Raw genomic sequence first — 117,445 nt, 5'->3', positions numbered from 1 at the left:
GTCTTTTGTAATACAATCTATAGGCTGGATTAGGTGGAGCTCGGGATGCAACTAATGTACTTACTAGTTCCGATCTGGCTGCGTCTATAATTACAAATATAGGTACAGATCATCTAGCTGCACTTGGTGGCTCTTTGGAGAGTATTGCAGTGGCTAAATCGGGAATAATCAAAGAACAGCGTCCAGTTAGGTGGTTCTTCATAGATATATTGTGTACTTCAGAATCTCCTCATAAAATATATTAAATTCAAATTGTGAACTTCAATTCAAACGATTAAAAATTAGAGAAACTTTGGATGGGGAAAGATTATATACGCCTTCGTCAATACTTCAATACCATGTATTGACGTATATTTGTTTTTTTGCAACATATTATAAAGATAAGAACTAACATGTGCAGTTCTGATAAATTGATTAAAATATTTCAGCTGGTTCTAGGCGGTCCATTTCTTCCACATATTGAACGTATTATTCGTGACAAGGCATTATCTATGCGTTCACCTGTAATATCAGCATCTGATCCTGGAAATAGAAGTGTTCTCAAAGGTTTTTCAACAGCATGTGATATGCCCCGCCAATTATGTGATATTCTGCTCCTAATCGAGAGGGACCTGCAATTGGTATGTGAATTTAATGCCTTTTATAATTTGATTCCTTGAACTCCGATAAATTTATTATTGAATTTCATATTGCATAATTTAATACGAATCTTTCCATCTACAGTTCATTGAGTTGTTTGATGTACAATTACGTCTTCTTGGCTCTCACCAGCTTCAGAACGCTGCTACTGCTACCTGTGCAGCACTTTGCCTTCGTGGTCAAGGTGTGGGAAAATAGCACTGGTTATTATTCTCTTTCACCTTCCAATTTGAGCATTTCTATAAATTTTAAATAATTTTTCTCTTCGTAAAAAAATTAACGAATAATGTCAGGTTGGAAATTATCGGAGAGATCAATACGTGTTGGTTTAGAATGCGCATATTTGCTTGGTAGAAGCCAATTTTTAACATTCAAGGAAGCCGAGATGCTAGGGTTTCCCGGAGCAAATATACTGCTTGATGGAGGTTTGATTTGCAAATGTTTTAATTTATCTTTTATTTATTTTTTTGGGACTTCTACATAGATTAATTTCCCTTATTTAATGACAGATTTGTGCTAAATGTTTGATTTAATTATTATTTTCAGCTCACACCAAAGAATCTGCACAAGCTTTGTTAACCATGATTAAGATGGCATTTCCCGAGTCAAGATTGGTTCTTGTGGTGGCTATGGCCAATGATAAAGATCATTTAGGTTTTGCGAGAGTGCTACTTTCGGGTAACTCTCTGTTTTGGCCTGTGTATGCTTTTATTATTACTGTTACGACTCGTTTGGTTTGCCAAGATATGATTAACCAAAACAAGATTAACTATTTTATAAAAATCCATTTCTATAATTCTATAATCTGTATCTTTCTACAGCTGGATGCCTCGAAGCTGTATGTTTAACCGAAATTGATATTGCTGGAGAAAGATTCCGTACGACTTCATCATCCTCGTTAAAAGAATCTTGGATTCAAGCATGTGGAGAAAATGGTGCTGATTTTCTTGAATGCAAAACGGTCAAAGATGAATTGATTGAGCGTCGTTGTACTAAATCAATTTTATTCATGGAGGGTTCGTTAATGGCTTCGATTAAATTCGGAAATCACATCCTCACTGCAAAATCTGGATCCAAAAATGGGATAATTGTAGTTACTGGATCTTTGCATATTGTTTCGGCTGTTTTAGGTTCACTCGAAGGATAAGCGAATATTTGCTATTCGCTCTTTAACGAAATTTTTGTTTTTATATTTGTTGTAAAACCTTGACTGTAAATTTTTGGTTATTGGTTTGCGGAATAGGTTAAGGTAACAATTTGTTCGATTATCGTCATCACATTATAAGGTATCTTATTCTTTTCTTCATAAACGTCTCATCTTTGGCACTAAACTGTTAAGACGTCAATTTATGGTTCCAAACTAAATAATAACTGAATCGTGGCATGTTTGGTCCTTTGGTCTAGCATTGGATTCTAAAAGCTTGGCTAAAGTATCAGTACAGCATTTTGCTTGTAAGAATCATTACATAATCGTGTGTTTATTGTACAGGTGGGGACACTTTTGTACTTCTGCCTAGAGTCTACTGTTTTCCATTTTGTTATTTACGGGTTTCTGCATTTACCAGGTATGCTATCAATAATTTGCACTGTTCCTACATAATTTTTAAAGATAATTATTTTTCACTCTCTTATTTCCGATAATCTTTACAGCAATTCTTACTTCTCTCTGACTTAGAAGAATAATTTCTCAACCTTGCGATTGTAACATTCATGCGACGGAATGGCATGGAGTCACTTTCTAGATGTCAAACCAACGTACATTTTTGGGTAATGATTTGGTGTTTGGTGCCATTCAAAATTTTGATTTGGTAAGGTTTACCCGATCGATGCTTATCCGTTAAATGAATAGTCGAATAGTTTTTTATGCTACATGGTGCAATTGGAATATAGTACTGAAATTTTATTTTTTCTACCAATAAAACATGAACATATATGGTCACACATATTATAATTCCACAATAACTACAACTCATTATGGCTATACATACCCATTCAATAAACTAACTAACGGAAAATTCTCTATTTATGCAAGGGAAAATTCTTTTGTCGTCTTCAGATTTTTTTGAACAAATTAAATATTTCGAGAAATGAAGCCAATTGGTCATTTTTCTCATTTTGCAAGACACATATGAATCATATTTATTTCATTTCCCCTTAAAAAAGCTGATTTGGATGAAAGTATTTAGCCAAAGATTTCTTTCTTGGTTCTTGGTCTTTCTGTAATTTCCCCATAGATTCTTACCCTAATCATCTTTCTTTTACCGACTTTCGAATGGAAATGACTGTTTCAGTTTGCATGACATTAGTTACATTTAAGTTTGATGTAAAATACAGCATCCCTTCTTCTTTTACCATTATATATATGCTGTCGTATGTAACGTGTTTTTTTTAATATATGTTTGTCCATGTATATCGAAATTTTGTGGAGCAGTAAAAGGGGGGATGCATCAATACCTGCTGCAATGTAAGATGGCGACTTCACATCGAAACGGGCCATGTAAAATCTATTTAGCAATCAAGGAGGTGGGCCCCACCATCAAAGGCTTCTTCTGATCAGGCAGGCATGAAACTCACCGGACACCCACTCCAAAGCCTCGATTTTTGTTACCGGCCGTTTCAAACAAACAACGTAGTAAGTTTTCAAATGAGGTAAAGTCGTTAAAACACATGGTAAATTTTGTTGTCCTGCATGCAGTAATGGTGTTTCCGTCATACATTTTTGTGGGGCCCGCCGCCTTTACTGATGTTTTTTTTTTTTCGTCAGACTGTGTAAATGAGTTAAAGACTGGAGAGGGAAATCCACCTACCTTATTTACTTGAGTTTTCTGTTAGAATTTTTGTCCTACATAAGTATTATATCTATTTGCACAGTCCAGAAAATAATTAGAAATATATATTTGCCCTAAAATTTGGAAAAAAATAAATTATAGAGTAATCTGATTCTAGGTAATATATTTTTGCACACACACTACACATGTATACATGCTGTTTATATGTATTATGTGCACGCACAGACACAGTACACCATTTACTTGGTGTGGTATACAATACCACAGCCTGTATCTGTATGTATGTATGTAATATATACATATGTATATATGGTACAGTAGAGGAAAAAAGAAGTAAATGCAATTAAATATACAATGAAAGAAGTGATGATTTTTTTTCATTCAGAACGCACTCCCATGCAGTAGTAGTACAATTACTAGTATTAAGTAATGTCTGTCGACGAATGCTGATTCCACGACACACACACAATGGTGGTGTTTTGTGTAAAGAAGAGTAAATGTTGAAAAATTAATTGCAGAAAAATAAATAAATAAATAGGCACGGAGATACCGTGTCTGTGTGGCTGCGCATTGAAAGCCTTGTTCTTGAACCCTCCTTTCTTCACAGGCACAACTTGCTCCTCTTTCTATTTCGTAAGCCCCCTTCTCTGCTCTTCTTAATTTATTACCTTCGTCCCCACCCCCATTCTACATATGCATATACATACATGCATACATATATCGGATTTTACTTGTATATTGTCATTTTACTTGTTTACTCGCTCGGTTACCTATATCGGATTTGTTTGGATTAGGTGAGATTAGATTAATTATCTACTGACTAATTAATTATTTAGTTAGTTAGACGTTCGGGTCATTAGATTCGTTTTTGTTAAAGATCTGTTAAATTATGGTATTATGTGTGATTTGTTTATAAAATCTTTTATATAATAACATTAACACGTAGTTTGAAGGATAAAATAGTATTTTACTTGTTTAGTCACTCCTATTAAATTAATCTTGGGGGTCTACTAATTTAATAAAATAATAGTATTTGATATTGGACTTTGATTTTAGTAGCATGCTAGAAAAAGTGTGAATCTTGCCAACCGAACGTGTTATTAGCCCCCATTATTTAGTCAGTAGAACCTTATAGCGATAACCAACGAGCCCTACAATCTACTAGATCTTGAACTTTGCTCTACTTGATTTATTTTCGGTGATCGTTGATCATGCGGGATTTAATTTGTCTCTATTGATGAAATGCAAATTGATTAAATATATGTTCATTAAATGATATATAGCTTATATGAATAAATGAGTTCGTTAGGCTAGTTTAGTTGATACATTGATTAACGACCCAAATTCTATGCTTATTGCCAATAATTTCTAAGTTGAGTTCGTCGCTTGTGGTTTCTCGGTTGCAATTTACACCTCTCATGTGGTTTGTGGGCTATTGTGCGATATTTTAGTTTCTTTATCATATATATATATATATATATATATATATATATATATATATATATATATATATATGAACTTTAAAGTCTTTCTTGAATACCAAACACAGGACAAAACTGCAAACTAAATCCTAAATTTAGTAATTACTGCTATTTTTTTGTATTTATTTTTTAAATTCCAAGTTGCCTCACAACATTAATTATCAATTCAGAATTGGCATTCATCACACACTGCCAATTAAATATTGTGCACTTTGAATGTTGTAAAGTTGATAAGAATTTTAATAATACCAAGGAACAAAAGGTACTTGCAGTTATGCATTTAGGTCCTAAAAGGATAATTAAATAATAATTATATACAGAGACAGGGGAATGAATATAGGCAGGACCAAATTAAATATTTTGTTTGTGGGGGGGTATTAACAAAAAATAAGCACAAAATGATTAATTAGATATGTTCTTTGCAGTAGTATAGCAAGGAATTTTTAGTGGGTTTTCTTGAAAACTTGGTTCAGATATGAAACTTTGAGTATTTAGAGGTAGCTCTTGTAAATATTAATTGATGATTATGGTATATATTCGGTGTGGTGTGTACTTTATTAGATGTGCCATAGAATAAAATCATAAATTGTTTGCTAGATATTCAAAATCTAAAAGAGCAATTGGGCTGAGAAGCAATTAAAAAATTGGCAGGTACGAAATTAATATGAAGCTTCATCCCCTCACGCAGTGGGACCCATTTAATACAGAGAAATTAATATTCACTCAGTGTGCTTCTATTTATTTATTTATTTATTTATTTATATAGGTAGCTTCTGATTTTCAGATCATATCAAATACATGCTAACTATGTCGATCCAGACATTCCTAAATATATCAACATGCCATGTCTATTCAAATATTCAAATAGATCTACTCTCTCTCTCTCTCTCTCTCTCTGGACCATAACAAAATAAATAAATGATTTTAAAGATGATGTCTTTGTCTAATTTGTATAATTTTATGTTATTGTGATTGATTTGAATTTTGAACGAATTCAAATGGTCTTGTCATTTATTTCTAAATGTTGCCCATTTGCCCATTATTCATTATTCAAGATTTATTTTCAATGCCTCTTTTAACCATGTATGGTTGAATTAGTTATTAGATAAATTTGTAAGTAAGTTTATTTGAATTTATATACCTCACACTCTACCATCGATTGTTCTAAAATTAATTGGTGGTAGGGCAAATCTCAGTTTTATGGTGCATTTGGCACATACACACAAACTAATTAATTTAGCTCGGTTATTGTTCAATATACTCAGAAACCGTGATTACGTCAGTTTACAGTAAGGTCTCGTATGGTTACTTATGTCGGATAAGTTTAGATTTGATGATGAGATTGTATTACTTACCTACTAACTAATTAATTATTTAATTAGCATGATGTTCTATATGTTAGATTAGATCTTATATTGAATCTGATAAAGTATGTTATAATATGTAATTTGACTATAATACCACTTAGTTAACAATAATAAGATATAATTTGAAGAATAAATTTGTCCTTTTCATTTTTTAAAGTAACCTCTTACAAAGTTAATCACATGGGAGATGCGTGGGTATTATTAATTAATAAAATAGTACCAACTAATTGTCTGCTTCAACTTTAATAACGAGTTTGAATTAATACAAATTTTATCAACCGAACGTCTTACATCAACGCTACTATTTAATAGCGGTAGTCGAGATCACACAATCATATATGTATATAAAAATATAATATAAGCTATATAGCTATTCCCACACTCCCTTCCCATAAACCTAACTCTTTAATTTCTTCTCTCTCTCTCTCTCTCCCGCAAGGGTGGCCTAGCGGTTGGAGCAAGAGAGCTTGGGTCAATTGACCCAAGTTCGAATCCCCTTGCTAACGGTCGCTAGGTCGAGCTTGTCACACATGGTTAGCCTAGTGTGGTTTACATCTCTCGTATGGTTTGCAAGCTATTATGTAATCTCTCTCTCTCCTTAGGTAGTTGAAGTTAATAGTAACATTCCATGTAACGGCTACACAGTTGTTATGCTGCACTTACCCATTTTCACTCCGCTGTCACTCTCTCCTCACACACACACACACACACACACACACACACACACACACACACATATATATATATATATATATATATATATATATATATATATTATATCAACCCCACAACCCTAACGGCCAACCCTTAAAATACACACACACTCACAATTACACCATTATATATATTTCTTCCCAAAAGCAAAAAAAAAAACACACATTGATGGTGATTGTTTGGTCCCTTTCAAAAAAATCGTCTCAAGATTCGACTTTTTAATAATCCGTCGACTTTTCCGTTAAGCTGCTGCGAGCTTAATTTTTTTTATTTTTTTTGAAATGGAAGGCCGTGATCAGAGCGCCGATTTATCCGATTATTTCTTCGACGAGTCCGAGTTTTGTTCCAACAACAGCTTTTGCACTTCACCTGCTGCTTCTGATGATATTTTCAGTGTGCTTGAAGCTTGGGAAAGCGCTTCCGGTTACAATACTCCGGCGTCGAAAGCTGCTGGAAGCGGCGTCGAAAGCTGTTTTGAGTTCCGAAAATCGACTGCTTATAATAATAGTAGTAATAATTCATCTCCTTTTGGCCAAGAATCTGATGAATTAGCTGCAGATCAGGTAGAAGCTGGTTTGCCAAAGTGCAAGAGGCAGAAGCTGAATGCAGCTTCAGCTTCTGCTTCTGCTTCAGCTTCTGCTTTTGCTTCAGCTTTTGCTAGTGAAATGGAAGAAGGGCAGCAAAGAATGACTCATATTACTGTGGAGAGAAACAGAAGGAAGCAGATGAATGAGCATCTTTCTGTGCTTCGTTCTTTGATGCCTTGCTTTTATGTCAAAAGAGTAAGTTTTTTTTTTAATTAATTAATTATATTTATTTATTTTTTGATGAATATTTATTGGATAAAATATTATTATTTTTTATATATACCACGAGTGGTGACCGAGCTATTTGTGTTATTAGATCTATTTTGTAGCAGAAAGCTATTTATATATATGATGGAAATATTATCTGGATTAATGGTCATAGATGCATTTATTTCCTACTTGTTAAAGTATATATATATATATATATTTATTTCAATATCCCAAGATTTTGTCTATGAAATTGAAATAAATGAAAATAAATAAATTAATACAATTATGGGGATTAAATTGTTTTATCTTCTTACTTTTTATTTCCTTAATTATTAGTTGTTCAATTGGAGAACGAGAAAATAAAATAAAATAAAATAAATACCAGTATTTAGCTAATAAATATTTTATTTAGTCTTAATTAAGCTTTAATTCAATATGTATTAGTTAATAAATACATGTAGCACTTCAAATATATCACCTAAAAGGAAAAAAAATCAAAAAAAAAAATGCAGAAACTTTTTTTGAAAATTTTGAAAAAAAAAGTCTCATTATTAAATTTATTACTAATTGTATTTATGTAATTAATAAAGTTTAATTTGTTTAGGGTGACCAAGCATCAATAATTGGTGGAGTAGTGGATTACATAAACGAATTGCAGCAGCTCCTACAATCCCTCGAATCCAAGAAGCAAAGAAAAGTGTACAACGAAGTTCTAAGCCCGAGGCTCGTCTCAAGCCCGAGACCCTCTTCCACGCTCAGCCCGCGTAAGCCACCGGTGAGCCCGAGGCCCGGCCCGTCAATAAGCCCGCGCACCCCACAACCAAGCGGCGCGTACAAACCCTGGATGCAAAGCCAGCTGCATCCGCCACCGCCTTCTCCTTGCAACTCGTCCGCGTCGTCGTCCATCAACGACGCGGTGAACGAGCTAGTGGCCACCTCGAAATCGGGCCTGGCCGAAGTGGAGGTGAAATTTGCGGGGCCCAATTTGGCGCTCAAAACGGTGTCGAACCGCGTACCGGGCCAGGCGGTCAAGATTGTTGCTGCACTTGAGGAACTTGCCCTAGAGATCCTCCACGTCAGCATCGGCATGGTTGATGGCAAAATGGTCAATTCGTTCACAATTAAGGTACACTACTATACTTTTGCAATTAAATTTCATATATGTGGTGCAATCATATTATATATAATGGCTTAATTCCACTTTTCACCCTTGAAATATGTCATTTTGGCACTTTGCACCATCGAAACAAATTAATAGCACTTTGCACCCTCGAAACACAATAAATCATTCACAATGCACCCTGAATTGAATAATAAAGGCAATTTTATTTTTCATTGGTGTTTTTTTTTTCGGGGTGCAAAATAAAAAAAATAAATTGTTATTTTCTTGAACCCCCAACCTAATTTCGAGCGGACAAAGTGCGAAAAAATAAAAACTACACGGATTATTTAAAAAGCCTACATTTTCTTACAAAATAAAAAATAAAAAATAAGCTTTTATCACTAAATTATTCGATTGATGGAGCTTTTATGTAACTGTTTGAAAATATTAGGTGAAAATACTTGGAAGAAAATATGATTTTCAGATAACTTGATAACGAAATAGTTGAATGATTTTTTTTTCGTAAAATATTTGATTTTTGTTATAAAAAAAATTAATATATATATAAAATTTATTTTTATTTTTGAACTTTATAGTTTCAAAATGATTGATGAATAAAAAAAATATTTGAGATTTGGCATCCTAAAAAAAAAACCACTAAAAATATTAAATTACATTTTTTAGCTTTAAAAATTCATTTGGGGTGCATTATGCATGATTTATTGTATTTCGAGGGTGCAAAGTGCTATTAATTTGTTTCGAGGGTGCAAAGTGCCAAAATGGTATATTTCAAGGGTGCAAAGTGGAATTAAGCCTATATATAATTGAATAAAAATACTAAGATATATATGGACGCATGACAAGCTAAAAAAAGTTAAATGTCTTACTTCTTCCTAATATATTATGGCCTATACATAGAAGATGAAGTTACACCTTACAATATACATTTTATGCTGCACCGAGTGGAATACATCGGTTATATTTTATTGATATAAAGTTAACTGAACTCACACGAGCTCAAGTATATTTCTATGAGCTCGAGTTTGAGCTAAGTTCGCTCGAGCCTAAATTTTCAAGGCTCATACTCAAGCTCACCATCATCACTCACAAGAAAGTTTTGGTTTATTTAGTTATTTTAATTAAGTATTATTATTATTATAAAAATTAATAAATATTATTAGTTTGAAGTATTATTATTTATAGCAAAATTTATTTTTATAATATCTAAACAAGTTTAACTTTTAAATTTAAATTACTATCATTAATATATGGGCAAATTACGGATACTCATGGAGTAAGACTAAATAACTTACAATCCTATGTGGTATTGATAATTACAAATATACTCTAAAACTAACAATATGTTATAAACCCCAACGGAACGAATGAATTGTATATAATATTACCCTTTTGTTGAAGAAACAAGCTACCGATAAATTACGCGTATCCTCCCTAAGCTAAGACAAAATATTACAGTTACCACCCTATGGGTATATTTTATTTATATCCCTTGGGGTAAATTTGAAAATTCAGAATGAATATTCGATGAAATCTTCAAGATTTCGTTACTCGTGATTTCATAAAGGTTTAATTGTAAGACAAATAAAGAGTTCAGGAGGATATTTGTAATTAGCAATACCACAAAATTTCGTAAGTTATTTAGTTTTACCATAGGAGGTGCCCGTAATATATTTACTATTAACTATACGGCTCTGAGCCGGTTCATTAGCTCACGAGCTAGAACTCCTGTTTTTCGAGCTCGAGTTTGAAGTCATTTAGCAATGCACAATTCTTCTAAGTGATATATGTAGAATAAATAGATACAGGCTAACCACTAATCCCTAAAGTCATTTAAAACATGCAGACATTACACACTGTCACTGAAAACAAGGAAGGACATTAAATATTTTGTTTTATTTTGCATATGTAAAAAAAAATTAATGTTCCTCCAACGACTATACAGTATATATATTTATTACATGACTGTGCCCCTTTTTTTTTGGGTAGATTGGAATTGAATGCCAGCTTAGTGCAGAAGATTTGGCTCAGCAAATCCAGCAGACTTTCTCCTAATTAATTAATTAATTACTTAATTAATTAATTAGGTGCAACAAATAATAATGCTTGGAATTCTTCTTCTTGAGTACGATGAGGGTTTGCAATTGGAAATGCAAATAAAAAAAGCAAATGTATTTAATTAGTTATTGACATGTTTGCTGATTAATTTATAATGTATTTTTGTAGTATTAAGTAGTTATTCATAATTAATACTACTGATTTGTATTTTTGAATTTGTTGGTATTATATTATTGACTTTTTTGTATTGAGCTGATGACTTAATTAATTAGCAACTATATTCTTCTTCCTCCTCCTCCTCTTCTTCTTTTTTTTTTTTTTTTTTTTTTTTAATTTATGAATAAATTGATTTACTGACTTATATTAGGTTGGGTTATACTTTTTGATCCCCTAAAAGATTGGCAATTGTTTTAAGCCCAACGGCTATATATGTTGGCCTTTTTTCGGTTGGGCCGGATCTCCATGTATCTGATTTTATATATATATATATATATATATATATATATATATATATATATATATATATATGATCAAGTGAAGGAAGGCAAATGAAAACCAAAGAAGAAAGCAATATCCAAGACGTTGGTGGGTGGGTACAAATTTGGCAAGGCTGTTTGGTGAGTCGTATGGCGTCGTTGAATTGCATGGGCTAATGAATAGGTCTATAATCATGCATTTTCTCGAGTTTTCACTTTCGGGATAAAAACAGTAAACGTAGTGTTCAAAGTTGTAGGAAGTTTATGATTATTGAGAAAATCGATCACGTACACATGCAATGGCAATGGAGCCTAAGATATGCTAATATGTATTGTAAAATGATATTGGTAACCCATCGGGGGCGCCGGGGATCGAATTTGAGCGGAGCCACATTGAAAATGTGCTCGCGGTTACCGCGTTTGCAATGAAATATTTTTCTTCCAAATCCCATACATTCTCGAATTTTGAAAAACCTAGTCACACACACGATTTCTTTTAGTTGCCTTGGCACGAAAGAATTTCGTTTTTTTTTTGTATCCATTGGATCTTGCTTCGTTGACGCCAATACAGTTCATTGTCACCGTACAAGTTTAAAGTTCCTTCCAAAGTCTTTGGATTTACAATTTGATAGTTAATAATTAATGTAGCACTTAATAGGTAATTCGACCATCATAATAATAATAAAAATATAAAAGTTGAAAAGCTTTGAAGGAAATAACAAAATCCCTTTAGCTTCTCAGCAAAATCATTTATCGAATTCAGATTAGCATATGTTGAAATTAAAGTGTAGCAACTATCTGAATGTTTTGGGTAAAAAACAAAATTAAAACATACTAATTAATTGGCTTCGCCCGGGCTCGAACCGGAGACCTTCAGTGTGTTAGACTGACGTGATAACCAACTACACCACGAAACCGTTTGTTAAAAGTTATTATTATATTGTATTTAATTATTAAATATAATCTAAAAGGTGGTCAGCCGAAACCATTGACTTTAAAGCAAAGTAGGCCCCATACTTTATGAGATATACGTGTACCTCTAATGAAGCGCCACGTTTCACAAATAGCATCCATAAGAAATTAACGAAAATACCAATCTCTGCTTTGACATTAGCCACGTCACCATAAACCTTTTTTGTTACACTGACGTGGACTCTTTTATCTTCGTCAGTATTATGGCCCTCCTACTATTTGCAGCACAAAAGCTTGTGGACGCCGAAATTCAGAGTTCATATTATTTATATTTCCAATTTCCTTTTTTTATTTTATTTAATTACAATTTCCCGTTTGAAATCGGATCCTTTGTCATCACACAAATTGTCGCCGGAATATTCCATCGCCGTCGAAAGGCATCTTCGTGTCGACTCGTTTGGCTCTATATTTCTACTGTACTTACTCAGGTACTGAAGCACTGTTCTGCGCACTGATATTTTTGTTGATTTGAGTTGCGATTTTGAAATTATGTGGATTTTTGGTTCATTAATGAGTTTTTTTTTAACTAAAAAATCAGTGAAATGTGGTGTTTTATTTCGCCGATTCGTTACTAAATCCTGATTAAATTGCCTATTGGTATTTAATTTGTTCATAAGAAACTTTAATTTTTTTTCTGAAAATTTTGAATTAACATTCAATAATCGGCGCCATGATTGACAGCCTTTGCTGTATAATTTCATCTTGCAGCAGCTGCGTGTAGTAATTACTTATGATTACCTAATTAACTTCATTTAGGTGCAAAATTAGTTTGGGGTTTCACAGTGTAATAAACGGCGATTTAATATATTTGTACTCAATTTTTAATTGTCATGGAATTTTGATTATTTACTGGTTTCTGATTTTCCACATCGATTATTTTGGATCACACAGCTTTGGCATGGGAGTTGTAACTGTTTCCACCTCTGCTTCGAGAACTTCGTTGGGATTGAACGAGAGATATTTGACTCGCGTATCAATATTGAGAAGGCCGGTAGTATTTGCGTTCAAAAACGATAAGATCAAGAAAATAGTTCTAATTTCGCCGCGAGAATCCGCAGCTTTACCCTTGGAGGCAACTAAAGAAAATGAAAAGAGGTTAAGAAAGGTGAAAAAGCGCGCGGAACGAGTAAATGCTGTATCGACCGACGAAGCCCCTCCAAGTACAGTAGATTTGGATTACTACGAAGCTGCTGCGAAACTGGAATACATCTTCAAGCAGAGTCCCACGGTAGAAATCTCCGTCGATGAGGTCAAAGATGTAAGGGTAAAAAGAAGGCAGCCGCGAAAGAGGACTGGAGATGCTGACGAGGCAGAGAAAATTGCTGACAATGTGGTAAGAAGTCGGAGGAGTAAGGATAGAAGATTGAATCTTGAGAAGAGGATTGCTCTCAGGACAAAGAAAGAAGACGAATCGAATGCCATTTTCGAGAGAAGGAAAATCGGAAAGAACGACGAAGATGAGAAGATTGATAGGCTTGTTAGGGAATATTCAGCTTCTTCTGATCTGGTCAGCTTAGATTGGAAGAAAATGAAGATTCCGCCTGTTCTTCCTTCAGCCGAGCATGTGTGGCTGTTTAAGCTTATGCAACCTGTGAAGGTGAGAAAACATTATTTATTTATTTGAATATGAAAAGCTGATTGTATTCATTATTTGTTCTGCTCACTTTGTGTACTGTTGTTTAGGCAATCCTTGATGTGAAGGAGACCATAGAAATTAATTTAGGAAGAGAACCGACGGATGAGAAACTGGCGACGGCAATAAATATGGATACTGTTCAGCTGAGGAAGCAATTGGAAATTGGTAGAGCTGCCAGAAACAAGTTGATCAAGGTAATTATATTTATTTATTTATTTTTCGTTTTTTTTTCTTTTGTTGTTGATAGGTATATGCATGGTAAAAGAGAAACTATCTATTGTGTTCTTAAGCTATCTGCACTGGAAAAATCTAACTGAAGCGGTTATGTTTTAATTCGTTACAGCACAACCTGCGGCTCGTTTTATTTGTGATGAACAAATATTTTCAAGACTTCTCAAATGGCTCAAGATTCCAAGACCTTTGCCAAGCTGGTGCGAAGGGTCTTATAACTGCTATTGATCGCTTCGAGCCGAAACGGAAGTTGCGCCTCTCGACATATGGCCTCTTTTGGATCAGGCATTCCATTATTCGATCTATGACACTATCAAGCTTCACAAAAGTCTCATTTGGCCTTGAGTCGGTACGCTTCCCCATATGCTTTTTTTTCTTTTCTTACTACCTTCTTAATCTCACACCGATTAAGAAAACATTTATTAAAAAATGAAATATTTCTTGATTTAGGTGCGAGTAGAAATCCGGAAGGCCAAGCTAGAGTTGATGTTTGAGCTTAAGAGATTGCCAACTGATGAAGAAATTGTGGGCCGAGTTGGTATCTCCCAAGAAAGATACCACGAAGTGATGAGGGTATCAAAGCCTATAATTTCACTCCACGCACGCCATTCAGTAACTCAAGAAGAATTTATCAATGGTATTACCGATGTGGATGGTGTCGAAGGAGATAGAAGAAAGCAGCCTGCACTTCTCAGGCTTGCTCTAGACGATGTGGTAAATCCTAGCCTTAACCAATACATGATATATGATTTATATTGCTCGAGAAATGACTAAAATTGTTGTTAACATTTATACTTTTGACAGCTTGATTCTCTCAAGCCCAAGGAAAATTTGGTGATCAGGCAAAGATATGGACTTGATGGTAAAGGAGATAGAACACTCGGAGAAATTGCGGGAAATTTAAATATTTCAAGAGAAATGGTTAGGAAGTACGAAGTGAAGGCCCTCATGAAGCTTAAGCATCGAGCTCGAGTCGATTACCTTCGCCGCTACGTTTTCAAATGAACCACCATTGGTTTACTGTGGATACCACTACTGTACACTAAAAAAATGTTATATAGAGATCATTTGTATTATAGTTAAACACAGAAAAATAGTTAACAGTGTATAATCCTCCATTTTTTTCGGGCTTAACATCCCCAACCTGCCGTGTATATGCATTAAAAAAATTCGTCTATCCTTTTTCTATTCCTCTCTATATTTACACAGGTGATGAAGACACATGGTTTGTATTATTGTTGACATCAATCCAACTACACCCAACATCCTTCTTACCACCCAATTCTCTCAACATATCCCTCATCTCCATCTTCTGCCCCCACTTACCCGATATCGAATACATGTTCGACATAATAACATATGCAGATGATTGGTAATTGGGATCCAACTCGAACATTTTCCGAGACACCCTCTCCCCCACCTCCACGTCCATCCAAAACCAACTCGAGTGTAGCAACGAGGTCAACACAGCACTATCTGCTCCAATCGGCATCCCCTCGATAACCTCCTCCGCCTCACGCACGAGCCCCGATCGTCCGAGGAGGTCCACAATGCAAGTATAGTGCTCCAGCACTGGAGTTATGAGGTACCGCTCTGTCATCGAACGGAACAATCTCATCCCCTCGTCCACCAAACCTGCCCGTGCGCACGCGGACAGAACCGCCACGAAAGTCGCCCCGTTAGGTGCTACCCGCTGGTCCACCATAAGATCGAAGAGCGCCACCGCGGAGGATCCCAGTCCGTGGTGGGCGTGCCCGTTGATCAGAGACGTCCATGCCGCCACGTTGGGGGAAGATATTGAAGAAAAAGATGCTCTTGCGTCGGAGATGCTTCCACATTTGGAGTACATGTCAATGAGGGATGTGCCCACGTAGACGTCGGAAGAAAACGGGGTTTTCGCCACATGGCCGTGGAATATTTGCCCTTGTTGAAGACACCCCATGCAAGCACATGCATGGAAAAGAACAGAGAAGGTGGATCTAGTTTCGCTTATCAACGATCTTCGCATGGTTAGGTATAGTTCAAATGCATTTTTAAATAGATAGTTTTGCACATATCCCGAAATCATCGAGTTCCAACTAATTGGGCACAATTCTCCTTTCGCCTCTTTGAAAAGATCCAAAGCTTTGTCAATCTTACCACTTCTCCCATATACCGAGATCATGGTATTCAGACAACTCAAGATCCTGACAGGCATTTGCTCAAACAACTTTTCCGAATCCTCGAATCGACCACATGTTGCATACCCTTTAATCATGAGATTGTAAGAAACTTGATTCTTATCAATCATATTGCCGAAAATCGACTCAGCTTCTTCTATCTTACCCAACTTCAGAAGCCCGCGGATTAGCTCGTTCGAATCGTCCAACGATTGGCTCGAGACACTATGATAAACCTTCTCTGCGTCATCCATGGATTCAGAGCTGGAATACAGAGAAATCAAGGCGCCACTAATGGAACTTTTGTACTCGAATCCGGATTTGATTATAAGCCCGTGAATCAACTTTCCAATCGAGAAATCCCCCGATCTAGCACAACCCCTCACTGCACAATCCAGAGTGATCTCGTTCGGAACAGCCTCGCCACTCTCCCTCATCATATTGAACAGCTTTAACGCTATCTTGCACCCACGATCCTCACTTTTTACAAACCCGGAAATCAAATTTGTCCACTCCACCACACCCCGTGTTGGCATTTTGTCGAACACAATCAGAGCTTCTCTCATTAAATTACACTCGACGTAACCCATTAACATCAAACTCCACAGCAGCTCGTTCTCTTGGCTTAACTCATCAAACACCCTCCGCCCATCTCCGATTTGACGACAGTTAGCGTACACGTACAGCAATGCGCTTCCCACAAGCTTGAATCTTTGATGCCCTGATTTGAAGACCAGCCCGTGGACCTGTTGCCCGCTGATTAGAGAATGCGCACGAGCGCATACGCTTAGAGAGACGGAAAACGTAGTCTCGTTGAGCTTGACGTTGGAAAGATGCATGAGAGAAATCAAGCGTAGAGATTCGGGAAACATGTTCCATTTGGTGTACCCGGTAATCATGGTGTTCCACGAAACGACGGTTCGGTGTGGCATTTCGTCGAAAAGCTGGCGGGCGCGTTCGATTTCTCCAGCTTGGTAGCTGGATGTTATGGCTTTGTTTGCGGAGACAATGTCGGGGTAAATAGTGCTCTCTTTCCAGCGGTGGTGCTTCCATGTGCCGGAGAACGACGACGGCTCGATCGCCATTTTGATTGAGTTCTTGAGGTTAGCGAAATATTCAGGACGCAATTTTGACATGGAGCAAACCAGGAAAAGTGGGAGACCACAACTAATATTTATTCATAGTACAAAAATATAAATATAAGATATATATATATATATATATATATGTCTAGAAACATGTAACTACTTAAATACTTAAATTAAAAAAAAATTAGAAATGTAGAAAAAAAATTAATTCAAATAATTGGATGAAAAATTATTAGAAGTGATCTCGAAAATAAAATTACCATTACAAATCACTAAATAAAGTAACATTAAGTGTTTTTGAAACTCGGACCGGATCGACCGATTAAATCGCAAACCATTGCATTGTCTGGTCCGGTTTGAACGGTTGAACCGCAATGTCGGAACTTGAGTGAAAATCGCATTTTCCGCCCAGATGTGCGTTGTTTTTTAAATAAACAAATAAAATGTATAAAACATCGTTTTATTATTGCCCGGTTGAAGTTTTTTTTTTTTTTTGAAATTGGAAGATATTTAATTTAGATTATAAATTTTATTATATTTGAAATATATGTGTTTGTTGATATATTGATATATATATTGGGTGGGTAAAAGTAATGTAGATTTGATTTATGTTTAAATTGGAAAGGGGTAATGAATGAATGTGTGTAAAACAAAATATTTTTTATTTAGTATTTAAATTAAATATAAATAATTAAAAAGAAAACACTTGTTGAATCCCGATTGAAGTGGTCTAACCATGACTCAATAGCTTGACCGGTTCGATTTTTAAAATATTTGTTACATTGAAATCAAATGAGCCCAACAGCCAGCCTGGCCTAATACACAACATTGTCATTCCACATTGGTAAACACTAACATACGCCATAAGCGCAAGATCTACATCTAGTTGCTAACATCCGCTGGGCGCAAGGTTATATAATTTACGCCAAAGGCGAACCCCTCCATCCAACGATAACAATCACAAAAACCACCACTGCGCATTTTTTTCCATCCGATAGGCTGTTTCACGCTGCCTGAACCCTAATTTCTCGATTCTTCCATCAGGTAACTTCGGTTTCTCCTTGTATATTTATTGTGTGATTTCATTATTTTCAATTTTAATTAATTATGTTGGTTCTTAAATTAGGGTTCGTGCGCATACATACTGGTATTTGTTTGAGCCCAATTATTTGATATCTAAATTGACGGGTTGCTTCTGTTATTTATCAATTGAATTAACTCCAGTTCCTGGAATATCAAAATTTCAAGCTGATTACGGTTTATTGCGTGTGCCATTCATTTCGATTGCTGAGTGTTGTATTGCAATCTGTAATTGAATTGGGGATTTGATTCAAATTGGGTTTCCGATTTGTGTTTGGCAGAAGACTTGACATAAGAAAATACTTTGTGCGTTTTGATATATCTTTCATATGATTTTGTATGTTTTTCGAAGCAAATGTTATGCTTCATGGCTAGAATTTTGTAGTTTACTTATTATATTCATTTTATTAAGGATATTAAATATAGTTGTCTTTTGAAGCTCTGGTTGTAGCGCGGAATGTCGTCCGTTTCCAGCCAGCCTCAGTTCCGCTACACGCAACCTCCATCCAAGGTTCTACATTTGAGGAATTTGCCATGGGAATGTACTGAAGAGGAACTGATCGAACTGGGGAAGCCATTTGGAAGAGTTGTTAACACAAAGTGTAATGTTGGATCCAATCGAAACCAAGCTTTTATAGAATTCGTAAGTGTAAATTGTTGCTCGATTAATTGAAGCTGAGTGAATCTTTAATGATTCATAGTTACAATCTTTTTTTCTTATGCATCTCTTCACGTCTTAGGCCGAACTGAATCAAGCTATTGCCATGATATCGTATTATGCATCTTCGTCTGAGCCAGCTCAGGTACGAGGGAAAACCGTCTACCTACAATATTCCAACAGACAAGAGATAGTCAACAACAAGACTACTGCAGATGTTGCTGGAAATGTGCTTTTGGTAACAATTGAGGGGAATGATGCACGTCTTGTCAGTATTGATGTCCTTCACCTGGTAAGAAATCGAGCATCTTCATCCCTAACCTGAAGCAATCTAAATATTGGCAATAGAAGGATGTTTTTCTATGATATTTTTGTGCCTAGGTTGTAGCATGTCGTGCTTTATTAAGCTTTTATTTGACAAGAGTCTGAATGGATCAGCAGGCACATGTCAAGGAAATATCTTCAATGGCAGCTTATTGCATCGGGAGAAAGAACGCATGTGTGTTTGTCTTCTTTCTCCTTTGCTCAACACTGACTCTTTCTTCCCTTCCTCTTCATCATGATTCTAGCCTTAACTCTTTAAGAAGCCTAGGATAGGTTTCTTCCCCTTCTTTTTGGATTCTCTTGCATTTATCTTAAATTTCTATTATTTTCTTTCCTATTGTACTTAATAATGTTTCGACTTTAATAACATCTAATGTGAAAAGGAAATTTTCAATCTAGTTTTTAACCAATCATGCTTAGTACTTCGATACTATCTGAGATTGGGTTTGACTTCTGGAAAACGAAAGCCACAGAATATCATACTAAACTAGATCTTGGACTTTATTGGGAGCTCTTGGAAAACATTAGAAGTTACCTTTGTTCTGGACTAGTCATCCAGTTTAAATCTTGACACGGTTACGGTGTCTTTTCATTCTGTATTTGATTAATCACATGAAGTCCTCTCTACAATGTCGTCAAATTTTGAGCATAATGTCTAAGGGGCTGTTACATTATTTTTTCAAAATTTCTATCCATTTTTTGCGGACGTCTTTTATCTGACATATTTTGAAGGAAGCCAGTTTACTGGTTTTATTAATTTCTGTATAAGATAGAAAGATAATGTCGATTGTTTTGAGCTAGGATGATTATAATATTTTTTGTTTTTACTTGTTGTACAAAAATTGCCAAATCATGTAGTTGCTTAGAAATCATCCGCAGAATTGCAGCTACCTGAAGGCCCAAATTTACAGCATTTCTTTTATCAGGATTAAGTTCTTGTATAATGGAGCTTGCATTTATTTATAAATTAAATTTCATGTTAGGGTCTACCACTACCACTTATGAAAATTTTGAAGTCTGGGACTCATCTAATAGCAAAAAAGTACAAAAGGCAGCGTCATTTGCAATCTCTTTTTTCTTGTTTGTTGGTGCTTGCTATTTGACTTTTAAAAGGGCAGGCATAAGCTATTACTAATACATACTTTACCTGGTACATTACTTAAATCTTGTCTGATTTGCAGGTATTTTCTGCATTTGGGTTCGTTCATAAGATTACTACCTTTGAGAAGACTGCTGGTTTCCAGGTGTTTCTCTTGCATAAAGCTCATTTTCAATGATAATTTATTTCTCGACCGTAGGAGATTTTTCTCAAATCTCACAGTTTTCATGTTTTTTTCCTTCATCAGGCTCTAGTACAATTTTCTGATTCAGAGACTGCCTGTGCTGCCAAGGATGCCCTCGATGGAAGAAGCATTCCCAGGTGATCTGGATTTTTATATTTGGATTTGGATGTACCCCAACTGTTGTCAATACATTGGGACTGGACATCTTTCAGAAGCTTTATTAAGAATCTTCTAAAGGGGTACATGCATGTTCCTTAGCCCACTTCACCTCTAATGTTTATTCATTTCTAGTCACCTTTACCTTCAGTAACGACAATTCCTGTTAAGTTAGGCTCTTATAGGTAAAGGGGTGACCTAGAACACCTGTGAGCAGGTTTTGAGTGGAAAAACCAGATATGGACCATTCTATTGAATTATAAAATAAAATAGGCATGAGGATATCACAAACTCAATGACCGACACATCCAGTGTCTTGTTCGCAACACAATATGATGTGCTTAATAACTCGTAATAACCCATGTATTTCACCCTATATTATGTCCATGAAAAAGGACAATGTTGTAATTCACCAATTTAGAAATGTTTGGTAAATAACTTGGTTTTCCTAATCTTTCACTATGTGTGATAACCCATTCTTATTCAGTGTGTTGAATATGTATTTTCTTGAATGATGTTCTCTTTGTTGATCTGCTGCTTCTGTGTTGGATTTGTGCAGCTATTTGATTCCAGAGCTGGGACCATGTTCACTTAGGATCACATATTCTGCACATACGGACCTCAGTGTAAAATTTCAGAGTCATCGTAGTAGGTAAACTGAATCCATTTTTTGCCAATTGCATTATTAGAGATCAGAAATGGTAGACATCATAATATTGTATCTTATATCGGTAGCACCACGAACTCATATCTGTTGCGGATATTACTTATTTCTTATGGAAGTTTGTTTTGTGTTTTGACATTCTAATCGTTTTACGTTGTGTGAATAAAGGGACTACACCAATCCTATGCTACCCGTTGCTCCTTCAGCTATAGATGCAAGTGGCCAGGTAAATATTGCATGAGCTCTTTAATTAATATTGACATCATTTACTCCTGAATTAGTATAACTGGAAATTTGATTGGCCATGCTTGACAAACTCATATGTTATCTTAAGAGAGAAGCTTTTAACCTTTTGATGGCATGCATAGAGATGAAATCCTTCACTTGTGCAAAAATAGTATAAAATGCATAGTAGATACATAATTACATAACTTTCAGATGCTGTACGGCAACATTGACCTGCATTCTTACAGGTTAGTCTTGGAGCTGATGGGAAAAAACTGGAGCCGGAGAGCAATGTTCTACTTGCTTCCATCGAAAACATGCAATATTCTGTCACCTTGGACGTTTTAAATACGGTAGCTACCTTCAAACATGAGAAGCATTATACATCAGTTGTTGGTTCATTCCTTACTTTGATTTCATTTTGTGCTTATTAGGTCTTCTCATCATTTGGGCCTGTCCAAAAAATTGCCATGTTCGATAAAAACGGAGGTCTTCAAGCTTTGATTCAGTACGCTGGTATGATGAAATTGATCAATCGTATGCCACAGTTGTTCAAAATCACTGTTTACATTCAATGGGCTAAAAAGTACAGTAATTTAGTTGTTTTAGATTTAGATTAGGTACTGACAACTCAATTTGACTTGCAGATGTCCAGACAGCTGTTGTTGCAAAGGAAGCCTTGGAAGGACATTGCATATATGACGGTGGTTACTGCAAGCTTCATATCTCGTATTCTCGACACACTGATCTCAGCATAAAGGTGAGACTTGGAAAAAAATGCATAATTTATTTGTGCATTTTTGTATGATCATGAATTAAATATATAGTTTTTTTTTTTCAGGTCAATAACGACAGGAGCAGAGACTATACCATTCCCATCGCTCCTGTCCCTGTTGTGAATACTCAACCGTCGATACTGGGACAGCAGCCATATCAAGGGGGAGGTCCAGGTGGTCATGCATACAGTGGACCACAATATCCTGTGGGGCCCGATCCTCGTGCAATGCCACCTCATTCAGCTGGTTGGAATCCAGCAATACCTCAGACTATGTCTATGCAGATGCACAATTACCCTTACGCCCCTCCTCCTGGAGGTAATCCTGCAATGGGGCCCGGCCCGTTACGTTCTCACCCCCAGAATGGGCCCCCACACTCGTCTCCGATGCACCCATATCATCATCATCATCCTCATCCTCGTCAATAGCACAAGTTTGGTGCTGGTTTAAAGAATGATGGTTTTGAGTTGCGAAAAAAGCAAGATTCTCTAGTAGTGAAAGATGAAATGTGCTCCATTTTTAGACATGAATATGTTTATGGGTTTCATACATGGATGGGGTGTTATACATTTTCAGCTTTTCTATTGCTTACTTGATGTGGCTTTAATGTACATCTTACTTGACCTATAAAAAAATATAATTGATTTTTTTTTTTAAATTGGTAGAGGTGATATATAATATCCCTTGGGCATTTTACTATAGCTAAGGAAAATACATTTCTCAGTTGTGTTTGCTGACATTATTTTATAATTTGCTGTCCATAATTTTGGTAGTAGCTTTGGTAGTTATTAGTGGAATAATTGCAAGTACATATCAAATAATTAATTTATTAAAGAATGGGAAATTCATTATTATAGTTCATGTATTTAGGAAAATATTACATAGAAAACTCTATGTTTGAAATAGATTCAATTAATGAGCAGTAAACTTAAGTACTTTTTTTTTTTTGATGAGTACAGTAAACTTAAATACTTAATAACCACCTAATACAACTCTATGTTTGAAATAGATTTAGTTAAGGGATAATTTGACAAAACCCCTCATTACACAAGTGTTATTACAATGAACCCAATTTTATTTTAAATTTTTAAGATAAATCCAAAACAGTTTTTATTAATTAAAAAAATGTAATTATCACCATCATACCCCTAATTAAGAAATAACATATATTTTAATTTTGATTTTAAAAGATTTACAATATATTTTTCATTAAAGGGGTCCTAATAATTAGGGAATTACTTACCCATTTTAATGACCATATTACCTCCTCTATCCAATTCATTGATGCTCTCTCTCTCTCTCTCTCTCACGCACATATATTTGTAGCAAGTTTCTTAATTATTCATTAATTTCCCTATTATGCATTTATCAGGCAATAGAACAAACTCCAAGAAACTAGCAACTGCACTTGGAGTGAGCTTTAGCTTCGTCTCCGTTTTATTCGTAATTTTCGCATTTCTCTTCTGGAAAAAAAAACAAGAAGATAAAACAGTCCCGTTTGAATAGTACTGGTCAGTAATCTCACCTCAAATACACATATATATGTATATATTCGTATGGGGAGTTTGTAATTTTTTGAATTATCAAGAAGAGGACCTCGACTTCACGAGGCTCGGGAATCTCCAAAACTTCACATTTAAAGAGTTGCATCAGATGTTGATTCTCTCGGCCATTTTCCAATTCTCTCGACTTGCATCTTGTTTTCAATAATTATGTATAAATTTTTATAGTGGTTTTCAATATTTTTACATAAACCATTATAAAAAACCACTATAAAAATCTGTACAAAAATTATAGAAACCACTATAATTTTTGTACAAATTTTATATAACTGTATATACATAGTGGTTTTTATGTTGACAACTTGACATAGTTCTAATACATAGTAGTTTTCAAGTTTACATAGTTGTTATACATAGTGGTTTTCATATTATATAATTGTTATACATAGTAGTTTTCATGTTTATATAAATGTTTATACAGAGTGGTTTTCAAGTTTATATAGAGTGGTTTTTATTTGAAAAAACTGGAAAAAGAGAAAAAAAAAAAAAGAAAAAAAAAACCATTTTCGAGAAAATTCGAAATTAAGAAAAAAGAAAAACTATGAAAAAACGAAAATAAAAATAAAACCATTTTTTTTAAATTAAAATTAAAAACATGAAAAATATAAATAAGAAAAAATAATTTAAAATAAAAAACCGAAAATAAAAAAATTAAAATAATTACAAAATTTTCTTTTAAATCGAAATAAAGAAAACCATTAAACAAAATAAAAAAGAAAAGGAAAAAAAATTGAATTGGCGTGATGAAGGGAATAATTTTTGGAAAAGATTTGGGTGTAAATTATGGGTATAATTTTTTTTTTAAATTAAATAATTATACTAATTACTAATTAGTGGGGGCATATATGATTTTTTAGGGCCATTGAATTTATAAATATCATTTATAAATAAATGATTTATTAAGAATTAAAATCCCAACGAATGGTGTTTGGCATATAGCCCCTTTAATTAATGAGCCGTAAACGTAAATACTTAATAATCACCTAATACATGCATAAAATCATAAATGAGATAATACGAAAGCCCCTTATCGGCAGGCTAGATAAAATCATAAATGAGATAATACGAAAGCCCCTTATCGGCAGACTACACAGTATTTTACCGTAAGCCACCATCACCCACCATGATCCATGACGTGTCTTCACCGTTCTCCACACCATGATCCATGACGTGACCACCATCACCCACCATGATCCATGACGTGTCTTCACCGTTCTCCACACCATGATCCATGACGTGAACCAACATAAATGATATAATACGAAAGCCCCCTTATCGACAGGCTACATAGTATTTTACCGTAGCCACCATCACCCCACGAATCCCCATGAATTATAGACGACCATAAAATACTCTTCAATGTTCTCCACACCATGATCCATGACGTGAACCAAGTGACAACCCTTCTTTTTTCCGTGTGTTCCTTGTATATACCCTGTCAAATTTAAAGATATTATTAATAAAAAAGATACTAACAAGTTAGTAATAAAAGCATGCAATATTAATAAACAAATATTTATTCATAAATGAGATAATACGAAAGCCCCTTATCGGCAGACGACACAGTATTTTACCGTAAGCCATCATCACCCACCATGATCCATCACACCATGATCTATGACGTGAAACAACATAAATGAGATAATACGAAAGTCCCCTTATCGACAGGCTACACATCCACCACCACCGCACGAATCCCCATGAATTATAGACGACCATAAAATACTCTTCACCGTTCTCCGCACCATGATCCATGACGTGAACCAAGTGACAACCCTTCTTTTCTCCCGTGTGTTCCTTGTATATATCCCGTCAAATTTAAAGATATTATTAATAAGAAAGATACTAACAAGTTAGTAATAAGAGCATGCAATATTAATAAACAAACATTTATTCACTTACTTTTCGCTCGAAAAAGCTCAAACTTTGATAATTATAAAATAATAATACCTTAAAAGACTAAAAATAAACATTTAAAACACGTATGTTTGGAATTTTTTGGTTCCATTGTATCTTGCCAATGTATCGGTAGTTCATGTGTAATGACACCCCGTTTACCATAACGTACTTCATCGCAGTAACTACAGAACATCCATAATGATCCATGTCCACGTCATGTGCAGTACACAATGTAAACTTATCAGAAGAGTGTGTACTTGGTTTGAAGAAAGATACCTTCTCCGGATACTTCTTATAGAAGTTGTCGAGTAGATGCTGCGGGAAGCTAAGTACGCCTTTGGATTGAAGAAAGACACATTCTCCGGATAATTCTTATAGATGTTGTCGAGTAGATGCTGCGGGAAGCTTAGTACGCCTGCTTCTCAGGGAATTTTTTCATAAGCTCAAAGCTCACCAAAGCCGTCGTAGCATGACAAAAACAATCTGTTTTTGAAATAAATTAACGTTTTTAGGACCAATTATTAAATTAACAGATATTATTTTATATACGCATGCAGTAATTTTTTTTCATTACCATGGCTTCTCTGATCTCTGATACACAATTTCATACCGAAAGTCCATAGATCATAGTTGGGTGGCTGAAGACAACGAAAGACTCCTTCACTAACAAAGAAAATTCTCTTGCAGAAGTAGTCATGGTTCATGTCGTGTCTTCACCGTTCTCCACACCATGATCCATGACGTGGCCACCATCACCCACCATCACCATGATCCATGACGTGTCTTCACCGTTCTCAACACCATGATCCATGACGTGAACCAACATAAATGATATAATACGAAAGCCCCCTTATCGACATGCTACATAGTATTTTACCGTAGCCACCATCACCCCACGAATCCCCATGAATTATAGACGACCGTAAAATACTCTTCACTGTTCTCCACACCATGATCCATGACGTGAACCAAGTGACAACCCTTCTTTTTCCCGTGTGTTCCTTGTATATACCCTGTCAAATTTAAAGATATTATTAATAAGAAAGATACTAACAAGTTAGTAATAAAAGCATGCAATATTAATAAACAAATATTTATTCATAAATGAGATAATACGAAAGCCCCTTATCGGCAGACGACACATTATTTTACCGTAAGCCATCATCACCCACCATGATCCATCACACCATGATCTATGACGTGAAACAACATAAATGAGATAATACGAAAGTCCCCTTATCGACAGACTACACAGCCACCATCACCGCACGAATCCCCATGAATTATAGACGACCATAAAATACTCTTCACCGTTCTCCGCACCATGATCCATGACGTGAACCAAGTGACAACCCTTCTTTTCTCCCGTGTGTTCCTTGTATATATCCCGTCAAATTTAAAGATATTATTAATAAGAAAGATACTAACAAGTTAGTAATAAGAGCATGCAATATTAATAAACAAACATTTATTCACTTACTTTTCGCTCGAAAAAGCTCATACTTTGATAATTATAAAATAATAATACCTTAAAAGACTAAAAATAAACATTTAAAACACGTATGTCTGGAATTTTTTGGTTCCATTGTATCTTGCCAATGTATCGGTAGTTCATGTGTAATGACATCCCGTTTACCATGACGTACTTCATCGCAGTAACTACAGAACATCCATAATGATCCATGTCCACGTCATGTGCAGTACACAATGTAAACTTATCAGAAGAGTGTGTACTTGGTTTGAAGAAAGATACCTTCTCCGGATACTTCTTATAGAAGTTGTCGAGTAGATGCTGCGGGAAGCTAAGTACGCCTTTGGATTGAAGAAATACACCTTCTACGGATAATTCTTATAGATGTTGTCGAGTAGATGCTGCGGGAAGCTAAGTACGCCTGCTTCTCAGGGAATTTTTTCATAAGCTCAAAGCTCACCAAAGCCGTCGTAGCATGACAAAAACAATCTGTTTTTGAAATAAATTAACATTTTTAGGACCAATTATTAAATTAACAGATATTATTTTATATACGCATGCAGTAATTTTTTTTTCATTACCATGGCTTCTCTGATCTCTGTCTGATACACAATTTCATACCGAAAGTCCGTAGATCATAGTTGGGTGGCTGGAGACAACGAAAGACTCCTTCACTAACAAAGAAAATTCTCTTGCAGAAGTAGTCATGGTTCATGTCGTGTCTTCACCGTTCTCCACTGATCCATGACGTGGCCACCATCAGCCACCATGATCCATGACGTGTCTTCACCGTTCTCCACACCATGATCCATGACGTGAACCAACATAAATGATATAATACGAAAGCCCCCTTATCGACAGGCTACATAGTATTTTACCGTAGCCACCATCACCCCACGAATCCCCATGAATTATAGACTATAAAATACTCTTCACCGTTCTCCACACCATGACCCACGGCGAGAACCAAGTGGTAGCCACCATCACCCCATGAATCCCCATGAATTATAGACTATAAAATACTCTTCACCGTTCTCCACACCATGACCCACGGCGAGAACCAAGTGGTAGCCACCATCACCCCATGAATCCCCATGAATTATAGACTATAAAATACTCTTCATTGTTCTCCACACCATGACCCACGGCGAGAACCAAGTGGCAACCGTTCTTGTCTCCCGTGTATTCCTTAGTGGCAACCGTTCTTGTCTCCCGTGTATTCCTTAGTGGCAACCGTTCTTGTCTTCCGTGTGTTCCTTGCATATACTCTGTTAAATGTAAAAATATTATTAATAAGAAAGATACCAACAAGTTAGTAGTAAAAGCATGTGTTCGGTGGCCGTCCAAATAGCAATCATTATTACAAACCCATTATTCAACAAATAAATTACACAAATGATTAAACCTAGGGGGAAAGGGGTTAAGGTATTACACGTAGATCTTAATTAAATAATAGAAGGGGAAAAACAAAAATTGGGAGCAAACTCTAGATCCAAACGGATTGGATCTGTTGCAACAGTAGACGGCTCAGTCCTCGTCTGTCCACGTCCAAGACCCACGACCCGCCTCCAGCACTTCGGTATTCGCATACCACAGCAGCTCTGACAAAGTACCGGCGAAGTTTTCAGCCTCGAACAAGCCCCAAGTCTCGATAATCCCTCACAAGATCCAAGAACTCTCAACCTCAAAACGTTCACAAGAAATCAGTCCAGATCCGTAGATCTTCACTCACACAGATCCAAGATAACCCACACTCAGAATGATTTAGGAAGAAGAAGAATAGATCATCGTTTCTTGTTTTCTGCCTCTCATATATAGAATATATATATACGCTCAAAGAAACGGCTTCAAAAGAAAGAACCATAGAAGATATGATTCCAACCATGGAAGTCGGCGACGAGATCGGAGCAAAGCAAGGGAGAACGGCGCAACATCAAGGAGAGAGAAGAAAGAGAGTTAGGTTTAGGGTTTGAGGATCGTGAATGGGAGTTTAAGTAAGAGAGATCAAGGGTCGAGATCAAGGCAAAGTAATCAAATTGTTGTGATATAACCTAGTGGGATTAGGAGTGGGCTGCAAGTGTGCTGGACTCCATGAAGTGGGCTGCAAGAGAAGTTGTATTGGGCAGGCCATAAATGGCCCATTTGAGCCACAATTCCAACAATCTGCACCTGGGCCAAGTGGTTCATCGGAACAGATTCGAGGTCATCATTGGCGTTTAAATATACATGCACCCAAAAAACACAAAGTCAGCAAAGTACATACACATAGATTAGAATAATCACACAGATTAAAAGGAGCAGTCACGAAGACAGCTCAGAATTCAACACAATAACTAGGATTGAGAGATTTGGCTCAAACTTTTCAAGCAAGGGCGAAACTTCTCGAGTGGGAGACATTTAGTACATATATCTGTTGGATTAAATTGTGAGGGAATTTTCTCCAGCTTGATAATACCTTGTTCCACTATATTACGTATGAAATGATATTTAATCTCTATGTGTTTATTACGATCGTGAAAAATCGCGTTTTTACATAATAATTCCAGATTGGCTATCTGAGAAAACAGTGACATTTTTTTTAGGAAAACCAATTTCGCGAAGAATGTCTTTAAGCCATATAACTTTTTTTATAGCCTTGGTGGCAGCGATGTATTCAACTTTGGTTATAGATAGAGCTACAATATGTAGCAATTGCAATTTTCAACTAATACATGATCCACACAAAGTGAAAACATAAGAAGTGGAGGATTTCCTATTGTCTCTATCATTCGCAAAGTTGGAGTCTATATAGCCAATTAATTCAATCACGTTTCAGACTTAGAAAAATTGACGCCAATATGCAAAGAATGTTTCAAATAACGAAGAAGTCATTTCAAGGCTTCCCAATGCGGCATACCTGGGTTCGACATATAGCGACTCAAGAACTTAACGCATAAGCTAAATCAGGACGAGTGCTTACCATTAAGTACATCACATAACCTATTGCATTGGCATAAGGAACATTTTGCATGAAGTGGATTTCAGTTTCAGTCTTGGGTCCTTACTTAATTGAAAATTGGTAGCTAAAAGCACATTTATAGGTTTAGCATTTGACATGGCAAATTTTTCTAAGAACTTGCTCACATAAGAAATTTGATTCAAGAACAACAAGTTATTATCACGATTTCGATCAATGTCTGATATGCCTAATTGGCTCAACCCAATGGGCCTACAAATAATTTACCTACTGGGCCACGAGCCCAATATCGAAGACCACTATCACCGAGGCCCAATCACCTTCAAGCAAGGTTTGGGCCCGACAATCTCAACTAAGCTATAAATACACATTTGAACTCATTCCAGGTACGTCCTATGAACTGAGCAATACTATAATATGTATTCTCTGGACTATTTCTATGATCAGCACGTCTGACTTGAGCGTCGGAGAGGTTTCCGCCGGATCAACCCCCGGCTTAGTTCATGTGTGCTTATTTTGCAGGGACCTCAGGATCATCAAGTTGTCAAGCTATTGATCTGCTTTGCTCTCCCAGCTCGTTTTTACACTACATCAGGTGATCTTACTAATTAGCATCATCATTTTGGCGCCGTCTGTGGGAACGATGCAAACCAGATCACGTAGCCAACAAGATCCTCCTGAGGCGTCTCCTCGGAGAGAAAATGACACAGCTAACAACCTCCCGATCCGTGGAGGCTCTGGCTTGCCACTTCCTCCTCCTCGTGCTTGGGATCCACCACGAGACATTTCTCGGATGTCCCACTAGATCCTCAATAGGATTCACTTCTTCTCGCCTCTCGATCGGTTCAGACAACCGAGGAGGCCCTTCAACACTAGAAAGGGTTATCGACTCCCTGGGGGTATACAGTGCCCCCAAAACATTTTGCTCGCCAAGGGTTATCGACTCCCTGGGGGCTTACATCTGCCCCCAAAATATTTCGCTCGCCAAGGGTTATCGACTCCCTGGGGGTATACAGTGCCCCCAAAACATTTCGCTCGCCAAGGGTTATCGACTCCCTGGGGGCTTACATCTGCCCCCAAAATATTTCGCTCGCCAAGGGTTATCGACTCCCTAGGGGCTTACATCGCCCCTAAAATATTTCGTTCGCCAAGGGTTATCGACTCCCTGGGGGCTTACATCTGCCCCCAAAATATTTCGTTCGCCAAGGGTTATCGACTCCCTGGGGGTTCACAGTGCCCCCAAAACATTTCATTCGCCATGGGTCATCGACTCTCTGGGGGTCTACTTCCGCGCCCCCCCCCCCCCCCCCACTGGGTCCTCAACATGATCAATTTCTACTTACCTCTCGAACGGTTCAGATAACCGAAGAAGACCTTCAGCGTATGATCACGGAAGATTCAACTCGTGCTGCCACTGAATCAGTGGCACCATATATCGCCAAGGTTGGGCATCTCACCCCAGTGGTTCGTGATCGCCTCATCCTAAATGGGGGGCTATCCCATCCTAAAGTTGGGCATCTCATCTCAAGGGTGGTACATCCACTTACCTTTCAACCCCAAGGGGTTTCACATCCCATCAAGTGTTTCACGTCCCGACTTCAAAAACAGAAAAAATGGTCTGACGCGCACGCGCGAACCAATGGCACAACCGTGCGCATCCACCTCAGACCATAGGTCTCGAGCGCCTCATCCTACAGTGAGCAGTTATCCCCATGCTAAGGTTGGGCATCACCCTTACCTTTCAACCCCAAGTGGGTTCACATCACATCTCAAGAGACGAGTATAATCTCCCTACTCAAAAAATAGAACATCCCAAGCGGTGAACATAAACCACCAAAAAGGGTCACATCGCGCGCGCGAGACCCAATAACAAGAAGAAGAAAAAAGAGAGTAAAAGAAGAAGAATTAGAAGAAAGAAAGAAAGAAAAAAAGAAGAACATAAAAGAAGAAGATGAGAAAAAAAAGAAAATGAAGAAGAAGAAAAAAGAAAAAAAGAAGAAGAAGAAGAAGAAGAAGAAGAAGAAGAAGAAAAAAAAAAAAAAAGATGAAAAAACAGAAGAAGAAAAAAAAAGAAGTTGAGGAAAAAAGAAACAAGAAAAAGAAATAAGAAGAAAAAAGAAGAAGATGAAAAAACAGAAGAAGAAGAAAGAAGAAGTAGATGAAAAAACAGAAGAAGATGAAGATAAAAAAAAAAAATTCCAAGCCAAGCCGCGCCATCGCCCAAGCCGCGCGCGCGCCATCACCCAAGCCGCGCGCCACCTTCTCCTCGGGGCGCGAACGCGTAAAAAAAAAAAAAAAAAAAAAAAAAAAAAAAAAAAAAAGGGCGCGCGTGGAGAACATGCGGCTGACGCGCGCGCCAGCAGAAAAAAAAAAAAAAAAAGGGGAAGAGGAGCGCGCCTTCCCATGCACGCGCGCGCGCCTCCCTAGGCAACCTTGGAGCGCACGCTTCCATCTAATTGGGCACAACTTTTACTACTCTCCACCAAATTGAGCGTAGATTTCACATCGCTTCACCAAATCGCGCGAGAATTTCAACGTGCTCCACCAAATTGCGCGAGCTCTCCCGCGCGCCTCACCATAACGCGCACGCTCTCACACGGATAAATAAAAATTATTATTTCTCCACACCACGCCAGCAATTAACGGTACACCACAACACCGATCTACACTCGACACGATCCGGTACCTTTTTCGACTATGCTCCCACATCGAACCGAGAGTGGGGGGCTTGCGAAACAACCCGCAGCGAGACAACTCCCATGAGGAGCCAACTCGCTCGGTACTACAACACGCAGCGAGACAACTCCCACGAGGAGCCAACTCGCTCGGAAATACAACCCGTAGCGAGGCAACTCCCTCGAGGAGATAACTCGCTCGGTCATATAACCCGTTGCGAGACAACTCCCACGAGGAGCAAACTCGCTATGTCCTACATCCCGTAGTGAGACAACTCCCATGAGGAGCAAACTCGCTCGGTCCTACAACCAGCAGCGAGACAACTTCCACGAGGAGACCACTCGCTCCGTCCTACAACCCGCAGCGAGAAAACTCCCACGAGGAGCCAACTCGCTCGGTACTACGAACCCGCAGCGAGACAACTCCCACGAGGAGCCAACTCGCTCGGTACTACGAACCCTCAGCGAGATAACTCCCACGATGAGAGAAATCGCTCAGAGCGACATCAATCCGCACACTCGTCAGTCGCGCGTCATCCAATGCTTCTACAACTTCGCTGCGAGACAACTCCCATGAGGAGACAACTCGTCCGAAATTCACTATATAATCGCAAGCTCAAGTTAGCACGATTACAACCCTAGAAACACTTAGAGATATTAGGGGAATCTATATAGCCTGGCCAGCTTGATTACGCAAATTTATCTACTTGTTTTCGATGGGTCATTCATTAAAACGTGGCCACAGTCCAAACACACTTACGACCCACGAGGTCTAACAAGGGGCACGATCCCCATAAAAAATCTTGAGAGCCTGATCCCCTCCTTAACTACATCACGCACAAGGCTATATATAAACACATACAAGCAACACGTCACAACATTGACAATGTCGATAAATAACAACTCCCACGATGAGAATACTCGCTCTCTACTACTACATTATCGCGAGACAACTCCCACGAGGAGATAACTCGATCAACTCTATTACCCCGCGACGAGACAACTCCCACGATGAGATAACTTGATCCGAGCTACTACATCATCGCGGGACAACACCGACGACTCAAATAACTTACACTGCGACAACTTGGTTGTGCTACGCGCCAACGCGCCTTCACGCCCCCCCCCGACACACGCTCCAATGTGTTTTCGCGCACCAATAGGCCATACGCCAACGATCGACTTCTACAAATTTTACTCTCGACACGATCTGACACCCATTTCAACATGGCCCCCACATCGACTCGAGAGTGGGGTGCTTCATGATATGCCTAATTGGCCCAACCCAATGGGCCTACAAATTATTTACCCACTGGGCCACGAGCCCAATATCGAATACCACGTGTGAGAATATTTATAGTTGAGAGGTGGTTGTAATACCCAAACAGAATGGGAGTTCCCATAATTTGACCATACCTCAGGAGATGATTGTAATTTACCTTATATGCTGGTGGAGGTGGTGAATGGAACAGATGATTACTCCGCAGGCTCTATGGTGCATGTGAAGTTTACTGCCAAGTGTATGTATGAGAGCGATACGTATGTCGAAGAAGAAGATATATGGGATGATACTTCCAAAACTCTTCATACTCTCGTTTCCATCACACACAACTATGTAGAGTTTGTTGACCTTGTATAGGTAATTGATTTATTTTTTCCTCGTTTTGCTTTTCTATGTAGGTATTTGCTTATGTTTGAATTTATCTATATGTTGACGAGACTGACTCTGTACGTGGACTTGTGCCTGGACTCGGTTCGTTCTACTTGATTATCCTCTAATCTCAATGTCCTTTTTTTATGCGTAGGGACTTTTAACTTTATTTTCTGTGTTTTCTTTAACAAAGGAAATAATCCCTTGATTTGTTTGAAACTGGTTCACAGTTTCTTGAACTGTATCGTCCGTTATGTCCATGTCATTTCTAGCTACGATTAAACTTTGGTTATTAATATGAGATGAGTTTTTGGGATATGTTACTCCCCTAATGGCATATTCCACCCATCACTATTTCCTATTTTTTTCATCTAATTTAGGTGTTTTTAACCTCTCAACTTAAATCACTAAATCAACATTACACCTAAAATTATGACGATTTAGTTTTAGTCTCCCACTGTGCTCAACCCACATATCACCATATTACCAAATCCTATATTTTCACCAAATTTTTTGGTGAAGAAATTTGCAACTCCCACCCTACCACTATTTTACCAATTTTTTTCAAATTCCTAGCAGCTCCTGATCTGCTTCCCCTATCAATGATGGCTTGTTTCTTATCACTCCAGAATTGTTTACTAAAGGGTGTGAGAGTACTCAAATCCACTCTACCTCCATATCTTGTTCAGAAGCCTTTAATTTTAGTTTTTTTTTTTCTATATTGTCTTCTTTTTTCTGCTTAAGGCTCGCCATCCGAACGTGCTTCTCTTTTTCTCTGCATATCTAAGTACTCTTCATGCTGTTTTTGCATAAGATCTTGGCTCTTTCCAACACTGTTCATCATCTCTTGCCACATGGGATCTTTTTCCTTTGTGAGTCTTTTTTTTTTTGTTTTCACTCCTTTCATTCCCCTTAGTCTTTCATGTGAGTCGGTATGTCCAAGAAGAGATGATGAACTATCTCCAAGAGGAGATGAAGTACCGTATCCAATGGGAGATGATGTACTCGGTTGAATTGGTTCAGCCCTTTTCACGTGAAATTTTAATATTTTCCAAGCATGATCAAACTTAAATGGTTGATTTTTGGGTTCTTTGATGATATATAGTTCTTTGGTCTCCCCAAACTGTAAAGTTTAGTAATGAAAATGTTTATTGGGAATAAATTATAATGAACTATTTTTAAGTATTAATAAGACATATACTTACCATGCTTTCAGCATTGCCAACACTTTGGTTTCGAGCTGTAACTTGAATAAGTGTTGCCCGGAACAATGTGCACGAAGAAGCTATTTTGTCGAACCGAGAACTTAACGACCTCAAGTTTCTGTGCTCAAAATTATTTACATCAACAACTTCGTGGTTGTAGTAGTTCTGTATTTTACCCCACAAATCGTCTTTGCTCTGATATGTTCATATGCATTACAAAGAATCTCATCCTCAATTACCTTGAATCCAAGACCCCTTTTGACTCATTTTCTTTTTAGAAATACTAATATTATTTGTCTGATGGAAAATATGGTGAGAGTATAATTTTGAGTGGTGAAAAACATAATAATTGAATAGTATATATAATAAATAATATTATAAAACTTCACCGAAATGACTACACGATTTTGTGATAACACATTAATAGTTTATGTAGATTGAAATGACAATACACATTAATAGTTTATGCAAACTGAAATCCAATACACATTAAAAGTTAAGGCAGCACATTTTTTATTGAATGACAAAACATGAATGACAACACATTAAAAGCTATACAAATTCTACAGAGCCACAAGTTTCCTGCAACATATAGATGTTAGCAAGTGCTATGGACCCAACTAAATTAAATTGAATTCTTTTATTAGTTTCTACTTTTAAAACCATCTATATGATAATACGTTTATCAAGTTATCCGAATACTTTATGTGGTACATATAAATTTTGAAAATAAAGTTATTATTTTCTACTTTTGAAACAAATTGAATAAAGTAAAATCTATTAAAGAACATCACAATAAATTGTCTATTTTATTCTCTCTTTTTGTTAGTAAATCTCCATGAGAAAGAGCCAAAATAAATACGTCAAATTGCAAGAATACGAAGATGCAACAAACAAAAACAATAAATAAAAAGTAACATATGAAGAGACAAAGACATGGAGCCCATATCTGAGATAGGGCCTATATATTAGTTTGAGATAAAATCATTGAGAAGAGTATGCCTTGCAATGATTTACGTGATAACTTGCAACTAGTATTCTATAAGTTAATGATGGTGAAGGTATTACACATCAAGCCATTAGACATCAAACAATGAATCACAAAGCAGGACCATCTCACTATATTTCAAGCCAATCATCTTCATCATCTTCATCTACCAATGAATCTGATCCTGAAGATTCTTCAAACGAGTTTGATATTCAAACTCGAAACACTAATTATATATGGAATTATACCATTCAACAACAACAAATGATGCAACAATATTATTTATCGCAATCTCAGGATCATGTTACCTGGGGTGGGGCTATTCATGGCCATGCATATACGGATCGTGGAAGGGAAGCTAGCGCAGTTCTATTAAAAAATGACTACTTTGGTGAAAATCCCACATACGACACACAATTCCCCAGTCGATTCCGAATGAGTCGTGATTTATTTCAACGAATTAGGAGGGCTTTAAAAGAACACTCAACTTCATGGAGGAAATCGTACGACAGTACAGGACGAAAAAGTTTTACGTCTTATCAAAAAATGTGTGCATCTATCCAATTTCTTGGTTACGGTACTTCTGCTGATTCATTTGATCAATATTTTCGGATTGCTCAGTCAACTCTAATAAGATTTGTTAAAAAAATTTGCCGTCATATCGTCAAGGTATTTGGTGAAATTTATCTGAGAAATCCAAATGCGGAAGACAATGAAAAGTTGTTACAAGTTGCAGAGTCTCGTGGTTTTCCTGAGATGTTGGGGAGCCTAGATTGCATGCACTGGGAGTGGAAAAATTGCCCAACAGCTCATGCAGGGGCATACCGTGGGCGCAACAAAAAATGCACTATCATACTTGAAGCAGTAGCATCGCATGATACTTGGATATGGCATGCATTCTTCGGCCTCCCAGGTACAAATAGCGATGTTAATGTCCTACAAAAATCAACTCTATTTCAAGCATTAACCAATGGTACATCTATACCAGTTAATTATTCGATCAAAGGTAAGAATTATGATGTCGGTTATTATCTAGCTGACGGTATTTATCCTAAATGGTCAACTTTAGTACAATCCATTTGTGTACCCAAATGTGCCAAAGAAACTTATTTCGTACATAAACATGAATCATATCGCAAAGATGTAGAACGAGCATTTGGAGTTCTTCAAGCTCGGTTTGCAATTATTAGAGGATCAGCTCGATTCTGGAATAAAAAAGACTTACATGATGTCATGTTTGCATGCATTATTATGCACAATATGATAGTTGAGGAGGAAAGTAGTGGATATCTAAACGTCATTCTTGACTATGAAAGTTCACTCACTGTCCCTCTAGCTGAACTTTCAAGAGATATAAATAATACGAAATATGTTAGTTTTCTTGGTCGACATCGGAATTTGATAAATCAAGGAGAACATAATGAACTAAGAAGACGGCTGGTAGCACATTTGTGGGATAAACGTGACCAACTAGATGGTCTTGAAGATGATGACGACAATAATGGTGAATGAGACCATATGCTAATAAGGGGTACTCTTCCCTTGTTAGGCCAAACAAGGTTTTGATGAGGCCCCTTTGACCTTCAAAATTATCAATGCAATAATTTGTTTTGGCCAAAAAAATGTTGTAATGTTTTTTTTTTAAATCGTGTTGTAATATTTTTATGCATTTTTTTTTTAAATCGATTTTCATTTATGTTTCAATAGTTTTTAAAAATTTAATATAATTCTAAGATTATATAATCAATAAAATTATTACTTATAATCGGATCTATAATCAATATTTTTAAAATTAAAATAGATTAAAATTATGATTAACATTAAATTATAATTTTGTGATATATTTTATGAAATACCATGGGAGACCAAACCAAATGCTATTCTCTATAAATAGGAAAATTGTGAAATATTATTATTTTATTATTTCGTGTAAAATTTGCTGGAATTGGTGGGAGACCAAATGCATTATTTCTTCACCAAAAATAGTGAAATTATAGAATGGTGTGCTAAGGGTGGGAGATAAACCCATTTTTTCACCACAAAAAATAGGATTTGGTGAAAAAATGGTGATTATAGTGGAAGATGCTCTAAGGGCATCTTCCACCCATCTCCATATCCTATTTTTTTCACCTAATTTAGGTGTTTTTAACCTCCCAACTTAAATCACTAAATCGGCATTACACCTAAAATTATGATGATTTGGTTTTAGTCTCCCACTGTGGTCAAACCACATATCACCATATTACTAAATCCTATATTTTCACCAAATTTTTTGGTGAAGAAATTTGCAACTCCCACCCTATCACTACTTTACCAATTTTTTCACCAAATCCTATTTTTTATATCAAATATAGAAATTAAAATAGGATTTGGTGTAATTAACACCATTTTATAATTAGTATATAAAATTATTATATTAACTAATTTCATGTGGTTACCAATTTGAATTAGTGTTCAAAAGATAAATACATTATCATTATTATCATCATTATCATTATTATTATTATTATTGTTGTTGTTGTTGTTGTTGTTGTTGTTTATTATTATTATTATTATTATTATTATTATTATTATTATTATTATTATTATTATTATTAAATAAATATAAATACATTTGGCTCTAATAAGTTATATGTTTATACAATAAACATGTTTATTATCAAAAACCAACAAAAACATAACATTATAACGTAACATAATAAATTACAAGACAAAATATATATAAATGAAATACACAAACTACTTAGCAAGTTTTTTTTTCTTTTCTAGCCAAAATAAAATTTTATTGATTCAAAGGGGCCTCGTTAAAACCTTGTTTGGCCTAACAAGGAAAGAGTACCCCTTACTTTCTAAGATTAATAGTCTTGACTATCATAGTTCGAATTGGAGAAATGTCCATCGCCAGTAGGTTCGCCATAGTTGCATTCTCTGTTGTTGTTTGGAGATTCCGGGACGTAAACATCTTCATCACTTGGTCCACTCCCCTCTCCACTAAAATTCAAATTCCTAACAGCTCCTGACCTGCTTCCCCTATCAATGATGGCTTGTTTTTTATCACTCCAGAATTGTTTACTAAAGGGTGTGAGAGTACTCAAATCCACTCTCATAACCTCCATATCTTGTTCAGAAGCCTTTAATTTTAGTTTTTTTTTCCCTATTGTCTTCTTTTTTCTGCTTAAGGCTCGCCAATAAATCCGAACGTAATGAAGGAGAACATCGGAATTTGATAAATCAAGGAGAACATAATGAACTAAGAAGAAGGCTGGTAGCACATTTGTGGGATAAACGTGACCAACTAGATGGTGTTGAAGATGATGACGACAATAATGGTGAATGAGACCATATGCTAATAAGGGGTACTCTTTCCTTGTTAGGCCAAACAAGGTTTTGATGAGGCCCCTTTGACCTTCAAAATTATCAATGCAATAATTTGTTTTGGCCAAAAAAATGTTGTAATGTTTTTTTTTTTTTTTTAAATCGTGTTGTAATATTTTTATGCATTTAGTTATGAAATTATTGTTTATGTATGGTTTTATTATATGTATAATAATTTACGTCGATTTTCATTCATGTTTCAATAGTTTTTTAAATTTTAATATAATTCTAAGATTATATAATCAATAAAATTATTACTTATAATTGGATCTATAATCAATATTTTTAAAATTAAAATAGATTAAAATTATGATTAACATTAAATTATAATTTTGTGATATATTTTATGAAATACTATGGGAGACCAAACCAAATGCTATTCTCTATAAATAGGAAAATGGTGAAATATTATTATTTTATTGTTTAGTGTAAAATTTGTTGAAATTGGTGGGAGACCAAATGCACTATTTTTTCACAAAAAGTAGTGAAATTATAGAATGGTGTGCTACGGGTGGGAGATAAACCCATTTTTTCACCACCAAAAATAGGATTTGGTGAAAAAATGGTGATTAGGGTGGAAGATGCTCTAAGGGCATCTCCGATCGAACACCATAAAGCTATTTTTTCATCTAATTTAGGTGTTTTTAGCTTCCCACCCGAAATTCCTATATCACCATTACATCTAAAATTATAGAGATTTGGTTTTAGCATTCCACCGTGGTCAACCCCCATATCACCAAATGCTCAAATCCTATTTTTCCACCAGATTTTTTGGTAAAGGAATTTTCATCTCCCACCGGTCCACCATTTTCCTATTTTTTCCACCATATCCTATTTTTTCTACCAAATATAGAGGTAAAAAAAGATTTGTCGTAATTAACACCATTTTATTAAGTAACATATAAAATGACGATTTTAACTAATTGCACCCGATTACCAACTTATTAACATATTTATCGTAAATACATTGGTATTAATTATTAAATTAGTTTTTAAAATATAAAATACATTTGTTATTATTAACAAAACATTAATTCTAATAATATAAATATGTTTATATTTAATTAATTTTTATATTTTGTTGGTATCAATGTTTATTAGTTTATTTCTTTACTTAACTAATACGTTAATTGCTATTAATAAAATATAATAAGCAAGAATAGAATAATTAACGAAACACACTGTAATTGATAAAATACAGGATGATACATTTAAATTGAAACATAATTTTTAAAATTGATAACATAATTTTTAAATTATATAGTTAAAAAATTTATTACTTAACATTGGATCTATAATTAAAAGGGTAAATTACACCCACACCCCTAAGGTATGCTTAAATAACTTTAAGGTCCCTGTGGTATCGATAATTACACTCACCCCCTTGAAATGTAGTTATAACTCTAATGGGATAATGCATTGGATACGTTATTACGATAGGGTTCTAATGGACTACGGGGGAGCGTTCTGGTACTCCCCAAAAAGGACGATGTTTGGGCAGTTTACAGAAACTGGTCGGCAGATTGGAACGAACGCACAACCGATGATGTTATACACATGTACGACATGGTGGTGGTGCTTGAGGACTACAACGAGGAAAAGGGAGTCTCTGTTGCTCCTCTAATGAAGGTGGTTGGTTTTAGGACAGTGTTCCGTCCGAATTTAGAACATCGTCCTTTTTGGGGAGTACTAGAACGCTCCCCCGTAGTCCATTAGAACCCTATTGGAATAATGTATCCAATGCATTATCCCGTTAAATTTTTTAACTACCTTTCAGGAGGGTGAGTGTAATTATCGATACCACAGGGACCTTACAGTTATTTAAGCATACCTCAGGGGTGTGGATGTAATTTACCCAATCATGAATGAGATAATACGAGAAAATGCTTTATGGGAATGAATGTTACTGTGCGTTTGTAGAGAGAAAAATTTCATTTTTTTACTTTTTGTCTCGTTTTGCTTTCTTATATGTCGTTTAGCATGATTTAAGAGAACCAAAAGTTGATTTTACCAACACCTAAATAGAAAAAAAAAAGTTTATAAACTAAGCTTTTGCAAACACCACATAAAACTAACTGAAAGACTAACTGAAAGAGGAATTTATTTATTTATTAAGAAAAAGTAAATAAATTTGATATACCGATGAAATTCAAAAGAAATAAAGAAATCCAAAAGTAAATCATCTATTTCAACTTGCCCGATTCCCTATTAAATGGGTCGCAGCCCAACCCGTTCTCAAAATCCAGCCCATTACATATATTAATCCTTTTTTTTCTGGCTATAACAAAAATATATACAGCAAATTACGTAACATCCCCTGAACTTAGGCTAAATAATGAAAAACACTCCACCTATCGTAATTACCAAAAACCCTTGAGATTTGTTTGCGTTTACACCAACCCCATACAATGTGACTTTTTACGGTATTTTTCTTATTACAAGGAATAGACTTTACACAATTCCAGATATTTTCTTTTATTCCTCACCTATTTAACAAAATGTATAATAGACCTTACACATTTTCTGTTAAAAAACTCTAACAACATAATTATAGGGGGATTTTTGTTATTAGGAATATGTGGGGTATTTTTTGTTATTTAGCTTAAGTTCAGGGGCATTTCGTAATTTACGAAAATATATATATATATATATATATATATATAGAGAAACTTTTAAAAACCGGGGGAAAATCAATCGGCTAGGGTTTCGAGAGAGAGAAACTTTAAGAAAGCAAGGAAGGGGAAAATCAATGAACTAGGGTTTCAAGAGAGAGAGAGATGGATTGTTGCGAATCCAGTGTAGAGGGCGTAGCTATTGTACCATGTGGAGGAGGAGGAGGTTTAAGGGTCTGTTACGACGACGGAGATCCGACCCGCTGTGATCCAGTCATAATCAATCATATAAAAAAAAGTGCCGAATTAGCTACTGATGTCTTCAACAAAACACATGTATGTATCTTCTCTCTCTCTCTCTCTCTCTCTCTTTTCTTAAAAATCTTTTTCTTAAAAAAAATTGAAATTTGTTGTTGTTTATTATTATGTTCAGTCCACAAGTATTAATTAATGAATAAAATTATATATGTAGATCGACAAATACAGTTTTTTGGAGCTGGTGTATGCAACTACACACTTCTTAGGTCGTATAATGGATCTGATGTTTACCGCTACGCCTGTGCCTGTGGTGGAGGATGATAGGAAACCTGTAACTTTTCGTGCTCGGATTTATATCACAGCGAAATATGTTGAGTGTCTTGACATTGTCCCTCCAGCTCACCTCCTTGCCTTCTATAGGTATAATCATTCTTTCCTCTTTTTTTTTTTATTAATTAAATATTTGTTACTGAGAATCAAATCAATCTATCTCTACATGTCGACGAGCCTGGAAAAAATGCAGCTGATGAAACCGGAAAAGAGTTCGACGAAGAAACCGGAAAAGATTTGGATGGAGAAATTGCAAGAGTGCTCGGTGGTCTCGTACGACAGCAATCCCACCCGTTGTGATGATCAAACAACGAAAATTCGTGAAGAATGTGCTGGTTTAGCTGTTGAAGTCTACAACAAGACACATGTATGTATCTTCTCTTATGTTCCGTCTCGACTACTACTATTAATAATTAATGATTTAACAATTGCTTCTTCTTCTTGTATTATGTGTGTGTGTGTAGCCCGTCACATACATATTGGTGGAGGTGGTGAATGCAACTGAATATTTCTCTGCAGGCTCTATGTTGCATGTGAAGTTTACTGCCAAGTGTATGTATGAGAGTGATACGTATGTCGAAGAAGATGATACATGGGATGATACTCCAAGAACTCTTCATGCTCTCGTTTCCATCACACACAACTATGTAGAGTTTGTTGACCTTGTATAGGTATTCATTTTTTTTCTCGTTTTGCTTTTCTTATATGTCGGCATTTGCTTATGTTCGTATTTATCTATATGTTGACGAGACTGACTCTGTGCCTGGACTCAGTGCATTCTACTTGATTAGCCTTTAATCTCGATGTAGGCATAAATAGAAATTTCTTTTCCTTTCTTGCTCCAATATGTCCTTTTTTTTTATGCGTAGGGACTCGTAAATTTATTTTCTGGGTTTTCTTTAACAAAGGAAAGAATCCCTTCTTTTGTTTGAAACTGGTCCGTGATTTCTTGAACTGGATCGTTTCGTTATGTCCAAGTCATTTCTAACTACGCTTAAAGTAGGTCCCACGTAATTCAAGCCATATGTTTTTCTTATGAGTTAATGTCGGAGAACTTCATTACCGTTGAATGTTTTGACCGCTCTTGAGTGTGGCTAATAATGTACTCATTGACCAAACTCTCTAGAAGTGTAGTCCCGACCTTGAAGTCGATTCATTGATACAAACTGATGTCCTCAAAGAGAGTGTGCTATTTGAAAAGTTTCACTTTTTCGAATTGTGCCTACGTTTATTTATATCTCTCGAATTTGAACAAAATTTATATCTTTTTGCATGAAACATGGGAGAGGTCAATTAATTGCAATGCAGTGTCTTAATTATGTACTCCCTTCCAGTTTATGTTAAAGAAATTTTCACTCTTTAACTGCTTTCTCAGCTTCTTTATATTGTTTTACTGGCATTTAACATCTTTTCGGATTTTTCATTTGCAGGTGATTACGGCTTCCAGCTACAAAGATGTTGTTTTGATTTTGATGTAATCAGGTTGCATTTTGAGTCGTATGAAATTCGTTCAAATCCATTATTTTCTAGTTGTTGAATTTGGTTATTAATATGAGATGAGTTTTTGGGATATGTTACTCCCCTAAAAGTCGTTTGGATCGTTGATTTCAAGACAATGAAATGGAAAATTTAAAGGGAAATGAAATCGAAGAATTTTTCGAAATCACAAAATATTGATTTCGTAACGAAAATCTTGACTTAATGACCGTGTACGAAGATGTCTGACCGCAGTGTGTAGATCCTATTGAAGTAAGGTTATTGTCTATGTGACAGCATATATTAACATTCCTCCGGATATATTCTTCCTATGTGCGACGAAACTCTCTGGACAAAGTTGAAGTCAATTACGGCATTCATTGTTACCACTTGCAAACCCATTCTCCGATTGGTAGCACTTGATTCGTGTTTTTTTTCTCCATTATCATTCTATGCTTGTGATTAATTTGATTCGGGGTTTCTCAAGATTGCGTTAAATGGCGATATAAAATGATATGTCCGCCAGTCCGTTTTGCTACTGTAGCCACACCATGACCTTCGAAACTGTTCACTGATGCCACAGGCTGTAGAAAGATTGAAGTATAAAATCATACAAGAAAAAAATTAATACGAGGCCTTATTTTTAATAAATACATTAACTCAAATTTTATATTAAAAAATGATATAAGTAGCATAATTTATTTATTTATTTATTTGCACCTTGCCCCCCGAGAGAATAATCATTTAGCCCTAAAGATTGTACATAAAAGCACATTTATTAAGGTATGTGAATAAAGCATATCAATATTCACTGAAGTGCAGAAAATATGCACAAATGTATCCAGTATCTCTCTCCAAGCACAAATATCTCTCTCTCCATGCGCTTTTGCAGAGAAAAATAAAATAATGAACAAATCATTTACCTAAATGATAAAGCTCATCAATCTGAATATTTAGACAAAATGCCATTCAAGAAAATAAGAACAATTAATATATATATATATATATATATATATATATATATATATATATATATATATATATATATATATATATATAAAAAACCAATATTACCTACCCAAGCAGAGAAGGGTGGGAGGGGAAAATACCAAATACATGTGGATTCTAATTCAATTTCACATATATTGATAAACAAAACAGCCAAAGCATAAGTATATATATATCTGTCACAAAATGCAAAAACATAGGGCTGATAAATATCGACGTTCATCTGAACCTATAAAACTGCCATATTTCCTACAGCAGAATCAGAACCAACAGAACAAAAATGTACACACTCCTCCAAAATCTTTTTCTATCTAGGAGTAAAAACAACTGCTTTACCATCTTCTCACCTATACTCGAACTACAGTCAAAAACTAGAGGCTTAAACCTGACTGGAGAAAGTCGCCTCTATACATTCCGTCACATCTCCTGACCAAAAAAAAAGATAAATAAATAATTACAGCACAATAACATCAATTCTACCCAATTCACCCAAAATCCAATAATAGTCGTGCTTTTTTTCATTTTTTCCCTTGATCAAATATCTAGTTAAGTATTTCAAATATGATCCCGGTTCAGTAAATATTGGTTACCTTGCAAATTCTCATTTCCTCCACCTCCTTCATCGCGTAACTGCTCCTCAACATTCATCACAGCCCGTCTCGATTTTTCCTTTATTTGGGATCGTTGAATCTTCACTTTTTTCCGATTTCATCTGAAGAAGTTCCATTGGGGTAGCAGCTGGATCCAGCTCCAGGCATCCTTCCGGAACATTCCGAGCTTCTTGGCTGGTCAGCAAGTGGCTCGGTACCATATGAGAAAATCGAAACATTTCTTCCTTCGCTATCTTCTTCACTGCTTCTGTGTCCAAATTCGGACGGAACACTGTCCTAAAACCAACCACCTTCATTAGAGGAGCAACAGAGACTCCATTTTCCTCGCTGTAGTCCTCAAGCACCACTACCATGTCGTACATGTGTATAACATCATCGGCTGTGCGTTCGTTCCAATCTGCCGACCAGTTTCTGTAAACTGCCCAAACATCGTCCTTTTTGGGGAGTACCAGAACGCTCCCCCGTGGGCCTCTTGACCATCTAACCCTTTGAGAGAACGCGTTGATAGATTTACAGATTTCGTACTTCCCCACCCTAAACTCCCCACTTGTTTTGCAGAAACCAGAGCCTGCCCAGTCGATATTGCTGAATTCAGAGTTAGTTTTTGAGTTAAGCCAACTGATTCTTAATTTGAAGGGCTTTCTAGAGATGACCTTGTTGATCAGGGCATAAAAACGGGGCATGCCATCATCATCGTCATAGGCAGCCCAAACCTCATTATCTCCGAACGAAGTCTCACTTCTATCTTTGTCAAAATCATGAAAATCGGAATCTGGAACATTCATTGTTCCGGTTATTATCACCTCTTTAGTTGCACTGCAGGCAGAACCGCTAACCCGACTCTTTTCTTGCTTTGCTTTCTTTCCAGCAGATGGTTCACTGTTCCGGTTATTATCACGATTTTGGCTCTTGCTGCTGGTTCTACTTCTCTCTTTGCTGCTGCTTTCTTGAGTCTTGTCCTTCCCTTTATCTGCAGCCTTATCTGTGGTCTCTGGCCTCGGCTCACTTAACTTCTTTAGAATCTCTTTCTTAGCGTTGGCCATCAGCATATTCTGGGTTTCCACAGGTGTCAGCTCTCTCGTACAGTTCGGCTGAGGGCGAGTAATGCCGAAAAAATCATTACTCCTTGATCCAAATCCACTTGTAGCACCAAAGCCACCAAACCCTTGTGCAGTACTACGGTTCATGCCAGGAAATCCACTTTTAGCTCCAACGCCACCAAATCCCTGCGCAGCATTATGTTTCACGCCAAGAAAATCATTTATCTTTGGTCCAGATCCACTTGCAGTTCCAAAGCCACCAAACCCTTGTGCAGTATTACGATTCATGCCAGGAAAATCGTAAATCTTTGGCCCCGATCCACTTGTAGTAGTTCCAAAACCAGCAGATGAATGAGCCGTATTAGGGTTCATGCTAGGAAAATCATTACTCTTTGGTCCAGACGCACTTGCAGTTCCAGAGCCACCAGATGCCTGTGCCACATCTACTTTTGGTTTTTTAGGAGATGGCTCAAATGTTGAGGCCGGACGACTTCTTCTCTTCGTATCCCTCGTAACCTGACTTATCACAACAAAAGTGGGTCCTCTTGACGCCACAGAAGGAGCTGTGCTGTCATTACCCGCCTTCCCTGCCATCGGAACCTGCTGATAGTCGGCGTGGGTAAATGAATTTGGACCCCCTTGGCCCGGTCCTGATTTTTGATCAGCTGGGACGTTTTTCCCTGGATCTTGAGCATTTTGACTTGTGGAATTTTCAGACGTCTCCTTATTTGCCGGATAAGGGACAGGCTTGCATTTTTTGGAGAAAAGTGGCGGTGCCATCTCCAAAGCCTTAAAAGGCTTCTTACAGCTTGGACAACGGAGAATACCGTTGAGATACATGCGGAGGTACTCGTACTGCATGTTGCACAGATTACATCTGGTCCAAAATGTATTACTGCTTTTTTGGGAAACTGGAGTCGATGCTGGTTTAGAGGGCACCTTCACACGCTTCTTCTGTGCCTTCGGAACTGCGGTGCTTGCTCCAGGCTGTGCTGACGAGCCGCCTGTATATGCTGGTGGGACACCGGTGTGAGCTGGTGGACGACCACCAGTGCTAGCCGACGGATTGACACCTGGTTGTACTGGTGGACGATCGCTAGTGTGTGCCGATGGACATGGACTGACACCTGGTTGTGCTGGTGGGCGGACGCCAGTGTGTGCCGATGGACTAGCACCTGTGTGTACGGGTTGACGAGAACCAGTGCGTGCGGATGGAACACAACCAGTGTGCGCTGTAGGAGCACCATTAGTGCGTGCGGATGGAGCACCATTAGTGCGTGCGGATGGAGCACCGGTCGAAGGAGCACTGCCAGTGTGTCTTGGAATCCTGTGTTGGAATCCGATAATTCCTCTCCGTTGGTTGTAGGCCAGCCTTCTCTCTTCGTCCGATAGCAACTTCCACGCCTCGGAAATAAGTTTAAACGCACCATCTGCACCAATGGAGCTGTTCTTGTCTGGGTGCAGCAAAAGAGCCAATCTCCTGAACTGTTTCTTTATTGTATTTTCGTCGGCAGAGGGGCTCACAGCCAGTACTCCGTACCAATCAGTTTCTCCATTGATTTTATTTTCTGCTGATATATGCACATCGAGTGTCATCAGCATCTGGGAAATACCATCCAAGCCAGGGTACAGATTTTGTGCTTTTAAGGCAAACTTTTTTGCACTAAAAAAGTCCCTCTGCTCTAACTTGGCCTCGGCAATTGCTTTTGCCCTCATTGCTTCATCTCTATTGCACTCCATATTCAAAGCTTTACTGAATTATTGACACTCCTCTTGGTATGGCAATACAACACCAGAAGTGCACCCACTGACAGCTCACTACAAACGCGCAAATATTGCACTAATAGATAAGGATCTCCTCGGAACAGAGATCCTTTTAATACTATTGCACTGAGTACCTGATTTATGACAGAAAAGATAAACGAAGTTAGTTACATAGTGACATAAATACAATTCAACAGAGGAAAACAAAAGGGAAAGAAAAGAATTCGACGGAAACACAAGAAGTATTCATGGTGCAGACTTTAAGTGTATCAAACTGATACAGAATATATATATATATATATATATATATATATATATATATATATATATATATATATATATATATATATATATATAATCTTGAAAAAACTGATCACTTGAAGACAAATATAGAATGAAATTTTGAGTAAAATAACCCATGCAAAACAACATGAAACATGAGCAGAAATCAAGGATCATGAGTTCGACAAGCAAAATAAAAAGGCCCCCAAAATTCCATCAAATAACAAACTAGCATGTCAAGTTATCGCCATCATTAATAGGTAAGCCACTGAACACTATATTAAGCCACTGAACACTATATTAAGCCACTGGAACTATACAATTTTGAACTTCAATCCCACTTTTAAGCCACTGAACACTATATTATAATCTTAACTTCTGAAAAATTATGTCCATAACAATAAAACATCATTTAAAAGACATGTACCATGATGAAGAACCTGAGACAATGATTATGTACACAGTCCACCCCGACAATTAAACAGGTATAACCCACCACCAAACCCTCATTCTTGATTTGATTAGACTAAAACTCGAAATTTCAAGAAGAAATACTGAAATATAGAAACACATTTAGCCCAGTACTGAACTCCTCGAATCCACATTTGAACAACTCAATCTACAACAGATGGTTCAATTTGGTGATTAATGTTTAAAACCATATGAGCTTTTGTTTTGATAAAGCTTGGTGATTCAGATCATATTTGTGGTGTAAGAATGTAATTTTGGGAAATAAATTTGTAATTTTAGGAATGGGGCGTAATTCAAAAGTTTTCAGAAAAGGAAATAAGAGTATTCAATTTGAGACGGATCGAGAATTTCTCATTTACTTCCATCTTTTTACACTTTACAAAAAATTGGAGTATTAATTAATTGTGTGCCGATTAGGATCGACAGAAAATGTTAAAAAATGGAGCGAACACGTGCTAATAACGGTTGACTCAAACAGTTTAAATTTTTTACCCGCGAAATCAATAAAGTTTACAAGCAAATGAAAATTCCGATAACCTATTTCGGACACGTGTTGATAACGGTCGACTCAAATAGTTTAAAAAATTTACCCGCGAAATCAATGAAGTGTACAAGCAAATGAAAATTCCGATAACCTGTTTCGAACACGTGTTGATAACGGTCGACTCAAACAGTTCAAAAATTTTACCCGCGAAATCAATCGAGTTTAGAAGCAAATGAAAATTCCAAGTTAAGATGTAAACCATTTGCATGAACATGAAACCACTCAATATTTAGCTTCTTATTCTTTTTCCCAAGCACATCCAAGTTCAATTTTAAATATTTTTAAACCAAATGCGGCTTTCAAAAGAAATGCATGAAACTGAAGAAACAGTCTGCAAAAAAATATTTAAGCCCAGATTACACAGAAAAACCCTAATCACAGTAAAACCTTCATCACAGCAGTAAATTTTAAAAAAAAAAAAACAATTGAGCACAAAATCTCTGCAAAAAAAATAACTAAAACCGCAAATGTAAAATAAAACACAAACAGAAAACACGGAAAGCTAACCATGGATCTGTATGCTAAAAAAACGACGAAAAAAAAATTAAAAAAAATCAATTTCACTCATAAATCAAATTTCAGAATCGACGAATACAAATTCCACGTAAAAACAAAAAACAAAAGAGAGTGAGAGAAAGAAGAATTACTGATAAATGGAGAGCTTGAATCAGCAGCAGGTTTTGGAACTGGTTGGGGTTTTATCTATCTTTTGTTTCCCACCAAATTGAAAATGGAGTAGTCAAAAACCCCCAAAACAAATAAGAAACCAGAAAAATGCCCAAAATGTATCTGTAAATTGATAGAACTGATAGTGACTATTGAAGGGTTTCATCTCATTTTTATTTTTTTATATATAAAAATATTATTTTGGTTAACCCTAACTAGAGTTGGATTTAACCATGGTTAATGATTAGAACTTGACCATAGTTACTTTTTTAGTAGCTTGAAATCTAAGCTACTACACTACCACCTGTCAGATTCCGATATTTATTACGTCCACCTGTCTCGAATAGAATAAATTTAATTTTTTTTCGAGGTCCTTGATTTTCTTAGGTGTCGGTTATAACGCATTTACTATTTTTGCCTCGTATATAATTAATTTTCGTTTTCGAAAATATTATCGATTTTATTTTTTATAATATTAGGGCAAAAAATATATTAAATCACATTTATTAAAAGGTTTATCAAGCAAAATACATTAAGTTACTACAATGTAGATATTTCACATTAGTGTTTGATTCCATTACAAAGTTTTTTTGTTTTGTGTTTTTAAATATAATTGGGCTTTGTTTATTTCTAAATTTAATAATTGTGTGAAACTTAGGTAATTTGTTTGTTGTCACTTTTGAATATTGGTAAAGCGGGAGAAAGACAAAACATGTTACATATAGGCTATGGCTACATTTTGATTTTATTTTTGGGATAAGCTTATATTTAGATGGTACAAAATTAAGATTCTATGTATGTAAGGTTAAAAAAGGCAAAATCTAAGAAAAATATTATTACACTTGGTCAAAGATTGTGTTAGATTACTATAATAGCCCTTGACTTTCTTGAGAATGACCTATTACCAAAAGCAACTCATGTGAAAATAAAGCAAATGAAACGGCACCGTACTACTAATGACTGCAAAAGAGAAGAAAAAAACACCTCCAATATATTTGAATTACAAAGACAGTGAATATTTAGAAACAAACCAATGAATGAACAAATCACAACCAAAACACTAGCATATGCAGATCATGCAAATTTACGTGTCGGAGAATTCATCAACTTTGTCGTTTTCCTGAGTTTCGTTTGACTCGGGTTTGACCTCAAAATTCTGCTGTGGTGGTGGTTCTTCAGGATCTGCTTTGTCGTGGTGGAACTTGACGACAATGCAGGTGATATTGCCGGCACTACCACGACCAAAAGCAGTCTCTGTCAGTTTACGTGCACAGCTCCTTCTTTTGTTTGCGCTATCAGAACGGCATCCTGAAATAAATGTGTACAGTAGCATTAAAAAATAGTTCGTTTTCTTCGTCGTATTTGGATAAGATTTTTCCCTTATTTGGCCTTATTTGGGAATGTTGATGGTATTTATGATTATCTTAAGTTTGAGATTGAGATGAATTATTATACAATTCTTGTATCGGCTAATATCCTACGTTGGATAAACAATTCCGGAAAGGAACTTACGATTTCAGTTGATAAACAAAAAATAGTGATAATAATAATCATCTAAAGGCATTAATTACCTCATTAGGTACGACATCCCAAAGTCACTGGCGAGCACAAGCAATTCAAAGTCCTGATCAACCTCTTGGTCCTGTAGTATCGAAACAATAAAATTGGTGTCTGTTTTGAACACTGTTTTTAGGCAAAACCATGACCAACTTTGGATTACCATGGAAAAACAAAAAATTCTATTAAAAATTCCCGAGTACCTGAATCTCGGGTTCAGCCACAACAAATTGCTTCAGCCTGCGATTGCCAAAAGCACGAGACATGGCCAAGACACCTCCGACCCTTCCAGGTTCCTGATATGAAAGCAATAACATAATGTCAACACTACTTCCAAGCACTCACGATTTTATTTTTTTATAAATAAATTTGAATTTGACGTTATAACTTTCTACAGACAAGGCATAGATTATCATAAATATTTTACCTAAAAACAACCTCCCTTCTCTTTTCACCACACATCTCAATCAAGAATAACCAGTCTCTAACATGGCGAAGATAAAAGTAAAAAAGAATTAACATATATATAACTGGCGAAGATCAATTAGTCCACAATAGAGGTCCCATATCTGTATTCACAATTAAGTCTTTGAACCAGATCAAGATGTAGCTCCAAAGCTACCAAATCCATGTGCAGCGTTATGGTTAATGCCAGGAAAACCATACGTCGTTGCTCCAGTTCCAGCTGTAGTTGCAAAGCCGCCAAACCCCTGTGGAATATTACGATTCATACCAGGAAAATCGTAAATATTCGGTCCAGACACACTTGCAGATCCCTGTGCCACGTTACTGTTCATTCCGGAACTGTCACTAGCAACATCTACTTTTGCTTTCTTAGGACATGGATCAGATGTTGGGGCCGGCCGACTTCTTCTTTTCTTATCGCTTGGAAGCTGGCTTATCACAACAAAAGTGGGTCCTCTTGACGCCACAGAAGGAGCCGGATCTTCAGCATTTTGAGTGGTTGAATTACCAGACGGCTTCTTCTTTGCCTGATAAGGCACAGGCTTGCATTTTTTGGAAAAACGGGGTTGAGCCATCTCTAACGCCATAAATGGCTTCTTACAGCTTGGACAGCGGAGAATATTGTTCAGATACATCCGGAGGTACTCGTACTGCATGTTGCAGAGATTACATATTGTCCAGAAAGTATCACTGTTTTTCTTGTAGAGAGGAGTAGGAGCTGGTTTTGAGGGCACCTTGGCAGTCTTCTTCTGTGCCTTCGGGACTGTAGTTCTTGCTCCAGGTGGTGCTGACGAGCTGCTGGAATATGCTGATGGGCCGCTGGTATATGCTGGCGGGACAGAGGTGTGAGCTGGGGGGCGACCAGCGGGGCGTGCCGACGGACCGACACCTGGTTGTGCTGGTGGATGGTCGCCAGAGCATGCCGATGGACTAGCACCTGTGTAAACTTGTGGACGAAAGCCAGTGTGTGCAGATGGAGCACCACCAGTGTGCGATGATGGAGCACCGCTAGTGCGTGGTGCTGATGAAGCGCCACCAGTGTGCGCTGATGGAGCACCGCTAGTGCGTGGTGCTGATGGAGCACAACCAGCGTGCGCTGATGGAGGACCGCTAGTGCAGGGTGTTGATGGTGCACAACTAGTGTGCGCTGAAGGTGCACCGCCAGTGTGTGCCGGAATTCTCTGCTGGAATCCGATAATTCCTCTTCGTTGGTTGTAGGCCAACCTTCTCTCCTCGTCCAACAGCAACTTCCAGGCCTCGGAGATAAGCTTGAACGCACCATCTGCACCGATAGAGCTGTTCTTGTCCGGGTGCAGCAGAAGAGCCAATCTCCTGAACTGTTTCTTTATCGTGTTCTCGTCGGCAGAAGGGCTCACAGCTAGCACTCCATACCAATCCGTTTCCCCGTTAATTTTGTTTTCTGCTGAAATGTACACATCGAGTGTCATCAGCAGCTGGGAAATACCATCCAAGCCTGGGTACAGATTTTGTGCTTTCAAGGCGAACTTTTTTGCACTAAAAAAGTCCCTCTGCTCCAACTTCGCCTCTGCGATAGATTTTGCCCTCATCGCTTCATCTCTATTGCACTCCATATTCGACGCTTCACTGGATTATCGACGGTACTCTTGATATGGCAATACAACAGCAGAAGTGCACCCACTGATAGATCACTAGAAACACGAAAAAATTGCACTGATATAGGTAACGATCTCCACAAAACAGCGAACCGTTTAATATTTAATTGCGCCAAGTACCTAAGTTATGACAGAAAAGATAAATGAAGTTAGTTCTATAATGACAGAAATACAATGCAATGGAGGAAACAAAAGAAATGAAATCAACGGAAATACAACAAGTATTCATGGAGCAGTCTAAACTTTTAAGTACTGATACAAAATATATATATCATCTTGACAAAATTGATCACCCATGCAAAACAGCGTGAAACATGAGCAGAAATTAAGGGATCATGATTTCGACGTGCAAAACATAAAACCCCCCCAAAGTTCCATCAAATAATAAACATTAAGTTAGACAAGATCGAAATATAAGTTGATTGGACTAAAACCCGAAATTTCCAGAAGAAACACTAAAATATAGAAACACATTTAACCCAGTACTGAACCCTCAAATCTACAATTGAACAACTCAATCTACAACAGATGGTTCAATTTGGTGACATTATGTTTCGCTAAAGCTTAGGGTTCGGATCATATTTGAAAGTAAGCAAGTCATTTTGGGACATAAAACTGTACTTTTTAGGAATGGGGCGTAATTCAAAGGCGTTCGGAAAAGGAAATAAAAGTATTCAAATCTGAGATGGATCGGAAATTTCTCATTTACTTCCATCTTTTTTACATTTTACATAAATTTAGGTATTAATTATTTGCGTGACGATTAGGATCGGCAGAAAGGTTAAAAATGGAGCTTTTCTGAACACGTGTTAATAACGGTCGATCCGTTAAAACAGTAACCTGTTTCAGACACGTGTTGATAACGGTCGACTCGAACAGTTTAAATTTTTTACCCGCGAAATCAATCAAGTTTACAAGCAAATGAAAATTCCGATAACCTGTTTCGGACAAGTGTTGATAACGGCCGGCTCAAACAGTTAAAAAAATTACCCGCGAAATCACTCAGGTTTACGAGCAAATGAAAATTCCAAGTTAAGATGTAAAACATCTGCATGAACATGAAACCAGTCAGCCTTTAGCTGCTTATTTTTTTTTCCAAGCACATCCAAGTTCAATTTTCAAATCATTAAACACCAAATTCGATATTCAAAAAAATGCATGAAACTGCAGAAACAGTCTGCAAATGATTATTTGAGCGCAGATTACACAGAAAACCCACATTACACCAGATAAGTAAATTATCAGGCGAAAACCCTAATCACAGCACAACCTTCGTCTCAACAGCAGTAAATGATAAAAAAAAAATTAAAAAACTTCAAAAAAAAAAAAAAAAAAAAACCAATGATTCAAGCAATCACAACGAGTACCAATCTGTGCAAAATTATAGTTAAACCCCTAAATGTAAAATAAAACGAAAACAGAACACATAAAGCTAACCATGGATCTGTATGCTGAAAACACGACAGGAAAAAAAAAATCAATTTCACTCAAAATCAAAATTCAGAATCGAAGAATACAAATTCCACGTAGAAAACAAAAAATAAAAGGAAAAGGAGAGAAGAGAAGAGATGAATTACCGATAAAATTGAGGAGTTTGAATCGGCGGGTGTTTGAGCTGGTTGGGGTTCTATCTATCTATCTTTCCCACCAAATTGAAATGTGAAAAACTCCCAAAAAGAAATAAGAAACCTGAAAAAATGCACAAAAAGTATATGCAATTGAGAAAATTGATAGTGACTATTGCAGGGTTTCATCTCATGTTTCTTATATAATAAAAAAAAAAATCGGGTTAACCCTAACTAGAGTTGGATTTAACCATGGTTAATAATTGGATTTTAAACAATAGTTACTTTTTAAATGCTTAAAATTCATGCATCTTTACAATTGTTGGATTTCGGCATTTATCGTCATTTATTACGTACATCTGTCACGAATAGAATGAATTTAATTTTTTGTCAAGGTCCTCGATTTTCTTTGCTGTCAGTTGTAATGCATTTACTATTTTTGTCTCGTATAATTAATTTTCTTTTTCAAAAATATTATTAATTTTCTTTTTATACTACTAAAGCAAAATCTACTTCAATCCCATTTAATTAAAAGGTTTATCAAGCAAAATATATAACAAGATCACAAGCTACTACAATATAGATATTTCATATTAGTGTTTGATTCCATTGCAATTTGATTTTTTTTTCTTTTTTTTTTTTATATTTTAGTTAGTCATTTGTAGTTGTCACTTTTGAATATTGGTAAGCGCGGGAGAAAAGCAAAGGCAATGTTACACTTAGTCAACGATTGTGTTAGATTACTATAATAGCCCTTGACTTTATTGAGTATGACTTGATTGGCAAAATCCGGTTATATTTCATTCCAAAAGCAACTCAGGAAATAAAGCAAATGAAACGACACCGTATTAATGACTGCAAAAGAAAATCAAAAATCAAAATCCGAGTACCACCGAGTCTCCACCGAGTTCATTTTGGCAATGAGTCAATGACCAAAAACGCCAGTTCTTTATTAAAATAAAAATTACACCAACTTACCGAAAAAAAATTAAAAGAACACCTCCAGTACATTTGAATTACAAAGACAGAAATACAAGAAACAAACCAATGAATGAACAAATCACAACCACCGACAGCATCCGGGCATAATGCAGATCATGCAAACTTATGCTTCGGAGAATTCATCAACTTTGCTGGGTTATATGGGGCTCTTCTTTCGAAGTTTGCTGGCATTCTTCGGGCGGAGAGTCTGCTTTGTCGTTTTCCTGAGTTTCGTCTGACTCGGGTTTGACCTCAAAATCCTGCTGTGGTGGTGATGGTGGTGGTTCTTCAGGATCTGCTTTGTCGTGGTGGAACTTGACGACAATGCAGGTGATATTGTCGGCACTACCACGACCAAAAGCAGTCTCTGTCAGTTTACGAGCAGCTCCTTCTGGATCTTCTTCTGTTTGCGCTATCAGAACCGCATCCTGAAATAAATGTGCACAGTAGCATCAGAAATAATTCGTTTTCTTGTCGTATTAAGAATAATATTTTCCCTTAACGCCTTATTAGGTAAGATTGATTGAATTGGTTAGGATTGCATTGTCTATCATAATTTACTGTGAAGTTTGAGATTGAGATTCGTGATTATACAATTCCTGCATCGGCTAATATCCTGCATTGGATTGTGTAATAATTGGGGTTGGCTTTGAATTAAATATCCTTCATATACTCGATTATAATCCGGGCACGCTTTTTATCATGAGCTTGAAACCTAAACAACAAACATTAGACAAAACTCGATTATACTGTTATCAAGCCCGATCACAATTCCGAAACAAGGCCTAAATGAGCATAGAAAATTCCAAAAAATCAGTACTACATTTAAATTACGGGTTATATACAATTCTACTAGTATTAGTTCAGGATGGAATTTTGGGATAATTTTACAGAGAGATGGAAGTATTATCCTCTATATGTGCACGTTTAGTTATTCACCAAATATTATAACATTTGAATTGTATGTGCCATATGACTACTGCATAGAAACTAATACTTTGAGGGCTGGAAAGAAACTTGTGATTTTAGTTCATAAATAAAAAGTAGCGATAATGATCTAAAAGGCTTTACCTCATTAGGTACGACATCCCAAAGCCCGTCACTAGCAAGCACAACAATTCAAAGTCCTGGTCAACCTCTTGGTCCTGTAATATCGAAACAATAAAATTGGTGTCTGTTTTGAACACTGTTTTTAGGCCAAACCATGACCAACTTTGGATTACTATGGAAAAACAAAAATTCTATTAAAAAATCCCGAGTACCTGAATCTCGGTTTCAGCCACAACAAATTGCTTCAGCATGCGATTGCCAAAAGCACGAGACATGGCCAAGACACCTCCGACCCTCCAAGTTCTTGATATGAAATCAATAACATAATGTCAACACTACTTCCAAGCACTCGCGATTTTTTTTTTATAAATAAATTTGTATTTGACGTTATAACTTTCTACAGACAAGGCATAGATTATCATAAATATTTTACCTAAAAATAACCTCTCTTCTCTTTTCACCACTCAGCTCAATCAAGAATAACCAGTCACTCACATGGCGAAGATAAAAGTACAAAAGAATTAACATACATATAACTGACGAAGATCAGTTAGTCCACAAAAGAGGTCCCATATCTGTATTCACACTTAAGTCTTAGATCCAGATCCAGATGTAGCTCCAAAGCTACCAAATCCATGTGCAGCATAATGGTTAATGCCAGGAAAACCATACATCGTTGATCCAGTTCCGGCTGTAGTTCCAAAGCAGCCAAACCCCTGTGGAATATTACGATTCATGCCAGGAAAATCGTAAATATTCGATCCAGACACACTTGCAGATCCCTGTGCCATATTACTGTTCATTCCTGAACTGTCACTAGCAACATCTACTTTTGTTTTCTTAGGACATGGATCAGATGTTTGGGCCGGACGACTTCTTGTCTTCTTATCCCTTGGAAGCTGGCTTATCACAACAAAAGTGGGTCCACTTGACGCCACAGAAGGAGCCGGATCTTCAGCATTTTGAGTAGTTGAATTTTCAGACGGCTTCTTCTTTGCCTGATAAGGCACAGGCTTGCATTTTCTGGAAAAACGCGGTTGAGCCATCTCTAAAGCCATAAATGGCTTCTTACAGCTAGGACAGCGGAGAATATTGTTGAGATACATCCGGAGGTACTCATACTGCATGTTGCAGAGATTACATATTGTCCAGAAAGTATCACCATTTTTCTTGTGGAGTGGAGTAGGAGCTGGTTTTGAGGGCACCTTGGCACTCTTCTTCTGTGGCTTCGGGACTGCAGTTCTTGCTCCAGATGGTGCTGACGAGCCGCCGGAATATGATGATGGGCCGCTGGTATATGATGGCGGGACAGAGGTGTGAGCTGGTGGACGACCAGCGGTGCGTGCCGACGGACCGACACCTGGTTGTGCTGGTGGATGGTCGCCAGTGTATGCCGATGGACTAGCACCTGTGTAAACTTGTGGACGAAAGCCAGTGTGTGCAGATGGAGCACCACCAGTGTGCGATGATGGAGCACCTCTAGTGCGTGGTGCTGATGGAGCGCCACCTGTGTGCGCTGATGGAGCACCGCTAGTGCGTGGTGCTGATGGAGCACAACCAGTGTGCGCTGATGGAGCACCACTAGTGCAGGGTGTTGATGGTGCACAACCAGTGTGCGCTGAAGGTGCACCGCCAGTGTGTGCCGGAATTCTCTGTTGGAATCCGATAATTCCTCTTCGTTGGTTGTAGGCCAACCTTCTCTCCTCGTCCAACAGCAACTTCCAGGCCTCGGAGATAAGCTTGAATGCACCATCTGCACCGATAGAGCTGTTCTTGTCCGGGTGCAGCAGAAGAGCCAATCTCCTGAACTGTTTCTTTATTGTGTTCTCGTCGGCAGAGGGGCTCACAGCGAGCACTCCATACCAATCCGTTTCCCCGTTAATTTTGTTTTCTGCTGAAATGTACACATCGAGTGTCATCAGCAGCTGGGAAATACCATCCAAGCCTGGGTACAGATTTTGCGCTTTCAAGGCGAACTTTTTTGCACTAAAAAAGTCCCTCTGCTCCAACTTCGCCTCTGCGATAGATTTTGCCCTCATCGCTTCATCTCTATTGCACTCCATATTCGACGCTTCACTAGATTATCGACGGTACTCTTGGTATGGCAATACAACAGCAGAAGTGCACCCACTGACAGCTCACTAGAAACACGAAAATATTGCACTGATATAGGTAAGGATCTCCACAAATCAGCGATCTTTTTAATACTTAATTGCGCCAAGTCCCTAATTAATGACAGAAAAGATAAATAAAGTTAGTTCTATAATGACAGAAATACAATGCAATAGAGGGAAAAAGAAAAAAGAAATGAAATCAACGGAAATACAACGAGTATTCATGGAGCAGTCTAAACTTTTTAAGTATTGATACAAAATATATAAATCATCTAGACAGAATTGATCACCCATGCAAAACAATGTGAAACATGAGCAGAAATCAAGGGATCATGATTTCGACGTGCAAAATATAAAGACCCACAAAGTTCCATCAAATGATAAACATTAAGTTAGACAAGATCGAAATATAAGTTGATTGGACTAAAACCCGAAATTTCCAGAAGAAACACTGAAATATATAAACACATTTAACCCAGTACTGAACCCTTCAAATCTACAATTGAACAACAGACGGTTCAATTTGGTGATATCATGTTTCGCTAAAGCTTAGTGGTTCGGATCATATTTGAAAGTAAGAAAGTAAGTTTGGGAAATAAAATTGTAATTTTAGGAATGGGGCGTAATTCAAAGCCGTTCGGAAAAGGAAATAAAAGTATTCAAATCTGAGATGGATCGGAAATTTCTCATTTACTTCCATCTTTTTACACTTTACATAAATTTAGAGAATTAATTATTTGCGTGCCGATTAGGATTGACAGAAATGTTTAAAAATGAGCTTTTCTGAACACGTGTTAATAACGGTCGATCCGTTAAAACAGTAACCTGTTTCAGACACGTGTTGATAACGGTCGACTCGAACAGTTTAAAAAATTTACCAGCGAAATCAATCAGGTTTACGAGCAAATGAAAATTCCAAGTTAAGATGTAAAACATATGCATGAACATGAAACCACCCAGTCTTTAGCTGCTTATTATTTTTTCCAAGCACACCCAAGTTCAATTTTAAAATCATTTAACACCAAATTTGATATTCAAAAGAAATTGAAGAAACAATCTGCAAATGATTATTTGACCGCAGCTTACACAGAAACACCACATTACACCAGATCAGTAAGTTATCAGGCGAAAACCCTAATCACAGCACAACCTTCATCTCAACAGCAGCAAATGATTAAAAAAAATATTTAAAAAAAAAAAAACAAAAAAAAAAAACAATGATTCAAGCAATCACAACGAGTACAAATCTGTGCAAAATTATAGTTAAACCCCTAAATGTAAAATAAAACGAAAACAGAACCCAAATTCAGAGAACACAGAAAGCTAATCATGGATCTGTATGCTGAAAAGTGAAAAGACGACAGACAAAAAAAAAAAATCAATTTCACTCAAAATCAAAATTCAGAAAACCAAAAATAAAAGGACAAGGAGAGAAGAGAAGAGATGAATTACTGATAAAATTGAGGAGTTTGAATCGGCGGGTGTTTGAACTGGTTGGGGTTTTATCTATCTATCTTTCCCACCAAATTGAAATAAGAAACCTGAAAAAGTGCACAAAAAGTATATGCAATTGAGAAAAATTGATAGTGACTATTGCTGGGTTTCATCTCATGTTTCTTATATAATAAAAAAAATTGGGTTAACCCTAACTAGAGTTGGATTTAACCATGGTTAATAATTGGATTTTAAACACTAGTTACTTTTTAAATGCTTAAAATTCATGCATCTTTACACCTGTTGGATTTCGGCATTTATCGTTTACGTACATCTGTCACGAATAGAATGAATTTAAATTTTTTTCGAGGTCCTCGATTTTCTTTGCTGTCAGGTGTAATGCATTTACTATTTTTGTCTCGTATAATTAATTTTTTTTTTCAAAAATATTATTAATTTTCTTTTTATACTACTAAAGCAAAATCTACTTCAATCCCATTTATTAAAAGGTTTATCAAGCAAAATATATAACAAGATCACAAGCTGCTACAATGTAGATATTTCATATTAGTGTTTGATTCCATTGCAATTTGATTTTTTTTCTTTTTTTTTTAATTTATATTTTAGTTAGTCATTTGTAGTTGTCACTTTTGAATATTGGTAAGCGCGGGAGAAAAGCAAAGGCAATGTTACACTTAGTCAACGATTGTGTTAGATTACTATAATAGCCCTTGACTTTATTAAGTATGACTTGACCGGCAAAATCTGGTTATATTTCATTCCAAAAGCAACTCAGGAAATAAAGCAAATGAAACGACACCGTATTAATGACTGCAAAAGAAAATCAAAAATCAAAATCCGAGTACCACCGAGTCTCCACCGAGTTCATTTTGGCAATGAGTCAATGACCAAAAACGCCAGTTCTTTATTAAAATAAAAATTACACCAACTTACCGAAAAAAAATTAAAAGAACACCTCCAGTACATTTGAATTACAAAGACAGAAATACAAGAAACAAACCAATGAATGAACAAATCACAACCACCGACAGCATCCGGGCATAATGCAGATCATGCAAACTTATGCTTCGGAGAATTCATCAACTTTGCTGGGTTATATGGGGCTCTTCTTTCGAAGTTTGCTGGCATTCTTCGGGCGGAGAGTCTGCTTTGTCGTTTTCCTGAGTTTCGTCTGACTCGGGTTTGACCTCAAAATCCTGCTGTGGTGGTGATGGTGGTGGTTCTTCAGGATCTGCTTTGTCGTGGTGGAACTTGACGACAATGCAGGTGATATTGTCGGCACTACCACGACCAAAAGCAGTCTCCGTCAGTTTACGAGCAGCTCCTTCTGGATCTTCTTCTGTTTGCGCTATCAGAACCGCATCCTGAAATAAATGTGCACAGTTGCATCAGAAATAGTTCGTTTTCTTGTCGTATTAAGAATAATACTTTCCCTTCACACCTTATTAGGTAAGATTGATTGAATTGGTTAGGATTGCATTGTCTATCATAATTTAATGTGATGTTTGAGATTGAGATCCGTGATTATATGTATCGGCTAATATCCTGCATTTGATTGTGTAATAATTGGGGTTGAGTTTGAATTAGATATCCTTCATATACTCGATTATAATCCGGGCACGCTTTTTATCATGAGCTTCAAACCTAAACACCAAACATTTGACAAAACTTCATCATATTGTCTATCAAGCCTGACTAAAATTCCCAAACAAGGCCTAAATGAGCATAGATAATTCCAAAACATCAGTAGTACATTTAAATTACGGATTAGATACAATTCTACTAGTATGAGTTCAGGACGGAATTTCGGGATAATTTTAAAGAGTGATGGAAGTTTAATCCTCTATACGTGCTCGTTTAGTTATTCACCAAATATTATAACATTTGAATTGTATGTGCCATCGGACCAGTGCATAGAAACTAAAAGGCTGGAAAGAAACTTATGATTTCAGTTGATAACAAAAAGTAGTGATAATGATCTAAAAGGCTTTACCTCATTAGGTACGACATCCCAAAGACCATCACTAGCAAGAACAAGCAATTCAAAGTCCTGGTCAACCTCTTGGTCCTGTAGTATCGAAACAATAAAATTGGTGTCTGTTTTGAACACTGTTTTTAGGCCAAACCATGACCTACTATGGATTACTAAGGAAAAACAAAAATTCTATTAAAAATTCCCGAGTACCTGAATCTCAGGTTCAGCCACAACAAATTGCTTCAGCATGCGATTGCCAAAAGCACGAGACATGGCCAAGACACCTCCGACCCTCCAAGTTCCTGATATGAAATCAATAACATAATGTCATCACTACTTCGTAGCACTCGCAATTTTTATTATAGATAACTTTGAATTTGATGTTATAACTTTCTATAGACAAGGAATAGATTCTCTTAAATATTTTAACCTAAAAATAACCTTTCCTCTCTTTTCACCACACATCTCAATTAAGAATAACCAGTCTCTCACGTGACAAATATGAAAGTACAAAAGAAGTAACACATAGACACATTCCAAAGGACAGCAACCCTTGCCACATTATCATGATATTGAATGAACACAACAATTTGGATAATATAGAAGGCCAAACCTGCCCACATAACAACACCTCCAGCACTTTCAATTCTCTTCCTCTCATCACTTCTATTTGGTTTATGATCTTCAGAGAGTGGAATCGCTGTTGATAAATAAATAAATTAAAAAAAAAAAAAAAGAAAAAAAGGAGAAATTTGTCAAGAACTCTTTTGGCCTTGCTAATCTGTCGAGGTACCATAAACCCCACAACAATCATCACCTACTCCATTAATAAAAATCATGGATAAAAAAATGTACAAGTCTGGAATAATGATGTTAGCCGACATTTATTCTACAGCTTCTAGTTTACAATACCTAAAGGTTGTTTAAAATATCAAATAGAACTATGTAGTACCTTTTCCAGCCTTGGATATTATAGTTCGAGAATCTCCAACATTAGCAACGTAAAGGTGATTGCCAACAAGAACTGCAGTAGAAGCAGTTGAGCCATCGTCTCGGAAGGTGTCCCTTTCAGATGCCAAAAAGTCTCTGTCTGTCTGCTGATATGTGTCACCTGTGGTCATGTTTTAGTATTTTGTAGCACAAAATTAAAACAGAGACGTTAAAAAGGATTAGAATCACACAACCATTACTGCGCTGCCTTTCACAGGCTTGAATTTTCTAATGTTGCAACCAAAGTAGCAAGTCAAATAGTATGGCAGCACATACAAGCTGGGGCCAGGTCACAAAGACCGGGCGAAGCGAATGTAAGAGTCTATCAGTCTTATCATACATCCCGAGATAAAGCTACATTTTTGTTTTCCGAAGTCGCTTCACAAATTTATGCCTAGCCTTCTAAATGCATGAAGAATTGAAGATCATATTAGCTAAGTAATTTTTCATGAGATATAAGATATAATAGTATTTCATATGCTTTTGTATGTGACTACTTTGATATCCAACAAAGCAACATCTAAGCAGCATATTGAACAGAACGAATAAAATCTGCATGGGAGCTTAACCAACAAAAAGCTGTGTGTAATATATGGAAAATTACTGAGGTAAGTTCTAGATGAGGCAGCTTATCCTTAGTATAGCAAAGAACTCGCCATGGACAAATTTCAATTGCTAGAAACCTAAACTCCTAATTTTTTTTTCCATTCGCTATTTAGCCATAGATTCCGGTACATTACCAAAAAGAGACCTCCGATCCAATAACACATCATCATTTGGTAATAAAAGAAGTGATAGAAATCGGACATCTCGACTCACTTATAGCAAATTTTGGATCTTTAAAAAATTCTGGGTGTTTCATGAGATTGTCAAAGAGATGTTCCTTCAAATATTCAGCAGCACGAGAACCACCATGACCTGCCATGATAGAATATCATCATTAGAAGAGTAACATTACTTTTCTCTATTCATAATTAAATGCATAAACTAAGAAAATTGCATGATTATATTCAAATAAGCATTTGACTCAAAAGTTGGCATGTTTTTACGATCCATGCTTGAGCAGATGTTGTTTCAAATCGTTCAATCTTATGTAAGACTTCACATTGGGGGGGGGGGGGAGGGAATAGGTTTATAGAAAATGGAAGATTTTTCATGAGCAAACTCAAGTTAAAAAAAGCCTTAGTGATAAGCATGTTGAGCCTCAAAGCTCAATTGATATTTGCTTAATGTATGAACTGTGACGAACTAAACAATGTACAAATGGAATTGCTTTTGAGGACATATGTTCTCCTATCCAAGTTCAATTGTCCCCTGCTGTAGGAAGTATTAGGTAAAATTGATATGAGTGACCAGATCTCATTCATAAAATTTGTAGCAAGGGTGATATATAACCAGTCTTATATTTATATGGGCCGTTTATATCAAGATTTGTCCCCTCCAAATCCTACCCTTTTAGCCATCAAAATTTAAGCTTCGGAAAAAAAAGAGGGTATATAGGACAAGAGCAAACCGTCAAATATCCCGAACAGACATACTGACTGTCCATCAATCTTGGAAGCCTTAATGTCATAGAAGTCCTCCATGGTAGCCCTCTTTCCTCTAAAACTGGAAAATCCACACCTTAATCTTCCATCTTCGCTGTCAATCAGGAAATAAAATGTAAATGTGACTTCAAACAATGATATAAGGACATCAGAACATAATCATGGAAGTCAAACGGTATCAAAGGTCTCAGCAGCACAAATTAGATTCACACTCAAGAAAACCAATACGCCATGCATCTTAGAAATAACTCTAACTATGCCAAGAAATGTCAGACTACGATCTGTTAGAATTGAACATGTGTGGTACATATTCAGCTCATGAACATGGGAGGAGAAGAGCCAGAAGGCAGGATTAAGTAGATACTCAGTTCCTGGTACTTCATCAATTAATCAATCGCAAGCAGTAACAGTGACTCCTCATCCATCCTTTAAAGGGTGACAAAAGGAATCATGAAAGACATACATATTTGTCATCACAGTGATCAATACATTCGAAGTAGGAAAGTGAATCATCTAGGATGGGAAATTTCTGTAAGAGATAATCAGAATGGAAGTTTTTGAAATGATAAAATACAAAGATACTAGAAATATGGTAACATTATTTCCATGCTCGGGTGTTGTAAGATTTAGGTAGCGTATAGTGTAGATCTAATAGATAGATTTCTGAGGAGAGGTTCAGGAAACTCAAATAATGTTTCATACTAAAAAGAGGGGGGGAAAGAGAAATACCCTTGTTGGCATGCTAATCTTTCCCTCCAATCTCTCAAGTTTGTCGTATTTGCATTCAATGTATAGGTGGGGTGGTCTTGCTGTTTTTATTATCCATAACACAGGACTTGCTTCCGACTAATTTTCTTTTTTTTTATAATAAAAATTGTTTCATTTTCAGATCATTATTATAAATAAAAACATCGAAAGTAGTGTTGCTGAAGACTGTAAGCAATAAATGAACACGAGGACAATCCAACAGTAGCTATTTTGGTTTGATCTCAAGGAATAATTCGGTATTATTTGTGTTACTTCTTTCAAAAGGGAATCTCAGGGCAAAACATGGCTGTTATCCAAGACAAGGGAATCCACTTAAATGATTTAGGAAAGGAATATATTTATACATGAAAAGTGAAGATGCATATTCATTGAAACCGCCTAATGCAGAAAAATATGTAACCTAAATAACAAAAGCTGATAATTAGCATATGTAAAGATGACGTCATCAACTTAGCAAACTTGTACGGAACCGTAAACTAAACCTAACATAATAGTATCATGCAATATATTTACGAATAGCATCATGCAACATATTTACGAATAGCATCATGCAACATAATTACAATGAAATGCCCACATGTAACGTAATGATATTTTTATTTTTGAATAATTTAGATTCCAACTAAATATAGAAAAATTATAAATCATCAGTATTCAATCACCTCTTCCATCCTCCACTAGCATAGCTACCATCATCATCCTTCTCGGGTAAAATATCAATTATAGATCCTTTAGAAGTTGCACCAGAATCCACCATCATCTTTCTCGTTCTTCCAAACTCACGATTCCACAAATAAGCAAAGGAGCGACTGGTATTCAAACCTCCACTGATATAGTTTAACTGCCTGACGTTAGAGTATCTCCCAATATGTCCCGCCCAACGATTTACAGACCTCAAGAAACTGTTGCATAACATCTAAACCAGATGCCTTGATATCAAAACTGAATAAAATTGACAAAACAAAAGCAAACACCAAAATATGAAAACGAAAATCAGCTTTATAGCATCTCAATCAATCTTCATGCGATGGGTACAAATGCATCTACAGCTAAGTGGTTATTAAAAAAAGGTACAAATAAACGGAAAGTAATGTGAAACCAAATTGAATTCGCTATACAATAAATATTCAACTTCTTTTCCTACTCCTGGTGTAGAATATAGAAAGTGAGAAGGATTCACTTCTATTGTAAACTACTAATTTCTTTTTGCAGGTAAAAAAAGGGTGCTTTTCTCTTATATAGTAAGAAACAATTAACTTCCTTTCATGGGATCAAAAAAAATTAGAAAACCTTTACTCATTTGCTGTTTTGATAAATAAATTCAATTAGGGAAACTTTTGAAATTTTAGTGCACAGTAATTAAAGTAATCAAATTTCACTCGATCGATCATCTCTTGACATTTCTCTTACACTATCAATTAACTTCATACACGAGCTTCATTCAAAGTTGAACACATTTTTTTCAGAAATACATCTTTAATCACCAAAATCCTGAAACAACAGCTTAGATTAAACACACACACACACACACACACACATAGAAACAGCAATAGAAAAACGAAAATACCAGCTCAAAGAAGCTGACTGGTCGAACCTCAAAAGTACACGTCGAGATACAGATCCGTCGCCATTTTCGCAATAAAGGATTTCACAAGCTTATTCGATTGAAAAAATCAAATGTGAAAAAGTAGAGCGGATCAAATGATTAACAGATCGAATAGTTAATAAAATCGGATGAAAGAGAATATGGCAGTAGATCGGAATCCCATCGAATCCAGACAAAAAAAACTCAATTTTTAAGAGTAATCATGGTAAAATAACATAAAGGAAGGTCTTCAGAATCTGGGAAACCCTAGATAGAGTGATTGTTGATAGTATACCACTATTATTAGTGGAGCGGATGAAAGTGAATTTTGGTGTGAAGTGGCGGAGGCTAGAGAGAGAAAGTGTGATTGATAATAGGAGAGAGAGAGAGAGAGAGAGAGAGAGGAGAGAGAGAGAGCTGAGAGAGAGCTACCGATTGAATCTGTTGCCTGCCACCGGAGGGAGTCAGCAGTGTCAACGTGGCAGTATCACTGGTGCATCTGCATTTAGATACACAATCATATGTGTCTCACTCAAGTGAGACCCCAATTACATGTAAATCTACCCAAACTTGATTTCTTATTAAAAATATTAAAAATTAAAAATTAAAAAATTATGCAAAAAAACCTCATATTTATGATATTGTTAATTCGAAATTTTTGCGAGCTCGAGATTGAGCTGAGTTTGGCCGTAGCCTAAACTTTTAGGATTCGAGCTCACAAATATGGCTCTCGAGCTTTTGAATATCTAAGCAAGTTTTATTTTTGAATTTTGAGTATTATAATTTATGATAAAATTGTATTTTAAATATCTAAAACGAGTTTAGTTTTTTTTTTAATTTCAATTTTAAAAGTATTGTTATTAATATTTTTTTATTGTACGTTTAATTTTGAAAAAACAAATTACAAGCGGACTCGTGAACTTTCAAAAATTGAAAATGAGCTCAAATTCGGTTCATTAGAAAAAGGTCGATTTCATGAATCAAGGTCAATTTTTGTTTAGTGTGAACTTGATTTGTTTACGAGCACAAGGCTCGTAAGTGGGCCCAACTAATTTAAACTCCCAATTAGTTGGTTCGTGTGTGTTTGTAAGCTATTGTATGAAAATATATACAATTGATATAGGCTTAATTCCACCTTGCACCCTTGAAATATACTATTTTTGCACTTTGCACCCTCGAAATAAATTAATAGCACTTTGCACCCTCGAAATAAATTAATAGCACTTTGCACCCTTGAAATACAATAAATCATGCATAATGCACCCCAAATGAATTTTTAAAGCTAAAAAATATAAATTTAATATTTTTAGTGATATTTTTTTAGGATGCCAAATGTCAAATATTTTTTTATTCAACAATAATTTTGAAACTATAAAGTTCAAAAATAAAAATACATTCCATCAACATATTTAAAAATTTTTTTTTTATCAAAATAAAATATTTTACGAAAAAAAATCATTCAACTATTCGGTTATCAAATATTTTCACCTAATATTTTCTTCCAAATATTTTCACCTAATATTTTCAAACAGTTACATAAAAGATCCACAATCGAACAGTTACATAAAAGATCCACAATCGAATAATTTAGTGATAAAAGCTTATTTTTTATTTTTCTTTTGTAAGATAATGTAGCTTTTTTTAAAATAATCTGGTGTAATTTTTATTTTTTCGCACTTTGTCCGCTCAAAATTAGGTTTTTTTGAGGTTCAAGAAAATAACAATTTTTTTTTAATTTTTTTTGTACCCCGAAAAGAAAAACACTAATGAAAAATAAAATTGCCTTTATTATTCAATTGAGGGTGCATTGTGAATGATTTGTTGTGTTTTGAGAGTACAAAGTGCTATTATTATTTTTCGAGGGTGCATAGTGCCAAAATAGTATATTTCAAGGGTGCAAAGTGGAATTAAGCCATTGATATATGACTAATTGCTAAAGCTGGCCCGGTCGAATTGCTAATTTATTTTTAATCATAAATGAAATATTTTAATTTCAAATTCAATAAAAAAAATTAGTTTCAATATGGAGTTAATTAAAATTTAAAATTATTCTCTCAAAAGCTACTTTTATGCTATTTCAAATAGGAATGTAGAAAAAGAAATATTTTAATTTTAAATTCAATAAAAAAAATTAGTTTCAATATGGATTTAATTTAAATTTAAAATAATTCTCTCAAAAGCTACTTAATTGCTAATTTATTTTTAATCATAAATGAAATATTTTAATTTTAAATTCAATAAAACAATTTGCATAAATATTTCATTCATATTTGTTCTCTCAAAAGCCTACGCCCGAGTCACATGGACCAACTCGCCACTTGGACCGGGCAGGCCAATTAATCGTATCAATTGGCCCGGCTAGAAAGCCTAGACAGCTGTTCAATCACAATGTTGCCCCCACTTGGGTCACAAGCTCGCGTTACCAAGCTCGGCGAGTGACACTCACTTTCTGGAAGTTTATATAGTAGTGCAAATCTTGTTATACTTCCGATGTGGGACGAAATTACAATACCCTATTTTGCTCTCATCCAGTAATAAATTTGTCTGAAAATGGTAGTCGATAAACCTGTATCTCTAGGTGCAATTAAATAGTCAATTGTCACTCACATGATTGTAAATTTTGTGATTTGACCACAAGTTTGCCTAAAAAATTTAGGTGAAATTCATTTTGTAAAAATTTGATTTTTATATCAAGTGGGTTAATTTATCGAATTTGTTTTCTCAAAATTATTTATAAATTAGTGTGCATAAAAAGACAATTGAAATACTTACAGATGAAGAGGTATTTTAGATAGACACTTTAGACACTCGTTTAATTGAAAAATGTCTCATTTATTTAGGAACATAATACTTGTGAATTATTCAATTATATAATAAACAAAGAAGTAGCATTTTCTATAATATCATATAAATATTCACAAAAACATTTAAAAAAAAAATAAAAAAAAAAAAAAAATAATAATAATAATAATAATAATAATAATAATAATAATAATAATAATAATAATAATAATAATATATTTAAGTGGTTCATGAGGCCTAAATAATTTGTTTTTTATGAAAAGCAGCTTAATAAAGGGTTTTACTATTTGCTATTTTTGATTTTCTGCAAACCTTCTACCATACTTCGATTCTCGATTTTCTATACGGCAACGAATGGCAATTGTCGAAAACAGCTCGCGAGTCACCTGTGTTGGTTTCGTACGCCGACGAACGAATTTTCACTCCCACATCTTATATCCAGTATGGTAACAATATCAGACTTCAACATTCTCCGTCTACTTGAATTTTTAATAATAGTGAATTTTGTTTCCGAACAAAAACATAAAAGAAAAAAAAAACAAATAAATAAATAAATAAAATAGAGGATATAATTATTAAATGCCAATAGATTGACCCAAAATATTGACAAGCTGTTCTCAACAGCTCCCCACCTTTTCTCACGGCACTCAATTTGTAGGCCAAATTAAAAATTCGATTAAATTAAATATTTAATAATATCAAGTCACTTTCACTTATTTTGACCAATATATGCACTTGCCTATATTTTGACCAAATATATAAGTACTATGCGTAGAAATAAATATCGTATTTGTTAATTGAATATTGATCACATCATTAATTCAACATAGTGCTATAAAATGTAATTATTGCTTAGCTTGCAAGCTCCATCGTAAAATTGCATAATTATTGCAGGCATGTTTTCTAGAATATTGTAATGGATTATTTATTATGAAAAATATCTTACGTTATGGTTTAGTCTATAAATAGTACTAGTCTTTTAATTTTGGATTTTAATTTTTATTGTATACCTATGAATCAGTTTAAATATTGTCGATCTAATTGAATGCAATAGACAACCATACATTGTCCATATATGATAAAATGTTGATAAAATACTTTATGGGATACTTTATGTGCATAATCACTCAAAGGTTTTATCTCTTAAATCATTTTTGGCTAGTTTCATATGCGCGACAATTTTAAATATTGTATTTCGGATATTGTACTCTCCCTTTTTAAGTTTTCTTTACAATTAGCTATCGAACTCATGCGAAATATCAAGAATGGCCGTCACTTTATATTATTATTATAATTATATAATTTTTTTTCACTTAAAAAAAAATACTAATGCTCATAAATGGTGCATATATGATATTATAACGTGTACATATGATTTAAATGATGCACTTCCCATATTAAATGTAAAACTTGCATACAATGTACGCTCACAATCTAACGAATCTGGATATGTAGCTCCACGATATCAAGAAGCTCTTTCAGAGTCTCATTATTCTTGATTGCAATGACAAAAAGCTGATGATTCTTAGGGCGACAACATCCTAGCACTTGTACTAAGAGTTGTTAACTATCATCAGATATATACATTCATTTTTTCAGACATGAGGCATAAAAGCTAAAATAGTAGCAATGTAGATGAGTAGAGCTACAGTACGTTTTTTTCGATCTCTCGTCGTAATTTTGGGAAGATTCAAACAAACATATTTTGAAAGATTCATGACGTGTTTAGTTACATACATAGATAAAATGAAGAAAACAAAGAAAATATAAAATTACATTTCAAACATTTCAGGTGGTTAGAAAGCTAACTATAAGCGAAACTTAAAAAAACTAAAAGTACAGTATCCAAAGTATATAGTAATTAAGACCGTCAAATATATGAAAATAGCCAAAATAAATATACGATCCAATGAAATCATTGTGATGCAAATGGCAAAGATGGAATAGGAGCAAAAGTCTTTCCACGTTATGATAAGTCAACAAGGTCAACACACTTAATAATACACTTTGAATCGGTAATATATGACATGAATAATTTGAATTTATTTGCTCTGTGCAATTTGTTTATTTACCTACTAAGAATAATATAAAAATAATTTTTTAAATAAAGAATTATGGAATTTTGGGTAATTGAGAAAGAGTCACAAGGCCCATTATGGGAGTGGGTCCCACCCAATGACTTTTCCTGTTTTCCCCACCAATAATATTTGAAGTCTAGTTGGGTGGACTCATCTCTCTCTCTCTCTTCACTTTCTCTCTCTAGAATCCATCGGCACGCACAAAACTGCAGATTTTTTTTCTTTGTTCCGATAGTAACAAATCAAACGGCACAAATGTTTTTTACTGCGAAGAAGAAACAAATACAAAATAAGAAATCTCCGCGAAACTTCCCTCCCAACCCCCAACCCCTTTTCACACACATACACACACTGATGTACGGCTTCGAGGGCCCGGCCGCCTTTATAGCGACTTGTGATTCTCTTATGTTTGCTCTTTGAGTAGTATTTCCCTTTTCTGAGTTCCTTCTCGAAAACTGGTGAGTTCTGATTATAGTTTGGGTGTGATTTTTGGGGTTTTTTTGGGGGGAGGACGAGTCGAATTTTGTTATGTATGAGAGATACTAAGATATGGTAGTGAATTGATTATGTTTCTGATTGTTTTTTGAAATTGGATTGTTCTTTGTAGAATTGAATGAAGTAATTAATGGAAGAGTTTGAAATGGAAATCCGACTGCTTTTAAGTAAGAGCGATGGTGTAAACATGTGTTGGGTGTACTGTAAATAGGCTTCCCTTTTATTTTTTGCTGATTTAATTAGGTTATTGAAAGTAACTTCTGGAATTTTCAATTTTTTGGGTTATCTGGTTGAACAATTTGATTTTTTTTGTGTGTGTGTGTGTGTGATATGGAAGATTGGTTTAGTTACATTTGAAGAACTCAATTCTTAACCCATGTCAACTTTGTAATAGTTTATTCGTGAAATTTATTAGAACAAATTGCTGGTTTCTATCACGGGCTAAACCATTCAGTTTCGGTTTTCAATTTTTTTGACTTGCCGATCATCTAATGGGATTGTTCTTAATACTTCCAGGGTTTGATCTTGCCATTTGACCGGAGATTCTCATTTCCATGCCGATAATCACAAGTTTGTAATCTGTTTCTTTACATCTTTTGTGCGAGCTGGAGTTATGAGTTATCAACAAGAAAAGTTTGTCAGGTTAGTTTTGTTATTAACCTTCTCATCTATATTCTGATGCGATCATTTGGAGCTAGACAATGGCGCATTTGTGGAAGTATTTACTAAGTTAACGTGAGGGATTTATTCACTGTCCTTGATACAAAAGATTTATACAGAATTACAGTATAAGACTCTTGATAAAGACTTTGATTAAGCAGTGGGGTTGGGGTTGGGAAAATGAATTAATAATTTGAAGGAGTGTGTATGGAAGCAGATAAAGTACCCTCCATCTTCCCGAAATTGATTTTTTTTTGAGAATAATAAGTATGACATCACCGTTTGTTGCTTTACGCAATGCAATTCTTCATAAGGAGGATTATGCTAATAATATATTTCAAACAATTGTACTTTTCAGATTCCAAGATTGGACATCAGAGAAAAGATTCAACGGACAACCCCCCTCTGAAGGCGGCGCGCAAGTAAGCGGACTTAGATCGGCAATTTACTCAGTTTCAGACAAATTTCAAAGAGGATTAGAATCTGGCTCCGAAAGGATCAAGAGATACACAACATCATTAAAATCCTTCTCTGTGGGAAAGTTTGTGACGGATGAAGAGGGATCTACGAAGAAAATTCTTGATCCTCAAGGATTTTTTCTACAGAAATGGAACAAGATTTTTGTGCTGTCATGTGTGATAGCTGTATCCTTGGACCCTTTGTTTTTCTACATACCCATCATTAATCGCGATAAAAAGTGCCTTGATTTGGACAGCAGATTGGAAATGACAGCTTGTATTCTTCGATCCTTTACGGATATATTCTACCTCATCCATATCATTTTTCAGTTTCGTACTGGTTTCATTGCCCCTTCTTCGCGTGTTTTCGGAAGGGGTGTTCTGGTTCAAGATTCTTGGGAAATTGCAAAAAGATACCTTTCTTCTTACTTCATAATCGACATCCTTGCAGTTCTTCCCCTTCCACAGGTGAGAGAATTTTCCAGGTGCACAAATTATAAGCTGATTGCATTTAACTGTCCATTACAAGCAGGATCGACCAGACGTGCTTTCTTGTTCATAAGAACCTAGTTTTCAATTGACATATGAATCAAGAAAAGTTCCATTTTTTTAATATTTTCGAGAAAGATGCTAACACAGACCTTGTATTCTGTTTCTGTACAGACTGTAGTATTGATAATCGCACCCAGGTTGAAAGGTGCAAGATCTTTGAACACAAAGAATTTATTAAAATTCGTGGTGCTCTTTCAATATATACCGAGGGTTCTCCGAGTGAATCCTCTGTACAAAGAAGTGACACGAACATCTGGCATACTCACTGAAACAGCATGGGCTGGAGCTGCATTCAATCTTTTCCTTTACATGCTTGCCAGTCAAGTAAGTATCTTTATGAAAGTTAAATGTATATTGCCTATGTTCCTTTTATCAGTTTGCTGTACTGATTATTCTATTCGATCATTCGGGTTTTTTTGCTCCTCTGTTTTAGGTGATGGGAGCTTGTTGGTATTTGCTTTCGATAGAACGTGAAACTTCTTGCTGGATTAGAGCTTGTGGGAATAAATCTGCTTGTAGAAAAGCTTCGTTTCGCTGCGAAGATGACCATACGGAATTTCTAGATATTTTGAACCAATCATGCCCTGTACAGACTCCTAATGCTACCGTATTTGATTTCGGAATTTTCCTTGATGCCCTTCAATCTGGTGTTGTTGAATCGAAAGATTTTCCTCAGAAGTTCTTCTATTGTTTCTGGTGGGGATTGCAGAATTTAAGGTATTTGTAGATTTAAAAAAAAACATAAGGAAAAAAAAATTCTAAATGCATGATGTTTAACCGTTGTCGATTCTTGCAGTTCGCTGGGCCAGAACCTTAAAACAAGTACCTTTGTCTGGGAAATTTGCTTTGCAGTTTTCATATCCATATCCGGCTTGGTCCTATTTTCATTTCTGATTGGAAATATGCAGGTGATCTTAACCGTTTCTCCGTACAAACCCCCAAAAAAAAGAAAAAAGTAATTTTCATTGTTTTCTTTATGCTCGATTCTAACAAAAAACTCTGAAAAATGGATGCAAACAGACATATCTGCAGTCAACAACTCTAAGGTTGGAGGAGATGAGAGTAAAAAGACGAGATGCAGAGCAATGGATGTCTCACCGTTTGCTCCCAGAGAGTTTGAGGCAGCGTATCAGAAGGTACGACCAATACAAATGGCAAGAAACCAGAGGCGTCGATGAAGAGAATCTAATCCACAATCTTCCTAAAGATCTCAGACGAGACATTAAACGACATCTCTGTTTGGCTTTACTCAAAAGAGTGAGTTTACTTTCTTCTCAAAAGTCTCAAAAAATTAAGTTCTTGCACTAAAAAGAGTGAGAATTTAATATTTTTATTTTTTTCCTGAATCAAATCACCATAAATGGAGCTTAAATTAAAAAAGAAAAAAGAAAAAAAAAGAACAAAATCTGGCCAAGCGGAATAAGTTTATATCCGACTCACGCAAGTCACCGAAAGACCCCCTTACAAACAACATAAATTTTCGTTCTTCCACTACAATTGACGGTGATCTGATTCGGGAAAAAAATAAAAAAAACAAACATAAAATTCTCACAACTGATAATCTGAATACCATCATTTAATTGAAAATAAAGGTGGGGATATATTAAAACGCTTCATTCTACGAAAAATTCTACAATCGGTGCAATGTATCGTATTATTATTATTATTACTATCCATCTTTCGAAAAACGACATTTATAAGCCTATATATATATCTATATAATTCAGGTGCCAATGTTCGAGAAAATGGACGATCAACTATTGGATGCAATGTGCGACTGTCTAAAACCTGTTCTCTACACAGACGACAGCTACGTAGTACGCGAGGGAGATCCAGTGGACGAGATGCTTTTCATCATGCGTGGCAAATTATTAACCGTGACCACAAACGGTGGTCGAACCGGTTTCTTCAATTCCGAATATCTAAAAGCTGGCGATTTTTGCGGCGAAGAGCTTCTGACTTGGGCTTTGGATCCTAATTCATCTTCCAACCTTCCGATTTCGACAAGAACAGTTCAGGCCTTATCGGAGGTGGAGGCGTTTGCTTTAATGGCGGACGATTTGAAGTTTGTGACATCGCAGTTCAGGCGGATGCACAGCAAGCAGCTCCGGCATACTTTTAGGTTCTATTCGCAGCAGTGGAGAACCTGGGCAGCTTGCTTTGTGCAGGCAGCGTGGAGGCGGTACGCCAGGAAGAAGCTGGAGGAGTCACTCCGGGCTGAGGAGGATAGGTTGCAGGATGCCCTGGCCAAGGGGGGCGGCAGCTCTCCCAGCTTGGGGGCCACTATTTATGCTTCGAGATTTGCGGCAAATGCTCTTAGGGCTTTGAGGAGGAATAGGACGAGAAAGACGAGGCTGCCGGACAGGATTTCCCCAATCCTGCTGCAGAAGCCGGCTGAGCCGGATTTCACTGCTGAAAAATAAATGATATATATAAATATATATTTGTAATGTGTATGTATTTATTCTTTTTGGGTAAATGTATCATATCTTTTTTTTTTTAAATTGTTGTTTGTTGGTTTAAGTATTGGGCATGTTTTGAAAATGTGCAAGGCTTGAATTGGTTTATTTCCCATTCATGTCCTATACAGGATACTGAGCAATATGTATATTATTACGTTGTATGTATTGTTGTACATCATTGTTCAGATTTTGTACCTTTTTGGCAAAATACTAACACTGTTTAGATTTCTTTTGTCTAATTAAATTGTGTTTAGACTTTAGACAAACAAAATCTTCTAATGTAGCCGATAATGCGGCTCGTTTCCGTAGAACACTTCCGGTGCAACGAGCCCTGTTTTCCTCTTTTCATCATCTGACGAGCAATTAAGTTTTGCCAGGCTATAATCGGACATCTTAGGGCTGAAATTTTCGTAGAGTAGAATATTCCGAGGCTCGATTCCGATATGGAATATTCGTGATTCAAATGCTCGAAGGAGGCAGCATACCTGTTATGCCGCCAAATCCCTTCGCCTCTTCTAATCTCTAAACACAAAAAGAAACGAAGTTCTTTTTTTTCAACATCTGCAGAATCTTAGACTGGGTAGTTTCTTTACACTCTAAAGAGTGAATATTTTCATTTTCAAAATTCGGTGCGACGGATATCAAGAATTCGAATATACTCAACGAAATAAGAACTACAATCAATCAAGAATTTACACTTTCTAAACTGCACTGTAAAGGACTGATAAATGGTAGAATATTATTGTCAAGTTACAAATTCCTAACGCATACTTACTCCATGATCCTCCGCTATCTCCCGTGGGGCCAAGAAAGGCTTAGGTGGCAATTCCAGTCGAGAATCACTCTCAAGCATCTCGACAACTTTGTTCATCGAAGGCCGATCAGAAGGCTTCATCTGTATGCACCACAAAGCCACCACAATAATCTTCTTCACCATCTTCCTCTCTTCCTCCGTCGCGTCTTTTATCTCTATCTCCTTTCCGACGAAAAACTGTTCGTAAACCCACGACGGGAAATAAATCTGGCTCACATCATCGGCAAACGGGTTCATATTCTTCCTCCTGGCGGCCATTTCCATCAACAACATCCCGAAGCTGTAAACATCCGCCTTGTAAGAAACTCCTCCGATGTTCTTGTAAAACATCTCGGGTGCCATGTACCCCATCGTACCCCTGGCTGCAGTCAAATTTACGGCACCGCCATCGGTCGGATAGAGTTTTGCGAGCCCGAAATCGGAGATTTTCGGGTTGAAATTCTCGTCGAGCAATACGTTGTGCGGCTTGATATCGAAGTGGAGAATCTGCATGTCGCAGCCTCGGTGGAGGTAGTCGATCCCTCGGGCCATGCCGAGGGCGATTTCGTACATTTTCTCGTACTTCAACCCGCGGGCCTCGATGCCTTGCTGGCTGAAGATGTATCTGTCTAAGGATCCGTTTGGTAAGAATTCGTACACCAGAGCGCATTTCGAACCTTCTACGCAGAAACCGATGAGCTGGACGACGTTGACGTGGTGGATGAGTCCGATTGTGCCGACTTCGCTGATGAATTCTTGCTCGCTGGCGGTTGATTGGGTCATTATTTTTACTGCTACGTGGGGCCCGCTTCGTAGCTTTCCTTTGTATACGGTTCCGAAAGCACCTTCGCCTAATCGCTGGTTGAAGTTGCTGGTCATTTTCTTGATTTGGGAGTAGGTATATTTTATCGGTGTGAGATTATTCTGACTTTGTAGGAACTCTTCGATGCTTTTGTCCGTTGACAAGTGGCGTCTTCTCCATTTGTACGCCACTATGCCGACTAGGAACGGGAATCCACACAAGAATCTCAGAGCTAGAAGTGCGCCTGCATGATCGTCGTATTATCAATTATGAGATTATTAGAGCAGCAAAGCTAATATAGAAAGTAAATAAATGTTACGAGTCTTACCGACTACAATAAAACCGTAAGCTCCGACAATAACTGCAGCAAACAAAAAACGGGGTAAGAGAAACGAGAGAAAGGTAGCAGTACGGATATGGATTTAAAAAAGATTAAGTTACTCACTTCCCCAGTATTGGAATTGACCTGCATTGTTCAAGTGAAAGCAGCGTTAGCGAAAATACAGTAACCGGTGAATAAAAAAGACGACTACTTCGTAATTAGTAATTACACAAGGTCGACAGGCATAAATCGAAACATGGAAAGCACAATCCATCTCCCAAAAATACTCGAGAAAAAACATTAATTTAACATCGGAGTACACAAATCCGAGATAATCGAGTAACTAAAAATAGCATAACACTCACAATTAAAACCGAGCTGCGCAATAGGTGTATCCTCCCTGCAGTAATGTACGCAACTAATTGCATTCCCCTCCAAGCTGCAATACCCGAAAGTCCTCTCGCATTCGCCACAAAGAACACGAAACCAAGAAAGCTCGAACCCGTAGCTCAAACCGTCGTAAACGCCGCCCAACGAAGAGTAATCAGAAACGGGCCTCCGGGCCGAGGTCTGATCCACCCGATCAACCGTGCACGACTCTTCCAAATCCGACACCATAATCCTCTCTCCAACCACAACATAACTGTAGATAACTTCCGAAGAATTCGACGAAAAAACGGTGCTCCTGTTGCCGCAGAAAGCAGCCTCCACGTATCTCGGAGAACCGATCACAGGAGCCAAGCAGTGGATGAACACCACAGCCACATTCCAATCGAAGAACATGTCGAAAATGGAGGTGGGCCAGCTGTCGTAGTCGTTGAAGTAAAGTGGACAAGAGGAAGTATTTCCGGTGTATAAAGTGGGATCGACCAGCCTTATCGAGTAGTCGATGTAGTTGATTTCTTGAACGAAGTACTTTCTTGTTCTTACAGTCATAACTGTTTGATTGTTCAGACATTGAAGCTCGAAGGTGGGGTTGTTGTAACCGCAGGATCTGGGGTCGGATTTCAGCCTGAAAGGGAAGCTTATGTCTCTGATATTCCCACATGAAGAAGGTGGGCATGAGTATGAAGTGGGATTATTGTTCTGGGCTGTGGCGGTGGTTGTAACTGTAGAGAACAGCAGGAGAATCAAGATTCTTGAAATTACAGGCAAGACTCTGTTTTTAGACATGCTTTTAGGTATTTTTTTGTTTTTCCTTCTAATAGATGCTTTCTTTCTCACTGGATTTAATTTATGTGTTCTTGGAATTCAGGAAATGGAGAATGGTCAACTTTGGATAATTATTTATTTCTGAAAGGTATTCAAAAAAGTTAACGCGCAGAGAACAAGTGGAAGATGAAAGTGGACCTAATCCCAAACTTGTCTTTGAAAAGTCAACAATTCAAGGTTGGAATTTTATCTGTACACAAATCCAAACACGCGCTTTTCTTGTCCTAAAGCTCAGTTCTTCAAACTTGGACCAAAAACAAAAACCCAGCAATATAATTTCAGCAAAAGAAAAATAGCAATTACTTACAAACATGTTTATTTTCTTGTTTTTCTTGATTTGCTCAGCGCAGTATCTCCAAGAACCGAGATTTGCAGCAGGGCAAGACGAATGCCTGCCGACGAGCTGCCACGCGTCGGGCCCTATTATCCGCTTCCCTTTCCGGTTAATCGGCCGGCAGCCGGAGCGCTGCGGCTACCCGGGCTTCGATCTCTCGTGCAGCTCCACAAACACCACTGAGTTCGAGTTTCAGTACCCGGTTCGGGCCTCGGCCCGAAACACCGTCCTCCCCATCTCAGCAAAAGCCACCGTCCTGGAAATCGACTACATGAACCAGGTGATCCGGGTCAGCGTCCTAAACGGGTCATGCCTCCCGAACCGGGTCCCTCAACTCAGCTCCGCCGCCGCCCCCTCCCCCTTCGAAGTGGACCTTAGGTACGATAGCAGTGGATACACACTTTTCAACTGCTCCAAATTACCCGATTCGAGAGCCGCTTCGTACCCGGTTACCTGTCTGAATCACGGGGGTTTCCGAGTTTACGCATTCGGATCTTCTTACTCGGTCACAGATTTCCCAATGTCGACCTGTCTGAAGATGTACAACATCTCCGACATCTCGAGGGTGCTTTTCGACGGTCCCGTCGAATTCTCCATCGACGACACATATTTGCGCTGGCCGGAACCCTCGTGCAGGACTTGCGAAGCGAGTCGAAAGTACTGTCGGTTGAAGAGTAATGTAACCAACACCGAGACCGAATGCTTCGACATACCTAAAGAACCCGATCAGACCAATGACTCGAAAAAGGTGGTTATAGCAGTTACGGTGATCGGTGTTTTTGTAACGGCAGTAGCATTGGCCGCAATTTTATACGTCTACATCACGAAGAAGAGAAAACGGGATAACGGGAAAAGAATATCCCGATTCTTGGAGGACTACAAAGCCCTTAAGCCAACGAGGTACACTTACTCCGATATCAAGGTTATAGCCGACGGATTCAAGCATAAGCTAGGTCAAGGCGGTTACGGAACAGTGTTCAAAGGGAAGCTCTCGAACGACATTCCCGTTGCAGTTAAGGTCCTAAACAACACCAAAGGAAACGGGGACGAATTCATCAACGAAGTCGCCACAATAGGCAAGATCCACCACGTGAATGTTGTGCGTTTGGTCGGATACTGCGCGGATGGGTACAGAAGGGCTTTAGTGTACGAGTTCTTGGAAAACGATTCCCTCGAAAAGTACATTTCGTCGGGGAATCAAAGTAGCACGCTCGGTTGGGAGAAGCTGCACAGCGTTGCTTTGGGCGTGGCCAAAGGCATCGACTATTTGCACCAAGGGTGCAACCAAAGAATCCTCCATTTCGATATCAAGCCGCACAACATCTTGCTCGACCACAACCTCAGCCCGAAAGTCGCCGATTTCGGCCTCGCGAAATTGTGTTCGAAAGAACAGAGTGTGGTGACTATGACCGGTGCACGAGGTACGATAGGCTATATTGCGCCCGAGGTTTTCTCGAGGAATTTCGGGAAGGTTTCGTACAAGTCGGATATTTACAGCTTCGGGATGTTGCTGCTAGATATGGTCGGTGGGAGGAAGAGTTTCGACGCGGGAGTGCAAGAAGACAGCAGCGACGAGATTTACTTTCCGGAATGGATGTACAATAAGCTGGATAAAGGGGAAGATATAGCGATCGAGATCGAGAAAGAGGGCGAAAGCGAGATAGCAAAGAGGCTGATAATCGTGGGGCTTTGGTGTATTCAGTGGTACCCCGTCGATAGGCCGTCTACGAAAGTCGTGATTCAGATGCTCGAAGGGGAGAATATGCCCGTTATGCCCCCGAACCCTTTTGCTGCTTCGAAACCTGCAAACACAAATTCGACCGCAAGTACCGGGAGCTTATATCACAGTGTCGAAACTAGTTTAGGTAGTAACTGAGTGTATGTATATCTGCTTATTACACCACCAAGATTTTTACACAGCAAAAGAGTTATGTTCTAGAAATTACCAATTTATGCAAAAAAAAAAAAAAAAAAAAAGAAACAAGAATCAAGAAACTTGTGGTGTAAGATTAGGTGAAGATGGTTTCGGTGAGTTTCTACAAACGGGGCACGACGGGTTTAACCGGAGCCACTCGTCTATGCATTCTGCATGGAAGCAATGGTGGCAATCCGGTATACTTCGAAGAGTTTCTTTAGGTGCGTACTCGGACAAGCAAATCGAGCAAATGTTGTATTCAGGCTTAGGCAGCCTACGGCTCTCGCCGAGGATTGTTTTCGGGTAGGACTCTATGGTTGCTCCGTCCAGGCCGGAGATGGCGGTGACGGTGGTGGTGGTGGGATGTTGGCCTACCGCCACTGAGAAGTCCATTACGAGGTGGTGCCGCCTGCGGTTCGGTAATCGGCTGCAAACGAAGGCGACGAGTCCGACGAGGCAGAGGAGTGCCGGTACACCTACACCCAAAACTATGGCGTATCTTGCACTTCTTGGCAGCTCTGGATGAAGTTCAATGAATGTATAGTTTTGTTAGGAACATCTGAAATTTATTTGTCATATAGTAAAACAATGTTTTTTCAAATTCACTATTACTATAAAGATATTAAAAATTAAAAAAAAATCCTATGTTGATTTAAATTTTCAAGTAATGTTATTGTTTATTTTCAATTCATATATTTATTTTCTAGATAGATATTAAAATGGTTTTTTTTCAAAATAAATAATTTATGGTTATACTAAATCATTGTACTATTTTTATTTGATAATACAATTAAACATCTATAAATTAATATATAAATTAATATAGTCGGGACTAGCAAAATTCTATTACTTCAACGAACTATTAAATTATCGAACTAATAATTAGTAGGTTTTTACTGAGTCGCGACCAGAAGAAACTATTATTTACGCGAGGTTATTAATTTATCGAGGTTCTACTGTATGACTCACCATGGCGAGCCGCATCTCTGCACTCAATCACACTACTGTTTGCACTTCCATACCCGCACCGCCCGCCGCGTGACTCGCACCGGCCGCACCGCGGCGAAGCCCAACCGAGCCGGATATCGTCTCCGAGATCCGACGTTTCGATCGGCTCATAAAACCCCCACTGCACCGGCACCGCCACAGCCGCCACCCAACTGCACCTCGACGCCAAGAATCTAACGGCTCTTTCCGAAGAAGAAGCCAGCACCGTGTAATTCTCCCCACTCAAACAACCAATGGGGTTGAACCCATACTTCCTGTAATCGAACGTGCAGTTAAAAAAGTCGAACGATTGGGAGAAAGCCTTGTTGAACGGGGTGCCGGAAAGGTTCAAATTGAGGAGGCGTCTCGGGAGGCAGCCGCCGGGGTCGTTCAGCCATATGTTCTGGGCGGCGTAGTCGACGGCCTGGACGGTGAAGTTGCCGGAGTTGGGGAGACTGATAAGTGTTTGATTAAATGCCCCACAGAAGAGGTTGAAGCCTTTGTAGCCACACGAGCTTGGCTGGAGGTTTTGGAGGCGGAAAGGGAAGCGGATTATGGGTTCGGTACGGCGGCAGAAGGCGTTGGAACAGAGCTCCGATGCTGAAGCTAATGCCGATAAGAAGAAGATGATCAAGAAAATGAAGCACATGGGTTTAGAGAGAGAAACCTTTTCAGACATGGGAAAATTGGGTTGTGATTGATTTCAGACAATGATTGTATGGAAGCTTTTGGATTGTACAAAAATGGTGGCAATTTGGGCAAGTCAACTAATGGAGCCATATATATATATATATAGGTGATAGAGTGTGGAGTGGGATATTTTTATTAAGTTTTTTGGTAGACGTTTGGTTTACTTTTTTTGTAATTTCTTGTTAGTTATTTATATTAAATTGGAGTTGAAATTCCAAAATATAATGTACTAAAGAAATGTATTAATTCCAAATGCATTGAACAACTTGTGATAGTGATAGGGGGATAATAATTCTTGTTAAAGTTTAGAACTTACTCCCTTCGTTCCATATTAACTGTTTAAAACAGAGTTAAGAAAGTAGTGTTGGAAAGATTTAATAAGAGTATAAATTAAAAATTAAATAATTAATGCAGTATTAAAAAACAAATAATTATAATGTCTTTTTTTTTTCTCCAAAATATGGCAATTATTGGCATACATTATGGAACGTTGGTGTCACTTTCAAACAATACATTTCTAACTTAAAATTAATGAGAGAAAAAATATTTGTTTAGAAGATATATTTTCATTTAGGCTAGTTTAATTTGTCAACTCTTGCCACTAGTTTGTTGTCACTCCAATATTATTTTTAGTAACCCAACTCCTGTTGGGGCCTATCAATTTCTTGAAATAAAAAATTAAACCAAGGGGTAATTTAATTCAATTACTAGAAACAATATTTGTTTGACTTTGCTCAATTTTTATATATAAACTCTACAATTTATAGGGTTTTAAACAAGTCAAATTTTAAATTATTAGTATTGTAGATTGATAAAGTCAAATAAGAAAAAATAAATATTACAATTTGAAGATTCACTACCGACCGAATTTAACCCAAAGAGATGGAATGGAACTAGTACCAGGATTTCGGTTTTCGGTAGTTCAAAAATTTGTACCATTCACCGAACCGAACTATTTGGTTCGGTATGGTTTTTTACTGAACTAATTCGATTTTTTCGGTACCGACAAAACCGATTTAATATTTTAAAAAATAACAAATAAATATATTTTAAACTAATTAATTCTTGAATTGGGCGTTCAAATTCCAATTCGCCTCTAAAAATAAAAATGATTATCAACAGACGTTAATTTATAAATGATAATAATAAAATTTACCAATCGAAAAGTATTTATTTATTTTTTGTCAAATTTCTAAGACACAGCAGAAAGGGGGAAAAAATGAGTAGTAAATTCAGAAAACCTCAGAAATCAGAGCAGCGGCCTTTCTGCTCCCAATCGCCGTAGCGAGTTGGCTCGGGCCCGCGGGGACCACCGATTTCACCGGTCAGCTTATTCACAGAATCGTCGTCGCTTTCATCTTCAGATTCGTGTTTCTTCTCATCTTCGATGATTTGGCTACTGATCTTCTCTTTATCTTCAGCGATCGGCGAATCCTTCGTCTCCGGTTGCTGATTTTGCAGGAGCTGAGTCGTCGTAGAGACGAGTCGGCGACTCGCCGCCGGGATGAAGAACTCGGATCTCGCGATCGGCGATGATAACAGACGGCACAGATTGCTCGCCATTTTGTTGTTTAATTTTACTGGAATATTCTCTCTCCTCGCTTAAACTAGAAACTCGGAAGAATGAAAAAAGGAGAGGCGCGTGTGATTTGATTAGAACGGAGAGGCGGCTCGGCGCAGCTTATGCGGCCAGATGAACGACAACGTGTTGGGAAGAAGAGGCAGACACGTTTGCTTCATAGTAATATTTACCCAATCGGAAATATAGTCTCAGTTGGGCCGGCCCGGCCCATCCCCAAGCCCAAAATACTAATTTTGACATCCTACTTAAAATTAATATTACGATTAATACAGGGATTTGCTTTTTACCGTTTGAAAAAAGCTATTTACCGTTCAAAGATACTTTCTCTCTCTCTCTCTCTAAAAAAAATCGCTCTCAAGACGATTTCTTCACAAATCATTCTTATTGATGTGATATACGAACATAAATGAGTTCATCGGATGAAGATCTGGATAGCGGACATAGCGAGGTAAAAATTTCGTCTTTTCGATCGAAAAAAATGGGCTAAACATTCAAAAGCCCATCTCGGGCGCCCGACAGCCAACTGCACGCCCAACATGGGCGTGCACTGCACCGTCGGGCGCCCGAGTTGGGCTTTTGGGTTTTAAACCCTTTTTTTTTTTTTTTAAATCAATTTTTTTACGTTTTTTTCAGGACGATACGTCTACAATTGAAGTTGATCATACCGATTATGTTACCACTACTCAGTTGTTTGACTCGAAGGATGAGGTAGTGGTTTGGGTGAGGTTCGTTGCAAGAGGTCTTTTTGTGAAAATAGTAAAAAGAAGCAGTCCTAAAAAAAAGATTTTTTTGACTTGTGACCTATACGGGGAAAAACGAGAATGTCCATCAACTAATCCAGACGCGCGCCCGAGAAGGACCGGTAGCAAAAAAATAGGCTGTGGTTTTCATATTGTCGGAGAGCTACGATGGGATGATAGATGGGAGGTCAGAGTAATATACGGGAAGCATAATCATGTTCCGATATACAAGTCCGGGCATGGGATGAGTGCATTGTCTCAGGAGGAGGCGAAGATCATTAGTGATCTGTCACAAAGTCATGTGCCGCCCAAGAAGATTTTGGCTAACTTGAGACAAAATGGTTTGGGTCTCGATGCTTATTCGAAACAAATATACAATCAGAAGGCGAAATTGAAAAGACTATCTAGGGGTGACCGTACAGTGATGCAACATTTGATTGGGTTGTTTGAGGAGCATAACTATTACAAGTGGTTCCGTACTGATGAAACAACACATGCAGTTACTGATTTGATGTGGGCTCACCCTCAATCTGTCGAATTGTTAAGTAAGTTTCCGTACGTATTACTACTTGACAGTACTTACAAAACCAATCAGTACAAATTGCCTTTGTTGGAGATTGTTGGTGTTACTCCTGTCGGGAAAAAAATTACTGTTGCAGTCGCATTTTTGCGCCATGAAAATGAAGACCATTACACATGGGTGTTGCAAAAGCTGAAGAGACTTTCCCCCCCTCAGACTCTACCTAGTGCCATTGTGACGGATCGAGAGTTAGGGCTCATAAAGGCGCTAGAGAATGTATTTCCGACCGTACATCATCTCTTATGTCTTTGGCACATTAACATGAATGTGGGGCGTCGTGCTTCAAGGTCGAGAAGGAAGTTTTTTTCTCGGAGCGGTACGGGACCTCGAGACAGGAATAGAACCATCGAAAGTACCACCCATCGGGACAGGAGGCGGAGTCGGAGTCGGAACATCCTCGTAATCGTCATCGGATGGAAAATCCGGCACCGGAAACTGATACTTCTGCTGAAAGCGTAGTTGTGGCTCGTACTCGTACTCCTGCGGATGCATATATGCATCCATGTGTGCATCCATCTCCTGCTCGGCCTCTGTCTCTGTCTCCTCCTCAATCATCGTACGTGGGGGTACAAAAGCACCAGTGCGTTCCCCACGACGTTTAGAACTAGTAACATTTCTATTATGTGTCCTTCCCTCCCGTTCCGCAGTAGTCTCCTCCACCGGATCTGCAGGAGGACGAATCAGGGGTCCTTTCCCTTTTCCCAGTCCGAATTTTTTCGCCCAATTAGACATCCTGTAAACATAAAATTATTATAATTTCATTGAATTTACTAAATTATATTAAATTTACTAACTTATTTTAATTTAGAAAAAAATATTTATTTTAAATCAGAAAAAAAAAAAAAAATAAATAAATCGAACGCCCGGTTTGGGCGTTTCCCGGCCGAACCGACGCCTGGACCGGGCGCCGGTTCGCCCGGGAAACGCCCAAACCGGGCGTCCAAGCACTCATTCCACGCCCAAGCCGGGCGCCGGCTGCATGAACGGACGCCCACTTTGGGCGTCCGTTCATGCAACCGGCGCCCGGCTTGGGCGTTTGGGCATTATGTCCGAAAATTTTCAAAGCCCTACAAATCGATTTGTAGGGCTTTTAAACATGAAATTGGTTGCAAAATCGAGTTACCCATTGCATATAACACATGTAGGTGTTGAAATTACCTGAAAAAATCGAAGCCCAAGCCCTGGAATTGGTTAAATTCGATGTTTTTCGAAAAAAAAAAAAATTCTGAAAATTTTGGAATGGGGTGGTTTTGGAGAGAATTTCGAATTTTAGGGGTTTTAGAGAGATAAACTGTTTTTTGCTTTGAACGGTAAATAGCAATAGTTAAACCGTAAAGAGCATTTTCTTTAATTACAATTTACACTTTATGCCCTTAAAGAATCAGCTTCAATTCGATGTATCTACTTGGGGGTGGAAATCGAAATGAAAATTTTGAGTTCCGCCAATTTTGATTTGAAAATACCCGAATTTGGAATTATATTTTTCATCTCTGAAGTTTTGATTTCTGATTCATCCGAATTTATTTGGAACATAATTGGAATGGTAAATAAAATCACAGGAAATTCCGATTTTCGATCCGATTTTAGTTCAGAATATTTTTATAGTTTTTCGAAATATATAATATAATTTTATAATATATTTTGTAATTCGATAATATAACAACCTATGTCATCTTTTGTGAAAATTTCCATTATATCCGAATTTGGAACAAAAGATTATAAACTAATGTGATTTCTGAAATTTCTGAAATTCCGCCAATTTCAAAGCATTCCGAAATCGAAATGAATTTTTGCATTCCAATTTTTTTGGAACGGAAACTGGAACCCATTTTTTACTTCCGGAAATAATTGAAAATTTTCAGAAAGAAGTCATTTTCGATCCATTGCGTCTGATTTTCATCCCTATATCTATTGTATAGTTGTATTAGTATAGTTAGTGAAGGTGAGCTAAGAACCCTAACATCATACAAGACAGAATGTTTAACATGGTTCAATCAGGGTGATCTACATCCACGGGGAGAGAGGGAAAAATTCATTATAACATCGAACGATTACAGAGATTCGAGATTATAACGAAGAACACTAATGTAAATCTGCCTCTAAAAACCCTGATACAATTTTCTCCATATTTCCTCTTTTTTTTCTCTCTCGTCTCGTCTCTCTCTTGATCTACGAATACAACGTGTTATCTAACCGACTCACTTCGAATGCTAACAAGATTCTATATATATATATATATATATATATATATATACTAGCTTCACAGAATCTTTTGGAATGAGCTCCGCAGCTGCAGCTGCCTCTATTCACTTCCATCGATCATCTCTTGCCAGCTCATTAGGTCGGTTACTAACGACATCCTATAGCAGATTTCAACTGCAATGGATGGCATCTTCATCTTTCGGTATTTGGTTTGCTATGAAACAAAGACTAATAGACTATTACATATATATATACAAAAACTAGTCGAACATTTAATCTACAAAAGGGATTATTACACTTGCTTCTTAAGTTAAGAACACGTATATAAAAGAGACAATTATATCATCCCTTCTTGGAACATTCGGTTTCTTCGGTCTTGGCGAACCTCCCACGAATCCTAGGTTGGCCGTCAGCAAGAGCCTTCCTGCAAGCATACTGAAATCGAAAAGAAAAGGGAAAAACGTAAATATAAGCAGAACAACAACATTTTGAGTAGCATCAAAAGCTTATTGCGCAATTTGTATATATTGTGAAATTATCTCGAGCGAAAGTAATCATAGAAAACAAACCTTGAGTTTTTTGCCGAAATTTCGCTTGGACTTCTTAATCCAGTATCTCGATAGCTTTTCCATGCGATCTTCAGAAGCGCAGATTCCCTATATTCGCGCGTCGGTAATATCATGCACAAAAATGTGAGAAGATTTGGATAGAAAAAAAAATAATAATATTAAAAAAAAAAATAATAATAAAAATCGACCTTTATATCTCCTTCACTGAATGCTCGTCGCATCCCGTAAGCAGCTCCGAACTCCAAACAAGGAAAATCTTGAAACGTTGGCCCTTGTGTAGTAGTAGTAATAGTAGTAGTTTCGTGAACAAATTGATCCATTGACCTTGAATAAGTCAAGCTAATACTTTTCTGGAATATTCCATCGGCGGATGCAAGAATATTCTCATCAACGGTGATGTTTTCGTCGTTCGATTTGTCAGTAGGGAGTTCGATACTGAAGACATCAGAGAGTGCGGTTTCGTTCCCTTCCTTGGCTAAAAGATCTTTCCTGCATTCGTAGAAAACCTCACTGAGGAGGTGTCCGCTCCTAATAGACGACTCAATATCGGAAAAGGTTAGAGATTGTGGGGTGATGACGTCATCTCCGCACGCAAGCATGGAAATTGCACCGGTCATTGGATCAACGCCAGCTAATGGTTCTCCGCCAAGATTAGCGGATGCCTATGAAGAAAAAAATCGGAAACAAAAATATTTTTAAAAATTCATGTATGTTTCCTTTCAGATCCAATCAAGTATTCACGGGTATAACCTGAAAAAATAGGTCGAAATTTTGACATACGACGTTTGTCTCGTGTCTAAAGATGCCAGATAGAACATGAAACAGAACAATATTGCAGGAGCAGCGTTTTCTGCTCATTTTCACGCATCGTCTTTTTCGAAGATTAATTAGTAAATAACAACTTCTAAAGGATAGCATAGTTTTAGCCATTCTCCCACTTTCCAAACTATAATCAGCATATCGCAGTTGTACGTATTCGACGTTACACTCGGCAAACTTTATATCTAGTTGTACATATTTACGTATCTAAAAACACGTTTTAGACACGTCCACACGTATATGTGTGTAACTCTACCAATGTAGAATTGTAGAACCAACGAAGAAGTGGAAAATGAACTCATATCCTAAAAGTGCTTCCCGTTTATCAGTTTTGTTATACGCTACACTGTGTAAAAGTCAAAAGTCGTCAAATTATATCCTATCATACACGTGTATGGATTAACTTCTACACATATCCACATGTATGTGTGCGTGTTATTGTGTGCAAATCAAAAGTTAAAAAAAAAAAAAAACTACCCGATGTATTTCGACGGGTGTACAAAAAAAAAACAGAATCTTCCAAACAAAGAAACCAACTTCCCTTTTTATTCTTTCTTTAACCAAGTCAACTTTTGCAGCAAAACCCGGAAAATGAAATTGAGAATAAAAAAAAAAAAAAAAAAAAAAAAAAAAAAAAAGCTCTAATGGTATTCTTTAAAATGCCCACAGGAATATTTGGATAATAAAAACTTGTAATCTGAGAAATTGATGATAATAAGAAGACCAATACAAACGTCATTACATGTGCAGCTGAAAAAAGATAAAAAAAAAAAAAAAAAAATGCATTATGATTTGAACCAAAAGAAGAAATGGTGATAAATATAAAATAAAGGAAGAGATATTTATTTACCAATGAAGCGTTGGGCATTAGTGAGAAGGAAGACTCGTCAAAGTGTTGAACTTGGTGAGATAAGTTTGCCAAGTATGGTGACGGTAACCCACTTTCTGCATACATTTTACTCCCACTCCACTTCTAGAGAGAGAGAGAGAGAGAAGTTTGAATTTTGTTTAATTTTCCCAAGTGTCAGAAGTAGCCCCAAAAAAAACAGAGCAGAAGCAGAAACAAGGAGAAATGAAGAAGGAGGGAATTTGGTTTTGGCTTGCACATACATCATTCAGGACATAGAATTTTATACCAGCATAAATCTTTGGAATTGAAAATTTAATTCCAATTATGTTTAAAGAAATCAAAAATAAAAATCGAATATTGAAATTCCGAAAAAACTGGAATGAAAATACTTTTCGTTTTATTATTGGTCGATTTCTCTAGTCAATTTCTTGAACGACAGCCATTGAGATTTTTTTTTGTCTCTTTTCAATGTAAAGAAAAGGTTTATTCTCAATTTTAAATTTTGAATTAAATTATTCAGCTTCGATATTATAATTCATTTCCATTTTTTACATTGCGATGTGCCAAAACCAAATGCATTCATATCAACAAGAATCAACAATTGCTTGCCCTTAATATTTAATCAAGAACTTTTATAACTAATAGTCCCAGTAAGCTATTTGAATCGGGAGTTTACAGAGACACGATTGAAAAATTACAGATCCCTGCAGCATATTTTATTATTCAAACATATGCATGTAAATATGTATAAAATTTATATTATTTCCATATTAAATTTATTTTATTCGATGAAATTACCGAATATAAATAGAAGTAGACGTGTAGTAACCCTTGAAATGCAAGTACCATGTAAACAAGACAAATAAAAGGACAAATAACTGAGAATAATGGTTCGATAGTGCATTCATTGTCATTTCTAAACATAAACAAAGTGACTTCCGAGTTATTTTCTTTTCGTATGGGACCCTTTTTCAATGCACTAACACGAACAGATAAATAGAGTTGACGCCTTAACGGGACTTGTTTGCAATAACAAGAGAAGTGATGGATGATAGAGTTGCAAGCTAACGAACCGAGAAGGACAAATGTCAGACTATCGGCCCCCGTAAACATAAATTCACAAAAAAACTTTCATTCTCGGTCTCTCGTTACTCAATCCAAACGAAATATCCAAAAGTAATGCAAATTACCACAAAATAGTATCGTTTAATTCGACAAAGTTTAAGCGTCATATGGACACAAAAAAGAGGCAGCAGCAAAGTTAACCATGAAAACTCACAAGCAAAACCTCTTGTGGATGGGAAAATGGCAACTATCAAAATTCAAGCAAGAAGCAACTTAAGTGATCGACACTATCCTGTTTGTTTCCATCCACCAATGCATTTCATTAAGAATCCAGATGGGCGGTCAATCCTCTAGTTAAACTTCGTTTTTGAAAAGTCCATTTCAGGATGCTGCAAATAGCAAATTTATATATTTTTTTAATCGATAAATAAGTTGAGAAAAGTCGGATAAAAGGCAAAAAAAGAATTTTTTTTTTATAAGTTTCAGTATTTTACCTCAGCCATGAACTTCTTCAATATTTCTTGCTTTTGCATCTCGTCACTGCTTGGAAGGCCCATTTGTTTCTGTCGCTGGTCAAACTGAGGAAGCAATTTCACATCACCAAGTAAACATTTGACAGTTAAACAAGATTGAACGAAAAAATTAACAACAATGGAATGATAAAGATAAAAAGGCAAGGAGGAAAACTCGGGCTATCTTTTTTGAACAATGTAAAGAATAAAAGAAGCCCAATTAGTCACATAGGAATCAAGAGGGACCTTCTTCAAGCAGCAGAAGCAACGGTGCTATAAAACCTACAGATTTGATCAGACTAACAGATCTGGACTCCCAGAGGCATTCATGAGCAACAACTTCGAAGAAAATGGGACTTTTATTCAACATGTTAAGTTCATTCGTCTTGGCTACATGTTTGTACAAACAGAAAGCTGAAAACGATGTGATGTTTAATACTCGGAACAAGTAGGTCTTAACAGCCTTTTCAAGTCAGCTAGAAGTTTTGTATTATGGGGCAGAACTGCTAGGTACCAGTCAATAATCTATAGAAGATGCTCTTTGCCCAATAAAATTTTGGAATCAGTGTGAAATGATTCAGAGTATTTAAACTGTATTTGTACTAAAATTACATGAAAGCAGGGTAAGATCGAGCAATAACCTCACAAGTTGAATGAATATATTTTAATATTGGGTTGGCCATTAAAGCAGATAAAATAAATCCACTGGATTGGTAAAAGCTTACCATCATTTTTTCCACAGTAGAACGTGTTTCAGGGTCCAGATCAGCCAATCTACTGTTTTCAGGTTCTACTTTCTGTGTATCAATCTCCGGCTCACCCTTCACCAAGTACTTCCACCATTCCATCTGGTTTTGTTTTGTCAGGAGAATGGAAATAGATTTTTGGTCCTCTGCAAGAAGCTTAATGTATTAGCTGGAGATATTTTCTTCAGGTGTAAAAAAACATTTTCCGGTATCACTAAAGAAGTAGACAAATATAGCAACATATATAATGAGACACTATTTGCTGACAGACCAACACACAGTCAAGTTTAATAGGGCTCAGTAATTCACCTATACTCCAGAAGCAGTCATCAACCTTAACAGATTCAAAGAGATCCCCCTGCAATTACGTAAAAAGCAACTGAGTACTCGAACAAACAAAAATCGTGATTTCACAATTACATCAAAATAATCTACTACTTCAACACATGATAATAAAAAAACGTGAGTCACGTAACAGGAGGTGACACTCACATCAAGAACTGGTGGCTGACCCTTGAGCCCAACTTTAATACGATTCTTCTTTATTTCACATGTAACAAATCTGGACTTTGTTCCAGGAGGAACAGGAACAGTTATGTTGACCTCCTGTAGAGATTGAGCCCAAGAGTATTTGTCCATATCAAGGCCATTGCCTTTGTTTGGAGCTGCTCAGAGAAAAATAAGCATCAAGTTATTAGCAACTAAATCAATAATGTCGAGAAAGAGCTCAAAAGAACTGAACAATCCTAATGTCAAAATTATGTTTATATAATACATTCTCGCAAAATAGTGTGTGTGTGTGTGTCTGTGTGTGTGTGTGTAGAATGAATCAGCTATCAGATTTACTATTTGTATCATGTAAATACTAAAGTGCAATATTTCCGCATGTTCTGAAAATGATTAAAAAGAAAATGAACGCTAATTGATACGGAACCCAAAAAAATCTAAAAATCCATTTTCTTTCGGATGATTTCAAAGATCAGAGTGTCGAATAGCTAAAATTTCAGTTCAACTTCGAGATGGCAACGCTAACTGCACACCTCATAATGGAAACCATAACTGCACAGCTCAGGAGAAACAAAGCTGTAAAAGAAGACCTACACCAATTTTCAACTCTTAATAAACCTTTTTAAAACCTTAAAATGAAACAATCTTTAATCTGTCATAACTCATAAACAAGTTATGTTCTACTTCTCCTAGAAACAATACATAAATCCAGATACCGAACTTCGTAGAGCTACCTTCAATTCCTTCAGCTACCCAGACACTGAATTAGCATGATAACAAAATTCATATAACCTCAATTGGGAGGGGCTTGGGAGACTGAATACCGACATTAACAATTCAGTGAAGCTACAATGGAACTATTTTAAGTGAATCGTATGCGCCAAATGCCAATGAACTATAACGATAAGCTAATACAAATTCAATGATTCCATATCATCACACAAAAACAGATGTATGCACATATTACATAAACACCATACGAGGAATTAAGGGGGGCAAAAAAGTTACCTCGACGCCCATTTTGCTCTTCTTCCACTCCACTCCCGCTTTCCTTCTCCTCCTCCTTGACAACTTCTTTTTTCACCTCCTCCTTTTTAACCGGAGGCGGCGCCACCGCCGCATTAATCTTCTTCTCTGCCGCAAGGTTTTCTTCGATTTTCACTTGTTTCATCTTCTTATCCTCTGCCTCCACTTTATCCTTCACCATTCTCACCACCGCATTCACATCCTTCACCAATGAATCGCTCTTGAACAGGTCGGTCTCCTTCGCGACGAACTCGAAAACCTTCTCCAGAAACCCTAACGGATCCGACGGATCGAGAGCGACGCTGAACGGCTTCCGAGCCGGAGGAGCTGATGACGTCGGCTTCTTCTGGTCTTCTTCTTCGTACTCGGAGAGTATCGCCATTACGTATTGATCGGAGATTGAAACTGGATTTTCGAGTTCTAGGGTTTTGAATTCTGATCAGACTTCAATTCTACGGGGTTTTGGAATTTTTGAGTGACAAAATTAGCAGCTCGGGAATATTCTAGAAGACCCTACTCTTGTGGAATGTTTAAGAAAGGCCCCCGAAGTTTCATAAACTTGTAAATGTAGTACAGTAATAATAATTGCATCGAGTGAAAAAGTCAAGGTCAATTATTATATTCAAACATAAAAAAAATTCGTAATTTGAACATATTTCAGGAGTACATTAATTTATCCAACGTTGTATATGTTGGGTATGTCAATATTTTGTATGTGCTAATTAGTGGTGATGTAATTATATATTATGCTTTTTATGCTAAACACAATTATTCATTCAGATTCGAAGCTACCTGGTTTAGAAGAGATGATTGTGAGGATATCATTAACCAATATTGGGCTAATAATCAGTGTATTGATCCGATCGAGGATCTTCTCTGGAAAAATAATGAGTGTCGTATTGCTTTGATCAATTGGAGCAAAAATACACTAAGGCAGCCTCAGGTTCACATCAAATCTCTCCACAAAAAAATTCGTGAGCTGCAAGAAGCCGATCAAACCGAAGCTAGAAAGGAGGAAATTTCTAAACTCCGGGCTGCACTGGAGAAAGCCTATGAGGATAATGACATGTATTGGCGTCAGAGAAGTAAGATTCAATGGATACGGGAAGGGGATCGGAATACTCGGTTTTTTCACTCCAAAGCTACTATTAGGAACCGAACTAACAGAATGTCCAAGCTGAAAGATAATGAGGGTTGTTGGAAGGACAAAGAAGCGGATATCGAACACATTATCACAGAACATTTTGAGCAGATTTTCAAATCCACTAATCCTAGAGAAGATGAGATAGATGAGGTGCTGGAGAACATTGAGACGAGAGTTACCGGAAGCGCGAGTCAACTTCTGTCTATGCCTTTCACTTCGGATGAGGTAACCCGAGCCATTGCCCAAATGGCTCCTCTGAAATCCCCTGGTCCCGATGGGTTACCCGTTATTTTCTATACTAAATACTGGCATATTTTAGGGTCTAATGTTTTATCTTGTGTATTAGATTTTTTGAATAATCGAAAGCTTCCTTCTGCCTTGAATTTTACTTATATTGTCTTGATTCCTAAGGTGAAAACACCTGAAAAAATCTCTGAGTATAGACCGATTAGCCTATGCAATGTCATTTATAAATTTGGTTCTAAGGTATTGGCTAATCGGCTTAAATTAGTTCTCAATGATTTGATCTCTCCCACACAATCTGCTTTTGTCCCAAAAAGACTTATCACAGATAATGTTCTTGTAGCTTTCGAGATCAATCATTTTATTAAACTCAGCTCTAAGAGAAAGACAAATTACATGGCTTTAAAACTGGACATTAGCAAAGCATACGATCGGATTGAATGGTCTTTTCTTAAAAAAATTCTCCTTCGCTTTGGCATCCCTACTGTTTTTGTTGATCTCATAATGCTTTGTGTTTCTACTGTCTCATTTTCTTTCTTGTTTAATGGTGCACAGTTTGGATCCGTTCTTCCCTCCAGAGGGCTTCGACAGGGAGATCCTTTATCTCCCTATTTATTTATTTGTTGTGTTGAAGCTTTGATAGCTATGGTTTCAAAAGCAGTGGAAAGAGGCGATTTTAAAGGTGTTCATGTGGCCCCGACAGCTCCCGTGGTATCCAATTTGTGCTTTGCCGATGATACCCTCATTTTCGGTGAAGCTACTGAGTCATATGCAGCAAACTTAAAGGAAATCTTGGCTACATATGCGAGAGTATCTGGACAAGAAATTAATTTTGAGAAATCTACAATGATGTTTAGTCCATCGACTTCTCAGGAGATAAAGAATTCAATTCACCAGCTTCTCGGATTTCAAGTGGTGGAACAGCATGACAAATACTTGGGCATGCCTGCTACTATGGGCAAAACCAAAAAAGAGATCTTCTCCTTCTTGCGTGATCGTGTTTGGTCCAAGATTAACGGTTGGGGGGAAAAACAATTATCAAAGGCTGGGAAAGAAGTTTTAATCAAGGCGGTATTACAGGCAATACCTTCATATATTATGAGTTGTTTCTTGCTACCAAACGGTCTTCTTCTAGAAATTGAATCGGTCATCCGACGGTTTTGGTGGGGGTCGGGAGCGAACAGAGGATTGGCATGGACATCGTGGAAGGAGTTGTGTCGATCTAAGGATCAAGGTGGGCTTGGTTTTAGAGATATGCGGACTTTCAATATTGCACTTCTTGTAAAACAAGCGTGGCGAGTTTTAACTAACCCGGATCTACTTCTTTCAAAAATTATCTCCGCTAAATACTTTCCACATGGCTATTTATTATCGGCGGATCTGGGGTCGCGTCCATCTGCAACATGGAGGAGTATTTGGACCGTAATCCCGTATTTGAAGATGGGCATCCGTAGAAGAATTGGCAATGGGGCGGATTCTTCTATTTGGTCGGATCCTTGGTTACGAGATGGTGGTAAACTCGTGGTTTTCACAAGACGTCCAATTCACTCGGGGTTCCCTAATAGAGTCTCGGATATTATCGAACCAGAATCAGGCGAATGGGATTTAAAAATTTTACACGAAGTCTTTTGGCCGGTGGATGTTGAACGTATATTGGCTGTCCCGGTGGGAAGTGTTATGGCAAAAGATAGGTGGATATGGCATTTCTCTAAGCACGGTAACTTCACGGTTAGATCTTGCTATCACCACATTCTTTCTTGCGCTATGACTATGGTAAGTCGTCGAAGAAATGAGTCTGGTTCGTATAGTGGAGTACAGCAACAAAACTGGAAATATATTTGGCAACTCCCAATCCCACCAAAAATTCGCATGTTCCTTTGGCGACTGAAATCTAATATCATTCCAACCAATGCAGAATTATTTCGACGAAAGATCAGTTCATCGCCCCTTTGCAGCACGTGTCACATTGAAGAAGAAACTCCCCTACATGTCATTCTAAAATGCAGGGGTATGGAGAAGGTGTGGCGGAGTCACCCATTTGATACATTGGAAAGCCACAACTATTCATCAATATGGAACTGGACTAGAAAATTAAAGCAATCACTTGATGAGGAAAATTTCAATATTGCAATGGTGGTTGCATGGAAGGCTTGGGACAACAGGAATCGAGCTATGAAAGATGAAGAGGTTATTAAGTCATGTGATTTGGTCAGTTGGTGCCGCCATTTTTTAGCAGCTTATAAATCTGCACAAATTTGCCCAAATTCGAGGATGCGGGATATACACCCTAGTGTTTGGAAACCACCCCCTAGTAATGTGGTTAAATTAAATTTTGATGCTGCATTTCCAAATGGGGAAAGTTTCTTTTCGGTGGGAATGGTTGCTCGGGATAGTTATGGTTCTTGTCTCGGTTGGAAAGTAACACGCATACAGGGAAATCTTCAACCTGTGGAAGGAGAAGCATTGGCGGCGTTGAAGACGATCTCTATGGCCAAATCGATGGGCTTAACAAATATTATACTTGAAGGCGATTGCCTCCAAGTGATAAATGCACTCAACAGCAGGGAGTGGGAATTCTCATCGTTCGGAGCGTTTGTGGAGGAATGCCTCAACATTGGTGAAAGTTTTGATTCTTGTTCGTTTAATTTTGTTAAGAGACAGGGAAACTTGTTAGCTCACTGTATTGCTCAAATTTCATGTACTGTTTCTATGGAGAGTATTGATCTCCCGTTGCATTTAGCGAATATCGCTTAATAAAATTCCCTTTTATTGTCAAAAAAAAAAAAAAGATTTATGCTTTAAATACAAGATTTTAGGCCTTTAAATATCTTTTCGCTTCTTGAATTGTTTTGTAAACAAAAAGTATCCAATTTTGACGAAATGATGGTGCATAAATCGGTGATACTTCTTTCGTTCCTAATTAACAATCGTTTTTACCTTTTGCACAAATTTTAACTTTTTTAATAAATGTGTCTTGCTTTTATGAAAATAGATGTTATTAGACTAAAATATCTTTGTTTACTAATTAATATAGAAATAATATTGAAGAGTTCATAATAGCTTAACTGAAAAAATATGTAATTAGTGGAGTATTGGAATTGTAAGGTGACAATAATATGGAATATAAAAAATTATTTAAAGTGAGAGATAGTAGGGAATTTCTTTTTTCTCTATATTACACATGAAACTTATATAAATTATTAGAGAATCAGCCGATATTTCATATAAATGGGATTCCGCTAATTTTTTGATACGTGGCGTTCTTAAGTCTTAACTCTTAATAAATCACGTTGATTATAATTAGGGTTAGAGGGGTTACGGGTTCTGCTGGGTTTTCTTTTTTCTTTTTCTTTTTCTTTTTTTCTTTCCAATTATTAGAATACTAATTATATTTTCATTTAAACTATACACATGTGATCATCCTATGGCATCCAATTTACCTATTAAAACAGGCTATCCGGTCTAAATTTGCACCTAAATTATTATATTGACCAATGTAGAGAATGAATTAGGAAAACATTCTAATTAAATGGTCTCTTAGTTATTCTCAAAGAGCAAATTAAACAATAACAAATCTTCCCAGAAGGATATTTTCTGACCTGTTGCATTTGGTTTGTGCAATTCCTACTAATTATCAGAAGCTTCCACATGTGACCTCTATATTGACTTTGTTTACATTGTTAAATAGTCCAATCATAAAAATAAGGTCCGAAAGGCGGATGAATCGGATCGAAATTAACATTTTTGAAAAAAAGAATTAATTTTTTTCGGAAGTACAAAACTAATCCCAATTTCAATTCCAAAAATTTCGAAATCTAGAAATTCATTATAATACCAAAAGGTCTTGAAAATTTGGAATTTCGAAAATCAAATAAGTTTTAATATTTTTCAAAAAGTTCCGAATCGGGAATCGGAAATTGGAGTGAAAAAAGTTGTTCCAAAATTGGAACTTTAATTTTCGGATCGGATCCAACGGAGATTGGAAAATTCGTTCCAACTTCCACCCCTAATAAAAGCATATATATTATACAGGTCTATTTTATTTTGTCTTATTTAATTTTGAAGTAAATCTATCGAAATTATATAATTTATATGCAAGTTGCATATATTTTCACTATCAATGTACGTAAAAGATTTGGTATTAAAAAATCCCATTGACTTTATAATAAAATGCTCACCTCTAAGTCTCTAACCAAATTAAATAATATTCATTCAACAAAATAAGTTTGCCTCTTTCGAAGACAGATACATTCACATCTCTGTGTATCTATATTTGATGAACGTTAGCTGACAGCAAGCCATTCAGGAATACTCCTCCGGGAGGAAAAAAGCTTAATTTTGATCTTAATTCAGGTAATTAATTAATATAAATTTTTATTTTGGGGCTCGAGAAATTAATTTCTGATTATTGCGATGCATGCATTTTTTGCATGATCAACAACTCCATTTTTTTACTTTTTGTAGGCTGTGTTTGTCTATATATATTGGTTTTCATATGATTTTTTGTATATATGAAAATAATTAGTTAAATATATATTTAATTATCCTAATTAATTAACCTTAGCTTGTCTTTTAATTTGTTGATGAACTAAAACTAGTTTTTCTTATAAGAATACTGCAAAATGTGAGTCGACTGATTTTTTTTTTCTCACCGGCGATTTGCGATTTTTATAAATTCCGAGGCTTTCTGACAACTGGTCAACGTACAAATCGATTATCAGGTCAACGTGCAAAACCGATTATCAGGTCAACTTGCAAAAAAAAAAAATCAGATCCACACATTATAATCAAGCAACAATGTCGTCGTCTTCTAATGACGAGAAAGAGATTTTCAGCGTCTCCGGACCAACATTTCTGACTGCTGTTGATTGGTAATAAGATCACCATCCTATTATATCTCTAATCTCTCTATATATATGTATGTACATATATATATTTAGATATATGTATGTATATTTATATATATGTTCCAACTTATAATAATTCATAAGCTACATTTAGTTCGTTACTTGTAAGCACAAGTCATCTGTTATATGTGCTTTGGACGATATATAGGGCAAATTAATAGGGGGCCATGGCCCCCACCGAAATTCTTAAAAAAAAAATATTTTATATAGAGATCTGTTATTTTTCAAATTTGATAAGAGTACATATTAGAGGTCGTCTCTTTAACAAGATTAATGTATATATATTTGGTAAAGATCGATAAAATCGTGGCTATTACTTCACAGGAACAATTGGCACCACAGACGATCGGTTGCTGCCAGCTTAGTCAAGGGAGTGTACACACTCGAACGCGACAGGCGGTACCACCGTAAGGGCCCACATGCTCTAGCTCCACCATGGTGGGAATTCTTCAATTTCAAACTATTCAAACTTCTCGTGGACAACCACGACACCTCCTACTTCGGGGCAATTTACGAGTATGCCCCCCCATATCCACATCATAACCACATCAACTATTTCGGCCAGAGGCCCCCACAATACGTGGTCGCCTTCCGTGGGACCATCAACATGCCCGGGAATAGGAAACAGGATTTCAAGCTCAACCTCCACGTCATCATCAACAACCTCAAACGGAGCACCCGTTTCCAAATCGGGCTAGAATCCGTCTGCGACATAATCAAACACGTCGGCCCGTCGTCAGGAAGCGTCTGGCTGGCCGGCCATTCGCTCGGGTCGTCCATCGCCTTGGTTCTCGGGAGGGAGATGGTGAAGCATACGGGCGCCCATCTCGAAACCTACCTTTTCAACCCTCCGTTTATCTCTCCACCGGTCGGACGGATAACGAACGAGACGCTGAAGATAGGGTTACGGCTAGTGAATAGTGTCATCACCGCTGGCTTGGCTCTTGCTTTTAGAGTAGCCGGTCGTCGTCGGAGCTCCAGTAATGCTGACGATCAAGAACCCGACCAGTTTACCGTTTTGTCTTCGTGGGTGCCGTATTTGTTTGTCAACCCGTTGGACCCGATTTGCTCCGAGTACGCGGGCTATTTCAAGCACCGGGAGGATATGGAGTCGATTGGCGCGGGGAGAATCGCCAAGATTGCTACGAAACATTCGATAGGCAGCATTTTGACGAGTGTTACGAGGAAGAAAGATTCTTCGGAAGCGTTGCATCTGATTCCTTCGGCTCATCTGACGATAAATTCGAGCCGTCTGCAGAGCTTTAAGGAGGCTCATGGGATTCAGCAATGGTGGAGGAGGGATTTGCAGTTTGAGTACAAATCATATCAGTACAATTGAAATTGAAATATAATATATATTTGTTGCTCATTAATTTAATTTTGCAGACTTGATCACTTTTTGAACAAATTAAAGCATATATGTATATGTTGTGTGTGTATTCTTTCTTGATTTTTATTTATTTGGTTTGTGTCTGATTGAAAGAATTCAATGTCACCGAATTCATGTAAATTAATTTTAGAAAAAAATGTAAATTTAGAGATTTATATATACAAGTGATTTGATAAATACTTGTCTGAAGAAATGTTTTTATATATACCAATGATTTAATATTCGAAAAAGACACAAAGAGAAGTAAAGATCTTCACTTTTATGAAGAAATCACAAATCGATTTCTTTGTACAAAAATTCCTAGAATCGACGATGATCTATACCTAACAGAACTTTTGAAGTACATACTAGTATTGAATGACATTGAATACAAACAGACTCAATTTTGTACGAAGAAAAATCAAACAAAAACAAAGTGTTGATCATTTTTTTTTTCTTTTTTTTTTAATATTTTTTTTTTATCTATTATTATTATTATTATTATTCTGTGGGATTGATAAAGACTAGAATTTGATTACTATTATTTTTAGAATTTTTTGAAATATTGTTAGTGCACCCAACTTTCACACCATAAATGGAAGTTAAAAGTCATCAAATACTCAAACCTTTAGCAACTAATGCAAAAGCCACGTTGCTCTTTCACTAAACCAAGTGCTCCTATAACTAAATGATGTGACCTCACATCAGAGGATTAATAATCATGCTAACCAAATAATTAATTAATTAATTAACTACCTAGTAGTTAGCCTATTGGTTTAATTTTTAAAGTTCATTAAACTAAATTAGATAATCAGGATTAGATTTTGTTTCCCATAATTTATCAAATTAATCAATAAAACCTTTTTGATTACTCACTAAGCACTAAATCGCCTGTGAGATTCAGTAGAATGGGCTGCAATTAATAAAGACAAATAAATAATCATTTCGTTAAATAAAAAATGGCTTGTCGGATGTTAACGACTTGGTCCACTACAAAATCGAATTAGGCCTCGTTTGGTTACAGCTATAAAGTTCTACGGACTAAATAGTAGGGGCTAGTTACATGTTAATAGGGGGGGTGACTCAACAAATAAAAGACTATTTTATTCTTCAAACTGCACGTTGATTTTATTAAATAAAAAAAAATTATGGACATCACATATAATAACATAATTTATTAGATTTAATACAAAATCTAATCTTACATACAGAACATTATACTAACTAAATAATTAATTAGTCAGTAGAGAATTAATCCAATTTCATCTAATCTACACTTATCCGATGTAAGTAACCATACAAACCCTTAATCGTTAAGAATACCCGAAACAAACAGTCACAGCCTAAAAGATGATAAATAGTAGAGGAATCCTTACAAATAAAGGATGACCAAACAAATCAACATCAGCAGCAGAAGAAGAATCCAATTCTTTTAGATTGGAATACCACTCAACACTAACATTTATTGAAGTTCTTGGATTTAATTATGATCATACTTAATTGACTTTTTTTTAACACATTTAAGAACAGTTGCCTAAAAATTGAAGGAGCCCAAGTAAAAAACTTTTACAAGCCCGGCCCTAATTGGTATTTTAAGATTCATTTTATACGATTTTGCAGATGCTACATTCGATGAAATAGGTGTACAGTTCTACGATTTAAAATCACCCAAGTATTTCATTAGGTGTAGCATCTCGTAGCCCATTTTATGTTTTTTCTCGTAATAATTAGCCGAAGAAAGTCAACGCTAAAGAAAGAAACAAAACCACCCATACTTTATAATATATATTGAGCTGCTCTTCAGTCGTAATTGTTCCCAACTTGAGTCCAGCTAGTCCCATACACAGCTTGACACCGACTTCACACCAACCGATTTTATTTTAATATTTTTATTTCATGTATTTTTTAATTCTTTATTTAACCGAATCGAGCTCGATTCAATTGTTCAGTTATATGATTTGCAATCTATTTAACGAGAGTATATAAATAAGCGTATATGCGTTCTTTTTTCTAAAAAAGGGCCTACAGGACTGTCATTAATCATTATACACGTCACGGTCAATTTATTTTGGTTTATAATTTTGTTTCTGTAATTTATAATTTTATTCCTTTACTAGTACTTTTTTTTATTAATACCTTTGTTACTAATTAATTCCAGCATATGATGTCACTGCTAATAATTAAGTAATCAAACTAAAAAAAGATTTTTATAGGTGAATCTAAATATATATAAATGAAAATTGGTACTGTACTTAGAATCTCACTCCTATTAATTATGAGCTGCATCCACTCATTATACACTCATTATTCAACCTCAGAAAAAAACTAAAAAAAAAAAGAAAAACTAAAAAGAGAGAGAAATTACACAGTCATCCACCGCCATAGTATATACTTACACAAAAACATGTATATATAATAAATTAAATAAATTTATCAAAAAATATATATAAAAAATAAATAAACATAAATCATCCCACATGTAAAGCCTACTCTTCAATTGTCCATAGCTAGACAAGCAAACCATATTTTTCTCCACTCAGCTTCTTTTGTTTTCTTCTCTCTCTCTCTATATATCAAATGGACTATGGCAGGCTCGGAAAACCCGAGCCTGGTGGCTATTCGACCGGAGCTCAAACCACCGAACCAAACTCCACGCCAAATAAAAAATCTAAACTTAAGATTCTAATCATCGCAGCCGCCACACTCATGGTGGCGTCCGCCATCTCCACCGCGGCTGTGGTGGTCATCCGAAACAGAGTGAATTCCGGCGGCGGAGCGGCCGGGATGAACGATCGACGGCCGTCAAAAGCCATGTCCCGAGCATGTAGCCGCACTCGGTACCCAACTCTCTGTGTCAACTCGCTACTCGACTTCCCCGGCGCACTCGCCGCCTCCGACAAAGACCTCGTCCACATTTCCGTCAACATGACTCTCCAGAAAATCGGCCGCGCTCTCAGCTTCGCCGCCGAGATCAACAATCTCGATATGGATCCTCATGTCAGGTTAATTCGTCGTCTGACCTAATTAATTCCAAACTTTTATTTACCCCCAAATTAAAATTTTAATTTTCAATTTAATTTACTGATCGATTGATTAGGTCGGCGTACGATGACTGTCTGGAGCTTCTCGACCACTCGTTGGATCAATTCTCTCGGTCGCTCACCTCAGTCGCGCCCGGCGGAGAACCGGCCGGGTCGACTCAGGACGTGATAACCTGGCTCAGCGCCGCGTTAACGAACCAGGACACCTGCACCGAGGGCTTCGACGAATTGAACGGCGACGTGAAGAATCAAATGTCCGACCGGCTGAAGGATTTGTCCGAGCTAGTGAGCAATTCCCTCGCAATATACGCCGCCGCAGACGGCGGCGGCGACGATTTCTCCAATATTCCGATACAGAACCGGCGGTTGCTGACGAGCAGCAGCAGACGAAGAGAGCACGAGCATCAGTTTCCGATGTGGCTATCCAAGAGAGAACGGCGGCTACTGGATATGCCGGTGACGGCAATCAATGCCGATATAATCGTGTCGAAGGACGGCAACGGAACGTACAAGACAATCGCGGAGGCGATCAAGAAGGCGCCGGAGCACAGTAACCGGCGGTTCATCATCTACGTGAGGGCAGGAAGGTAAATTCACTTCTAGTTTGAAAAAAGTTTGGAAGAATCCTAACTCCTACTCTTCCTCTTTCGGTTGGTCAGCTTTTTTTTTTACTGCCTTTTCACATAATTAGTTAAATGACTAATATGCCCCTGTCATTATGTTTTCGTAATTACATGACAAAGTGGGTAATTACTATTTTCGTGCTTTGATTGGAACGTTGAATTCAATCCAATCATGATTTTTAACATTAATAATCATGATTATACATTAAATAACTATTTTTATGATACCATTATTAGTTATACAATCTTAGATTTCGTTGACACTATTTAAATGCCGTTGAATTAATATAATTTACATTTCTCTATAAAAAATTTGTCGGGCCAGGGAATTGGGTTCTGGGGCGAGGGATTTCGCATTTTTTATGGAAAAAAACCTGTACTTTGATCAGTACGATTATGATAAAATAACTTATTTGAAATATCTAATATTAATATGATTTTTGATGTATAAATAATGATAAAACATAGATTTTAATTGAAAAAGAAAAGTTTGTAATGCTTGTTATGTATGTATTGTTACAGGTATGAGGAGAATAAATTGAAAGTGGGAAGGAAGAAGACTAATATAATGTTTATTGGAGATGGTAAGGGCAAGACGGTCATTTCAGGTGGAAAAAGTGTTCAAGATAAGTTGACAACCTTCCATACGGCATCTTTTGGTAAAATTCGTTCCACTTTTGGCCTTTTCCTCTTTCTTTTTTCACTATTCTACTTTTCTCCCCCATTAGTCTATATATTCTTATTTGGCCCCGAAAACGATGGGATTTTGGCGTTTGCATCCCATCGAACATGCACGTGGCTATCATACAGACATGTCTGGGGCAGGCACTTCCACTTTCATTTTGTGTTTATATTCTTAAAACATTTAAGGTTACTGTTTTGCCCTTGGAGAAGCATTTTTCATTTAAGTTCTTGCCAAAAGTTGGTTCATATCTATTTAGACACGTGTCAGACATTATTGGATCATTTTCTGTAATTTTCTAAAAATTGCAATTTTATTTTAGTAAAATATAAAAAGTTAAATTACGAAAACCCCTTGAACTTAGGTTAAATAACGAAAAACATCCCCACCTATTCGTAATTACTAAAAAACTCCCTGAAATTTGTTTTCGTCTTACACCAATCCCTTACAGTGTGATTTTTCAGAGATTTTTTTTTATTCCAAGGAATAGACTTTAATATTTTCTTTTATTTCTCACCTATTCAACAGAAGGTATAATAAATTGTACACATGTTCTGTTAAAAAACTCGATCAACAGCTAATTAAAGCGGGATTTTAGTTATTACGAAAAGTGTTTTCGTTATTTAGTCTAAGTTTAGGGGTGTTTTCGTAATTTGCCCAATATAAAATAGTAAATTAATTGAGGGATTTATTATAATACAGCTGCAACTGGGGCGGGTTTCATCGCTAGGGATATAACATTCGAGAACTGGGCCGGAGCAAGCAAGCACCAGGCGGTGGCGCTCCGAGTCGGCGCCGACCACGCGGTGGTGTACCGGTGCAACATCATCGGCTACCAGGACACGCTCTACACGCACTCCCAGCGGCAGTTCTACCGCGACTGCGACATCTACGGCACGGTTGACTTCATCTTCGGCAACGCCGCCGTCGTCTTCCAGAACTGCAGCATCCACGCGCGGAAGCCGATGCAGCTCCAGAAGAACACAATCACCGCTCAGAACCGGAAGGATCCGAACCAGAACACCGGGATCTCGATCCACGCCTGCAGGATCGTGGCGGAGCCGGATCTGGAGGCGGCGAGGGGGGATTTTCCGACGTATTTGGGGCGGCCGTGGAAGCTGTACTCGCGGACGGTGTACATGCTATCAGATCTGGGTGGCCACGTGGACCCCAGGGGGTGGCTGGAGTGGAACGACACGTTTGCGCTGGACACGTTGTACTATGGGGAGTACATGAACTATGGCCCAGGGGCGGAGCTGGGGCGGCGCGTGAAATGGCCTGGGTATCGTGTGATCAATTCCACGGAGGAGGCCGACCAGTTCACGGTGGCGAAGTTCATTTACGGGTCGTCGTGGTTGCCCTCCACCGGTGTGGCTTTTTTGGCCGGACTCTCAACTACTTAATAATAAAAAAAAAAAAAAAAATAATAATAATAATAATAATAATAATAATAATAATAATAATAATAATAAGAATAATAAATAATAATAATAATAATTCTTTTTGGATTGTCTTTCACAGTTCACATGGTCATGCATACGGGCCAAATACTTGAAATAATTTGACTATTTGACTCAAAAAGTTAAGTGATATAGGCTTAAGATTTGTCAATTTGTTTATATTTCCATTATGTATTAACATAATGCACTGAAATTGAAATTAATATTTGGACTTCCCCATACTTTGTTTGTTGACTTTTCCAATTGGTGCATTATTGTGTTTGACAATTATAATAGAATTTCAATAAATTAATACTCGATATATATTTATAACTTCATTTGAATAGTACATTTTTTTGGTTCCAATTTAAGAACAATGTGTTAAAAAATATATCATCAACTTAAAATTTCACTTAATTAATGAATTTGACCAATCTCGACTGTATTAATTTAAAAATGTTAACTGCATAGGAATCACAAGCTAACATGTGTATCTGTCGGTGAGTCTAGTTTGTTCAATGCTGCATCTCGTAAATTTCATTCACTTATGATACTGAATAAAAAAATAAAAAGAAAGAAAGAAGAAAAATGAATATATATATATATATGATTATATGATTGTGCATAAACAAAATTAAAAAAATACAAGATATATTTCACCAACATCTGAGGACATTAAATACTTGCGACAAAGTTTGAAGTAGACCAACTAATCATATGTGCAATGAATGAACGAGTAGCCATGTGAATGAATAGAAACAGCTTGATGTAACATGTCATTGTCACACCATCTACCTCTTTATACTCTTAACTCTGTAATAAATAAATAAATAAATAAACAAACAAATAAATAAATAAATACATTACCTCTGGAATTTTGATTTGAAAGTTAAGATTGAGCCCCCGAAAAATTTGCCATGTTCTTGAAAGTTGAAATAACAACTTCACCTCAACATTTTAACCAAAAAAAAAACAAAACTTTAATTTACAAGGTCCTCTGTATAAACTCCCACATCCTCTCCTCCATGTACATACGATCCCTATGCTGACGTGGCATGTGCCTCTCGTCCGGAAATATCAACAGCTCGTAACTCTTCCGGGCCGCCACAAGCGCGTTCACTAGCCGGGCCGTGTGCCTAAAATGCACGTTCTCGTCAATCATACCGTGCACCAGCAACAGCTGTCCCTTCATGCTGTCCACATGGCGCATCACACAACCCTCCAAATAGCCCGGCCCGTTTTCCAAAGGCAAGCCCATGTACTTCTCCGTGTAGAAAGTATCGTACCCATCCCATGATGTCACCGGAGCTCCAGAAACCGCGCACTTGAAAACTTCCGGAAATCTCGCCAGCATCATTGCCGACAGGTATCCGCCGTAGCTCCACCCGTACAATCCGACGTGGCCTGGTTTGGCTAAACCATGGTTTAGCAGCCACTCAACTCCGGTTAGTTGATCCTCTGCATCGATCTGCCCGCATTTGTACTTGAGTGCACCTTCGAACTCGAGCCCACGTCGTGCGGTTCCTCTGTTATCCATCTGTGAAAGGAAAACGAGTTGATCGGTATTTATATAAAAAATCGAAGCTTTTTAGAATCGAAACGGGATTTTAATCGAACCTTCCAAACTAATATGCCTTTACTTCTGAGATATTGCGCTCTCATGTCAACTGAGTTTATCCAAGAATCGGACACTAGTTGTACACTTGGACCACCGTACACATGAACCATTGTCTTGTACGGTGGCGGTCCAAATCTTGCAGCATCAGGTTTATATATTGCTCCATACAACGTAGTTACTCCATCTTTTGCGTCTACCTTAATTATTTCTGGAGATTCCAGTTGAAGTTTCTTGAATCTGGGAATGCACGATGGTTGCTCGTAGAAAGATGTAATCAATCTTCCATCGAGCAAAGAGTTTACGGTCAATTTGGGAGGCGAATCCAACGAATCGTGGATATCTACAAACCTCTGCAACTGATGATCAAGTACAACCACGTGTTTCCCCTTCCCATTGGTCAATCTCCTTGGAGCCTGTAACGAGTGGCCCACATTTACGAATAAGTCGGTGCAGTAAAGATGAGATTCTAACGGACCATCTAAAGTTCCGGTAAAATATATAATGCCAGAAGCCTCGTTTACGCCAGTAACTTGCTCGACCATCCAATCACCTTCGGTGATGGGTCCCACACAAACTCCGTTTACATCGTGCAGATATAAATGCCTGTATCCAGTTTTCTCACTAGCCCAGATAAATCCGGCGCACGATCTATTCGGCAGTTTATCTAACGGAGTGAAGCAACTGTGAAGATTGATCCACGTTTCGTTCTCTTCTTCCAAGATGACTTTTCGGTCGCCAGTTTTGATATTGAACCTGAGAATCTTTAGTTTAGAATGTTTTCTGTTGAGGATCTGAGCTGTGAGAATATTCCCGTGCATCCAATTGACCCTCGCCAAATATTCTTCGTCTTCTTCGTCGCCGCAGAGAAGATTCATCCACCTAACGGGTCCTCCAGTGGCTGAAATAACCCCTAAACGAACTTTTACATTTGAACTACCGGCAAAAGGGTACGCATGGTCTTCCTGTGCGTCTGACCCCACTGAATCTTTGCCTTGATGCATGATCCTAAAGAGAGGTATCTCAGATGAGTCAACTTCGGTGAATGCGATATACTTGCTGTCAAGTGACCACCAGTACCCATTCTTCCGATCCATTTCCTCCTACAGAAAAAAACGTATTTAGCATTGTTCAGTCGAGAAATCGAATCACGTGTTAGTTGGTCAATTGTATTGGGATTTGGTATAGGCAGCTAATGTCTTCCAGACAATGTAACAGAAGGAAATGTAAATCGGAATAAATGTCGTAACACTAACCGCACCTGCGCTATGTACTCAGCAAGGCCGTGTGTCTGAAAAAAGCAACAGAAGAAATCAATCACTTGTAGGCCGTGTTCTTTACACATGGCATAACGCAATTGAGTTCTTTACAGAGAAATATAAATCTAGCATACGAATAAATGCTTACTACAGAATTCTCATCTGCACCGAGAGTCAACTGCTTTGACTTGCTGTGAAGAAGGTTTAACACGTGCAGTTCATTATTCATCACAAAAGCAAGCATGGTCCCATCTGGAGAGGCGTGCGGGTCTATAATCGGCGACGAAGAAGCACTTGCAAGTTTAAGCTCTGGCTCAACACCAATATCCTGAATATATATCTGCCCACACGAACCAATCATACGTTCAAAATAAAATGCCGAGATAGAATATCGATTACACATCAAAAACTTATCTAGACAATTACAAACGAAACAAATGAATTGTTCGTAAACGTACCCCAGCTGGTAAAAGTAGCATGATTCTCTTTCTCTTCGAGCTCATACTCACCCATTCGTAACGTGTTACCCCGAGTCCACGCTCCCTCGACCTCTCCCTCCTCAACTTCTCTTCGGCAGACAAATTATTCTCATCGAGCCCACCGTCTGGTGGGCTGAAAAGCAATTCATGCTTACCGATTTTCAGATCGAATATAAACACTTTTCTATACAGCGTCTGATCGGGACTAAACAAGTATGCAATCAAACTATCGTCGGGGCTAAAGCTAATCGAAGTTGGCACACCGTAACCTGGTAACGGGTACTGCACTATCTCTTCCACGGGGAATATAATGTTGTTATCGGTTACAGGCATCTCGTCTTGAATCGATCTCTGACGTTTCAAACTCTGTTTTTTCTTCGTCTTACTCTTATTATGTGATGATTGCATTTAGAGAGACAATATAATAATGTTGAATTTTTTATGAAGCAATGCTAACATACTGAATAAATCTGCAAGAAAAATTCAAAATTGGAGAACGTAAATTGAAACATCTAACCATTGATACCAGTACTTCAGAACTTACAAGCATCATATATACATACATATACATACACATATGAAATATATATATTCAACATTACAAACAAAATTCAACAGGCAAATCCGACGAAAAATTATCAACAATCAGCGAGATTCAGTACACTTACGAATAACGATAATTACGCGGTAATTAAGCAATAATTGTAAAATTAATAGAATTATGAACGGCAAAAATGAATCAGAATTTCCAATCTGACCTGGATTTGATGATCAGACAATGAAGAGAATCATCGGATTGGGGTAGAAGATTCGGTTTAGATTCCTATTCATAATCACAGGATCAATTCAAGATTTTGAAGGATAATGGGAAATTATAATCGGATTTATCAGAGAACCGATTCCAGTATCTCTGTAGAAGGTCCTTAACTTTTAGGGGCAGTGAGGCGCGTATCTGCACGGTCTTTGTAATGGCGCGTGCAGTTTTTTAATTTTGTATTGAAATAGGCAGATTAAATGGATTTTATTTTTGAAATTGTTAAATATGTATCAATTATTATTGTGAAAATTACTCAAAATAATAATATTATATTTTAAGCAATAGTTTTTTTTAAGTGGAAAAAAAATTAAGTTGTAATAATAATAATATAAAATAAGAGGCATTCCAGACATTTCAAACTAAGTGTAAGCGAAACTTAAAGGGGAGAGCGCAGTGTCTAAAATAATATGCTACAGAGGACGACTGTCTAATATATGATACTACTAGCCAAAGGGATTTACGAGTTAAATTAGAACCCCTTCTATTTTTTGATGAAGTGGAAAAATTAAACTATACGTGTATTGAGGTGGAGCTCATTACACTGATAATTAGATGTTACATATGAATATTTACACATACACATGGTTGTGTGTCTAAATATGTGTAGTTCTACGGTTAATAATCATCAGTAGATCTGATTATTTATTCCTTTTTTTTTTTTATTTCTTTTGTGTATTTGAATTATGAGGTCTAAATGACCACCTTTAACCATAAAAATTGCCAATATTTGACTTCATTATTCCATCTCGAATCTATTAATCATAGACCTACAACAGTGGCTAAGGGGTTCTAAACGTGAGAAATTAGATGTTACATCTGATTATTTACACTTTATTTACATTGATTAAATAATCAATCATTAGGCACACATATACTTGGATGTGAGTGAATATTATAGTTAGATGTATGATTAAAATTCATCTAACATAAATAATCATGTGTACTAACATCTAATTACCCTCCCAACGTTGACAGTACTCCAACGCTCAAATTAGAACGATCCTCAAATATTACGATTTTATTGCCCTTGTGCTATACTCCTCTCAATTCAAAATTTTTACACACACACACACACACACACATATATATATATATATATATATATATACATATATATTAAGATGAGACAATAAGTACAACTAGTCTTCAACTTCGGAATGTACCTCAAAACTAGGAAATACTTTTCCTATATCCCTGGAAAAACCAAAATAGAAAAAATATATATATAAATAATATATTTTAGGCGATCATCGGATAATTTAAGAATATAGTAGTATGTGAATAAGACCAGTCGAAAACTCAGAAGAATAGTTCATAAGTGATGTATAAAGAAAATGGGATTTATGCAATGAAGAAGAAGAAGAAACCCTACTTGAGATATGGAAGAGTCATATTCTTTAAAAGAGATGGATTTATAGATACAAAATCTCTCCACTCGTCTCGATCGATCCTCCCGTCGTCTTTTGCGTCCGCCTCCCAGAAACTCTGCACCTTAATAAAAAATCAAAATTCTTTAATACTCTATATCCATAATCCATGCATGCAAGAATAATTCATTTCTATTTATATAATATATATGACCTTGTTCACAATAATTTCTACAACATCATCTGAAAGTATCAGTTCTGATTCATGTAATATTTCCACTACCATCTCTTTCAACTGTCAAATTATATATAAAAAAGTGAAAAATTTAATTTGAAATTATTCGACGAAGTGAAACAAGAAAGCTCGTGATGAAAAGAGTACTACATCGTCCCTCTCGATATACCCGGTGTGCCTTTAGATCGTACAATCTGAAAGTAACTGCCATAAAATGTCGAACCACGGATCATGAAACAGGTAATTAATGCGTCCTTCAATTACTTTACAATAAACTAATTATGACATGAAAATATATACATATATATAATCTTACAAGAAATTTTGTCTGCAACAGGTGCGTTGGGGTGAAATGTACCTAAAGATCGGACGAATTCTCCGAATCCGATCACTCCATCGCGTTTGTAATCAAACAAATCAAATATCTACATTTACGTATATTTTGAGAATATAATTAGGATATATATATATAAAGAAAAAAACCAAACATTATTTTCATGTAATGAAGTACTCATGCATGTACATACATAATATATTTACGTACCCCGTCAGCAAACAGATTTTTCTTGTTTCTGTTCCTAAAGAGTGCCAGCTGGAATTCTTCCTATTAAATTAAATGATGAGTTAATTTGAATAAAAGTTAATATACCATTGAATAAGTTGGATTATTAATATATCCAACTTAATTATATATGATGTCTTAGTTAACAATATAAGTGAAAGGTAACGTACGTAATAACTAAATAAACTTTAAAAATGAAATTTAGAGATTATTAATTTATATACTATTATATAATGTGTAGTAGTAATTGATATAATATATCAATACCTTGTGAATGAGGCCATCATTGAAAATTGAGGTGCTTATTTTCTTATATAGTTCATATAAAGCCTCCACTTCACCCACTGTGACTGCAATATATATATATATATCCAAATCCCAATTGCTATAAGAAACTTATGTTTTAGAAAATAAATCAAATACAGCAAATACAAACAACAGTTTTATATATATATATTAATTTTTTTATAGAGAAGTGTTGACAACATAAGAAGATGAACCTTCGATATATTCTTTATCCTAGTATATATTTAATTTTTTTAGCGTAAATTACAGTCAAACTCCTGAGGTAAGGTCAAATTATAAAAAAAAAAGCCCTCATGTTTGAGTAATTACAATCGCCCCTCAACTATATATATGGATATATCTTCTTATACATCCATCCTTATGGTGTCGAATTC

At 36.9% G+C, this 117,445-nt stretch overlaps 21 protein-coding genes, 1 long non-coding RNA gene and 1 other non-coding gene across 36 annotated transcripts in view; 11 read left to right on the top strand and 12 right to left on the bottom strand.

Annotated features, from left to right (window-relative positions):
* GLA1 (Folylpolyglutamate synthetase family protein) overlaps positions 1 to 3,499 on the top strand; it is a 4,881-nt gene extending 1,382 nt beyond the window's left edge. The window contains exons 5-13 of one of the 4 annotated variants that reach the window (XM_088819614.1): positions 24 to 185; positions 429 to 620; positions 724 to 823; positions 933 to 1,064; positions 1,186 to 1,317; positions 1,461 to 1,925; positions 2,129 to 2,204; positions 2,318 to 2,447; positions 3,071 to 3,499. In XM_088819614.1, the coding sequence (XP_088675740.1) occupies positions 24 to 185; positions 429 to 620; positions 724 to 823; positions 933 to 1,064; positions 1,186 to 1,317; positions 1,461 to 1,786 (1,044 nt within the window). In that variant the 3' untranslated portion in view covers positions 1,787 to 1,925; positions 2,129 to 2,204; positions 2,318 to 2,447; positions 3,071 to 3,499. Of the gene's footprint in view, positions 1 to 23; positions 186 to 428; positions 621 to 723; positions 824 to 932; positions 1,065 to 1,185; positions 1,318 to 1,460; positions 2,205 to 2,289; positions 2,448 to 3,070 lie in introns of all 4 variants that reach the window. The other 3 variants (XM_088819615.1, XM_088819613.1, XM_013003269.2) reach the window with 3 other exon arrangements.
* A 3,564-nt stretch (positions 3,500 to 7,063) lies between these two features.
* LOC105977405 (transcription factor SPEECHLESS) lies at positions 7,064 to 11,216 on the top strand. Its single transcript, XM_013002711.2, has 3 exons — positions 7,064 to 7,772; positions 8,392 to 8,913; positions 10,897 to 11,216. The coding sequence occupies exons 1-3, from the start codon at positions 7,272 to 7,274 to the stop codon at positions 10,960 to 10,962; spliced, it is 1,089 nt and encodes a 362-aa protein (XP_012858165.2). The 5' UTR covers positions 7,064 to 7,271; the 3' UTR covers positions 10,963 to 11,216.
* Positions 11,217 to 12,284: 1,068 nt separating this feature from the next.
* On the bottom strand, positions 12,285 to 12,358 carry TRNAV-AAC (transfer RNA valine (anticodon AAC)). The gene has a single exon. It is a non-coding gene; the product is annotated as a tRNA-Val (tRNA).
* Positions 12,359 to 12,553: 195 nt separating this feature from the next.
* LOC105977753 (RNA polymerase sigma factor sigE, chloroplastic/mitochondrial) lies at positions 12,554 to 15,468 on the top strand. Its single transcript, XM_013003120.2, has 6 exons — positions 12,554 to 12,841; positions 13,305 to 14,010; positions 14,097 to 14,243; positions 14,393 to 14,629; positions 14,731 to 14,994; positions 15,085 to 15,468. Exons 2-6 carry the CDS (start codon positions 13,312 to 13,314, stop codon positions 15,283 to 15,285), a joined length of 1,548 nt encoding a protein of 515 aa, XP_012858574.2. The 5' UTR covers positions 12,554 to 12,841; positions 13,305 to 13,311; the 3' UTR covers positions 15,286 to 15,468.
* LOC105977752 (putative pentatricopeptide repeat-containing protein At3g25970) lies at positions 15,334 to 17,575 on the bottom strand. Its single transcript, XM_013003119.2, has one exon. It carries the CDS (start codon positions 17,573 to 17,575, stop codon positions 15,482 to 15,484), a length of 2,094 nt encoding a protein of 697 aa, XP_012858573.2. The 3' UTR covers positions 15,334 to 15,481.
* A 799-nt stretch (positions 17,576 to 18,374) lies between these two features.
* LOC105977773 (polypyrimidine tract-binding protein homolog 2) lies at positions 18,375 to 23,351 on the top strand. The gene is given in 12 exon segments (XM_013003143.2): positions 18,375 to 18,571; positions 19,047 to 19,250; positions 19,348 to 19,557; positions 20,771 to 20,833; positions 20,936 to 21,009; positions 21,588 to 21,680; positions 21,861 to 21,918; positions 22,166 to 22,270; positions 22,352 to 22,433; positions 22,565 to 22,677; positions 22,759 to 23,073; positions 23,076 to 23,351. Coding segments are annotated over 11 exon segments (1,374 nt in total). The 5' UTR covers positions 18,375 to 18,571; positions 19,047 to 19,064; the 3' UTR covers positions 23,151 to 23,351.
* A 13,854-nt stretch (positions 23,352 to 37,205) lies between these two features.
* LOC148769946 (uncharacterized) lies at positions 37,206 to 38,612 on the top strand. The gene is made up of 2 exons (XM_088818856.1): positions 37,206 to 37,854; positions 38,068 to 38,612. The coding sequence occupies exons 1-2, from the start codon at positions 37,206 to 37,208 to the stop codon at positions 38,610 to 38,612; spliced, it is 1,194 nt and encodes a 397-aa protein (XP_088674982.1).
* A 4,553-nt stretch (positions 38,613 to 43,165) lies between these two features.
* Positions 43,166 to 45,366, top strand: LOC148769945 (uncharacterized). Its single transcript, XM_088819612.1, has 5 exons — positions 43,166 to 43,423; positions 43,560 to 43,767; positions 43,846 to 44,042; positions 44,140 to 44,346; positions 45,106 to 45,366. The coding sequence occupies exons 1-4, from the start codon at positions 43,253 to 43,255 to the stop codon at positions 44,344 to 44,346; spliced, it is 783 nt and encodes a 260-aa protein (XP_088675738.1). The 5' UTR covers positions 43,166 to 43,252; the 3' UTR covers positions 45,106 to 45,366.
* A 904-nt stretch (positions 45,367 to 46,270) lies between these two features.
* LOC148769944 (uncharacterized) lies at positions 46,271 to 51,739 on the bottom strand. The gene is made up of 3 exons (XM_088819608.1): positions 51,519 to 51,739; positions 46,750 to 49,708; positions 46,271 to 46,585 (listed from the first exon to the last, which is right to left on the bottom strand). The coding sequence occupies exon 2, from the start codon at positions 49,548 to 49,550 to the stop codon at positions 46,797 to 46,799; it is 2,754 nt and encodes a 917-aa protein (XP_088675734.1). The 5' UTR covers positions 49,551 to 49,708; positions 51,519 to 51,739; the 3' UTR covers positions 46,271 to 46,585; positions 46,750 to 46,796.
* A 724-nt stretch (positions 51,740 to 52,463) lies between these two features.
* Positions 52,464 to 56,934, bottom strand: LOC105977789 (uncharacterized). Of its 2 annotated transcripts, XM_088819611.1 has the most exons (6): positions 56,771 to 56,932; positions 56,184 to 56,241; positions 53,522 to 55,313; positions 53,298 to 53,390; positions 53,109 to 53,179; positions 52,464 to 52,845 (listed from the first exon to the last, which is right to left on the bottom strand). In XM_088819611.1, the coding sequence occupies exon 3, from the start codon at positions 55,149 to 55,151 to the stop codon at positions 53,694 to 53,696; it is 1,458 nt and encodes a 485-aa protein (XP_088675737.1). In that variant the 5' UTR covers positions 55,152 to 55,313; positions 56,184 to 56,241; positions 56,771 to 56,932; the 3' UTR covers positions 52,464 to 52,845; positions 53,109 to 53,179; positions 53,298 to 53,390; positions 53,522 to 53,693. The 2 variants fall into 2 exon arrangements, with proteins under 2 accessions (XP_088675737.1, XP_088675736.1); XM_088819610.1 differs by lacking the exon at positions 56,184 to 56,241 and having other exon boundaries at positions 56,771 to 56,934.
* A 672-nt stretch (positions 56,935 to 57,606) lies between these two features.
* LOC105977792 (uncharacterized) lies at positions 57,607 to 62,084 on the bottom strand. Its single transcript, XM_088819609.1, has 5 exons — positions 61,990 to 62,084; positions 59,223 to 61,014; positions 59,002 to 59,092; positions 58,811 to 58,884; positions 57,607 to 58,167 (listed from the first exon to the last, which is right to left on the bottom strand). The coding sequence occupies exon 2, from the start codon at positions 60,850 to 60,852 to the stop codon at positions 59,377 to 59,379; it is 1,476 nt and encodes a 491-aa protein (XP_088675735.1). The 5' UTR covers positions 60,853 to 61,014; positions 61,990 to 62,084; the 3' UTR covers positions 57,607 to 58,167; positions 58,811 to 58,884; positions 59,002 to 59,092; positions 59,223 to 59,376.
* Positions 62,085 to 63,161: 1,077 nt separating this feature from the next.
* On the bottom strand, positions 63,162 to 69,975 carry LOC105977673 (Protein phosphatase 2C family protein). Of its 5 annotated transcripts, none has more exons than XM_013003013.2 (10): positions 69,656 to 69,975; positions 69,206 to 69,293; positions 68,301 to 68,580; positions 66,837 to 66,964; positions 66,143 to 66,241; positions 65,286 to 65,444; positions 64,947 to 65,033; positions 64,544 to 64,635; positions 64,352 to 64,426; positions 63,162 to 63,722 (listed from the first exon to the last, which is right to left on the bottom strand). In XM_013003013.2, exons 3-10 carry the CDS (start codon positions 68,552 to 68,554, stop codon positions 63,438 to 63,440), a joined length of 1,179 nt encoding a protein of 392 aa, XP_012858467.2. In that variant the 5' UTR covers positions 68,555 to 68,580; positions 69,206 to 69,293; positions 69,656 to 69,975; the 3' UTR covers positions 63,162 to 63,437. The 5 variants fall into 5 exon arrangements, with proteins under 5 accessions (XP_012858467.2, XP_088675733.1, XP_088675732.1 ...); XM_088819607.1 differs by having other exon boundaries at positions 69,233 to 69,293; positions 69,656 to 69,914; XM_088819606.1 differs by lacking the exon at positions 69,206 to 69,293 and having other exon boundaries at positions 69,656 to 69,934.
* A 4,264-nt stretch (positions 69,976 to 74,239) lies between these two features.
* On the top strand, positions 74,240 to 78,957 carry LOC105977750 (cyclic nucleotide-gated ion channel 1). 3 transcript variants are annotated; one of them, XM_013003115.2, is made up of 8 exons: positions 74,240 to 74,561; positions 75,115 to 75,240; positions 75,617 to 76,184; positions 76,380 to 76,592; positions 76,702 to 76,985; positions 77,065 to 77,176; positions 77,289 to 77,525; positions 77,996 to 78,957. In XM_013003115.2, exons 2-8 carry the CDS (start codon positions 75,212 to 75,214, stop codon positions 78,689 to 78,691), a joined length of 2,139 nt encoding a protein of 712 aa, XP_012858569.1. In that variant the 5' UTR covers positions 74,240 to 74,561; positions 75,115 to 75,211; the 3' UTR covers positions 78,692 to 78,957. The 3 variants fall into 3 exon arrangements, with proteins under 3 accessions (XP_012858569.1, XP_012858571.1, XP_012858570.1); XM_013003117.2 differs by having other exon boundaries at positions 74,528 to 74,765; XM_013003116.2 differs by having other exon boundaries at positions 74,554 to 74,655.
* Positions 78,958 to 79,371: 414 nt separating this feature from the next.
* Positions 79,372 to 82,125, bottom strand: LOC105977901 (rust resistance kinase Lr10). Of its 2 annotated transcripts, XM_013003295.2 has the most exons (4): positions 81,013 to 81,820; positions 80,771 to 80,791; positions 80,654 to 80,686; positions 79,372 to 80,569 (listed from the first exon to the last, which is right to left on the bottom strand). In XM_013003295.2, exons 1-4 carry the CDS (start codon positions 81,818 to 81,820, stop codon positions 79,491 to 79,493), a joined length of 1,941 nt encoding a protein of 646 aa, XP_012858749.2. In that variant the 3' UTR covers positions 79,372 to 79,490. The 2 variants fall into 2 exon arrangements, with proteins under 2 accessions (XP_012858749.2, XP_088675727.1); XM_088819601.1 differs by lacking the exon at positions 80,771 to 80,791 and having other exon boundaries at positions 81,007 to 82,125.
* A 15-nt stretch (positions 82,126 to 82,140) lies between these two features.
* Positions 82,141 to 85,879, bottom strand: LOC105977307 (RING/U-box superfamily protein). The gene is made up of 2 exons (XM_088819602.1): positions 85,078 to 85,879; positions 82,141 to 84,626 (listed from the first exon to the last, which is right to left on the bottom strand). The coding sequence occupies exons 1-2, from the start codon at positions 85,772 to 85,774 to the stop codon at positions 84,181 to 84,183; spliced, it is 1,143 nt and encodes a 380-aa protein (XP_088675728.1). The 5' UTR covers positions 85,775 to 85,879; the 3' UTR covers positions 82,141 to 84,180.
* Positions 82,171 to 84,801, top strand: LOC105977840 (rust resistance kinase Lr10). The gene has a single exon (XM_013003220.2). The coding sequence runs from the start codon at positions 82,171 to 82,173 to the stop codon at positions 84,067 to 84,069; it is 1,899 nt and encodes a 632-aa protein (XP_012858674.2). The 3' UTR covers positions 84,070 to 84,801.
* A 1,894-nt stretch (positions 85,880 to 87,773) lies between the features above and the next one.
* Positions 87,774 to 88,785, top strand: LOC148769943 (uncharacterized). The gene is made up of 4 exons (XM_088818855.1): positions 87,774 to 87,815; positions 88,001 to 88,092; positions 88,288 to 88,662; positions 88,767 to 88,785. Exons 1-4 carry the CDS (start codon positions 87,774 to 87,776, stop codon positions 88,783 to 88,785), a joined length of 528 nt encoding a protein of 175 aa, XP_088674981.1.
* Positions 88,786 to 90,703: 1,918 nt separating this feature from the next.
* Positions 90,704 to 93,494, bottom strand: LOC105977434 (uncharacterized). 2 transcript variants are annotated; one of them, XM_013002745.2, is made up of 4 exons: positions 93,128 to 93,494; positions 91,647 to 92,120; positions 91,459 to 91,545; positions 90,704 to 91,324 (listed from the first exon to the last, which is right to left on the bottom strand). In XM_013002745.2, exons 1-4 carry the CDS (start codon positions 93,230 to 93,232, stop codon positions 91,232 to 91,234), a joined length of 759 nt encoding a protein of 252 aa, XP_012858199.2. In that variant the 5' UTR covers positions 93,233 to 93,494; the 3' UTR covers positions 90,704 to 91,231. The 2 variants fall into 2 exon arrangements, with proteins under 2 accessions (XP_012858199.2, XP_088675729.1); XM_088819603.1 differs by lacking the exon at positions 93,128 to 93,494 and adding an exon at positions 92,209 to 92,911.
* A 749-nt stretch (positions 93,495 to 94,243) lies between these two features.
* LOC105977876 (protein BOBBER 2) lies at positions 94,244 to 97,538 on the bottom strand. 2 transcript variants are annotated; one of them, XR_016031753.1, is made up of 6 exons: positions 96,966 to 97,483; positions 95,943 to 96,115; positions 95,760 to 95,808; positions 95,042 to 95,596; positions 94,687 to 94,977; positions 94,244 to 94,581 (listed from the first exon to the last, which is right to left on the bottom strand). XR_016031753.1 is itself a non-coding variant. In XM_013003264.2 (6 exons), the coding sequence occupies exons 1-6, from the start codon at positions 97,363 to 97,365 to the stop codon at positions 94,543 to 94,545; spliced, it is 912 nt and encodes a 303-aa protein (XP_012858718.2). In that variant the 5' UTR covers positions 97,366 to 97,538; the 3' UTR covers positions 94,244 to 94,542. The 2 variants fall into 2 exon arrangements, 1 of the variants encoding a protein (XP_012858718.2); XM_013003264.2 differs by having other exon boundaries at positions 94,687 to 94,770; positions 95,430 to 95,596; positions 96,966 to 97,538.
* A 5,045-nt stretch (positions 97,539 to 102,583) lies between these two features.
* On the top strand, positions 102,584 to 104,831 carry LOC105977308 (GDSL esterase/lipase At4g10955). Its single transcript, XM_088818899.1, has 3 exons — positions 102,584 to 102,723; positions 103,092 to 103,241; positions 103,602 to 104,831. The coding sequence occupies exons 2-3, from the start codon at positions 103,168 to 103,170 to the stop codon at positions 104,614 to 104,616; spliced, it is 1,089 nt and encodes a 362-aa protein (XP_088675025.1). The 5' UTR covers positions 102,584 to 102,723; positions 103,092 to 103,167; the 3' UTR covers positions 104,617 to 104,831.
* Positions 104,832 to 106,945: 2,114 nt separating this feature from the next.
* On the top strand, positions 106,946 to 110,453 carry LOC105977739 (putative pectinesterase/pectinesterase inhibitor 34). The gene is made up of 4 exons (XM_013003100.2): positions 106,946 to 107,648; positions 107,744 to 108,274; positions 108,833 to 108,969; positions 109,695 to 110,453. Exons 1-4 carry the CDS (start codon positions 107,224 to 107,226, stop codon positions 110,393 to 110,395), a joined length of 1,794 nt encoding a protein of 597 aa, XP_012858554.2. The 5' UTR covers positions 106,946 to 107,223; the 3' UTR covers positions 110,396 to 110,453.
* An 825-nt stretch (positions 110,454 to 111,278) lies between these two features.
* On the bottom strand, positions 111,279 to 114,791 carry LOC105977820 (uncharacterized). The gene is made up of 6 exons (XM_088819589.1): positions 114,543 to 114,791; positions 113,764 to 114,254; positions 113,454 to 113,645; positions 113,308 to 113,337; positions 112,049 to 113,149; positions 111,279 to 111,968 (listed from the first exon to the last, which is right to left on the bottom strand). Exons 2-6 carry the CDS (start codon positions 114,190 to 114,192, stop codon positions 111,417 to 111,419), a joined length of 2,304 nt encoding a protein of 767 aa, XP_088675715.1. The 5' UTR covers positions 114,193 to 114,254; positions 114,543 to 114,791; the 3' UTR covers positions 111,279 to 111,416.
* An 880-nt stretch (positions 114,792 to 115,671) lies between these two features.
* LOC148769942 (uncharacterized) lies at positions 115,672 to 116,658 on the bottom strand. Its single transcript, XR_016031514.1, has 4 exons — positions 116,520 to 116,658; positions 116,183 to 116,407; positions 115,974 to 116,086; positions 115,672 to 115,795 (listed from the first exon to the last, which is right to left on the bottom strand). It is a non-coding gene; the product is annotated as an uncharacterized LOC148769942 (long non-coding RNA).
* Positions 116,659 to 117,445: the final 787 nt, after the last annotated feature.

Source organism: Erythranthe guttata, chromosome 6 (assembly GCF_056151865.1).
Source record: "Erythranthe guttata isolate IM_541 chromosome 6, IM_541, whole genome shotgun sequence".
NCBI classification, from domain to species: domain Eukaryota; kingdom Viridiplantae; phylum Streptophyta; class Magnoliopsida; order Lamiales; family Phrymaceae; genus Erythranthe; species Erythranthe guttata.
This window is presented reverse-complemented; position numbering and strand designations above follow the sequence as displayed.

Bases quoted from the DNA above. Each gene is read 5' to 3' on its own strand.
- LOC105977405 (XM_013002711.2), top strand. From the start codon at position 7,272: ATGGAAGGCCGTGATCAGAGCGCCGATTTATCCGATTATTTCTTCGAC. The intron at 7,773-8,391 runs GTAAGTTTTTTT...TAATTTGTTTAG, and splicing joins CTTGCTTTTATGTCAAAAGA to GGTGACCAAGCATCAATAAT. The intron at 8,914-10,896 runs GTACACTACTAT...TTTTTTGGGTAG, and splicing joins TCAATTCGTTCACAATTAAG to ATTGGAATTGAATGCCAGCT.
- LOC105977753 (XM_013003120.2), top strand. From the start codon at position 13,312: ATGGGAGTTGTAACTGTTTCCACCTCTGCTTCGAGAACTTCGTTGGGA. The intron at 14,011-14,096 runs GTGAGAAAACAT...ACTGTTGTTTAG, and splicing joins AGCTTATGCAACCTGTGAAG to GCAATCCTTGATGTGAAGGA. The intron at 14,995-15,084 runs GTAAATCCTAGC...TACTTTTGACAG, and splicing joins GGCTTGCTCTAGACGATGTG to CTTGATTCTCTCAAGCCCAA.
- LOC105977752 (XM_013003119.2), bottom strand. From the start codon at position 17,575: ATGTCAAAATTGCGTCCTGAATATTTCGCTAACCTCAAGAACTCAATC.
- LOC148769946 (XM_088818856.1), top strand. From the start codon at position 37,206: ATGAATCACAAAGCAGGACCATCTCACTATATTTCAAGCCAATCATCT. The intron at 37,855-38,067 runs AGATGTTGGGGA...TTCAAGCATTAA, and splicing joins AGAGTCTCGTGGTTTTCCTG to CCAATGGTACATCTATACCA.
- LOC148769945 (XM_088819612.1), top strand. From the start codon at position 43,253: ATGGATTGTTGCGAATCCAGTGTAGAGGGCGTAGCTATTGTACCATGT. The intron at 43,768-43,845 runs ATAATCATTCTT...ATCTCTACATGT, and splicing joins CCTCCTTGCCTTCTATAGGT to CGACGAGCCTGGAAAAAATG. The intron at 44,043-44,139 runs GTATGTATCTTC...GTGTGTGTGTAG, and splicing joins AAGTCTACAACAAGACACAT to CCCGTCACATACATATTGGT.
- LOC148769944 (XM_088819608.1), bottom strand. From the start codon at position 49,550: ATGGAGTGCAATAGAGATGAAGCAATGAGGGCAAAAGCAATTGCCGAG.
- LOC105977789 (XM_088819610.1), bottom strand. From the start codon at position 55,151: ATGGAGTGCAATAGAGATGAAGCGATGAGGGCAAAATCTATCGCAGAG.
- LOC105977792 (XM_088819609.1), bottom strand. From the start codon at position 60,852: ATGGAGTGCAATAGAGATGAAGCGATGAGGGCAAAATCTATCGCAGAG.
- LOC105977673 (XM_013003013.2), bottom strand. From the start codon at position 68,554: ATGTTATGCAACAGTTTCTTGAGGTCTGTAAATCGTTGGGCGGGACAT. The intron at 65,445-66,142 runs GTGAGTCGAGAT...ACATGACCACAG, and splicing joins AGATCCAAAATTTGCTATAA to GTGACACATATCAGCAGACA. The intron at 64,427-64,543 runs GTACTCGGGAAT...TCGATACTACAG, and splicing joins TGGCTGAACCTGAGATTCAG to GACCAAGAGGTTGACCAGGA.
- LOC105977750 (XM_013003115.2), top strand. From the start codon at position 75,212: ATGAGTTATCAACAAGAAAAGTTTGTCAG. The intron at 75,241-75,616 runs GTTAGTTTTGTT...TGTACTTTTCAG, and splicing joins CAACAAGAAAAGTTTGTCAG to ATTCCAAGATTGGACATCAG. The intron at 77,177-77,288 runs GTGATCTTAACC...GGATGCAAACAG, and splicing joins TTCTGATTGGAAATATGCAG to ACATATCTGCAGTCAACAAC.
- LOC105977901 (XM_013003295.2), bottom strand. From the start codon at position 81,820: ATGTCTAAAAACAGAGTCTTGCCTGTAATTTCAAGAATCTTGATTCTC. The intron at 80,792-81,012 runs GTGAGTGTTATG...TGAACAATGCAG, and splicing joins TGCGCAGCTCGGTTTTAATT to GTCAATTCCAATACTGGGGA. The intron at 80,687-80,770 runs GTGAGTAACTTA...TGTTTGCTGCAG, and splicing joins TCAATTCCAATACTGGGGAA to TTATTGTCGGAGCTTACGGT.
- LOC105977840 (XM_013003220.2), top strand. From the start codon at position 82,171: ATGTTTATTTTCTTGTTTTTCTTGATTTGCTCAGCGCAGTATCTCCAA.
- LOC105977307 (XM_088819602.1), bottom strand. From the start codon at position 85,774: ATGTCTGAAAAGGTTTCTCTCTCTAAACCCATGTGCTTCATTTTCTTG. The intron at 84,627-85,077 runs GTGAGTCATACA...AACTTCATCCAG, and splicing joins CAGAGATGCGGCTCGCCATG to AGCTGCCAAGAAGTGCAAGA.
- LOC148769943 (XM_088818855.1), top strand. From the start codon at position 87,774: ATGAGTTCATCGGATGAAGATCTGGATAGCGGACATAGCGAG. The intron at 87,816-88,000 runs GTAAAAATTTCG...CGTTTTTTTCAG, and splicing joins TGGATAGCGGACATAGCGAG to GACGATACGTCTACAATTGA. The intron at 88,093-88,287 runs GTTCGTTGCAAG...ATGGGATGATAG, and splicing joins GAGGTAGTGGTTTGGGTGAG to ATGGGAGGTCAGAGTAATAT.
- LOC105977434 (XM_088819603.1), bottom strand. From the start codon at position 92,388: ATGGCTAAAACTATGCTATCCTTTAGAAGTTGTTATTTACTAATTAAT. The intron at 92,121-92,208 runs GTTATACCCGTG...TTTTCTTCATAG, and splicing joins ATTTCGACCTATTTTTTCAG to GCATCCGCTAATCTTGGCGG. The intron at 91,325-91,458 runs GTTTGTTTTCTA...TTTCGATTTCAG, and splicing joins ATTTCGGCAAAAAACTCAAG to TATGCTTGCAGGAAGGCTCT.
- LOC105977876 (XM_013003264.2), bottom strand. From the start codon at position 97,365: ATGGCGATACTCTCCGAGTACGAAGAAGAAGACCAGAAGAAGCCGACG. The intron at 96,116-96,965 runs GTAACTTTTTTG...TTCTCTGAGCAG, and splicing joins AGAGCAAAATGGGCGTCGAG to CTCCAAACAAAGGCAATGGC. The intron at 94,582-94,686 runs GTAAAATACTGA...TGCTATTTGCAG, and splicing joins TGAAGAAGTTCATGGCTGAG to CATCCTGAAATGGACTTTTC.
- LOC105977308 (XM_088818899.1), top strand. From the start codon at position 103,168: ATGTCGTCGTCTTCTAATGACGAGAAAGAGATTTTCAGCGTCTCCGGA. The intron at 103,242-103,601 runs GTAATAAGATCA...ATTACTTCACAG, and splicing joins TTTCTGACTGCTGTTGATTG to GAACAATTGGCACCACAGAC.
- LOC105977739 (XM_013003100.2), top strand. From the start codon at position 107,224: ATGGACTATGGCAGGCTCGGAAAACCCGAGCCTGGTGGCTATTCGACC. The intron at 107,649-107,743 runs GTTAATTCGTCG...TCGATTGATTAG, and splicing joins GATATGGATCCTCATGTCAG to GTCGGCGTACGATGACTGTC. The intron at 108,970-109,694 runs GTAAAATTCGTT...ATTATAATACAG, and splicing joins CTTCCATACGGCATCTTTTG to CTGCAACTGGGGCGGGTTTC.
- LOC105977820 (XM_088819589.1), bottom strand. From the start codon at position 114,192: ATGCAATCATCACATAATAAGAGTAAGACGAAGAAAAAACAGAGTTTG. The intron at 113,338-113,453 runs GTAAGCATTTAT...TGCTTTTTTCAG, and splicing joins GTGCAGATGAGAATTCTGTA to ACACACGGCCTTGCTGAGTA. The intron at 111,969-112,048 runs GTTCGATTAAAA...TTCCTTTCACAG, and splicing joins AAGGCATATTAGTTTGGAAG to ATGGATAACAGAGGAACCGC.